Source organism: Indicator indicator, chromosome 7 (assembly GCF_027791375.1).
Source record: "Indicator indicator isolate 239-I01 chromosome 7, UM_Iind_1.1, whole genome shotgun sequence".
Classification (NCBI taxonomy): Eukaryota; Metazoa; Chordata; class Aves; order Piciformes; family Indicatoridae; genus Indicator; species Indicator indicator.
Window position 1 is genome coordinate 3,214 of NC_072016.1, and position 143,125 is coordinate 146,338.

The following is a 143,125-nucleotide window of genomic DNA, read 5'->3' on the forward strand; positions in this document are numbered from 1 at the left end:
TTTCATGAAGGAATACTTGAGAACATATATAAGGCCTACAATACATACGAAAGGGTAAGTGAAGGAGTCAAATTTAACTGCTCTTTTCAGCCTTATACATTAGTATATGGATATAGGTATTTGCTTATCCCACACAGTACAACTACAAAGGAGTAAAAGCAATTTCCAGTTCTCTTGTCTACAGCTTCAGGGTTTAGGAGTTTCCAAGAAGGCAGCTGTTGAAGGATAACCAGTATCTGAAATCACTTATTTTTTCAGAAAAACAAGGAAAAAGACAACGATTCTAGAACAGAGAACTTGATTCATCTCCACTGAAGTCCTAACTGCTAACTTTCCTCTGTGACTGTCAAAAGCTATCTATTTTAGGTATTTTAGACTGGACTGAGATGTGAATTTGGCTCCCACATTACATACACAACACATTTCAGGTGAGGAAAGTCCATTAGCTGGCTTCACACATGACTAGGGAGATACTGATCTAGCAACACACAAAAGCTGAACAGGATCCCAAGAGAAGCAATGAAGGGCAAACAAAAACTGCAATAAATGCTCAATTCAGCTTTAGAGCACAACTGGTGAAATAACCAGACTTGCTTCAGTACTGGATAGTGATTGCTCTCAACAGGAAGAAGTAACTTTCACAGTGTTAACTAGTTTACTGACTTTGGAAAATGTGGAATATGTAGCACTACAAATGCAGAAGTGAATAGAGCTATAGTAAGAAAAAAAAAGGTTAGCATTAATTCATATAAATACCAATAGAAGAACTGCTAACGCACAGATCAATGCGAAACTAATCTTGCATGCAGCAGTAAAGACTCAATCTTTTGATCTAATAGAGGCTATCTATACACACCTGCTATATTGCAGACCACTAATCAAAGAGCCTAGGAGTGCTCCTCTCAAGTCAGGATTTCAGGGAACAACGATTTACCGGGCACATATGTATTTACAGTCGTGCTTCCTGCAAGCTTCTAATCCAAGTAATTTTGAGTCTTGGGCTTTGCTTTACTCAAGACATATGTGGGCTGAAAATGCAGATAGGGGAGCAGGCATAATCAGATCCTGTTGTCCAGGAATGTATGAGGTCAACATAAAGAACTTCTACAACAGCAGTACTTTCCCAGCTGATCTTTCTGCTTGGAATGCATGTCAGAATGAAAAATACATCTCCTCACACATCCAGCTGAATCACTGAAGGAGAAAGTAACACTAAGAGAGCAGAGCTTCAACCACAGCTCACTTCAGAGGCTGTAAGTTTTGAATGATGTTAATGAGATGATTCTCCTTTCAACAAACTAAAGAGCACAGCATACCTAGACACTGCCCAAGGTTATTAGAGATGCGTGCTTTCTCTCATACATACGTAGACAGGAGATGGCCGCGATGGCATGGGGCGAAAACACAAAGCACCACCCAGGGGAACGGACAAGAGGACTCAGAGCAGCTTGACACAACATTTTGAGATGCCTTCTGCAAACCAAGGATATCTGTAAGTTAAAAGGAAGGGAGAGAGGGAGAAAAAACATGGTACGGTTAAATACCAGTGAACATCCATCTACATTTCTTTCCTCACTGCCTCCCCAACTCCTTTTTTCAGTGCATTCTTAACCCAGTTTCCTTGTGCAAGCGACAGACCGCCCACTCTCTCCACTTTGCAGAATTGTCACTGTGATTTAAAACTGAAGAATCCTGCTCCCTTCCTGCTGGCAGAAGATCATTATTAAAGATCAAACAAAATGTGGTTCCCCAAGAAGGGAAATGACTATTAGTGAGTCTACCTGCAATGGAAACAAGTCACAACTTTGTTCACAGAGAAGAAAAAAAAAAAAAATGTAGAGTGGTTGTATCATCCAGAATCCCTTCTATCCCTGTTACGCTGAGTGGAACTGACAGTTGCCTCTTCACAGACCATCTCCCATAGCAAACACAACCAGGCGCTCTGCCTGAAGTTTTACCCCCAGATATTTGCTGTTACAACCTCTCATGTCAGGCCTTCAGCTCCCACTACAGCAATAACCCTGTCACTAGAATGCAGACCCATACTAGCCAGATCAAGCTGCGTTACCTTCTTGGTTGCTCCTCCTGATTTATCAGAGAACCACTTTACATTCTCACTACAGGGCTGCTTACAACCAAAACCAACCTTGTCCTGGAAGACTGCCTCTTGTTTCCCTTTGCCAGATACAACTTTGCTAAGAGGAAGCAGCCAAGGAGGAGTGAGAAGTGGCAGATGGTGTGAAGCTTTTGAAGGCAAAAGTATTACAAAGAAATAGCATGATTTTGAAACTAGTTTCAGAGAAAAAACAAGGAGACTAAGTTAACAAGAAGACAGAAATGGAAATTTTAAAGCAGTATCATAAAAGGAGATACATGAAATGGGAATAACGGTGCCAGGAAGCACAGACAGAGTATGAGGCTCTAAATGACAAGCTAGTCTGAGGCTGCAGAACAACTCCTTTCTCTCCTTATTCTAACAAGGATTTAAAATTAATTTCAATCCTCATTTCCTATTCCCAGCACTTCCATAACTGGTATAGTCAGGTTCTTCAGCAACAAGCCAAAAAGGGTGCATAATTTTAAAAAATAAAATAAAAAATTGAAAGTGTCTGCCTTACTTGGAAGAAGAGGTAAAAATAAATGCAAAATGCATTACTCAGGTGTCTCTCCAAGATTCTAGTATCAGCTTAATTTTTAATTTTTTCCTTACCAGGTAAATGTACTCTTTCCAAACTAACCTCCAAAATCAACTTTAAAAAATATCATTCTGTCATCATCTCTTTAAATATTAAAAGCTATGCTTAAATTATTGCTCACAGAAAGCAATACTATTGGCTAGTTTTCATGGTTTTATTATATTCGTAACAGCTGTCAGCAGTACTGTACATTTAGATTCTGGTCCGGATCAGTGCAAAAAGCTTTAGTTACCTTCCCAGGCAACCAGTGGTCTCAAACCCCAAACTGGTGCCTTCTAACAACAATCCTCAACACTGCTTTTTCAGTAGGTTGGCTGCAGGCCCATAGGATCTCTGCAATGACCTGCAGCGAGCTGATAAAATAGAACTAAATAAACTGGTTTTACAGTTTCACATATAAAGGTCAATATCTCAACTAAGTGTTAGGAGATTCCACCAGTAAAAAAAGCCTAGACACCAAACTCCTACAGAAAGATCTATAATGTACTACAGCCAAGCAACTAAGCAGAGATAAACTGCGTTCCAAGGAAATACACACAATTTTAATGATGTCTTTTACTGTGACACGAGTAAATAAATCCTCTGTAACGCTCAGGGGGGATTATTACCTAAACAGCTTTGCTACCTTAACAACTAAAATTTTGTAAGAAAAAGGTAAAAACCGTGCAGTTCTCAGTGCAAACTCGAAAGCAGCAAACTTTCCCTGAGGCAAGCCAGCTCATCAGAACTTACTAAAATAAAGAAAAGCTTCAAATAAATTGTCTTTAGAGCAGTTTGCAAATATCATTACCCAGGCCCTGTACAAGTTATACAAGAGATAACTGGCAATTCAAAGCGACAGGTGCGATGCAATTCTCTTCTCCCAAGAACCCATTCCAGTAGGACAGTGCGGTCGCAGCAGCCTGCATGGATTGGCACTGCCCTTTGCAGCGGCTTAAGAAGTCGTCACTGGCCTGTCAGAGCCATTCTTGCCACTCGAGAACCTCAAGAGACAGCGGCCGCGGAAGCTCCGTGTTGCTCCCCCGCCTCACACCTTGCCAGCAAGGCAGCTCGGCAGCGCACGCAGGGTATGCTGCACACGGCAGCAGCTCTAGAGACGGGACTGGGACCTGCGGCTGCCTGCCCTGCAAAGGCCAAGCTGAGGGGCAAGCAGCAGAACCCACGCTCAGCTTAACGGCAGACAAGTCACCTGTAGAACGTTTATCACGGACACCCTCCGCGTCACTCCTCGCTCCAGCGCTTGGACCACACCGCCTGACCGCGACGCCGACCGTGGCACAAACCCAACAGCAGCAGCGCCGGCGGGGAAACCCGGAGACGGCCCCCTGGCCCGCCGCAGCCAATCCCCGGCCTCCCGCGGCAGACCAGCTGACCCGCCGCAGCCAATTCCCGGCCTCCCGCGGCAGGCCAGCTGACCCGCCGCAGCCAATTCCCGGCCTCCCGCGGCAGGCCAGCTGACCCGCCGCAGCCAATTCCCGGCCTTCCGCGGCAGGCCAGCTGACCCGCCTCAGCCAATTCCCGGGATCCCGCGGCGGAGGCCACATCAGCAGTGTAACCGCGCGCGCTGAGCGCCAGCTACCGCTGCTCTAATGCGCGGCGCTGTCCCAGCAGATGATGTAATTCTTCTCCACGTTGCAGCACAAAATCCAGGGCTTTGCGAGTCACGGCATCAACAACTGTTTTCTGTCTAGCCCCAGACTAGTCCAGACAGCCCTCCCCACAGCACAGGCTGCCCTGCCAGCTCCCAGATCAGCTTCCCTTGACCTTGATTCTCCTCAGAAGTTTTCAGTCTGATCGGACAATAGATGAAAGGCATCTGTAGCCAAATTTCTGTTTTCTCCACTGTAGCCCGAGCCCAGCTGGAGAATTTCTTTCTGATGTCCTATCGTTTCTCCAGGAAGAGCTACACTCAATATCCATCAGTATCTCAGCCTCTGGGAATTGTGTATGCTCAGCTCCACCTTCCCTACTATTCCATATTTATAAGCCATTTGCCTTTACCTACCTTTCCTTTTTTATTTTCTGCCTTCACAACGTGTTCCCTTCTTTTGGGGTTGGGGAGAAACAAGATGGCATTCAGCTTCTATAAAGGCTAAGCTAGCACCCAAATCTTAACAGGGAAAACAAAACACACATCAGTAGAACAACAGCCTGTCAGATGCCTAGATAAAGTACATGGGCAGGACAAAAAAGAAATTACCTCATCTCCAGCTTCATGTGGCTCTGGGGCTATTTTCCTTCTCTATACCACTCACTATTTTACAGGCTTGGAGTGCACCCACCTCATTCCTCTCTCTGCTGCGATGCTCACATTTGCCCTAAACAATTCTCGCATCAGAAGTGCGCCGCCTGCTCAAAGCTGCGGCACCCACCCCCCACTTTGTAGAATAGCATGATCGTAGTCAGAGAGCAATCATGTAGTAGCACAAGCCAGAGAGCAGCATTCTTAACAGTACACTGCCACTAATAAATCAGTATAGGATGCTTTTGCTCTCCTTTATACCAAGGCTCTTTCATATATACAGCCATCTCCACTGCTCTTCCTCCACCTTCTTGATTATCCTACACACAGTACAGCAATTATCCAAGGGAGAATTCAGAACTGCACGGAGGACTCGAGTTTGCATGAAGCAAGGTTTATACAGTGGCACGATTAGCCTTTTACCCTGCACCCCACTCCTTACCTGGTAATTTCTACCACTCTCTTTGCTCTTTGACTTTCTGAACTGACTTTCCAGAGTATCCAGCTGTTCTCTTCCTTGGATGCTGCAGGTGAACAAACAAAAATACATTCTGAATACCTTTCATTTTCCTTCCAATGCAACAAAAGCAACCAAAAAATTACTGAAGCTAAACCTGAAAGATGCTCACTCTGCTATGGAATACACTTCTTACGACAGCCCCTGGCTATGAGTATCTCAGAAGAGATGGGTAGCAATAGGTAACAACAGAAGTTCTTCACTGACACAAATACAAATACAGGAAGAGAAGGTACTCTAAAGTGACTAAATGTAACCAAATTGTTACAAAATACAGAATAAAACTTTATTTTTTTACCATTTATAAACTGCTTCTCAGTGTTATCAAGAGCAAATCTGAGAAGGCAAGCTCTTAGCAAGCATCCATCATCTTTTAGGGCATAGAGGCAGTGCATGTATAAGGCATTTATGGCAGCATTTAAGCAAATAAAACTGTTCTTAACTTCATAGTACAGAGACACTCGCCAAAGGTTTTTGGAAAAGTGTAAGCTTTGCTCATTAAGTCTCTCTCTACAGCTTTATTACTTCTCTCAGAGAGTTATCAGGTTTCCTTAAAAAAAAAAACTCTTATCTAAACCTGTTCTATCTCCTGTGAAGAAACACCAAGTGAACAACATAGTCTTATCATCATAAGTAAGGTGAAACCCAGGGTAATAACTTTTAAGGGGTACCAAGCAAATGTCAGGGGAGTTTAAATATTTTCTTTTGGCATGAAGAAATCTCTTAAGTAGACACAAGAGGCAAGCAAGAAAGAATTATCAAGAGAGGCGATAGCTTTGCTGCCACACAGCTCCTGAAGAATGAGACCGAGTAGCTCTAATCAAGTAGTCTGGTGCTTGTAGGGGTCCACACCACCATTCCACTCTGCCAGTAACTCCACGCAGTAGCAATGCTCTGGAGCCTCCACGAAATTTTGAATCAAAGTCCACAAGGCCCTGGAATGCTTTGCGAGGAGCAGAAAAGGGAGCACCCAGGCAGCAATGCAGCGACTCTACGTGCCGTGCCTCCATACGTCTACAGGTTTAAGGCTGAGCTCTTTTTTTCTCCCTGGAGAGGTCGTTCCTTTGCTGGCAGCAATGAAGGGCGGGCCCCGGCTCCGCAACCGCTACGGCTTACTGCGGGGGAGAAGCCGAGCAGCTCCCCACAATGGGTCCCGCAGCACTCGGTGCCGGGCGGCAGCGACCGGCAGCGACGCCCCGCCCGCCTCTGCGCCCTCCCCAGGCGGTGGGACCGGCCTTTGCCCCGGCGTCTCTGCCGCGGGCCGCTCCCCCGAGCTCAGACACAACTGGCGACCCACGGCAGGGAGGGGGACGCCCGGCACTGCCGGTGCCCCGGGCCAGCAGAGCGCGGCCGAACGCGTCGCCGGCAGCCCGGCAGGGCGAGCCAACGCTCTGCGCGCCAGGCCTGCAGTAGAAGCGGCATTCCGGTGAGCCCGCGTGCGGTGCTAGCCGCCAGCTTCGACCCAGGTCCGCCTCCGGGCCGCGCCCCTGCCCGGGGCGGAGCGGCAGAGCGTCGCTCCTTTTTTTTTTTTTCACTCTCGACGATTGTAATGAGGAAGATACCAAAGTTGTTCATACATTGTGTGCGACAAAAGAACACACACTTTGCTTTTTGCTTGCCCCTGCAGTTACTTGACCTTAGATGGAAGGGATTTTTTTCATTATCTGATGAATTTTAGACAAATAATACTTTGCTAAATAAATAATGCATGTTGCCCAGCAGCCTCATGGAGGGAGCATATTTCTTTAGCCTGTGTGATGGAGTAGGGTAAATGAGATAATCAGAGAATCACCTTCAGCTTCAAAACCAGTAAACTTACTTGTTTTACTTCATGACTGTTCACAACGCTCTCTTGCTGTGCCACTCAGGATGTCAATTGCATATCTCTATTTGAACAGGCACAGAAAAATAAGTCAAAGACTCTCAAGAGAGGCATGACGGTCAGGTAACAAGGTTAAAGATTAAAGGTGACTGGCAAACATGTCTACTCGTAATTCAAGCTGTCTTTGAAGGCTCCTGTATTTTAACTGCTCAATTATTTCCATGTAGAAAAATCAGGTGCTTCAACAGGAAGACTGAATGCAGCTCCAAAATGCTTGGACTGAACTTTGCTCATGTCTTCATATTCCTTGGTTTAGAAAGCACTCTTGGTTTCTAGAAACACGATGAAATGTTCATTTTAATGTCTTCCTCCTTGTTACTCAATGCAACATTCCTTGATCCTTCCCTCTCTCAAGTGTTTCACTGCAGTGAGGTTTGCAGATGCTACATACACAATAGGGGCATGAGAGGATGCAGGACAGAAGCTCGTCCAAGAACAGAAGGTGCATACATACCAGGCACAGCATAAGAACCCAAGGAGAAAAGTCTATAATAACATTCTCAATGTATCAATTCACTTACCAAACTTCAAGTCTTGTCTATGTGACTTTTCAAAAGCAGAGAATACCAGATATTATTAGAATCAAAAAAAAACAGACAGCCAGATAATCTCTGTAACTTCGTTCCAAATTTGATGCCACCTTGAATGGGAAAAAGATGTCAAATGGGAGCTTCCAGTGCATTTGGGGCTGGCCTCCTGGCGCTTCTGGCCATCCTGTCATGTCGGTGAAGGTCACAACAGTTGTCAGAGGTACCATGCTTGTGCTCAGCAACTGTAACGAGAAGGAAAGCACAGAGTTTAGCAAGCTTCATGCAGAAGATACATCCCTCCTCAATCTGCTAATGAATACTCACTGTAGATGACTGCCAAGCCCGATGTCTTTTGGGTAGTAGGCCTTAAGTGTTCCAGATATTTTTCATATTTAGCAACTCCTTTTTCCCCAAAATGGATATTTAGCAGGTAAGTTGAGGGCACAGGCCTCAGGAAAGATCACTAGCTGCTGTGCATCATATAAAATTACCTATTTTTCATAAGATAAGATCACCTGGGTCTTTGAACAGGTGATTGCTGCCAGAAACAGACACAGCTGCCACAGTATTTTACCCTTTTAGTAAGAGAGGCCCAATACAAGGATTAATTTCTTCCTCACATTTAGGATATTGTTTCAGAAGAGAGACAGATTGGTAGGTCAGCTGGTAAGGATGGAACAGGGAACTGAGCTGCTCAGGCCTCACTTCTTTTCCGTTTCAACTGAATGCTGTAAGACAAAAAATGCACTTGGTCCTTGAGCTATGTAGAGTTTCATGACTAGCCAGGATTGATTTAAGATGATGCTGCTGCCAGAAGAGCAGTCTCACTCCCTGCCTTGGCTCTGCATGCTAACCTCAAGAGAGGGAATCTGACAGCATCCCTGCTCTGCTTGCACTGGTTTAAGCCAGTCTGTCAAATCAGCCATTCATGTCCTCAGGAACAATTGGGAAGACTGCCTTTAGAGTAAAGTTGTGCAAGAAGCAGGTGAAAAAGCTCAGACATAACTCATGACTCTTAAGGGAAAAATATTGCAAATCCTGGTGAGGAATTTCTGCGGTACCTCGAGGCAAATTTAAACCATTTTTCAGCTTCAATGGAAAAGAAAAATGTATTTGGCAATGCATTGGACAGGGTCCTACTGTAATACATGCCTCTATATGGACTCTGCAAAGATGCTTTACAAGCTGACTACTTCTACACACTTGCACCAGCACCAATCCTGAGAGCATGGGGCATCTCATCCCAGCTATGAGTCCATCCCCCAGCCCAGCTCTACTGTCCAAAGTGGCCCCTAAGCTTGGGCACCTGATAGTTCCCATTCCAGGATGATCTACAAGACAATGCCAAGGCTGTTTCTTATTGCCAAGGGAAACTGCACTCCCAAGCAAGGAGCCTGTCTCTGACATTCCTGCTTCCAGCCAGCTGAACTCCTTGCAGTTGTGCCTTGTGTTTCTCTCTGCCAGATCATTCCTCAGCCACAAATTACCAGTGCTGAGCAGGTACAATTAGAATTTCCCCTTCACTCCTGATGAACCTAAGTTCTCCTATCAATGAGTAAATGCACAGTAAGCATAATCACTTTAGCCAACAAGAAGCTAAAGTTTGTGCCAAAGCAAAGTTTGGCTTTGTGTCTGGACCTTCAAAATTTGACTTAAAATCAGAGAGATGAGTGGAGAAAAACCCTCCATACATAACTCCTCCTCAAGAGCTGGGAGAAGGCACAGGAGCAACTTCAGCATGCTCCTGTATAGCTCTACATCATCTATCTTGCATTTTCAGGAAGTCCAAATACAACAGTGACCAGATATTGTGGATGGCTGTAGAAAACGGATTCTGTGTTTTCTAGTCAGTCAGTGAGGCAACTCTCCAGTGACACAGTGTGGACTAAAGGAGAATGTTTTCTCTCAAGAATGGATACTTCTTGGATAGAGAATCTGTGGATAAACCTATCTAGTGACAGAATTTAAAGGCAAGGCAATCTACAGCAAACATTGGTGATCTCACTGGTATGCTTACAAATTCTTAACTGCTGGGTTTAGTACCAAGTGGCACCTTTGCTAAAATTAACAACTCTCATTTGTAGATTGGCACTAATGAAGTTGGTACTGGCTTTAATTGTATGGCATTTTTCTTGCTGCCAGGAATTTGCTTTCTTAGAACTGCCTAATCCTTCCTGAGTGATATGCACCCTGCACTTTTTACTAGGAATGCAAGTCTGCTTCCTCAGACAGGGGATTTGTCAGTGGGACTATGTGACAGCTCAGATTTAGAAAGTATCTTCAGGGAGAGGGTGGGGCATCAGCTTGCCTCAAGGCAGTTTGTTTTACAGGATGAACATTTTCCTACCATGTTTTTTTTATATGTGTTGCAAGAAGGGAGGATGAAGAGATACCATGAGACATATCCAAACAAGCGATGCGAAATATCACGTAGAGCATGAAGTTCAGAGTAGTAGCATCAGACAGACCCTTGCCATGAGAACATCATAGGCAGGTGTCAGCTGCTCCCTGTGGATGATCTTGCACAGAAGTAAAAGCCTTGAAATGTATGTGCTGGCCAAAAGTTCATGATGTCAAGAATTCAGTCCCACCAAAATGGGATCCACTGACACATGCTTGAAAAAGCCAATTCATTCTCCTTTGTGGATCTGTTTAGGTCCATCTTCCTGCTGACATCATAAAACAGTTTGGGTTGTGAGGGACCTTTAAATGTAATCTAGTCCAACCTGCCTGCAATGAGCAAGGCCATCTGCCACAAGATCTGGTTGCTCAGAGGCCCTAACAACCTTACCTGGAATGGTTCCATCAAATAATCTTCTCTTATAAAACTGCTTTCTGACTTACAACCTCTACTCCTATGACTTCAAAACTGCTGCCAACAGCATTAGGCTCTTCCTCAGGTACCCTTCAAAACCCCTAGAAGAGTTGAAGTATCTTCTTGCACAGATTATCAGCATGCTGTGGAGTCTGTGAAATACAAATCGACTCAAATTCCCTTTCAAGGTTTTGAAAGACAACTAGATAAATGTAGTTATTGAATGTTTGTAACTACAAGTTTATACTGAGCATAAATAAAAGTTTCAAGTTTGAGTGGCAGAAGGTGGTTTGGGGTTGGAAACAAAGTACCTTTTCCAGCTGTACAACTGACTGAGGACAGCATTGACAAGACCATAAACCTCTAAGGAACTGGTAAATACAAACTCTTATGACTGCAGCCAGACCACTGCTAAAGTTCTGTCAATCTCCACTTAGTAATATCAAAACCATTCGATTCCTTGGTTCTTAAATAACCTGTGACTCCCACCAAATTACTTCTCTGCATGAGGGGTTGTAAATTCCATACCTTCAGGGGGTAACACTGATAGAAATATCGTGCACCCAGTATTTGAGCTTGTGGATTGGACAGGAAGCCCACCTTAGCCCACAGTATCTGTATCTCCAGGGTGACAGGAACCATGCAGCAGGAAGTGCAATTCGCAGCCTGAAAATAAAATATAACCCAAATCTTAGTACAGTACTTCAAACGTGAAAAAGGACTGTTATGGTCAACATGTAATATTCTGGATAGCACAGGTCACTGAACTTGCATCAGTCACTTCAGTGCTTACCCCATAACTTCTGGTCAGGTCAACTACCAATTTCAGACCTATATCCACCTCACTGTCATCTCATTTCTAAACAGAATGTCTCAGCTCTACCACTTTGCATTCTGGAAATCTCCTGACAGATTATTGATTATTCAAATAGAATTTCCCTGTACTTGGATTGCAAATGTTGAGCCTTATTTGGTAAGATAGAAATATCCCTAGAAAATGGAAAATCGGGAAGGATGATAATAATAAAAAATAATAGGAAGTAACCAGGTACTATTAGTTCTAGAATGCTGGTAGAATCAAGTTATGCAACACAAACTCTTTTTGCCCATTTAAATAGCAGGAACAAGATTCAAGAGATATTGTCAGGATCTTTCTGTTGTTTAGTAAGTCTCCTGATACTATGAACCATAATAAGAATGACTGCTTACAGACACTAAGACCCCTGAGAGTCTTAGAAGAAAGTAAGCACTACAGAAAACGCAAGCCCAGATGAACAAGCTGGTTCTTTTTTGTCCCCATGCCCATGCTTCTCCAAGGCAATAAGATGATGTGAAAGGAAAAATATTCACAGCTGGTATTTTTGCATTTCTCCTACCTGCACACTGCAGTTCTGAATCAGAATGATTGTCCACCCTTCTGCCTGGGCTGAATGAGCACTGCCAGTTATGGCAAGGTCCTCTGCTCTAGTCATCCCCTGGAGAGCCTTGTACAACTCCTGCTGGATGGAACTACAGTTACCTTCTTGCAGTGCTGGGGATAGGCTGGAAAGGAGACAGTAACAGCATTGACAAAATTATTTCCAGGACAGAAAAAATCCCAATCTGCCAACATCCTTCCTTTTGTAATGAGCATTTCTTCCACTCTTGCAATGAGTCAGCACAATCATTATGGAAGTATTGCTATTGAATAGATGTAGTTTCAATGCTCTCTGCAATGAGAAGTGAGAAGAACAACCTGGCAGGGTAACACATGGTAAGGAAAATTGGCAGCTCTTGGCCATCTTACCACAGCAGTGGTCATACCTGTCCTGTCAGCAAGAGAAGAATGATCCAAATCAATTTGATTGTTTGATTTAAACAATTACTTTTGAAGATATATTATATTTCACTCCTTAAATACAGACTCCACTCTTGCCCAAAACATGTTGTCAGACTACAGCCTCAAAATGGCCCACAAGACCTTCACAATGTTCTGGTTATTCTAGAGGTCCACTATCTCTCTGACATTCAAGTCATTTCAGGAGTATATGAAAGATCTGTAGAGACTCATTGGTGACCCTGGGGAAGAACCTAGACTCCACAGCAGTGTGTGACAGATTATGGAAAAATGTGCTAAGTGAGCCCACAACTTCCAAATATGTCAGGAAGGGTGAATGCAGAGTGTGTTCCTACCTGAGCTTGCAGCCTGTCCTCATATTTCTTCCAAACTGGACTGTGTGTCTGAGGGACTGTGAGCAACTTCCATCACCTTCACTCTGTAAAATACTCATCTGACAGGCTGTATGTAAAGAAGTCAAACAAAAGCAGACCTAGAGAGAGACCCAGCTTGTATTTAGCAATCCTTTCACCCCGCTTTCTTCCTTATTCCTGTCACAGGATTTCAATTTGGTTGTGACCAAAAGTTCTGCTGATGGCTGCAACTTAATACTGAGGTCTGCCCCACAGGCAGAATCTCAAAAGTCCACGGGAGAATACCAGAAGTTAATAAACCCAGTGATAAATAAAACCTGATAGCAGAAAAAGGATACATGCTGCATGGCACCACTGCTGGCAATCCACAGTGGGGCTCCGGTGATATAGCCAGGGTTTCCACTTCTAGGCAACATGTGAGGAAGAGTCCTGGTCTACGAAGAGGCAAAGGGAAGAAAGATGAAAACATGAGGGCCAGTGAGATCCATTCATCTCAGAAGATCAAGTTCATATTCTAAAATACATCGATCTGAGGTTATTTTTTTAAGGACAGAATATTATGCACTACTAAAACCTCCATTTTATTGGTTTCCAAGCCCTCTTTCTAACCTGTCAAGTTTGTTCTGCAGTCCAGGAGGTAAAAACTAAAGGTCAGTACCCTGCAACACAGATACTATGAGGACGGTTCCTGAGGCAATTAATTCCACTTGGTCAGAGCTTATATCTAAGGAAGTGAACATATCAGTCTGGGCAATTCTACAGACCATCTGCAGAACAAACCCTGCTCTGACCCCTATGCTGAGCAGCAGATTTTACTGCTAAATCATTTTATGGGAAGAGCCTCTGGGGATAACTTCAGCAAGGTTGCACTACACACTTATCAACCCTTGAGGGACACCACAGCCCACTTTATATTGCCTCTAGGGGACAAGGTTTACACAAACTTCAACAGACATTAGTATTTATCACCCCCTCCAAAGTGCCTCTTTTTCCTGCTGCATGGGCAAAGTTAAATAAGTACCTGGAATAAATTTAGCAACTTTGCTTATAGGTACTGAATACCTCAGATACAGCACCAGCTCCAATCTTTCCTTTCCAAGAGCATGCTCGTGACTCCGATCTCATCCTCTCCCCTTCTGCCTTTACCAAATCTCCAACTAAAAACCCAGATAAAAATAATCAGCCCCTTAAAAACTTCTGCAGTGCAAGACTACACACTTGCACCAAGCCTGGATTTTTCTGATAAGATGGTTTACTTGAGACCAGACCAGGGTCCCCTCTTTCATTCAAATTACCAGGTGGGTCCTAGGGTGTTGGTACTGCCATACCACTGTAGCACTGCTCTAATCTTCTCACATCATCTGTACAAATTGAGTCACAAATTATAGACTACACACTTGGCAAGCGCCCAGGGAGGATTGGAGCACTGACCCAGAAGTACAAAGTGAACTGCTGCTGCAGAGAGGATCCCGAGTTCCCAGAGATGTTGCTCACTTTGAACTGGACAGAGACGCTCTGAATTCCATGTGTGCCACTGAATTCTATCCCATAGATCACCTGAAAATCCCATTCAGAGAAGAATTAGAGGCAGAGCCAGGTAAGAAGACAATGTCATGAAACTAGTGTTGAGCTGTCCAAAGGAAAGAAGTACCTCAGAAACAACATTGTTACATGTGTTGCCTTCCAGGTAGGGAGATCCAGGTGGTATAGCTGTGGCGACCTTCACCTGGGGACAGGAAGCAACATGAACAACTATCAACCCTTTCAAAGGAGCATGCCTTTCTTCTTTTTTTTTGACACTGTTTTCCCATCCAAGTCAGATTTACCTTCCTGTGGTAGCTGTGATATGTGATATCACTTTGCTCCAGATGCTCATCACTTTCTAGGAAACAAGCTACCTCTCTGACTCCAGCCTTATTTATGCCCATTCATTTAAAAGTACATCTTTCCTTATATCCTTTTTTTCAATAATGCCACACTATAATGTCCAAAAAATTTTGTCTCAAACACAGAACCTTCCCATTCATCCAACTTCCCAGCCCTTGGGCATTACTATGAATGGGTAGGATTCCAGACGTTTTATTTCAGAAACAGAAAATATTTTCTTTGGCAATAGACTGACCTTCATGGACTGCACAGTGGTGTCAGCAACTGGGACCTGGGGAAAACAAATAAATCAACAAGCAAAACCAACAACAAAAATTGATTTTCTGGGTTTGCAAGTGCCTAAAGTCATGAAACCATCACTAAAGAGAGCCTACACATTATACTGACAAAAACTATTTTGTTTACTCATCCATTTGTGATCTAGAAATCACATATATAATTCACAGAAAGCACATTTAGAACATCAGAAGACAATTTACTCATTGCTCTGCTAGTGACCTGCAGAATGCAGATACTTTAAAATATCAGCATCTTTGATTCGTTCCTGGAGATCCCACTTCTACAATCCACTAATTACTTTAGCTTCCATTTAAGGAAAAATGAATTTTTGGCCACAGTGGCAAAGAAAGGCCTGAAAATAAGAGTTGAATTTGAGCAACAGAAGATCCTCTCTACTGCAGGTATGTAGACTCAGGTTTCCCATATAAAGGCAAACTGAATCATTAGCCCTAATAAGCTATTAACATTTCACTGTCATTTTACCTTGGAACACCAGAGAAAGTCTAAAAGGTGAAAAGAGATATTTTCTTGTTCATTTCAGTAAGATCAGCATGATGAACCCAGAACAACAAATCAATTATTTTAAAATTATTGTCAGGATAAATAATGGATAAATCGACGTGGAAGTAATCTGTGAATGTAAATAAAGCTAATAAGTGGCCTCCAGTCTGATTTCAGAGATAACATTGTGTAAAACTAATCCTTACTCTTCACTAAGAGTATGCATTCCTTGATGGATCGAGCTGATGGAAGAGAAACACTTTGATAAACAGGCTGCTAAAAAGTGAGAAAGTGCTAGTTTAAGCCATTAACACTATGATGTATCAGTGAAGTACCTGTTGAATGCAGTAGGAATTTGCTAATAACTGAAATTTATTGGAAAGTAGTTTGAAATGAGGGATTATCACCACTCATTACATTGTAGACAGGATTTCCAGCAAGAAGGTCTCAACAACGGTGATATCAGGGATGCCATACTGGAAAACCTTTAGTTTTCCAATTAGCTGAAGTTGCAAGGAAAGTCAGGCAAATCAGATATTGAGCAAAGGGAAGAGCTAGGACATGTGCATACCTTTAGCACCACAAAGTCACGATAGTATGAGGCAGCATCTAAGGCAGGGTCAGTAACGCAGCTCTTGCTCAACTTGGTGAAAATCCGAGTACAGCTTGTACTTTTACTGTCCAGGAAGCCTGAGTAAAGACATGGTAACAGATCAAACAGAACCAAACCACCCTAAGAAATTCTTTCCCCTTCACTGACCAGCAGGATTTCCATCAACACAGAGTCCGCTGGCTCCCATTGCTCCTGGCTGTCTAAGTGTGCTCAGTACAGATGATGAGTCAAAGTAGATTAAGATTGGATCACCAGCCTGAAAAGACAATTTAGAGAAATCACAGACAAAGTAACTGTGGAATACTGAAGCCAAGTGCACTTGGCTTCAGTATTCCACAGTTACGTCATCAGGGCACAGATACATTTAGACTTCTCCTTAGCGTGCATTCATTTTTGTCTAAAGGGTTGCCCAACCTTCTAAATACACAAAAACTAATCAGAAACTGTTTACACAATAAGAAATTTAGAGAAGAGAGAGATAATAAGGAATATAGGTAGAAAAATAAGAATCTTTCAATATTCTCATTAGATCTCATTACAGACAACTTTAGTAAAAGTGCATCTGCAAACCAATCGCTATTTCCTTTCAGCTCACCCGGTAAAAGGCAGGGAACGATGGCTGGGCTTGGGATGGTGCTAAGAAAGAGTATCTTCCATACTTCTGTAAGAACTTCAGAAAATCAGATTCTTTTATATCTTGTGGCTGCTGAAAGTAGTTGAGCGTTGCTGAAGGTTAAAAAGAGAAAAAAAACAATCTGCCAATATCAAATTATTACAAGAAAGAGACTTCAGAAAAAGTAAATGCTGTGCCAATATAGGTAAGCTAAAGAGTGTCTTCTGTTAATCAATCCATAGTAACACTGCTAAAAGTCTACTATGAGCTATGAACAGAAGGATATAGCGAGCGCTAATTTGTACTGTTTCACGGGAAACAGGTGTAACTTTCCAAAAAGTATGAAAGCTGCTCAGGACAACAACTATCTTCATATGAGTTCTAATTTCTGTAAGGGGCCCTGATTAGACAGCCACTGCATTTTAATGACAAAACACTACTATTATGTGAGTTCACTAAAAAGCAACACTAACAGAAAGTATGAAAATAAGCATATGAAACAAAGAATACAAGATATGATGAGAAATCACTTTCTGGAAAGGATAATAAGGCTGTATTCCAAACATCAACCCTTATTTGTCGCTCTAGGTGTAGCAAACAAATTTGTTATCTCAGATAATGGAACGACTGACAGAGGCTGATTTCTGTTTAACTAGAGACCCTGCGCTTAAACTAAGGGTCTTTGGTGACTGGCCCCGATTCATTCTGTACTCCCTGGAATTCCAACAGCCCAAATAATTAGTAACAATTATAACGTGTATGTTTTTAAAAAAAGATTCCCTAAGCAGAGGCAATCTATGAGTTAAGTGTGCAGGATGACAGTTTACTCACAGTCATTCAGCTGAACACAGAACAGCAGCTTATGTCCACCAGGAACAGCAACAGTGTCAGTAGGATAAGGGGTGTTGCTTCTGAACACGAGTGAGTTTTCCACACACACCTGATTCAGAGACCTGTGAAGACAAGCCCGCCAGTCCCCAGCACACTGTTAAATAGGCTGTTCTTGCATCATTGCATGGTTTATATTCCTAAATGCCACTGGCAGAACACACTATTACTTTTTGTAAGCTTGAATTATTGTACACTTCACATTTATAGCCATTTTTATATTGTAGTAAATTTGTGGACACTCTATTTGTACATTTAGAAACCACTTTGATACTTCTCCGTAACAACCAGTGAAGAAAGTCAGTGTCCCTGTATTACAGATACAGCTACCACCTTCAAGGTGATGGCCCACACACAGATTTTACTCTCCAAGTAGCTGATGCTGCCTTCCTCACGGGGAGCACCACGCAGCCTGCAGCTGCTTCTTCACTGCGTTCCAGTAGTATTTGGAGGTCTTTTTTACGAAGACTTCTGCCTCCCAGTGCCAACAGCCCCGTCATAGCAACCCAACTCTGCTTTACCGGTCCACTCAACGCTGGCCTTCCCAAGCCCCCTACCCATAATGAAGGTGATCCGGTGCCCAAGGCCTGGCGGTCCAGGTGGCTGAAGGGCGGCTCCCGCTGGCTGCCCGGTCCCTGCCTCTCGGCCCACTGTGTCTCACGCGCGGCGGTGTAGCCTGTCCCCTGCACACCTGCTGCTGCTCCAGCGGGACGAGGCGGCGGCCCCGTGGCCGCGCAGGGCGCAGGCGGCGGGCGGCAGGCGGCGGACGTGGAAGCTGCTGGCGGCGGAGAGCTGTGCGCGGGTCACTTCCTCGCCTCGGGGAGCAGTCCGACGCGCGGCCTCTGCGACGAGCTCGGCGACGGAGCTACAGGCGACCAGGCACGCCAGCAACGGAGCCAGCAACAAGGCCCAGGACCCGCGCATGGCGTCCCCTCGTCGCTAAGGAACCCGGGCCACCGCCCCTCCGGACGAGCAGCGGGTGAGACGCATGCGCGCCCGGTGTCTCCGCCCGTCTCCGGGTCGGGGGCGTGCGGCCGAACTCCGCGGTACCCCTCGCGGAAGGACTTGCGGTCGCCCGAGCTGCTTGCGGGAAAGCTGTGGAGATCTCTGGACCAGCTGAATTGAACGCGGTTTATCACAACTCTTGGACCCATCCAAACAATTTTTAATCCAGCTAAGATTCCACCTAGCTATGCCATGGGCCGCAGGGTTCTGGAGGAGAATGCTGTGCAAGATGGTGTCACAAGCTTTACTGAAGTGTAGGTAGACACCTTCCAAGCCTTTCCCTCATCCACTCTGTAGTCAGCTGGACACAGAAGGAGAAGAGGTTGGTCAAGCAGGAGCTGCCTTTCATGAACCCATGCTGGCTAGGTCTGATGTCACTGTTATCCTGCACCTGTTGTGTGAGTGCACCCAAGGATGAACTGCTCCATAACTTTCCCTGGTAACAAGGTCGGGCATACAGGCCTGGAGTTCCCAGGATCCTCATTTCGGTCCTTTTTGTAGATGGGTGTCACTTTGGCAACCTTCCAGTTATCTGGCACCTCCCATTAGCCAGGACTGCTGTTAGATGATGGAGAGCAGCTTGGCAAGCTGCTCCCTCAGCACTTTTGGGTGAATCCCATCTGGCCCCATAGGCTTGTGAGTGACCAGGTGGCAGAATAGGTCTTTAACTGCTTCCTCCTGGTTTACAGGGAATTGATGCTGTTCTTCATCTATATCAGGAGGCTGACAACTTGGAGGATAATGGATCTGACTATTAAAGACTGAGGCAAAGAAGGCATTAAGTACCTCAGCCTGTTCCACGTCTTTGATAGCAATGTTCTCCCCTTCACCCAACAAAGGGTGGATATTTTCTGTGGCTTTCTTTTTGTTGTTAATATATTTGTAAAAACCTTTTTTGTTATCCCTCATGGCAGCAGCCAGGTTGAGTTCTATCTGGGCTTTTGCCTTTCTGATGTTCTCTCTGCATGACGTAACTAGGTCCTTGTACTCTTCTTGAGTTGCCTGCCCCTCCTTCCAAAGGTAGTAAACTCTCTTTTTTATTATTTTTTGGGGGGCCCTGTAAGAGCTCCCTGTTCAGCCAGACCGGTTGTCACCATCATCAGGAAGGCCCGGAGACTCCGTTACTGTTTCTCTTTTTGTTTCGTTATAGCAAGGTTGGCAATGAAATAAGATGACGATCGGATTGTACCACTCGGTATCAGTGCTGCCGTCGGTTCTGTTGGGTCTCAGGTGTCCAAGGCGAAGCGGAGGGGAGCGCTGGGCGCGGGTCCCGTCGGGGTCTTTCGTCCCCTCGAGTCAGACGGGGCCGGGGCGGGCAGCGCGAGTGTTGTGGGAGCGCTGCTAGGAGACGCGTGCCGGCTGCACTGTCCCGCGGGGTATGGTAACGGCAGCGCCCGCGGGTAACGGATCCGTCCCGCCGGGGCCGGTAACGGCAGCGCCGCGGGTAACGGCAGCCTCCGGGCCGGGGGACCGACGGTGGCCACCCTGTCTGCGCGTCTCCGGGTGGACGCCTCGGCAGCTCGGTTATTGGCAGGTTTTCGGAAGGTCCGCGGCAAACGGCTCCTTCCTCAGAGCTGGGCCAGGGCTGTCGGGGCGGAGGGGCATGGACCTGTCCATCAGGGAGCGGCTGCTGGCGGCAGAGAGCCGCCGAGGTAAGGGGTGGGGCAGGGGGAGCGGACGGCGGCGGAATTCTGTCCGTATTCGGCTATAAGTAAAACAAAGATCGTGCTTTAAATGCGAAAACTGCTGTTTCTAATGTAGAAAATGTAGAAAACATTCACCTTCTGAACGCTTTAAACGTGCTTCATAGCTGTGACATGAAGTAAGTGCTGTAGTGTGCTTAATTTGAGCTGATTTTCTTGACGTCAAGTTTGCTTTCTGTGGCAGCTTTAAGGATGTCATCTCGAATTTCTGTGGCAACAGAAAGAATACTGCTGAGTTCAGGGAACTGTGAATCGGGCCTTCAAAGTAGTTCACTTGTGTCCTAGCAGTAGTGATTTTTAAATTGCAAGAGAGTTGTTAATGCTTCATCTTGTCTGACTTTCAACAACATTTGACTTTTTTTACTTAAATATTCATAATTTGTTTCTGTAAAGGAAAAACAGAATGTTATACAGTTCATTTGAAATACTGCAGCCATGCCTGCCAGTCCATCTTGCAGCATCCATTATCTGTTACATTCTTTATTCCTTTTTTATTTCAGATGCAGAGGCTTTGGAGAATGCTTATGAGTTGATCAAATCAGCCAGCCAAGAAAAATCATCAGATAACTTGAGCACTGACTTATATGTTTTATGTGCTGAACAAGGACTTCAGGTTTGTAATTTAGGCAGCATTGAACAAAACCATTTATATGACATTGTACTTACGGTTATTAAACTTACTACTTAAACATTTTCCCAGAAGTACCCATGAAAAATACAGTCCTCTGTTTTTGGAGAGCAATTGTTTAAAACATGCATTTTCAGTTAAAACCCAGCCACTGAATTATCACTTCAGCAAACTGTGGTTTGTGAGGGAGGTAATATAAATGCATAGTACAAAGTCTGTACCGGGCAGGAACTGCAGCTACCACCAGGGTCTTCATTCAACGTTGTATGCAAGGTTCCTATTGGATGTAAGTCTGAAAATCTTCAGCAACGAGTTCTCTCATCTTTCTAGCCCAGTCCCAGACATGGATTTGAAGCAGTGTATGAGCTCACCAACATGAGCACCATTCTGAGTCTGCCATGCCTGTTCTCTCTTTTTACAGAGAGTTATAAAAGCTTTGCTCTAACTGAAGAAAATGTGTTTGTGGACACTCCACACTGGTCAAAAGAAGGAAAGATGACATTCTAATTCTGAAAGATTGTTGCCAATTGATGTGACTTCTATAAAGTCTGGTAGAGGTTATCAATTCTGAAGTATTTTTAAATGTTCATGGGTGCAAGTACTAGAATTTCGGGCAGACAGAATTTATATAAACCAGGTTTTTTTTCAAGCTGCAAGACACTCATTCTATCTGTTGTCTGAAAATTAAGATGCAGCACTGACATCTGTATAAAATCCTGCAGGCTAGTATCATATAAAAAATGCTTTAAAAAAAAATCCAGGTAAGAATTTTGCCTTCAAGTTAACAATTCTGTTAATGACTACTAAAAACATACACTTATTTTGTGTACTGTAAGAGGCTCTACGAGTGACTTGGGAGCTTTGTTGTGTAAAGAGCTATTTGACTGTACATTTGGATTGAAAAAGTCTAGCTTGAGAGTGCCGGAGAGCATGCACAGACTCCAAGTAGGTGTAGCAGCAATCCGTTTATTGGCATTGAACAAGCAGTTTATATAAGAAAAATCAAGCAGGCTAAACAATAACCCAACATGTTTTTACCCCTGTTGCTAATTGAGTTTCTTCTTTGATGTGTAGCTGTCCATCGTTGTCTTCTTCCCATATCAGGTTGAGCCGATTTTGCATGTAGGTAAATGTTGTCCTGTCTCACACTTCAAGTTGTTTACTGCAGTCAGCTCCTCTTATCATGAGGTCATTCTTCTATTATCAGTGGCCTGCTGTTCTTTCTTGTTCTGAAGCCTTTCATAGATACTTTCTGTTCTCCCACAGAGAGTTCAATAAATCTGAAGGGTTTTTTACCAGTTCTAATATGCAGCTTTATGGAATATAATTTGCATACCGGTAATGCAGTTAGATGTTACACTTGGAGTGGGCATGTATTTCAAAAACTAACAATTCTTAATATTTGTTGCGTTTTAAAATTATTGACATGCTTTTTATTTTTGGTCTTAGCTGGGATATCTGGAAATCAGCAGTGACTGTCTGCAGATGTATTTTAAAGGAAAATTTCCTGTGAACCAGTTTCTTGGCAGAGCTTATTTGTGCCAAGGCCAGTTGCACACTCCACTCTCTACGGACAATTTGGTGAGAAATTATGAAGGATACATTATATTATGCCAGTTTTTAAGAGTATTTCTTCTTAGGTTTTTATGTATTACTTTATGTAATTTAAAATACACAAGGGTAATCAAGACTGGAAAAAATCAAAGAAAAATACATTAGCGGGTGGTTGGAGAGTAAACAAAACTTACCAGCCTAGTTTGGCTGTGTTGCAGATACTCTGGGGAGGAAAACAGAGAATGCTTGCAAAATTTTTCAGTTAATTGTTTTAAAGTCAACCTTTTCCCTTTTTACATCAGTATGATACTTTCAGACCAGATTTAGCTATACTTGATAAAACAATTACCATTTTATTCTTAAGGGCCAAGTGCAAATTTTCTACGTTAGTATGTAGTACCTCTCAGATTCTTAATCCCAATTTTCTCTTTATCTGGGCAGTTGCCACTCAGTGCTGGGCAGCCTTTGTATGCCAGTCCCAGAACCCAGTAAACCAGTTCCAGCTCTCTTTCTTACTTACTCTGTTCTATCTCACCAAAGAGAGCCCTTTGGTGTCATCCCCTTCCTGCTCCTCCAGTTCCATCTCTGCTTTGCCATTTCTAATTCCAGGCTTTCAAAGTCCTTCTTTGTCATCCCATCTATCATGTTTACATCCTCACATGCTATTTGTGTACACACTAATGAGACCCTCCCTGAGCTACCTTCTCCAGGCTAAACAGTTCCAGTTCCTGAGCTTTCTTTTCCAGAGTAAACAGTCTGAAGTCTTTCATCATTTCCTCATACAAGAGATGGTGTAGTCCACTCATCATCTTTGTGCCCTTTCGTTGGACTCTCTCCACATTGTCCATGTCTCTCTTGTACTGGGGAGCTCAGAACTGGGCACAGTACTCTGGTGCTGAGTAGAGGAGATGGATCACCTTTCTTGACCTGCTGGCAGCATCCCTCCTAAGGCAGCCCAGGGCACTATTAGTTGCATTTGTGGCAAGGGCATGCTGCTGGCTTGTTTTCAAGCTTGATGTCCACCTCTGAAAAGCTGTTTGCCATCTGCCTTAATGATAAAAGAGCATGACTGACAGGCCATTCAACTGACATTTTCCTTGGAGCTTTTCTGAAGAAAATCATCTCTCAAGTTTTAGAATGGGGCAACCCTTTTGTAAGTTTCTGAGCTTTCTCTGTTGAAAGTTTAAAAATAAGCAGCTTGTCAGTTCTGGAAAATTTCAGTCCTGATAATTAAAGTTTGGCAGAAATTAAACTGAAAATACAGCCTTACAATTTGAAATCAGGCAAACAGTCATAGGCAATGCTAGTAACTTTTAGTTACTCTGTTTCTAGGGCTGCATCTTACTATGGCAGCACATTGTATTTGACATTGGTCTGAAATTTTATGAGATGTGAACATACTGAAATAGGAAAATAACCTGGTTTATAAAAGCCATATTCAAATTGCTTTAACAATATTCATAACAACAGCTATTGCTCTGTTCTAGGAAGACTTTGAGAAGTTTGTGATGTTTTTTAGGAAGGCAATAGATTTTGCCATCCACAATCAAAGGTAGGCTCTACTGATAAGATTAACTCTTTACATCTCAGGAAATGTTACTGAATTAGATTCTCATAGTCATCTCAGATTTCACTAGGTAGTCTGGAGTTGTGTTCTTTGGCTTTTTTTGCTGCTGTAGGATTTCCTTGCATTTTGCATTTTGTTACTGCCTTTCTGTAATTGCTATGCCTGCTGCAGCACTATGTAAATACTGAACAGTCTGAAATAGATGGGATGAATCAACCTGTTTAAGGCCTGTTTATTTCCCTTTTATATTTAAGCTCTGTATAAAGAAAACACCACATTAGCTTATTTTAAGTTGTTAAGTTACTGGGTAGGGTAGAGTGGCAAGATTTCCCATGTTCTTGTGCTATGCTTTTGCTCTCAGTTCTTAGAAGTCAGGATCAGCTCTTATCTAAACGCACAGGAAGTGTTCCTATTTTTGCTTTTTAGAAATGTCTTTAAATGCTCTTAATTTTATAAGTCTGTGAAATACTACATTCCTGATTCTTGTTTTTCAGATACTATTTTTTGATATATAATGCCTCAGTTCTTTACTGGCAGCTTGTGAGGCCGTATCTTAAGCCTGGGTTCCGCTATTGTCTTATTCCCAGCCTTTCTCAGATTGTTAAGGCATTAAACCAAATTGAAGAACAAGACAGTGAATGGAGAGCAGAGCTCATGATGTAAGTTTAATTGTATTTGTTCACATGGGTGAACAACTACATGTTCTGTAGTCTGTGGTACATGTGGCTTCCACCTAAGGTAGTCCTCAGTACTGTATTTCATTGGTAACATTGTAGGTGCATTTATTGTGGAAAGCTAATTTATAACTTTTTAAAGATACATAAATTACACTTAACATAAAAGGTGCTTCGTTTTAATATTTTCTTCAAGGTTAAAATTTTAGGTGCAGAAGCAGCTAGGCCCTCAGTCTGAGCTGAAGTATCACAGTCATGTTGGATGTAGTGTTTGAATCATTGCTTATGTGCAACACTTACAATAAGGAGAAAGCCAAACTTCTGTTTTCTTTAAGAACTGTTTTCTTCAGGTAAAGAAATATAACCTTTAAACACATAAACAAAGATCTCTCTGTCCTCTGATCCTTGAAGAAACAGCCTGGTAAGGTTATGAGAACATGGTCAAGATACCATCTAATTTCTTCCTTTGTTATGAAGACTTTATATATTGAGCAAAGTTATTTTTCTTACTCTTTTTCCCCTCTTGTTAATCTGTAAGTGTATGTTGAAATAAAACTGTATGAAAAATCAATGAGCAAATAAGTATTTGTGTTGCAAATACAACAATGAAGAATATAGAGATAAGTTGTCATCAGTAGTGAAGTGATTTTTATGTGTCACTCATTCTTGAATGTACAATTTGGTACTATATGGTCATCAATACAATTAATATAGGTCAGCTTTTTTCCTTTCTCATTAGTATTCAGTTTTCTTCAGTATGAAATAAAAAAAATAGAAACAATCAACCCAGTGCACTGCTGGTACTGTTACGCACATCTGCATTCTTACCAATTATTTTGTAATACTTTGATAATAATTGTTAATAAAAAGTGTATTAATATGTCCTACATGTCCTGAGTAAAACTGGAGCATAAACTTTGAGCTGTCTCCACTGAGAGAAACAGTTTTATGTTGTCCTGGTTTTACTTCAGCTGGCAGGTGAGTCCTGGCAGTCCAGTTAGGACAGAGGAGTTTTCTCTTTCCCCTGGCACCCCCTGGGTGGGCAAGGAGGAAAGGAGCCAGGAAAAGCCAAAATGTCAGCCAAGGACATTTTACTATACTATTGCAGGGATATCAGGTTACACAAAGGGAAAACATAAGAATAAAAACCAGGAGAAAAGGTACCTGTGTACACAAAACTGTGAGAAACCGCTGCCACCATGCGCAGACTGAAACCAGGGCATAAAGGAGTGAACCCCAGCCCAGAAACTGGGGCAGAAACACAAAAATCCTGGAAAAGGAAGCTTGACAAGCTACAGAATATATCACAAGTCCCATAAACCCTGGGCAACCCCGTTGCTGTCATACACTGAGCAGGATGTGTACAATATATGATCCAGCCTACTCTGTTGCTCTGTGCTGCTTTGGGGCAGGGGCAGTCCCATTCCAGCATCCCCTGTCCCTTGTCCCTTCTGGTGGGGCCAGTCAGCTTAAACCAATACATGTGTGAAAAATGAAGTGGGGCCATGTAATTTTTCAAGGTCAGGAAGCTCTTTTCAGAGGTGTTTTGAGCTATTCTTTCTTTAGTGTGCAAATGATGTTTTTATTGCTCTGCAGTATTTTCTTTATAAGCTGAAACTGGAGGGAAATAAAAAATTCACTATTAGAATATTCCAGAAGGTATGCTAAAGGTTATTTACAATATGATGCATGCAGGTTTTTTGTTGCAAACATACTTCTTCTGAGGTACAATGAGAACAAGCAAGTGCACACAGTGCAGTTCTATTATAAAAGTAATGGCAGCATTTGGTTTTGCTTACATAGAATCCTAGAATCCTAGAGTGGTTTGGGTTGGAAGGGACCTCCAAAGGTCATCTGTATTCAAATAACAATACCAATAATCTTAATAATACTAATAATATTAATACAATGTTAATAGTTATTATTAGTGTTTTGTAGCACTAATTGCTTGTACTGTATTTATGAGTGGTATCTTGAATATAAAGAGTCTCTTGAAAAAAATATAGATAACAGTTATTTCAGAATGCATTAAAAAATATTGAATACAAATGTTTCTTTGATCTGCAGAAATTTACTGGAGTGTTTCCTCGATGCTTCAAAACTGAAAGACGCAAAAGAGTTTTCGTCTACCGCAGCGACCTTTATTAAAGAAAATGTTCCAGATAAATATTCTCAATTATTTTCTCTAATGGTAAACCATTTTAAACTCCCAGTAATACAGAAGCATTCTCTGCATTTCAGAAGAGCATGGTTATAATTGTTAAGTACTGTTTCCTTCATTTAAGTTTGGTGAGCTACCAAATGATCCAGCAGATGTGCAGAGATTTTTGCAGTCTCTGTGTTTTTTATACCATAAGCTAAAGAGCTCTCTACTTTAATTTAAAATGATGTGCTCTACTCTATTTTAATACAACATGCTATCCTCAGGGTAACTTTTTAAGCCTAATAGTTCTGTTTGGGAATAATGATTGTTAAAACAGGAGGTATAGTGGGCGCAGCTTAACCTGCTGTTATGCTCTTGAGGACATGTTTAGCACCTGTTGGCTTCTTGTGCCGATAAATGCTTAAATGACCCTATTTGAACCCTATAAATAGTTCTGGGAATCAGTGTAGGACAGTAGTTCACATTCCTTGAATGTCCTTAGTTTAGGAAATCAGAGGGTGAAGATGAATCTTGCAAAAGCAGAATAGGCAAATAAAACATGGACGCCATGAGCAGTCATACTTTCTTCCATTTTGCTACAATGCCTATGTCTTTTGTTTGTCCACTCCCAATCACTGCATTTCAAGAGCATATATTTATAATATAAAGTAGTTCAACATTTGAATTAAGACAACCAATATACAACCTTCCAGAGTTGCAATATTAATGCATCAATAATGTTTAGGCAAACTCAGAGGAATGTCTGTATTTTTTAGAGGCAGTGTTGAGCAAAGCTATGTGGCTGGTCTTAAACAGAAGAATAGAGTAGTTCTAAAATTGTACTTGGGGCCCATGTCTCAGAAGGGCTACACAAAGTGTGATCCAGACTGTTGAATGCTTCAGAAACAGCATGATGCCATCCTGCAAAACTGTTCCACTGCAGCTTAAGTAATTGGTACTGATTGCTGTGGGCAATCAGTGCAAGAGAGAAGAAAGGCTGTGCACACATTTGATGTGTAACTCTATCGTTAACTTGAAGTAACTACAGTTTATTGTAATTTCTTAATAATATTTTTTGCTACGTATAATTTATAGTCGCAGATTGATTTGAACAGGGCTCACTTTTCGTAACTGGCTGAGACGATTTCAGAATAAGCACCATCAAAAGGTGTTGTTAAAAATGCATTCATTAGAATTCCAACTCGGATGTTAGTTTCACAGTTAGATTTCTGCTAATATTTCTGGTCCTCACTAGGTGAGGTCCTCACTATATCTTTACTAGGTAATCTTTATGGTACCTATGCTGACCAACACAGATTATTGTAGTAGCCTCATGGCCCTCAGTCCCTGAAAAAGCCTACAGTCAACTTACCTTTACAGGATTTATTGTAGCCCTGTAAATTGTCTGTCCTTTGTTTGCTAATTTCATCAATTAATAATTAAATTTTTATTTTAAAGGTATATCACAAACTAATGGATATTTCCCAGGTAGAGAAGGAAATACAACATTCCATCCATTTATCAGTTATTTATAAAATGCAGACCTTAAAATTGTAAGTATTAAAATGTCCCCTTAAGCCTCTACTTAGTTGCTTGATATTACAGAGGTAGGGTCAGACTCTGGTATCCTGCATGCCAGTAGGAAAATCTCCTGAAAAGTCTGGTTTCTCAAAAGGAAAAGAATAATAACAGCTTGGGTAGTTACTGCCAGATCTGCGTAGAGAACAACCTCAGCTACAAAGTGAGACAGTTCTTAGGGAACGTTGTACAGATGTTACTGGGTGAAAGAGGTTAAGAGATTGAAAGACATTTTTGTATCCCACACATTGCAGTTTGGTACACAATCCATGTATGAGAGAGGAAAGAAGAAGTGGGGAAATCACAAGGACAGGAAGCTTATTACTTTTTTCTCTTTTTAAATTTTAAAGGCAGAAAATAATTTTAAAAATCAGACTTCATAAAAAAAAGTCATATAGTATTTTTTCAATGTCTCAACATTTCCCCATTTTAAAAGTGTAAGTTATTATCTTAGTAATAGTGGATTAGTTTATGTTGACATTATAGGAAAGGAGGTCTACACACCATTATTCTTTGCTTCTGGAATAAAACTTGCTGTCTGAAATACTAATTACTATGTGGAATGTTCTATTCTTAACATCTGTCTGTCTCTGAGTAACTTGGCATACTGAAGTAGGTCTTGTTGACTTGATTTGTAATTTATTTTTAATCTTTGCCAATTCAAAATCCAGATGTCCCGCTGATACATTGGACTTCGAGCCACCCATTCTAAAGTTAGGAGAGTTATTTCACATTTTCAACATTAATTGTGACAAACTCTGATCAATTTCTGATACATTGCAGGCAGTGGGACACAAATGAGTTTCCAAGTGATGCCACTGAAAATCTGAATTCTTTGTATGTACTGTTGAAACAATACGAGGTACCTCCAGCATCTGTTCTCAGATTGAAGTGAGTTTTACTTGTCATAAGCCTATGAAAGTTGTTCCTGAAGCTGATGCTGCTTCCACTGAAATCTGTGAAAATTCCCACTGACCTTGAGGACAGTGAGTTTGTACTTAGTTGTGATAGTTTGTGTTCAAGTAACACTTAGGTCATCTTATTAAAAAAAAAAAAAGAAAAAGAAAATTAAGACACCAAGGTCCTATTAAAGAATCTTTCGTAAGCCCACAATTGAATATCTTCTTGTTTGTATAACATGGATAAATCTTTCCATAGCCCTTTCTTGGTGATGAGATTTTTTTAAAGGTATTGGAATTGCCAAGGGCTTTTCAGACTTTAGTTAATTTTTAGTTTTTCCTGGAGCCCTTCTCAATTCTTCAGCATAATTTTGAAATGCAGATTAAACTGAGCTCTATTCCAGCAGTTACATCACAGCTGATACACATGGGAAGTAGTACTACATTTTCACTTGGCAAGGTCAGTCATCTTTGATGATACTCAGATGTTTCAGGCAGACTCTAGGCTCATACTGTCATTTGTAGGGATCTAAACATTTACAAGTCTCCAACTGTGTGTGTTCTGTTCTTTGTTCCTAAATAACCAACCAATGGATTTGCTTGGTTTGTGTGCCAGCTGACTGTGCTGTATTTACACATTACCCACAATCTTTGTTTGTTATTTCACCCTCTTTGTGCTGTCTACCTTTCATTCAGTACTCTTAAATTCTTCAGAAAAGGTTGGTGCATGACTACAGTAGAACTATAGCAGTTATTCTCCATAGACAGAGGAGCTCCTGTATTTTTTCATGTGGCCAGATGTTCCTGTAAGCATTAAGAGCATAATATTTTTTTCAACATTCAAAAAAACTTCAAGGTTTTCAGATACATTGCACAAAGTTACTTTCATATGGTGTTTTGCTAATTCCATAAAAGACCAATAGCAGATTCTCTGAAGTGGTGTTTTTCTGTTTTTAAAGGATTCCTTTGATTCTGGAGCTAGCTCGTTTTTGTATGAAAGTAAATTGCTTGAAGCTTGCCTATGATTGTATTCTTGATTTGAAGAGAGCTGAGATTACTGTAAGTATTCATTCGTATTAATTATGGTTGGTTTTATTTATTTTGTTAAAAATATTTCCCCTTCCCCCATTGTGATTATACTTCAGAAATAGTACTGATGGTTCTGGGATCTTCTGTCCATGTCTGTATTGTTTATATAACCATTAATATAACCAATTACTTGAATAAGTGATGTATTCCTGAACTAGAGAGAAGATGCAAGGTTAGAAGGTAGGCTATAGATAGAAAAGGGTAATTAGCAGTGCAGGTAGTTTTGACAGGTAGATGTTAACTGTAGATTTTTGCCTATGATTTTTTAATCTTGCCTGTGGAACAATTTGATTGGAAGTAAAGGCTTGCAGGTTTCGTAAATGTAACCAGATTACCCATTTAGACTGTAGCTGGTCACCAAGATGTCATCTCTAAAGGCACATTCACTTCAGTTGTTATAGATACAATAATCAAGCTTGCAGAACAGCACAGGAATTCTGATTTTGATGAGGATAAAATAGAGCATTTGAATGGAACATGATTAGGGGGCTGACAGAAGGAGGAGTTCAAAAAAGTCTGAAAGAAAAAAAGTCCTTTACAAAAAAGTAAGACTTAAACAATATAGCTCTGTCATTGGAGCTGTAAGTCCAGAGATGTTGTGCCACAAACTGCACTCCCCAATGCTTTCCTTTGTATGTATCTTTTCTAACAGTGTTTGTTCCTATGCATTTCCCAGTTTCCCTTAATAGGAATGATTAATTTTCCAGCAAACTGATATTTGATTTGTGATTTACTAGCTTTTAATAGTTTTTATTCCTCAGTAGTGTTTTTATTATAATGTTACTGTAGGGATATTCATGGGTAAAAGTTTTGTGTGGTCTCCCTAATAGCTGGGCCTTTCAGTAATTTCATCCTTATTGTAATTTAAATGTTGCATATCCACACTGAAATTCCTTTATTCCTGGTGGCTGCTTCAGGCCCATTTTTTTCTGAGAACTTCCTTCAAGTCTAAAATCATGCACGGTTCCATAGCATTGTGCTGGAAGATGTATTTAAATCCCCTAGGTCAAAGACTTACAAGGATTTAATTTGAGTGTTGGTATAGACATGAATGGCAAGTGCCCCTTCTGTGGCAGCAATAGAGAAGCCTTGCTATCTCAACCTTCCCTTCTCCTTTGGAGTCAGTGACCATCGTCAGATTGCCCAGCGTTGTTTTGGTGGTGACCTCTTCCTGGCAGAGTGAGAAAAATCTCAATCAAGTTCCAGATCCTTGGCTTTTGCCAAGTACTGACAGATTTCTCAGCCATAAATTCCGCCTCTCTTTGTATTTGTCCCTACGTGCCAGTGGCAGTTCTGCATTTTTATGATCTCATCTGTTTTCCAGTCACAGGGATGTTAAATTAACAAAGGTCATGCTGAGTGATCTGCTAATAATTCACAGTGCAGGTGCTGGCTGGCTTTCCCTGCTGCACCACATGAAACCAAATACAAAGTATTTTAGATAATCTGTACATTTAATTTCTATGATTTAATAGCCAAATCTTTCCTGAGGTAATCTTCCCTCTTCCTTCACTTAAAAGATGAATCCTTTAATAAAATTGATGAACAAGAATCCACTAGAACTGGAATTAAATTACAGTATGGGAAAACCCAAACGTGCACTGGTTTCCTTGCAGTTTGTCTGACAACAAATTACTTCAAAAATCCTGGTGAAGTTATTTTGCAGCTTCAGCTCGGTAAAAAGTGACTTCTGTTCAAATGAGAAATGTTGCCCCCTTTCTATTGTTTCCATAACTAGTATTGTGGGGTTTTCAGGAAGAAGGTACTGTGCTGTATTACTGAAATTGCATAGGTTTAATATTAATATTATTTTAATTATTAACATTAGAATTTTGTATATTAATACCTCATAGGACCAAGGGAAACTTATTGAAATACAATGCCTGGAAAGTGAATATGAAATTAAAAAAATGGACACGAGAATTATGACTTACGCCAAAGGAGTTGTTGAGGTAAGTTGTTTGAGAGAAAAATTTCGATTTGTTAAACATGGAAAATTGCATTGGACTTATGTGTCTTCATTACGTTATGCTGATCAGGAACTCTTGTAAACTTCTATATATTCTTTCTACTTGGCCTACCAAGAAGAAAACGCCGAAAGTAGAGAGGACTTGGGTATTCCTCCCTTAGGACTCCTGTTTGGCTACAAAGGTTCACAATGTGCTACTTTCTAGAGTAAAGATAGTAACATTGAGGCACGTGAGGTCAATGCTTTCTTGTTTTCCTGTTTGACCTTGATGGGAAGTGTTTTTGTAGAGTATCTCAAGTTGGAAGGAACCCGTAAGGGTCACTGAGTCCAACTCAAGTGTTATTGCAGGGGTGATCTCATACAAATCCAGGGAAATGCAGAATATTCCTGTTAGACTGTCACACTGGGCAGGATTTTCTGTAGTCAGTTGATTCAGTGATCATTCAGACCATGAAAAGCAGAAGCCTGAGTTGTTAATACTATTAGTAGGATTAGTAGATGCTTAAAATGAGCAATTCAGCACAACTAGCACAGGCACCTAATATTCCTACACTTGTATGAATATGCATCATGGAAGGGCATAGTATCTGTGCACCTGACTCTTCTTATTCTGGAGTTCAGCAATTCCATTCACCTTCAGAAAAAAAATAATTATTTACTCATAATATGAAATTACTAATAGAAAATAATGAAAAAAAAAGGATATTGAGACATTTAGGTATTTGTAAGTATCCCAGCCACAGTACATGCAGTTGGAGAGATTTTTGATTTTTTTCTTTTCTTTATTTTATTGCAACACTAAATAATTAGTGTGTGCCTGTTACTGTAGATAAGGATTTGCTTTTAGATTAAATAGGAACCAAACTCAACTGACAGTATGGCAAATCCCAAAATTGCATTCATAATACTGTTTTTTTTCTTCTATACTTCATTTGTAGCTTAGTGTACAAAAAAATCCAACCAAAACCCCCCCTCTCTCACAGGAGACAGACTTCTTTCTGAAATACGTAGTGGCAGCATGGAGTATTTAAATATTTCTTAGTTATCATTGCCTATTTTTTAAAAAAGAGGTTTTATTAAGAAATTATTTTTTTTAAATAAATTATTTGAAAATGAAAAAAATTGCCAAGTCTGCTGGCCGAGGGACTGCAATCTGTTGGAAACACCCTAAAGGTTAAAAACTGGAGGAACATGTAAGAAGTTTTAGCACTGTGTGCTAACTAGTTTTTCATTTGTGTAGGCTCAGCTGGAAGTGATAAAAACCCTTGGGTTAGCCTTAAAATGTGCGGTTCGGTTGGGGGATCCTGGTGTGATTCAGGTGGTTTGTGCAGCCCAGTGGAATCTGTGCCTGCCACTGCTACAGCACAATTTGCTTCAGTGTGTGCGGACGCCGTTGGCAGCAGTGGCTGATGTGCTCGAAGGCATTGACAGGTAACTGTTTATTGCTTCCTTGGAGATGGCTGAGCATCAAACTCGTGTAAGAGTCAAGCTTTATGACCTTGTGCCTTTCAGAGTTTGCCACTAGCTTTTAATAAATTGGTGTCTGTGTATTGCGTGCATTTCCTCGTTAGCTATTTCCATACAGGCTCCTTTCAGGCAGAAGCTCGCACTGTTTAATGGCCTGTTTGTTAGGAAATGAAAAATACTATGGCTAAGCAAAGTGAGGTGAGGAAATTCCAAAGCTGCAGTATGAGTAAATGTGTTGCAGTGTGATTTAGATTCTAATATTCCTTTCAATTTTGTTGGTTAAAAACATACAATTAGAAAATTACTTCTAAGCCCATTATGGCTTCTCTATTATACATGGAATAAGACACTTCTTGCAGGGTGCTGTTACTGCATCTTCGGGGAGACTTTTGAACTGAAAAGTCTAATGTGTTAAGAAAATGTGTAGTGGTTTTTAGATGTATTCTTCTGTTTGCTGTTAGGCTGCATGGAAGCACCTAAATAGCTTTGCCTTTTCATTAGAGCGGAACAAGTAAATCTGAGCATGTGCTACTTAGTTAAATGTGTACTTGCAGGTAGGCCAAATGCTATGAATAGAGATGGTAACTTCAGCAGCAGAGCTGGCTGTAATGGGCGCGGTCTGTCCTTTGAGCAGAACAGGGAGTGGTTTCTGGTAAAAGTGTTACAGAGACAGGAGGGGAATATATTTTCTGTGTTTCTTAAAGTGCCAGCTTTTTGCCTGCATAAAGAGGAAAGGGAAGCCTGAAGAAGCAGGCATACACGTGTACAGAAACTCTTGTGTTTTCAAGCAGTTGAGAGCATGCTATCAGTATGTGTGGCTGATGTGTAAGCTAAAGGCCAGTCATGGTACTTTTTCTCTGAGCTAGTCTGCAAGGTGTGTTGCTTCCTCATGGGTGTGTTTTCTTGTTCAGGGTTAATGAAAGTAAGTCCAGTTAAATTTTTGAAGCCATTTAGTATGAGAGGCATAACAGTGAAAATGAGAGACAAGTAAGTTAAGAAGGGAGTATCTGTTTCCGTACTGGAGTCACTCTTGATTACTGAGTTTCAGCTGTGGGTAGTTTTTAGGTCTAAGAATTTTAGTTTGCTTGATTGGAACATTTTACATCTAAACTCATATTCCTTAGCATGCTGATTTTGTTGCGGTGCCAAGTTCATATGGAAATAGCTCGTATTGAAGAAGATGGGGACAGAATAGAGGCTGCTGTGGAGCATGTGCAAAAGGCTATACATCTGGACAAGAAGGGGCAGCACCAAGAGTATCTGAGACTGACTTTAAATCGCCTCCATTTGTGCACTGTGCTGCATAAGTCACCTCAGCGTCCAGAGGATCGGGCAGCAGTGCTGATTGAACGGGTAATCACTGAGAATAAGATCAGTAGCTGAAGCAGATTTGCTTACTAAACTCTGTCAGAGGAAAGCCAGTGGTTTAGTAGAACTGTTTAATACAAAGCCATCATCAGCTTGCTTTCAACAAATTGGCTTTGGTTGATTGCCTTGAAAAACTCTGTGAATTCTGTGTGGTGATCGTGCTCTGAAGATTGTGATTATGGATGCTTTCCCAGTTATGTTCACATCTTATTTCTTGGGGGAGAGAGGAAGTGATTCAGTAGTGAAAACATTAGCAAAAAAGAAACCTTAATTATCAATAGTTAAGATTTCATTGCATGGAATAGTTTTTTAATTAATCAGCAGTGGCCAAAAGGCTGGAGAAGTAGGCCGGTGTGAGGTTCAGGAAGGCCAGTGTCAGGGTCCCACACTTGGGTCAGGTCAATCCCTGGTATCAATACAGCCTGGAATATGAAGGGATTTAGAGCAGCCCTGTAGAGAATGACCTGGAGGTGCTGGTGGGTGCAAAGCTGGACATGAGCCAGTACCATGTGCTCCCAGCCCAGAACAACTGTGACCTGGGCTGATCCCCAGCAGCGCGGGCAACAGGTGGAGGGAATCCTTCCCCTCTGCTCCACTCTGCTGAGACCCCACCTGCAGTGCTGGGTCTGATCTGCATTCTGTTATGTTTAGCAAATAAGATATATAAATGGGAATGCATTTAAAAATGAACCCTAGACCAATTAGTTCTTTTCTTTAAGTAGGCTAAAAGGCGGGGAGAGCAGAAGGATAGTGTGCAAAAAAGGAGGTCCCTTCTGGTGAATGCTGGTCATGCATTAGCTCCTGAATCATTTCATATAGTCCTTGACAGTGAGAATGAAGCTAAAGGTAGGGTACATATGTGGAACTAAAAGTAAGTGCACTTGACTTTAATTGCTTTTCAGTCTTAGAGGTTGGAGATAACGTCTGTGGCATCATGTAGACAGTATTGCAATACTAATGCTGAATTCTTTGACAGAGCTCCTGTTGACTTCATTAGGGATCTATGTTGTAATACTAGGAGAGGAAATGTTAGTGTTTTTCCCTCTGACTTCATCTGAATCTTATTGTTGTGCTGTAGTGTGCTGTATGCTGGCCTGGTGGGGGAGGTATTCATGTTGGTTGGCTTGGTTTGGGAAAGCTTGAAGTACTGACTAAAGTGCTGGATTTCAAGTGTCTCAGAAAGTAGTGGTGAATTTCATGGTGTACCTTTCATGTGGATTTTTACATCTCTAATGCTTTCAAATTAACTTAAATTCTTTTTCCTTTGCTAAGTTTCCTTAGGTAAAAGTGGGAGCCGGATAAGCTACCTCTGTGCAAAAGCACAACATCATATTAAAAGTGTGGAGAAAGCTGATGAACATTTGAAACACTTCAGAGGTGAAAATGAGGGAGAGAGGTAATTACTATGGACAAGAAAATTCCCTTTCCTCTTGTGTGTAAGTTTAATGGGAAAGTTTCTTACTGCAGCTGTTAAGTTACACCTTGTAAGAAGCTGAATACTTCAGCTAGACCTGGCACAGCAATTAAGCATGAATTTCACTTTGAAAAGTTCCACTGGTTCACATGCTGTGCTTAATGAGTGGTATCCTCTGTTTCTAATCCCCTCTCTCACACACACACAACCTCACCTATTTGGTTGATAAGAGCTGAACACACAGAAGAACGAATGGATGAAGATTGGAAGAGTGAGTAACTCGATGTACAGCTGAAACTTTGCCAAAGTGTCATTTTAGGGTCTTGTGTAGCATCGTGTCCTACAGATGTTTGTGACAAAGAAAGAAAATCACAGGCCTTGTTTTGACTGTTTGCATATAATTTTATCATTCTTCATTTAAAAGGAGGTGTTTCTCTTTTTTTTGCTGCACTGAAATTTAAGCTGTGTTCTAAAAAAGTCTAAGTCTAAACTTGTTTTCAAGACCTATTCTGAAATTCTCCACACCAGTTGGGAAATGCTCATTTAGTTTATTTTGTGAGAAGGATTGGCTCACCCATTCTGCAATGTCAGTATCCTTACTGTCCAAAACAAGACTTTTTGCTATGCTGAATGGATTTGTTTCGTGACTTGTAAGGAATGAAGTACTAGTGTCATCTTTGCTACTGATTAAGAAGTCTCACACTTTCTGCGTGTTTTTCCTTTGGCAGAGTTACACTTTGGGCAGATCTGGCAAAAGCTGCACGTAAAGGGGAAGTGTGGGACGTCTGCCGCGCAGCCTGCAGATTTTGTCTCTTGTATGAGGAGGCTTTGTTTAGGAAGGTAACAAAGACTAAAAAAAGTAAGAGAACTAATTATTTTGGATGTTGTAAAAGTGACTTTTTCCTAAGTTGTTATAGCAACTTGAAGGGGCCAGCCAATATTCTCATTGTTTTCTTCTGTCCCATTCCCAAGTTCTCTGAGACTCTGTTCTGTCACTGCATGACAGATACAGAAATCAGGCAGAAGGATTTCCTCTTGAAACCATGCTCTGCCTTCAGGAGTGTTTCTGCAAAAGTACTTACATGAAATGTATCTAGGTTTTTTTGTGTAACATTTCATAACACTCACCTTTTATATATGAAATTCTAGTAGACACCTTTTTTTCTCTAGCTAGTGTTAATTAAATCTAGATACTGGAATATGTAAGTATGGTTTAAAGTATTAGACAAAGACTGCTAAAGGTAGATCGAAGAGTACTGAAGTGGATAGGTTGAACACAGCCTCTGGTTCAGGTGACTGCTTGGATGAAGAGTCTGAAAACTGTGAAGATAGGCCAGGGGAAAAATGTATCTTTGTGACTCCTACTTTTTATGCCTTTCCTCAAGCACCCACTATTGGCCAACAATGCAGAGGGAATCCACTGCGACAAGTTTCATGGTCTTACTTTTGTGTTTATATTAAAATAATTTTGACCCTGTCTCTTCATTACTAAACCAAATAAAAATACTGCTATTTTTTTCTTTATTGATGAGTATGTTGCCAGAAAGTCAGCCCCATCCATGATTTAAACATACTGAGATTCTAGCCACTATATAATGTTCAGCACTCCACTTTCATTGAAGCAATAAAGTTGAACTAGAGGCCACTTGTTATATTAGTATTAATGTAATTTCTGGACTTGAGCAAGTTATTTGCTGTAAATATTGAAGTTCATGCACAAAAATAGCAGTATCACAGGCAACCAGTACCTCAGCAGTGCTTGAGAAGAGGTTTTTCATTGCAATAAATTGCAGAGATGACCCCTAAAAATTGAGTGAAATAATTTCAAAATGGAAGTGATTTTTTTTTCTTCTGATGTGCATGGTAATAACTATTGTTTTGTTTGTTTGTTTGTTTATTTTTAGCACCGAACAAGAAACTTATTATGACTACAATGGATGATGATCAAGGTGACAGCTTACCAAGAGAATCAGTACTGCCTGATAAATACTTCTCTTTTGAAAGAGATTTACTAAGAATATTAGCAGAAATAAGATTCATTAATGCAGAGGTAAATAAATGACACAGCTGCCATTCATATCTTTTTCATTTAGCTTTGTTTTATATATAATGCTATATATAAACCATAAAACACTGGAACTTTTAGTTTAGTTATTGTCTATCTCCACAGGAACTAAAGGAAGAAGTAGTTTCATGAGGCACCTTTGTCAAAATCCTATGTGATACTAACTGTACCAACAGTAACTATAGCAATAGTGTCACTGCACTTTTTTTACAAGGGTTTTATTGTGTTTGACAAGTGCCATTCTATTTCTGGATCCTTAAAGTTCCAGCATGATTAAAGAAAAATAGAATCAATACATACATTTAAAAAATACCTTTTTCTTTTCTCAATTAGCTGTCGACAATTGGAAGATTATGAAGTATTTTACATTTTATTTCATGAAGTTTTACCTGCTTGTAGAACATCTGGAAAAGCATTTTGTGCTCTTCAATTTTTAAAGAGGCATCACTAATACTATGTCACAGTCTTTTCACAGTGATAACCTGGGTAGAAAATATATTTCTCTGTATCTTTCCAGGCAACTATTAATTTGTTAAGATTGCAGGGTGTTGAACTGAATGATCATGCTGTACCTCCAGAACGTGCAAGTCCAGGACGTGTTTCATATCCTCCTGAATATGATCCAGAATGGAAAACATACAGGTGCAAAAGTTACATCTTCTTAGTAAAATTCATTGTCACCAGGTACTTCATGTTTGTAGGTAGTCATGGTAATGGGAAAAGGAAAATAATCTAATCAACAGCTTGAAATAATTTTCCTTTAGTTTGCTTTCATTCTGGAGTGTACATTTTAGTTTTCATTTAACATTTATTTTTCTTAAAGTAGAAGCTACTATCCCATCCTTAAAAACTCTTAAATCTGTATTACATTGACATTTAGACCATGAAATTCTATGTTTAAAAGTATCTTTACCCAAATCAAAAGCTCTTTGTCTTGCTTTATTGCTCCCATGACTGTAATGATGTCTGAGTACATGAATGCATACAATGACTCACTTCAGATTGCAAAACTAGTCTACTCCATCCAATCAGCTGAAATGAATAATGGAGAGTAGAGCACAGCAAGTAGCATTCTTCTCTCTGGTCTCACACAATTATTGCATGTGAAAGAGTGGAGGGTGGAGAATTCTGCAGCTGAAGACTTAATAAATGTTGTTGTTATTGATAGAGATGTGTGACTGCTTATTTATCTTTAGAATATAATTGCTTTGAAGTTTTGGACTAACAGCATCTTTATGCTAATTTTACAGTTCATGGATAGAGTACTTATCTCAGTATGCTATGGGAAACTTCCAACGTGCAGCTGAAATAGGAGAAGAACTGAATGAAGCCTGGATTGTTCACAGTGCTGTGGTATATACCTTAAACTACAACAGACATATTATCTCTTCAGGAAGACAGAGGCAAATTATTGAGTATCTGCAGACTCTTCTCGGAGCCACCCAGACTGTTGGGCATGAGGGGTAAGTTTAGATGTCTGGTTGTAAACATGCTCCTCTGTCTGAAAAAGAGAGCATATTTTTACAAACATTGTATATCACTTTGTGCTGTGGAAGACTTATTGCTACCTTTCATTACTAGTAGAAGGACTTTGGTGCATATGGAGTATTCAGAAAGGAAATTTAATTTTCTGGTGTAAATATGACTTTTTAATCCTTTTTATTTGTTCTTTGAATAGTAGTTCACTATAAGACATATTAACTTTAGACTAAGAAATATTCATTTCTCTTCTTTGTGGAATAGCAAGATATGCACATGAAACAATTTTGTTGAGCTGGTCAGAAAGAATTAGTAGTATTTTCTTAACCTGAATTTGCAGGACAGTTCTAAATGGGTTTGCTTGCTGTCAGCTGCTATGAAGTTGAATACTAAGGTAAATATATGTCATTGTAAATATTTGTAATCAAAGTTAAGGAGGTTACTACTGGTTCTGAAATATGAAAGAAAAAAAAAAACCAAGAGAATGTACACATTAAAAGACCATGAAGAGAGGAATATAGACCCCAAAGTGATTTAGGGAAATCCTGTTATGTAGTAAATGCAATGGAAGAAATATTGTCTATGACAGAGGCCAACACTGAAGTCAAAGTCTGACTGTAGGACAGAACCCTAGAAATGGGAGCACATTACTGACAGTGACCTCCGCACTGGGACAGCTGTAACTGGAGAATGAAGCCCAGAGCGCAGTTTGTGTGTGGAAGACTGGTAATACCTGCCTGATTCTGGTATTTGTATTAGCTTGTATCAACAATGATCTCTTCCCCATAATTCAGTTTGTGTTCTCTCTCAAAAAACACAAAACAGGAAAAAAAATGCAAACTATGGGAGCTGGTTATGTTTTTTTTGTAAGTTAACTGCTCTAGTAAGGGGTTTTCTTTTTATGTTTAGATTTTTGCTTTCTAAGAAAAATCTAAGTTTTGAAGTGATGTTTACGACTTGAAAGCAGCAAACTGTATTACTTGCTCTTACTTTGATCTGGTGGCAGCATGCCCTTCTGGTTTTTGTTTTCTTCCACAGAAGTGCTATGACTCTGTTGATGTTATGTGATGCTTTGGCTCGGGGCTTAATGCTTCGTTGGATTCCAAAGCCAGAATTTGCTGAAAAGGAAAAAAAAGGTGCAGCAACAGGCAGAAGTGAAAAAGCTTCAGCAAAGAAAACTGACAAAGCAAATGTCAGCCTGCCTTCTTCAGTAGATCCCACTGGGCTTCCTGATGTCAAGGCTGCCTTAGAGGTACTAAGCCCTCATTTTTTATAGTCTGTTTTGATGTGCTATCATATATTGTAATGCATTTAAATTAAATTGCAGACTTTTTGCAAAACAAATACCTACCATCTATTACAATTGCTGCTGCTATGGGTCCTCCCCAAACGCAGACTGAAGCTCCTTGCCAGCTGGGATGGAGCACCAAGGCTGCCATTTGCTGGGTAGGTCGACTTAATGGAGATGGTGTTGGGCTTAGAGAGCCATGGGTGACTGTTTGCAAATCACTAATGGATGGCATGATTCACACAAAGAGCTTTTCAAATTTATCTTGTGTTTCAGTCTTCTATTTTTCCTTCTCTGTGTTTAGATTTGTGAATTTGCTCTGAGTGTGGCAGATGGAGCCATGCCTGATGAAGCAGTACCTGTGGCTGCACAGCAACAGATCATTGCTACGTGGGTAAAAGCAAAGCAGTTAAATCAGCAGCAGATCAGATACAAGCTTGGGACAGAGGAGGAGGTATTCCTGAAATCCTGGATAATGTTGAAACTTTTATTTGAAAAAATAAATTATGTTTACTTGCAAAAAAACAATCTATTAATGTGTATTTTTAATTTCTGCTTAGAATAAGGATGAAGCACAAAATCTCATGGCAAGAATTCTTGTTGGCCTAGAAATGTATTCATGTAATGGCTTGGGCCTCATGGATTTCACTGTTCCTAGCTTATCTCAGGTATTCAGTTTTGTTTTACCAGCTGTCAAATGCTAAAAATTACATGGCATAAATGTCATTTCCATTTCAGTTTTGGATGGAGGCAAAATTAATTTCCTCTGAAACTTTCCAAGAGATTAAATAGTTATGACAGGCAGAAGATCTTTTTTGACTATTTTCATTTTCCAAAAGGTAGATAGCATTAGAATAGCAGTAATAGAATTGTTCCATGCTGCTGTAACAGATTGTTTCCCTAACCATCAGGTGAACATAATGGGTTCATGTGAATTTGGTAGAGAGCAACACTTCTGACCTTTCATTCTGTGTGAAGAAAACTTTATAGTAACATCTCCTTCCCCTGTTTTGCCTTCAATTTTAACCCATACACTCTCAACCAGCTCATCATCCTTCCCCAGGTGGAGCTCCACTGATTCCAGCTGGTCACTGACATAGAGGGCAACACCTCCTCCTTTCCTTCCCTGCCTATCCTTCCTAAAGAGCTTGTACCCATCTATCCCTACATTCCAGTCATGGGAATCATCCCACCAAGTTTCAGTAATAGCCACTATGTCATGGCATCCCAGCAGCACAGTGGCCCTTAATTCATCCAGTTTGTTGCCCAAGCTGTGTGCATTTGCATAGAGGCACTTCAGCTGGGCTGGTCCTGTCCTCCTCTTGTGCCAATTCCAACAAATGTGTAACGTAAAACTTCCGTGATGCAGCTTTAGGCTGTTTCCTCTTGTTCTTGTTCCTTGGGAGAAGAGACTCACACCCACGTGGCTGCAGCCTCCTTTCAGGCTGTTGTGGAGAGGTGTATCTTGAGGTTTGTATTGGAAGGATTCAGATTTTCAATAGAAAACTTCATGTTAGAGTGAATTTACTTTTAGCAATTGCTAGGTAAAACTCAACTACAATTTCAATCATTAGTCTTCTTGATGAGTCTCATATAAGGCATAGTTTCCTAGAGTGCTTGCTTTTGGTCAGTCTTCCATGATCACTCATGCTGAGTACAGCCATGCCTTTCCTGTGACACTGCTGGCTACCAGGCTGTGCTAGAGGAGTAGGGGCAGTGCACAAAAGGGTGTGTCCTGTATGCTCAGAACAGTTAGCTGTAGGTTATGGATTCAGTTACCACATTTATAATTTTTGCCTCCTGTCAAGAGCTTTCTTGAAAGACTACGATGAGTTTCCCGTTTAGCTAGGAATCTGGTGACACGTCTAGCACTTCTGTGGCACTGCTTATATAGGCATCTAATGCAAGCTGGTCCACAGCTTTTGGCCAGAAATCAGGAGTTGGCTTTAGGTGTCCATTTTTTTAGGAGAGCAGTGTTGTAGTTTCCTCGTTTTAACCAATTCAAGATCCCGTAATGAAACAATACATGGGACGTTGTTGTAAGGCCAGTTCCACCTCCCATTCTTACCTTTGGCTTGACTAAAATTGGCTCTGCACTTCAGAAGTCCTGTGACACTCATTTTCAGAAGAGTCCTGGCAGGTGCTTCTGGTCAGAAGGCATTTGCACTTAGAGCTGGATTTACACACACTGTTAGAATGAGACAGGCTGAATGATACTTCTCTGTGTATTCTACTTGTTCTTTCAATTCTTTGTTTTTATGAATTATTTTATCTTGTACTTGTTCCATGTCCAGGTGGCTTGTGTGGAAGGTACAGCTGTGAGCATGTAAATGCTGTAGAAAAGAGCATGAGTAAAACTTAAGATTTAAACTCTCTTTGTTTTTCTCTTGTTTGTTTCCCAGTTAGTGAAATTGGCTTTGGAATGCAGTTGGTCAGATTCCTTAGTGGAATTGCAGACACTGACACGACTGATATATTTTGCATATGAATCCTATGACTATGAGATAGTGATGATTTGTTCCAAAAGGATCTTGCAAACAGATGAGAAGTTTTTGCACAGTAGAGATGCTAGGAAAGATGAAATGTAAGTACATGGAATTTTGCATGATACTGTGGTGTATTTCAGCTAGGTTTTGAAGAGAGTATGTAGGGGAAATGCATCTGATCACATAATCAAAAGTGAAAAAATCTTTTTATTACAAAGAAACCATACAGTTAGAGGTGAAAGTGAAGTTTTCCTACTTGTGCTGTTACTACCAGTTACATAAGTGCTGGAGGTATGTTTTAACCCTGCCACACAGCCTCAGTAAAAGGTAGGATCAGATCCAGATTGTGGCTCTGGACCCCATTCGGGAAGACCTGTGAGTTCTGTTAGCCAAGTGAGTCAACGGATCTGGAATGTCTTCTGGGGAGCACTGCTTCTCTGAAGTGGTCTTTCTGCAGGTTTCTCATTTCCAGGCAAAAGGTAGCTTATTCCAGGTCTTATGCTGATGCAAAATGCTTCCAGTGCTAAACTGGCTCTGATGCATGAAAGGTCTATACAGTTCATGGAGTGAGATGGAGCTGTGAATGATAGCAGCCACTGTATCAAAGCTCTGGTGTCAGGTGGTCTTTATGGTCTTTATTACCACCTAGGCATGTGGCTTCAACAGGAATGTAATTAATTTAAAAGCCCAGTGTGTTACCTAACCAATAATTTAAACCTTTGGTCTTGAAGAATGAAAGAAAAAAAATGGGGGTGGGGTTTGTATGTAAATGGATAAGTCAGTGGAGTCCTTTGTTATAAAAAAGTTGTATCTTTCAGTCCTTCTATGTTTTTGTTTTCCTCCAAAAACAGAATGTAATTTTATCAAAAGAGGAAGGAATCAACTTCATTTAGTAACAGTTTGTTGGAATGTAGGAAACAGTTAAAGTTTAATTATTGTTAGTTTTTCTTTCTGAAAAATTATTTATTTAAAAAAAAAAAACAACCAAAACTCTACTATTTGGAATTCTTTGTTTTTTGCTGCTTGGGGAAACACATATAAACCCAAGTAAGGTATCCTAATGTGAAATGTGCAGTTTCAGAACATGACAAATTCAGAAAATACTTTCTGCATATCTGGAGAGTTGGGCAAGGAGAAATGTAATGAAGTTCAACAAGGGCAAGTGTAGAGTCTTGCACCTGGGAAAGAACAACCTCATGGAGCAGTATAGGTTGGTGACTGACGTGCTCGAGAGCAGTGAAGGAGAAAAGGACCTGGGGGTGCTGGTGGATGGAAGGATGACCATGAGCCAGCAATGTGCTCTTGTGGCCAAGAAGGCCAATGGCATCCTGGGGTGTAATTAGAAGGGCTGTGGTTAGTAGGTCAAGAGAGATTCTTCTCCCCCTCTACTCTGCCCTGCTGAGGCTGCATCTGGAATATTGTGTCCAGTTCCGGAAGGACCTCAGGGAACTGCTTGAGAGAGTACAGCACAGAGCTGCAGAAATGATGAAGGGAGTGGAATATCTTCCTTATGAGGAGAGCCTGAAGGAGCTGAGGCTCTTTAACTTGGAGAGGAGGAGACTGAGAGGTGACCTCATTCATGTTGACAAAGATGTGCAGAGTGAGTGCCCAGAGGATGGAGCCAGGCTCTGCTCACTGATGCCCAATGACAGCACAAGGGGCAAGGGTGGAAGCTGAGGCATAGGAAGTTCCATGGAAATAGGAGGGAAAAGTTTTTCACTGTGAGGGTGACAGAACACTGGAACAGGCTGCCCAGGGGGGCTGTGGAGTCTCCCTTTCTGGAGATATTCAAGACCCACCTGGATGTGTTCCAGTGTGACCTGCTCTAGGTGATCCTGCTCTGACAGGGGCTTGGACTGGATGAGTTTTCAAGGTCCCTTCCAACCCCTAACGTTATTCTTTGGTTCTGTGATTCTGTAGCAGTCTGCAAGCTAATCAATGATAGTCTTTGATTCTCTGGCAGAGAAATGCAGTCGATTACCAGTGCTGTTTCCAGAGAAATGGAATATAAACTTAGCTCCCTATGGCGAAGCACAGCTAGGGGACCAAAAAGGGAGAGACCCTTGTTTTTAACTCTGCTCTTGTTTTTGCGCTGTGGCGCACTGGTGTCCTCTGGTGGACACAAGACGTAACTGCAGCAGAGTGTTCACAAGGTAGGAACGAGGCCGACTGGAATGTTTACAGTCCTGTTTGTAGCTGCACGTTGTAACTAGGAAACTAAACAAACACCTTGCAAAGTGTATTACTTCTTTTCTTACAACATCGCTGTTAACAAAAGATATCAAATTCATTTATTTATTTTTAACTGATTAACTGCTGGGACTGAAATATACATTCTTTTCTTTTAAAAATAGTAGAACATGAACCAAATCAATTTCTCCACAGCCCTGTGCATACCTTACCAATCATAAATGAGACCAATTCCAAAAGAAAGTTTCAAAAAACTCCAAATGTGTTTTCTCCCCTTGCTAAATGTAGATGATTTTAAAAAAAATCCAATTCATTGTTGTTTTCATTAGAGCTGTTGAAAAGATACTGCATTTCTGATATATTTTCACAATACTCCATTTTTTTTATATTTTCTGATGTAAAAAGTCAGAAGAAGCATTTGTACCTTCTGAAGCTATTAAATAACAACTTGAAAGTGTCATTGCTAGGAACTGTCATGATCTTGGACTGCAAGTCTAGCACTTCTTGAACTATTTGCCTTTATTCAGGCCTGGAAACACGGCAAGACAAGAAATGTTAAGCATCGCTGCCTGTATACAAGGAAAGAGTATAATGGAAAATTCCTCTGGAAGAAAACATGTGTGTGTGGAAGCATCAGAAGCCTTTGTCCAGAGTGCCAGGTATGTTTTATTTTAGGAGAGGACTAACATAAAACAGACCTAAAATTTGATTTACAGATTTGGAGGATCAATTTATTCTCTCCCAAGACTGATACTAACTAAGGATTTGACAGATTTTTACACCTGAGTAGATTTATCAAGTATTTTCGACATAGCTGATCTTGTAATGTTGTAGGATCATAAGAAAATCTGGTTGGAAGGAACTTCAAAAGGACTCTAGTCCGAACTTCAAAAGGACTCTACTCCAAACTTCTTCTCAGACTAGGGCCAGCTGAGGGCTTTATCCAGTCTGGTCTTGAAAACCTCCATGAATGGAGGCTGCACAACTCTGTGAGTAACCTGCTTCACTGCTTGACTGTACTCATGGGGAAAATGCTTCTGCTTATACCCACTCTGAACCTTTCTTATTTCAACTTACACGTGTTGTTACATGTGCTTCCGTTCACTGTGAAAATCCTGGCGACTGCTTCTCAGTAACTTTGCTAGGTTATTAAGAAACTTCCCACCCTCAACCCTCCCAAAGCAAGCTCTTCTCCAACTGAACTAACTCTGTACTCTCAGACTCTCTTCTTAAGGCAAGTGCTCCAGTGCCTGGATCATCTTGGTGGTCTTCCACCGAGCTTGTTGCAGTTCATCCATGTGCAGCAGGTGTTGGGTGGCCTGGATGCCACAGTGTTGGGTGGTGAAACTGAATGGTGTTGTCTCAGTGTGGAGTGCTGACTAGATATCAATTCTAGGCAATCATTTGATAATCAATGATATCAAATGATATCAATTCCCTTGATCTATTGTCAGTTCCTGTTTACAGAGCCCAGGATGTGCTTGGCTGTTCTTGCCACTGATTGCTTGCTATCCACCAAGATCTCCAGGTCCTTTTCTCTGGACCTGCTCATCAGGCACCCAGTCCTCAGCCTCTGCTGTTGTAGAGCATTGTATTAGTATTGTGAACTGTGTGTCAGGAACCCAAAGTGGAAAGATTGCTTTAAAAAATAAATAGGCAGGAGAAGGTGCTGAAGGCATGAATTCAGTAGGAATGCTTTGCTCTTTGGAGGAACAAGTGAACGAGCGGCAGCAGGCAACTAGAGCTCTAAGCAGATGGAGATGTGGTGGCTCCATCTGTAACTGTAAAATGTTGGATAGTGGTGAGTGGGGTTAGACTAGTGTGGCAGTTTAGGCTGGGTGCCCCCTGCCACGGCCGCATGAGATACACCTCTGGTGTCCTGGGTGCCCACCCACAGGGGTGGACACAGGAAATGACGTATTTCTACCCATAAGTCCTGCGCCCTATAAAGCCATCTGCAGAGTCATTCTCTTCCTCTTTCTTCCCTCTCTGCTCCCCTGGGAGATGTCCTCTCTTATCGGGTAATGCCGGGGGAGTATCCTCAAGGCCTCTTAGGCCTGTCTAGGCCTAATGCCAGGAGGAGAATGGAGCGGGGGGCAGTCTCAGACCTGGCCAGCCTGAGACTTGCCTAGCAGCGGGAGGGGGAAGAAAGAGCCCTGGGGGTTTGGGTTTACCCTCAGGTGGGAAGAAGGGAAGGATTGGGAAGCCTCTGGGAATTCTGTGAGGGGTTCTGTACACTTTGGGATACTCTTTGTCACTATGCTTTGTAGTTTGTAGTTCTCTGTAGCTTCACCAATTGCTTTTCCGTTTAAACTTTCCATCACTCTCCAATCCGTTTGTGTGAGTCTCATTCTTTTGTCCCTTTCGGGTCAAGAGACAATCTGTCTGGCCCCAAACCAGCACAACTATCTGTGTAACAGAGCTGTAAGAGGATGTTGTGTTGGGGATGAAGCTGTCTGTCTTTTGTGACAAGCACTGTTTCAGGGAGGACTGAGCATGTATCTATAAATATAGCTCCAGATACTCTGAAAGGGAGACAAGTGGTGAGCAAAAATCTAGGATGCAATAAGGCCAGTTAAGACATAAGCATATAGACTCTAAAAATCATTAAACTGGAGGAAAGTGACAAAGATCACCATACAAAACCTGCTTTTCTGAAAACAGTGAAACTGTTCTTTGGGATAACACCAATCCCTAATTCTGAACTGAACACTAAGGCTTTTGCTCACTCACATGAAGACTGTGTGGTGTCACAACCCAGATCATGGTCAGAGGTAACATCTGCATGGAATATGCCTGAACCAGTCTTAGTGCAGAGGCATGTGTTAAACCAGGACTGTGCTTTGCAAAATCTGTAGCATTTTAATAATTATGTTCTGTTGGTATTCTCAGAATGAGATATTAGTATAACAGGAAGCCAAAATGTTGATTATTCCAATGAGTAGACCTCAGGTAGATATCTACTATTTTTTTAATGAAGGCTCTTGAGCTCTATTTCCACAGCAATAGCGTAAAACCACCAATATGGTTCTTGTTTGTTGCTGCTTCTGCTGAATACGTGAAGGTATTTTATATATGAAGATGGACAATAAATTTGGTATGATGCTCATGCTGAGATTGTGTGTGAAGGTGGTGATCAGGTGAACCTACATGTTTGGGGAAGTAAAATCCCTCATTTTGGCTAAAGTACGATTGTTCTCCTTCATTAAGTTGTACTTCACTTTCTGCAGGTTTGCAGGAAAAGCTGGAAGTTATCCCCTTGTAATGTTTGCAGCCAGACACTTTTGGAATACATGTTTGCCCTTATTAGGATCTCCTCAAGACAGAGGGCAGTTTAAAGAACCCACTGAAATATTTCTTAAGAATATAATCAAAGCAGAATCTAAAAATAAACAGGTAAGAATACCTAGTAGGTATTGTTAATTGTGCTTGGCTGAGGGATTGGTATTGTTGATAAAGTTTGGTTTGTTCTGAAGCTCTGGGTGCATACTTCAAGGTGCCTTTGCTATGAGGATAAAGTGACTTTTTTGTCATAAGCACATACAGAGTTTCTTGCCTGCATTCTTCTGGTGGTTCTTCTGGTCTTAGGTGATCGCACAACTTGCAAGAGTTCTCTTCAAAATACCTTGCTGTCTGAAAGGCTGTAGCGTTTCATTTTGTGAAGCTTGCAAAAGGGAGTGTTCAGAAAATAAAGGAAAAGACCCGTCACTTAGGAAAGCATGACAGTAGATCTTAAAACACAAACTCAGAAGGAAAGTGTAACTGAATTCAGATTCCCCACATCTGCAGATTCAAATTCCTCTTCTACTTGCAAAAAGGAATTTTCATCTTGCAGACAAGAATTTTTGCTTTGCGTATCTTCAGTTTGGTAACAAATGATTTAGTGCTTTGGCAGTAGGAAGGAATTAGAATCCAACCAGGGATGAAATGAGATGCTCGTGGTTTGTGAACAGCATGTGCAACCTGGAAAGGTCATCCCTTTGCAATCATGTAGGTGATGAATATTGAATGTTGCTGAGTCAGGTTATTGCTGTGCTGGGTTTGTATCACAGCACTGGAGGTGGCTGTGGTTCTCATCTCCTGCAGAAGTGGTTATTTAAGCAGCAGGTTAACAGTTGGTACTGCTTTACAAGTGACACAGAAGTGCAGTAACACTTAAAGACAGGTATTAACTGAAAAATAAAAGGCTTTTTATTCTCTTTTTTGTCTTTTTAGGAGAAGAAAGAGTTGTTGCCTTTGCATCAGTGGATTACAAAGGATTTTCAAAGTATTGGATTATCAGTTGGATGCTTTCTCCCAGGCATGTTCTTCCTTCTTTTATCTGATCATGACAAAACCCCAACCATTATTTTGTAATAATATGGTTCTAAATTTGCAGTATACCAATAAATCATTTGAATACACTTCACAGGTGCTGAGGAAGATCTGACATTAAGAACCTCCTTATATGGGTTATTATTCCACATCTATGCTGATCAAGCTGACTGGGAGACTGCACTGAAAGTCCTGGATGAAGCTATTCAAGTTTTGCCTCAGACAAGACACAGGCTGTAGGTTCTTTGGTTTGTAGCAGAAAACCACATTGTGTCTGTTTCATGAGAAAGATGTAGGTCGGCAGTGCCTCTTACCATCAATTTGTTCAGTTCTTAGAAAACTTGTGTAGGATCTTACTTTTCCAAGAAAATAGGTGCATGAAACGTTCACCATCTTCATCAATGACATTGATGAGGGGACAGCGTCTGCTCAGCAAGTTTGCTGATGACACCAAACTGGGAGGCTTGGCTGATAATAGCTGCAGGCTATGTGGCCATCCAGCGAGACTTGGACAGACTGAGAGCTGGTCACAGAGGGACCAAATGAGGTTCAACAAGGACAAGTGCAGAGTCCTGCATCTGGGGAGGAATAATAAACTGCACCAGTACAGGTTGGGAGGTGATCTGCTGGAGAGGGACCTGGGAGTCCTGGTGGATTACAAGTGCTGCATGGGACAGCAATGTGCCCTTGTAGCCAAGAAGGGCTGAGGTGTATGAAGAAGAGTGTGTCCAGCAGATCCAGGGAGGTTCTCCTCCCCCTCTACTCTGCCCTGGTGAGACCTCATCTTCAGTGGTGCGTTCAGTTTTGGGCTCCCCAGTTTAGGAGGCGCAGGGACCTGCTGGAGAAGGTCCAGCGGAGGGCTATGCGGATGATTAGGGGACTGGAGCACTGCCTGGTGAGGAGAGGCTGGGGGACCTGAGGCTTTTTATTCTGGAAAAGAGAAGACTTAGAGGGGATTTAATACATGTTTATAAATATCTGAGGGCTGGGGGTCAGGAGGGAGGGGACAGGCTCTGCTCACTTGTTCGCTGTGATAGGACAAGGAGCAATGGATGTAAGCTGCAGCACAGGAGGCTCCACCTCAACACAAGGAGGAACTTCTTTACTGTAAGGGTCACAGACCACTGGAACAGGCTGCCCAGAGAGGTTGTGAAGTCTCCTTCTCTGGAGACTTTTGAGGCCTGTCTGAATGCATTCCTCTGCAACCTGAGCTAGATTGTATGGTCCTGCTCTGGCAGGGGGGGTGGACTTGATGATCTTTTTGGGTCCCTTCCAACCCCTGACATGCTGTGATCCTGTGATGCTGTGACTGTAGAGCAGAAGCTTTACTTTTCCTAGCTGTAAACCCATTTTTGTTAAATGAAAACAAATTCTCTAGGTTATTGTTTACATAGTCTTATCCAAGTTCAAAGATATGTGCCCTGTTACATCCCTTTGTAAATTTTACTATAGTGATGCAAACTTGAGTATCTATTCTAATCACGAAAGTTGTCTTTACAGGTACAGATACAAGTAACTTGCAATTTGTATGGTCTTTTCTAGCCTGATTTTTAAGCATAGAGTTACAGTGAAGGCAAGACTGGGATGCACTCTTACAATGGACATTGAGAAACTGAGAGATGAAAGTGAAGATTATTTGTCACAAATGTGGCGTCACCTGGTGACAGTCTCCAGCAGTACTGTTGGACAGTTAAGCTGTTTCCAAAATGCCATCACTGCTGTACAGGTTTGTCAGGTTTCACCACACATTCCAATGCTGATAGAATTAAAGCTTCTCAGGTGACTCAAGGGCTTGCAAATTCTGCAGAGTTTAGAATGGAACTGGCAGGAAGGCACTGTACACTGGCCCTTATTTTTTATAACTTTGAAATTGCTCTTCAGCAGCAAAATTTGGTGTGGCTGGATTTAGTATCCGGTAAAAGTTCAGCTGTGTCCTGCCAAAGAAAAATGTTTAAAAGTAGCCAGCTGCAAGAAGTTTTGCTAAAGCAAAGAATTAACTGGTAGAGTCTTCTGTTTAGCATAACTGATTGTGTGATGCCTATAAAACTGCTTACTGTCAAATTATTCTTTCTTACTTCTGTTAAGACTATATTGGACTTCTGAATATAATCTTGATGGTTTATCTCACCAAATATAGATTCACTCTTCCTTTATTATGTTTATAGAAACAAGAAAACGAATGGCAGAAAGTTGATTACCTGATGGAATTCGCTCAGTGGTTATATTGCAACCAGTTTCCCCTCAGTGATGTCATTAAACCTCTGGACTGGGTGGTAGATCTCTTGCTACATATGAAATTTTCTGTGCCATCCTCACAAGGAGAAGGTATGTAAAAGGTGCATACCCTTCAGAGGAATTTCTCAGCAGCATCTTTCAGGGACATTCTTAATTTACTGCTTGGTTACCACAAGTAACCAAGGACTGGCTCCAGCTTGGCTGTGTTATCTCCAACGCTCTCTGTCATTTGTTCTGTGTGAGCTTGAGTACATCTGTGAATGCTGTGTCCCACCATGGGGACCAGCTCTCAGGCTTTTGTTACAGTAAAGTACAGCTCCTGTCCTACCTAGGGATTCCTGAGTTGTGAGATGCTGCCTCACCCTTTAGACATTGGTAAGCACTGATGAGATCCCATTAACCACACTGGTAAGTGCCCATTTCTGTTTCCAAAGTGAGTGCTGACCAGCTGGGCTACTCTTGGTTTGGAAATGGTCTTTGGTCACTGTGGAAACCACTGCATTAGGATCAAGAGGACTTTTCTAGTTTGATTACAACACTACTTAAGTGAGTGAGATTAGACTATCTTTCCTGCAGATTGATTTCAATAAGATATAGTTAAAGTGTGCATAAATATTTTCATTTTCAAATAATGAAGTTAAAATTTTGAATGCATGTTTAAAATATTCTCACTGCAAGCATATTGCTGTGGTTTTTTTAACAGAAAAAAGTAATGTACTGAATTTTTTAACTACAGAACACTTGAGGGTAGACCCTGGATCAAACGATGCCATGCCCCAAATGAATTTGGAAGATTTGAGCAATATTAAACAATTGGAAGCTTTGTTTCGAGCACAGACATTAATGGCTTTAATTTCTGGCTGTAGTTCCCTTTCTCATCAGCAGCACTGTTTGATGGCCTATGCCTGTATCCTCCAGATCTGGCAGGTGAGGTGGTGTGAGACAGGCTGTGTTGTGGTGTTGTGTCATGGTATCTTGCATTGTCTTGCATCATGTTGGATTACATTGCATTAGGGCAATGGAATTCATGGTGTCTTGGAATTAGGGGGGCAGGTTTCTGGTATAGCTGGTGTGTAAGGATTAAACAAGAAAATTTTCAGGAAAAGGGAGAAGAGATGTTATGGGTAGAAGCAGTGGCATGTTGTTTCTCTGGATTGTGTTCATATGTTTTGTGCAAAAGGTTCTAAAATGTTTGGTCTTAATTTGTTAAAGAGTCTTAGAAGTAGCAGAACTCATACTGAAAACTTGTGGCAGTTCTGAGGTTCAGTTAGAGGGGCTGGAAGGAATTGTGTGACATTTAAATGCAATTGATCAGTTTGTGAAGTTTAGCGAAACAGGGTAGACAGGCAGTGCTCAGTGATTATTATTCTCCAACCACACTTTCATTGTTACAGCATTTTGAATCAAACAAATCTTTGATTTCTCAAGTAAGAGTTATGCAGCTGTCAGTGCCATCTGTAGGACAATGATAGTCAATCTAAGAACTCATATTTACAGCTGAACAAGAATAACAACCATGTGGCATTAAAGGACTGAAAGCACTACAGGGCAGCGTAACCTTTTTCTAGAGTACAAAGTGAAGCAGACCTGAGTGCAGATGTCAGTTCCTAAAACAGGCTCTCAAGTGCTAGGACTTCAATAATTCAGCAGACGATGCCAAAATGTTCTCTGAACACCTGAATAATCCAAGCCAAGGCAGCTGCCTCTGACTTTTTAAATCCAAAATTCTCACTAATTGTGCAGCATCCAGGATTATATTTATTCATATTTTTTATTCTACTCTTGATTCCCCTGAGAAAAATAGTTCATCTTCTCATTTCTTTTATGTAACATTCACTAGTAGCAGTATAGAAGACTAATCCAGAGGAAGAACAGTGGCTCTGCAGTCTTGTGGATGACTCTGCCATGGAAACCATCCCTTACAGAAGACTGAGTGATCCAGAGTAGTGGTTAAGAAAAGGAATTGAATTTTCAACCATACAGGTTAAAAAAGTAGCAGTAGTATTTATCACAGGGAAGATGTCATCATTTGACAGTTCAGCTGATGAATTGCATTGTCATGATCCTCCTCAATGCTTGCCAAATAATGTGAGCATCTAGGAGTCTCTGAAATATTGGTTTTCTGAAGAAATCTCTCACGTCACAATATGTAACACTTGTTACTAGCTGTAGATGGTGGCTTGCTGTAATTAACATTGCTATTGAGTACTAACAGTAATTGACTAATTATTTGATTGTCTAGGTATCACTGTCAGCATCAGGACCTATTGCAAAGTCTTCACGACTTACAGCTCCTCAGAAGGCACAATCAATAAATGCTCCTAAAAAAAAGGACAAAAAGAAAGAGCAGCAAGTAAGAGCCCTTTCTTGTGGTGCTCAGTCACCTCTGAGAGATGGTTCCCTGGGATCCTCTGTGAAATAGTTCAGATGCTTTCCTGTAAAGACTGCCATAACCTGAAAGAGTTTCTCTGAGTCTGCCACTCTTGATGGCATGGGCCTGACAGGTCATCAATGCACAGATACTTTTCCTTTGTCAAAATACTGCTGTTTTGTGAAACAAATAGCCTGCAGGTTGTGACAGCCAACAGCCCCACAGACACAGCCTGCAGGTCACAACAGCCCCACCAAACCTCAGAGGTGCTGAGCAGGTGCTTTTTGTGGAAGATCTTAGCTCAGTGTTCTGTTATCCTAGGTTGAAGTGTCAGTTGTGACAGAGAAGCTGAAAGGGAAAGGATCAGTGGATACCTTGCCAGCTAACGTGGAGGAATGGGCTCATTATGACTGTCCCAAGGAAATCAGAGACACTTTTAAAGAGAAAACAAACAGCTGTGGAATTAACTGGGACAATTTCCCAAAGCCTGTAAGTACAATCCTCAAAATTCTGGAGCATTTATTATCTAGGAAAATAATTAGTAGCAGAGAACTATATTGCAGTTTTGGTTTTCTGTCTGTGCAATAAAAAGCTGTCAGAAGTATTTCCTTGTCATAGTCTTCATTAATACCTCAAGAAGTGCTGGTCTGTCTTTGTATTCTGAAGTGAGTTTAACATACAGGATTAATTTACTGGCTTGCTCTGTGTACCCAGCTGCTTTTTCAGCTGGAAAGTTTGTTGGGTTTTGTTTGGTTGGTTGGTTTTGTGTTGTTTTTTGTTTGTTTGATTTTGTTTTAGTGATGTTTGGAACTGAAGATATTAATTTAAAATTTATTCTCTGCAAAATTATGTTTATACTGACTGTATTGAAAATAAAATTCTTTTCAGATTTGCACTTTGTATTTTATGGACCTTTTATCTAAAGAGCTACAGAAGATTTTTTGCCCCCACTTGATTCTTCCCATCTTTCAGCTAGCTGAAGTTATTGCTAATGAAGTTGTGGGATGCAGAAGTTTGTCTGATCTCTATCACCTTCGGTTTGTATCCTTTATTTTCAATAGAAGAGAAGTTGGAGCGGACTATCTGTTCACTAAAATGTAACAAGACTTTCTGTGACTTACTGTTTCCTATTGGCAATGATTATTTTTTCTTTCCTATTTTATGCATTTTAATAGCATTTTCATTAATTGGTTTGCTGTGGAATTAAAGCCACCAAGTTTCTCTGTTAACTGAACATGATCTCCACAAGGAAAGGCATACAAGACTGAACTCAAGCCTTGTTCATGTGAATAATTTTTGAAATGCTTTTTGTCACTTAACTGAAAAAGCAAATCTCTATAAAGGTATTAGCTCTTTGGTGTTCAAGAGGCAGAGTTCCATCTTGCATCAGAAATAGTCTTTAGCTTAAGAACCTGATGAAGTACTCCAAGTCGGCACATTCTCTTCTGTAGAGCTGTGACTTTCTCTCATGCATTTTTGAAGTGTGTTGCATAATGTTTGCATAACAATGAGCAGTTATAAACAATAATTGTTGGCTTGATTTGCAGTAGTTTTTGAAATGCCACACATCTATTTTTATACTGCGTGAAACTGATCCCAGGTTGCAGAATAGATAATTACTGATGTATGCAAATGAATGTGTGCTCACCTGGATGGCCACTTGATTAGTGAGTTCCTGCATTACAAGACAGGTGTTGCTGTTGTTGACTCTGCAAGATTTGGGGTTATTTCATGTATTTTATTTGTATCAGTGACCTGATTTTTGTGTGTGATCAGACAGGTGTGCATGGGTACATTACCCTTTATGCAGTACCAAGGAGTAGCTCAGCACATACACACGGGTGGGATTTTTTGCACACCGCAGTGGGACCATGTTCTGAATAATTTGGTACTTTCACTGCATCATTTTTGCCACTGTGTTGTAGAGATGTGGCTTTGACGGAAGGGACTTCAAGGTCAGTTGGATAGGGCTTTGAGCAGCCTGCCTTAGTGAAGGGTGCCTGTGCCTGTGCAGGTGGTTTGGACTAGATGATCTTCAAAATAAAGCATCCAACTCAAATTGTTCTTGTTATCTCATAACCTCTATCAATGGGTAATTTCAACTAGCTTATTTCCCCTATTTCATTAAAAATTTTCCTTATTGAGAATATTAATCATGACACAGGAAGGGAGGATTGACTAACGTGGAGTGCAGGCTCTTTATGTGTAATGTGTTTGTTGGAAGCAGCATATGAATGATTCTGATTGTTTCTTAAACATTGATTCTTTTTATTCTTAGAATTGCCCTGATATGTTCAGACCTAAAACTGAGTCAGGCATCTTTGTATCATGAGAAAGCTGCTGGAGAAGCACACATTAGTGAATTGGAACAAGCAATGTAGGTATTTTCACTACAGAAGCTCTGTTTAGTTGAGAGCTTTACCCTACAGTTGATAAGTGGTTTTGGGGGGAATGACCAAAACAACAACAACAAAGCAACCAGCCAACAAAAAACACACACAGAAAAAAACCCCAAACCAACAAACAAACAAACAAACAAACAACCCCCAAACAAACCAGAAAAACAATCCCCATGATCTCTTAACACAGATTTGGTGTATCAGTTGTTACCTAAAATTCTGTGCCTCATTGTTTTATAACTTCCCACAGAGGGAGAAGGTTCCTTACACACTAACATTTCATGATGAAAAAATTGTAAAATATCCCTGAATGTGCTCTTTCTTTCCTATCATTTAGGTGTAGGCATGAGATTGCAATGAAAAAAGAAAAGAAAGCTCATACTAAGATGGAAGATGGAAAAACAGTTTCTGAAAATGCTCAGCTGAGTGATAGTAGGGATGAGAATATCCTTACTTCAAGTGAAAAGGTTTTTGTTTCTACTACAGTTTCTTTAATAACTCACTCATCACTTTTTATATACTTGTTTGGGTTTAAATATTTTTATACTTGAAAAATAAATGGACACAAAAGTCACTAAAACGCATCCTACTTAAATTCTGCTGACAGGCATCAGCTGGCAGTGAGCTGAGTTTGCCTGGCATATAATTTTTGTTGTGGGACAGCAAGAATAGAATCTGCATTCGTACACAGTAGAACTACTTTTTCTACAAATGGAGCTTGTGTCTAACGCAAAGCAACAGAAAAGATGGAGAAGCAAAAAAACCCCCAACCACTGTGTTTGTTCTTGGTCTTGGTTTTATCTTCTTCCTCTCTCCATTACATCACTGCATACTGTTTTGCTCCCTCTTACACATTGTTTTAAAGAGATGCCAATATTCAGCTGTGCTGTTCTGTCTCTTCTTTAGGGTGATAATTGCCTTACTGATATTCTCGAAGCTTACTTCCACTTTCCTCTTTATTGTGGGAGTTCTGTCCCTGTTTCCATCATATCATTCTGCTCTTTCTATATTTTTCCATTCTTGTGCATGTAAAAGATCTGCTTTCCTAATTACTAATCCCTCTTGAGTCACCTCTTTTAGCTCTTGCAAGTAGTTTCTTTGTTTAATTCTTTTAGTTACTACCAAGAATCAACTTCTTCACAAGAGTTACTGATCTTACAATACATACTTACTAATTCAATGCCTTTTGAAGATTGTGAAATCCAAATCTCACAGTAAATGTGTATGGCCTGTAATACAACGCTGAATTTCAAAGTTAAGGAAATAGTGCTGGACCGTGAAATGTATCAGGAATAGAATGTCATAGTTAATATTAATTTATATTCCTCTAGTTTAGTTTTTAAATTGATGAAGGTGTTTGTTTCTCAGGTTTTTGAGTTCAATATGATAGCAGGAAAAGGACTGAGTGCACTTTCTTTCCCTTACCTGTGGATAGAAAAGGCTGAAGTGCTGATCCAGCTGGGCTTGTATCAACAGGCAAGACTTCTGCTTTCAGAGGCCCATGGTGCAGCCCAGGTATGTCGAAAACATTAATAAAACCTGTCAGAAAATGTTCATTTTGATGCAGTCATTCCTAATCATCATCATCAAACTGCAAACCCAAACTTTCCCCTCTTTCCACCCCAAACCTGTGTTGAGTTTCAACACACATAAGGCATATATTTAAATATGTGGTACTTGAGTCCAACTATGGGAACTGTCTGGAGATTATTTCAGCTGTAGAGTAGTCTCAGCATCTTTGTCTGCTTTGCAGTGACCTTGGAAGACATGTGAATGTGAATTTTGTTATGGTTCTACTGCTAACTGTGTTTTGATAAGCAGCCATTGACACAGAAATTATGAGGTAGTTCTAGTAGAGCTGGAATAAGTGTATGTTCCACCAAACAAATCCACATCACCTCATTGTTACAAAGAACTTAATTTGTTCTTCCTACATCTGCTGTTCTTCGTTATTGGTCTCATCTTTGCTATATGAAACAGAATTACTGCAATAAATCCTTTACTTAAAAAAGTGTAATTATGCTGCTATTTATTCCACATCATAATTTTTCTTATGTAGGTAAAAACTACCTATGTGTTTTTGTCATGAGTCATGAACAGCTTGACTAATAGTACATGAACAATTTCAACTAATAATAAGTTTAAAGACATCAGTAATATGTGTCTTGTGATGTAGTATTGTACATTGAGAAAAGTTCAAAGGACATTGGGGAGGACAGTGGTTTTAATGATAAGATTTCTTACTAATACCCTGTATGTATGCTCTAGTATACTGTGTATGTGTCTCTTGGATACCTGAAGTACGTAGTTTGTAACTAGCATAAAGTAGCACTGTAGGTTTACTGGAGTGTCAGTATATCTAGATCTCAGATCACAAAAAACTGCCCTCACTGCATTTCTTCATCAGATACAAGTGACAGCAGATACTGACTGACTGATAGTAGAAAAAGGGCTTAGCAGACAAGGTTTGGCAGCACAAAGAAATACAGAGTATAGGGGAAGATTTCAAGTCCTTAATAGGAAGTTGTTTATGTTTTTGGAACAAAACAAAGTAATAAAAGGAGTAACTAAGGAATTGTACAGACAATTGAGGAAATATCCCCTTATTCCTGTGCCTGTGCAGAAGTTCAGTCTGAAACGTGAATAAAGTTAAATAGAAACAGCAGTAGTACATCTTTTGTATATAGGTCACACCTTTCTTCCTAGGAACTGGGGGCCCTTCATGATTTGTCAAGGTGCTTGTACTTACTTGCTGTATTGGCCAACCTGGAGAGAAACCACAGGCAAGCTAAAGTGTTCCTTGATAAAGCACAGCTTCTAGGAGGAAATGAGCAGTTTTGGTACAACAGTACTCTCAGTCTAATTGAAGCAGTTCTAGAGGGAGAGGAAGAAGGAAGACAGAGCATGGTAAGGAAGTTTGTTTGGTTTGGTGCTTCTTTTTTTTGCAGCAGTGGTGCCTCTCTGTTCACATTAATGTGTTCATTTTCCATATTTAATAAAGATTAGAACTTCCAGTATTAGCATGCATTTCCCTTACAAATATTTTAAATAGCTGTACAGATACTGTTTCTAGATCCTGAAAGGCATTACAGTATGTATGTATTTATTAAATGCCTTTCTGATGTCACCTGCAGGCTTGTGAGATACTGGAACACACTATAAGTGTGCTCAGATCTGCTTTAGTGAAGAGACCCAACAGGCAGTCGGAGTTGGGTTTTGTAATCGCATGCCTTGAAGCCAGGTAAGTGCTCAGCCTCTATTATGCAGCTGCAATGCAGATGCATGGTGGTTTTTACCATTGTGATGGTTTGAAACTGTCTTTTAAATTTTTCCTTGCAAAGTTCAGAACAGAGAAAGTGAAAGAGTGCAAATAAGTCACTATTGGGTGTAAGAAAGCAAAATACTGATTGTTCTAAACACTTCCATTGGATAGATAGAAATGTTTAAGAACTATTACCCAAAACAAAGTGGGGCACTCTGCACATTCTGTGTTCTGCAGTCGGGGCAGTTGCTGGGCTGTCTGGCTGCAGTTTCTTCTTCTCTTCTGGCTGAAGATAACACGTACTGACCTTGGCAGCTAAGTTAACAACTTTCTGCTTAACTAACTCTGCTTCTCTGTCCAGGGGGGTCTGGGGAGAAGCTCCTGGGAGAGAGAGGCCCCTTTGGGAGGGTCCCCTTGGGGGGAAGCAAAGGGAGATCGGTTGTGCTTTTCTGTTGATTGTATATATTTGTAAATGTTGTGAATTTTGTATATTTGTACATATTCATTGCATTTCATCATAGACTGTAGACTCTGCTTGTAAATACAGCCTTCATTTGCTTCCAGACTGGGCTAGCCCGGTTACTTGTTGGTGGTGGGGGAATTTCAGCTCACACCGACACACTTTTTATTTTTGGCACTCCAACTCGGGGCTTGATTGCTTGTATGATTTATTTCTGCTCAGATTAGGAAGAAAAATGAAGCTGTTTTGGATTCTGAGTCATTCTATTTCATCTATTATCGGTGCAATTGTCTACAGATGGGCCGTTTCCTGCATGATAGACAAGATTGTGAGATATGTGGCATATAAGTCATTACTTTGGGTTAAGAACAAGTTACTGAATGTTGGTGAATTCTGTTGTGGTCTTATTGGGCTAAGAAGATATGGTAACTCAACTATGAATCTGCTAGCAGACACATTTGAGTTTGTTACTCCTCTTACAACTACAGAGGTTCTTTGGTACCTTAGACATCTTGTGCTAATCTTAATTTTTTTGCTTCTTGGAATAATCATATGGTTACTGATAGCACTGTGTCAAGAAAGATATAAGGCTACTTGCTCTTCCAACTCTGCTGTGAATGTGAAAACCAAGCCAGTAAATTTTGTGGCCACTGTAAGCAGAAAGCATAAAGGAGCTGCAGGAGGAGATGCAGATGCTGCAGGAGATGGTGCAGATGGAGATGAGGGTCCTTCTACTCAGGGTCCCTCTGTTAAGAAAGATCCTTCTGGTGAGGAAGAGAGGGTTAGCCTTAAAACTCTGGCAGACCTCTTGAGACCCCATATGGATGATGGAGATGTAGGTCAGGATGTAGACCCTGGTAGATTAGCAACTGCTGGCAGAGCCTCTGAACTCAAGGAAATTCAACGGAGGATTACAATAGGATTATGGGGACAGCGACCTCAGGATGATGATGATGAGGATGATGAGGATGACATACAATCAGCTAATGCACCCAGACAGGAAATTAGACATGTGAGGAAGGATTACATCAGAGGAGATTATGAGCCAGTCCTGTCTTGGCTAGCCAGGTGTTTTGATATGGGAGCCCCAGCACTGGTGGTAGGCGACAAGTCGGCCTCTCAGTTGGGGATGCTCTCAAAGGATACAGGCATAGACAGGCATCTAGGCAAGTGCATTGGTAAAGTTTCTCTGTGGGCACACCTCCTACTGGCAGTCTCGCTGAGGTACCCCAGCAGAGATGATTTACCATGGAACCCTAAGCCTTGGACCACAATAGATGAGGGAATCAAGCATCTGAGAGAATTTGCTGTGAGAGAAATAATGTATGGAGATCATAAGACTCTGAATCCTGATGAAATTCCTGTTGGAACAGGCCTTGCCAAAAAGCTCATTAAGCTTGCTCCTCCTAATTATGCTACTATTCTGGCAAGCAGAATTGTGGCAAGAAATTATGGTGGAGTGCCTCCTACTGTTGGCCATTTCACTGACCAAATGAGGCAATTGGAGGATAGTCTTGCACGTACTTCTTTGGTTTCAGCCATTGAAACTTTGTCTGGAGAAATAAAGAATTGCATGAAAGAGATGAAGGAGGAATTTAAAACCTCCATATCCAACTTGATGAAGGGGGATGATTCTGATTCCTCTTCCTCCAGATGGATACAAGTTTCAGCTGTTAGGAACAGACGTGCTCCAAGAAGGCCATTCCAGAATAGGTCAAGCCAAAACAGACAGCAGAAGCAATCACGTGGCAGTATCTGGATAACTCTGCGTGATCAGTTTGGTGAGAACATGAACAGATGGGATGGTCAACCAACTTCTGATCTTTTCAAGAGGTTACGGGAGATGCAGAGTGGCAAATCCCGAGGTAGCAATACCAGGAGGGTAGCTGTCGCTTCCTCAGTTTCCCAGAACAACTCTTATAGCTCCAACAGTGATCCTAATTCTGATGCTGGACGTTGTGCCAGCTGTACATATGGAGGTAATCCCCATAATTAGGGGTGCCCTGCCTTCCGCCAGGGGAAGATAAGGGATAATGGAGATAACAGAATCTATTGGGATGTGTACATCCAGTGGCCTGGCACTTCAAAATTTCAGAAGTACAGGGCCTTGGTTGACACAGGAGCTCAGTGCACCATAATACCATCAAATTATCAAGGGGGTGTGGCAGTTTGGGCTGGGTGCCCCCTGCCACTGCTGCATGAGATACACCTCTGGTGTCCCAGGTACCCACCCACTAGGGGTGGACACAGGAAATGGCGTATTTCTACACATAAATCCTGCGCCCTATAAAGCCATCTGCAGAGTCATCCTCTTCCTCTTTCTTCCCTCTCTGCTCCCCTGGGAGATGTCCTCTCTTATCGGGTAATGCCGGGGGGGGGGGTATCTCAGGCCTCTTAGGCCTGTCTAGGCCTAATGCCAGGAGGAGAATGGAGGGGGGGGGCAGTCTCAGACCTGGCCAGCCGGAGACTTGCCTAGCAGTGGGGGGGGGGGGGGAAGGAAGAGCCCTGAGGGATTGGTTAGACCCTCAGGTGGGAGGAAGGGAGGATTGGGAAGCTTTTGGGAATTCTGTGAGGGGGTTCTGTATGCTTTAGGATGTTCTTTTCCACTATGCTTTGTAGTTTGTAGTTTTCTGTAGCTTCACCAATTTGCTTTTCCATTTAAACTTTTCCATCATTCTCCAATCCATTTGCGTGTGTCATTCTTTTGTCCCTTTCGGGGCAAGAGATGTTCTGGCTGGCCTCAAACCAGCACAGGGGGAGAATCTATAACTATTCAGGGAGTCACTGGTGGATCTCAAGAGTTGTTTAAGATAGAGGTTGATATAAGTTTAACTGGGAAGCAGTGGAAGAAACATACTATTGTAACAGGACCTAATGCACCTTGTATTTTGGGAATTGATTTTCTGAGAGAAGGGCATTTTAAAGACCCTAAGGGTTACAAATGGGCTTTTGGAATAGCAACTGTAGAAATTGATGGAGGAAAATTGAAGTTGTCCATTAGACCTGAGCTTTCAGATGAATCTGCAGTTGTGGGACAACATGTGATAGAGGATGTAAAGCTGCCGGTTGCTTCTCAAACTGTGCATCACAGACAATACAGAACCAACCGTGACTCTTTGGTGCCCATTCAAAACTTGATTCGTCAGCTGGAGAGTCAGAGAGTCATCAGCAAAACTCATTCACCTTTCAACAGTCCAATCTGGCCTGTGAGAAAGCAGAATGGAGAGTGGCATCTGACAGTTGATTTCCGTGCCTTGAATGAAGTAACTCCACCTATGAGTGCAGCTGTACCAGACATGATGGAACTCCAGTATGAGCTGGAATCCAAACAGGCCAAATGGTATGCTACCATAGACATTGCTAATGCTTTCTTCTCTATTCCCATAGCAGAGGAATGCAGGCCTCAGTTTGCTTTCACCTGGAGAGGCATTCAATACACATTCAATCATTTGCCCAAGGGGTGGATTCACAGTTCAACCATGTGCCATGCAGTGATCCATGATGCTTTGGAGAAAGGTGGAGCTCCAGAACACATTCAGTTTATCGATGACATCATCGTCTGGGGTGAGACTGCTGAAGAAGTCTTCGAGAAAGGTAACAAAATCATTGACATTCTCTTGCAAGCCTGTTTCGCTATCAAGCAAGACAAGGTGAAAGGACCTGCCAGAGAAATCCAGTTTCTGGGAGTGCGGTGGCAAGATGGTTGCCGTCACATCCCAATGGATGTGATAAACAGAGTCTCCACCATGGCAAATCCCATCAACAAGAAAGAAACTCTGCGTTTCTTAGGCATAGTGGGATTTTGGAGACTGCACATTCCTGGATACAGTCAGATTGTGAAACCTCTATATGATGTGACTCGAAAGAGAAACAGTTTCCAATGGGGTCCTGAGCAACAAGCAGCCTTTGACCAGATCAAGCGAGAGGTAGTCCAAGCGATGGGTCTGGGACCTGTCCGAACTGGTCCAGACATGAAGAACATTCTGTACACGGCCACGAGTGACAATGGCCCAACCTGGTGCTTATGGCAAAGAGCTCCAGGTGAGACACGAGGACGTCCTCTGGGTTTCTGGGGTCATGGCTACAGAGGCTCAGAGGCAAACTACACTCCAACAGAGAAAGAGATTTTAGCTGCTTATGAAGGAGTGAAAGCTGCTTCTGAAGTGATCGGAACTGAGTCACAACTTCTTCTAGCTCCTAGATTGCCAGTTCTGAATTGGATGTTCAAATGCAAAGGTTCTTTACCACATCATGCAACAGATGCTACCTGGTCTAAGTGGATGGCTCTGATAACACAGAGAGCTCGAATGGGAAATCTCGAAAGGCGTGGTTTGGTGGAGGTGATCACAAACTGGCCAGAAGGCACAAGCTGTGCAAAACCTCCAGAGGAGAGAGCAACTCGTGCTGAGGAAGCTCCTCCTTACAGTGATCTGTCTGATGATGAAAAGATATATGCTTTGTTCACAGACGGTTCCTGTCGTCTGGTTGGGAACAAGTGGAGATGGAAATCTGCAGTGTGGAGCCCAATGCGCAGAGTTGCAGAAGCGAGAGATAGAGAAGGAGAATCCAGTCAATTTGCAGAGGTAAAAGCTGTCCAGCTAGCTCTTAATGTAGCTGAACGTGAGAGATGGCCAAAGCTTTATCTCTACACCGACTCATGGATGGTAGCCAATGCCTTGTGGGGTTGGCTGAAAGACTGGAAGAAGAATGGCTGGCAGAGGAAAGGAAAGCTTATCTGGGCTGCAGATCTGTGGCAAGACATTGCTGCTCGCATTGAGAGAATCCCAGTGAAAGTGAGACACATCGATGCTCACATTCCTAAGAGCAAAGCTACTGAAGAACAACAACACAACCATCAGGCAGATCTAGCTGCAAGAGTTTCCCAGTGGACACAAACTCTGATCCTGATCCTGATCTTGCCTGGAAACACCGAGGTGAGCTGTTCTTAGCTCGGTGGGCCCATGACTCGTCAGGACATCAAGGCAGAGATGCAACCTACCGATGGGCTCGTGACAGATCCATTGACATTTCCATGGATGCTATCACACAAGTCATCCATGACTGTGACATTTGTGCTGCTATTAAGCAGGCAAAGCGGATCAAGCCCTTGTGGTACGGTGACCGATGGTCCAAGTACAAGTATGGTGAAGCCTGGCAGATTGACTACATCACTCTACCTTGTTCTCGATCTGGTAAGCAATATGTGCTGACTATGGTAGAGGCAAGCACTGGATGGCTGGAAACTTATCCAGTTCCTCGTGCAACTGCACATAACACCATTCTTGGTCTGGAAAGACAAATCCTGTGGATTGAGAGGATTGAGTCAGACAATGGAACTCATTTCAAGAACAATCTTGTAAAAAACTGGGCCAAAGAGCACGGCATCGAGTGGATATTCTACATTCCCTACTATGCACCAGCTGCAGGGAAGATCGAACGCTACAACAGTTTGCTGAAAACCACTCTCAAAGCCATGGGGGATAGATCTTTGAAAAACTGGGAGAAACATTTAGCACAAGCAACCCGGTTAGTGAATAGCAGAGGTTCAGTGAATCGAGCTGGACCTGACCAATCAGATTTGTTGCGAAAGGAGGAAGGTGATAGAGTCCCTGTTATCAGAGAAAAGAATCTGTTAGGCAAAACTGTTTGGGTATTTTCTCCTTCAGGAGAGGCCAAACCTGTCCGAGGGGTGGTTTCTGCTGAAGGTCCTGGTCACACCTATTGGGTGATGCAAGAAAATGGTGAAATTCAGTGTATTCCACAAAGAAATCTAACTTTGGCTGAGAGAGGTTAAATTCAGAGTGTTGCACAGATACAGCATCGCGCCCAAGAGGAGAGACCATGAGATCTACGGTGCATGAACCCTGAGAGCCCTGAGTCACCTGAGAGTCCCTGTTCCTTTCTTTACTCCATCTGCAAGGAAACAAGCTGTTTGCTGTTTTTCCTGTGAATCATCTACATCTGAGATAGCCGGAATGGACTATGATGTTTATTCACCTATTGTTGTAGATATTATTTTAGATTAGATAAATGGTAGTAGCAGCCAATGGAATTGTTTAGAAGGGGTGGACTGTGATGGTTTGAAACTGTCTTTTTAATTTTTCCTTGCAAAGTTCAGAACAGAGAAAGTGAAAGAGTGCAAATAAGTCACTATTGGGTGTAAGAAAGCAAAATACTGATTGTTCTAAACATTTCTATCTATCCAATGGAAGTGTTTAAGAACTATTACCCAAAACAAAGTAGGCACTCTGCACATTCTGCGTTCTGCAGTCGGGGCAGTTGCTGGGCTGTCTGGCTGCTGTTTCTTCTTCTCTTCTGGCTGAAGATAACACGTACTGACCTTGGCAGCTAAGTTAACAACTTTCTGCTTAACTAACTCTGCTTCTCTGTCCAGGGGGGTCTGGGGAGAAGCTCCTGGGAGAGAGAGGCCCCTTTGGGAGGGTCCCCTTGGGGGGAAGCAAAGGGAGATCGGTTGTGCTTTTCTGTTGATTGTATATATTTGTAAATGTTGTGAATTTTGTATATTTGTACATATTCATTGCATTTCATCATAGACTGTAGACTCTGCTTGTAAATACAGCCTTCATTTGCTTCCAGACTGGGCTAGCCCGGTTACTTGGTGGTGGTGGGGGAATTTCAGCTCACACCGACACAACCATTCATCTTTATTTCTGTAGGGCACATTCTGTGGATAAGCCAGTTCAGATACCACAACCTCTTGTGCATAGTTTGTGGTGCAGTTTGCCCTACAGAGCAAGATTCCCCTGCCTGTGCAGGGGTGCCTGTTTGCACAGATCCTCCCACAACACCACTGTAGTCTGCAGCATGGACCTGCTTCTCACCATAACCCAAGAAGTCTTCTTATGGTAAAACTAAACAAGAAAATCCAAGCACAGAGAGGTTAAACTGTGTTGGTAAAAGGATATAAGTATGTAACACCTACACCTCCTTGATTTACAGAAATGTGAACTTTGGGGTTAGAAGGGGGAGCCTCTTAGTCTTCTCAGTTCAACAGATTAGGCCTAGGCAGTTTGAATAATGAGATGCATGGTATAAGTGACACCTCTATTCTACTCTGAAAATACAGAATTATGATTTTTTTTCCAAGACCTTCTGTAATTTTAGGCCACAGACTCGTAGAAGAAAGAGACTTTTCCTAGATTTCTTACAATTTCAAGGAGAACAGAGAGAAATATGTCTGTTCTCAAACACAGCCTGTGCTTTCTGACTGCTGTCTTGTCCTGAATTTCTATTTCTAGGAAAACAATTATTCAGATACATTCTATGACAGTTAATGCTGAGCCTTGGCAGTTGCCACATATGTTACAGGAGTCTTACAAAAAACTAGTTCAAAGTGAGAAGCACTTCTTTCATTATGGGCATAAAAATTGCAGCGCTGAGATCCTGCTGGAATTTGCAAATGTGCACAGGTAAGCTCTCGTGGCTGAGGTTTGACCAGTGCACAAAATGGATGGTTTGCATTTTCACAGTCTAGTTAAAAATGGAGAAGAGAAGAGAATATTGTCAGGGTTTATATCTTGGTGTTACATGGCTATTTGCATTTTTTATGTGTTCTGTGTTCAGAAAAATCTTGTAGAGTCAAAAATCCTTTTCACTGAAAGTAGAGTGACTCTTACCTGGTACTAGTGATATTTCTATCACAACAAATATCAAGGTCTCTAAATCAGCTTTTTGTCTTCTCATTTGTAAAGGCATTTTGGCAGCCATTCTCATGTATGGCTTCTGCAGTTCTTGCTGTCGAAAGGTTGTTGAGAAATTGCTGTAAGAGCAGTTCAAAACATGGTATGCCGTGACTCCCAGCTCTTTCCAAGCTGTTTCCTTGTGAAGTCTATTCTGCCAGTTTGTGCCTGGTAAATGCATGCTCCAGAACAGGAGCTGCCTCTCTTCTCTTTGTGTCTTGGCATCTGCTTGCACTGTAGCAGTACAGTTCCAAAGAATGAGACCTTGGAAAAATAATTATGTCTGCATGCTCACTTGTCCTACTGGAACATTCAGAAAAGACGTACAAAATCAATCAGGTTTATCTATTAATTAGCTAATAATCTATTACTCTAATAATTTTATTACATGTGTGTATTAGCATTGAGATCATTACACCCCCCATCCCCCTTTTTTACATTAGTTCCTTTGATGTTGTGATTATTTTTTTTCAGGATGGTTGCCAAGCAGGAAAGAAGCAAAGCAGCGAAACATAGTCACTATCTGGATGCTTATAACTTAGCTCAGAGGGCTGTATGTCAAACAGAGGAAGTGTTCCGTGATGTTTGGAGCTTGTTTGCAGTTAATGAGGTATGGGTTTTTTTTTTCCTGATCAAGGAAAGAAATGTAATTTAGCTGCACTGTTCACTTATTCTTGAGTAATTCCTGAGGGCTCCACATGGTACTGTCTTTGTATAATTACTAACATTGCATGGCCAAACAATTTCCAGTGTTCAAAGGGAAGGAGAGAAGCAGAAATCAGGGGATTTGTTTGGTCTTTGTCAGTCTACATGTGGAGAAGTTTTTGATTCTCTAAATGCCTCACAATTTTAAGATTCTTCACCATAAAGTGGAAGATGAAGGCCTGCAGCCTGCTTTGCTATTATAGGCTAGCATCCAGGGCTTTTTCTGCTTTGCCTTGTTTAAAAAGCAAGCATTTTTGTGCAGGTACCAGAAACATTACGTGCACATTTGGAACTCCTTTGGAGTCAGGTAGTGACAGGACTGGGGGGAATGGAACAAAGCTGGAAGTGGGGAGATTCAGGCTGGATGTGTGGAAGAAGTTTTGCACCATGAGGGTGGTGAGACCCTGGAATGGGTTGCTCAGGGAGGTGGTGGAAGTCTCGTCCAGGGAGGTGGTGGAAGTCTCATCCCTGGAGGTGTTTAAGGCCAGGCTGGATGAGGCTCTAGCCAGCCTGATCTAGTGTGCGGTGTCCCTGCCATGGCAGGGGGGTTGGAGCTGAATGATCCTTGTGGTCCCTTCCAACCCTGACTGATGCTATGAAAGCAAAACCCTAGCTGCTCCTTTTCTGTGCAGCTGATTGGATTGCTTTGTCATTCATTGGAATTGAAGTTTGAGTTACTCACACACCTTCATCACAACATCCATGATTTGTTGAGGTGATACTGTTAAAGTATTTGCTTCCTCAGTTAAAAGAAATACAGTATTCTAGCTTCTTATCAAATAAATTTATGAAGGTATCTGAAAGGAGAATTTGGCTCTCTTCTGAATTTCAGACTACAGATATCAGTATCCCATTAATGAGGCAACTAGCTAACAGGAAACTAAATCTTGTAGAAATTGTTTTGGATATTTTTCATCTTGTTATTACTGAGAAAAAGCTTAAAAAATTGGGAGAAGCATCGTCTCGCGAACTCGTGGAGGCATTCCTCAGGGGAACTGCTGAAGGTGATGCAGCAGAACAGGTAATCCAAAATATTTAGTCCTGAGATTTGTCTGTCTTCTTTTTGAAGCAGTTTTAATCAGAACTGCAAAACTGAACTGATGAATAAGAACATAAGAGTTGCCCCACTGGAGCAAGCAGTAATCCCTGCCCATTGTTCTGTCTCTGACAACCACAATAGGCAAGGCAGTTGCAGGAAAGCACAGTATCCCCACTGCTCTCAGCAGTACCCTCCCCTCAGTACTGGTTGCTGTTTGCACATGGGTGTTGCAGCATACTTTGTGAATGAATTTGTGCATCTGTTAATGACACCTGGGTTGCAGTTGAAGGCACAATCACATCTAACAAACCTATCTGTATATAAATACACGTTACCAGTTTTAAGTATCTTTCTGTAGATGTGGACATAGATGACCAAATGAACACAGCCCTGTGTTTTCTGTAGGCCTGGGAGCATATGGAGCGCACTGTGGGTCATATTGCACTGGCTCAGTTAGCGAACATACAGCTTCTTTGTAGAGGCTGCCCTGACATCAAATCCAAATGCCTGTACCTCGCTGGAAAAACTCTCCATTTGCTTGCCATTGATGTAGATCCTGTACATTCAGAGCTTTACTGGGAGCCAGATGTTACGGTTTGTGTTCTTTTCTGCATTTAAATTCCTTCTTCTGTGTAAAGTTGATACACCACAATGTTCCTTTCTGTAGAGAGCTGTGTAATTGTAATCTTTATTTAAAAGGTTTTACATACTGTGCATGAGCCGTAATAAAAACATAATGAACCAAGCAATTTCAGACAAACACTTCCACCTACATGCCATCCTCAGGTAGGTAATTTTTTCATTCCTGAGATATGCTAGTTACAATATGTTGTAGTGTGGTGGGCTGAAATTCTCCTCCCACATTAACAACACCAGACTAGCTCAATTTGGTAGCAAATGAAGCTGTATTTTACAAGCAAAAACTACAGTCTACAATGGAATGCAATGAATATATAGAAATATACAGTATTTACAAATATGTACAATTAACATAAACAGCACAAAACCCTCCTGGCCACAGCCAGGAAAGCTTCCCCCTTCCCTGCTTTCCCCAGACACCCCCTGGCAGAAGGAAGAAAGACAAGAAGCAGAGAGGTTGTTAAACTTAGCTTTTCAAGGTCAGTATGCCGGTATGTTGTCTTCGAAAACAAAAGCCAGAAGAGAAACGCAGAGTGCCCAGCAAAGAAACACCAGACAGACAGACAGACAGACTGTACTTTGTTTTGAGTACTGACTCTCAAACAGAAGTATTTAGAATACTCAATGGAAGTATTTAGAATAATCAGTATTTTGCTTTCTTACACCCAATTGTGATTTATTTACAATACTTTTACTTTTCTGCTCGAATTCTGTGAAAAGAAATTAAAGGCAGAGCCTTAAAACCACCACACAGTGTTTTCAAAAGAGAAAAACATAGCTCCTTGAATGCCTTAAGGGGTAGGTTGGTCCTTGAATCCATGCAAACAAGAAGTAATGATCTGTAGATTAAAACCCCAGATCCCTAAGTTCCCTTTGTCTTGTGGGAAGAACACCATGTAAGAAAAGGAAAGCTGACTGACTCATTATAAATTCAGTGATAAATTAAATGTCAAAAGAAATTAGCTGAAGACAAATATCAGGAAAAAAATCCGAGAGTCATGTTGTTGTCATAACATACTGAGAAATATTGATGCCTGATAATATTGTTAAACCTCTCACCATCAAGACATCCATAGAGTGAGGTGATTTCTTTTAAGATGAGTTCCATGTTCACCTGGGCTTCCATGAAGGAAATTAATCCAGCCCTACTCAATGGAATGACTAACTATTCTTTTTTGTACTGTGCTGAGTAGGAAGAAGCTAAATTAGACATTTCCAAATCTTCCCTGACGGCAGCAGAATGCAGTGAACAGGGAGTGACAGACAGCAATTTGCCAACTGACCAGCATCAGCATGATAAGTGTAAGAGGAAAGTACTGGAGTTAAAGGTATGTTGGCACATGTGCTTGCATTAGAATGTGAATGCTTCCTTTTTATGGAGTAGTAACATGCACCCTACCTTATAAGTTCTGTTTGAACTGATAACAGAAATGTTTTTAACATAAATTCGATCTTACAAAAGAAAATTTCCAAACCACCCAAAACCCCCAGCTGTCCAGCACTGTTCTGCTGTGTATCTCCATCCTGCCTCAAGACATGCTGTGGTAGCTCCTGAGTGAGCTTTCCCACTTGCTCCCAGAAAGAAATAATTTCTCCTTTAGTGGTTTCCCACTGATCCAGCATGTAGCAGCCAGGAGGAGATGAGCAGGCAGCTTTCTCTCTGCTTCACAGATGCACCTTTCTGAAGGAGCATCTTGCAGACTGGGAACAGAGAAAGAAATAACTTCTGTCAGATTTGTACAATGCTTACCAGATTTAAGTTGTATTGTATGGTGAGCTGATCTTTGTTGACTACTACAGTTAAAAGCACACCAGGAACTGGGACTGTAGAGCTTGTGTTACTAGTATAATTAATAAATGCTTCAGATAAGAGATCTGTGGGTTAATTTGTATTAAATATAGTTAACTGTCAATGGAAACAACTGTTCTGAGAACTGACAGGAAATGCCCTCATTCTGAATGGCTCATGTTGCCTGGAATTTAAATACTCTTCTGCTAAGTACATGCTTTATGTTAAAGGAAGTGTCTTATTAAAACTTTGCTTTTAATTTGTTGTTGTGTAAAGGATGGTGGTGCCTGCTAAATAATTAATCTGAATTTGCATATTTTCATCATACATTAAGTGTATCATTCTCCACTAAAAGGAGAAAAATCATTAAAACTGGTAATGTAAAAGGAACACTTAACCTTTCATAACACACTAGTGACCGACATATGTAGATGACTATTTAATATTAATATGTGTTTTAATATAAACCCCTTAATCTTTGTCATCTAGAAGGAACATGGTCTGTCTCAGAAATACCTTTCTCAGTCCAGTGAAGCTTTGCTGCAGTCTATGGGTGTTGCATTCAGTCATAATGTTACTGATGTTCTGGCTCGTGCTAGCTTAGAAATGGTTGAATGCTTTCAACAATTCGATCCAATTGCAACTAGCCAGTTTTTGGCCCTTCACCAGGTAATGCAGCTAATGTGTTGTTCTTCTTTGCAGTGTAAGGAGGGTGGTTGAAGTTACTGAAGCAAAAATGGACCCTGACCATACAGAGCACAGGGCATGGTTACATGTAAGAGCTGGCAAGTGGTGAAGGTGATCAGATCTGTGGCAGTTCATAATGCTTGGTCAGTCCTTTACTGCTGCACTCCTGTACAGAGCAAATTGTTTATGGTTTGCTGTTCTACTTGTTAGTGAACAAGCTGAGTAGAATGCAGCACCAGGCACCAGAACCATGAGTCATGACTTTTACTGGGCAAAAAGTTAGACTAATTCAGTTACTATCCTGGCCAGAAAGGTTTGTATTTAAAAAAACAAACCCAAAAGGTTTAACATGTCACTACATGTCAATGTTCAGCCTCCCTTTGGCTTTTTGAGTTGGTCAATCCTAACTGCATTTGTTTAATGCCACAGCTGCACTGCAATCAAAACCCAGCAAACTTTAGCTCTTAGTTCATCAGCTCTTAGCAAGCATCAGTTCCAAGGACAGGATTGGTCTGTTTGCTGAAAGGAAAGGGTATAGTCTTACCCTTTATATTGCTCTTTGTAAGAAGTCCATTAAAATGTGGGATGTGATAACCGTAGAGGCACAGAAATGGAGAAGATGCTTCCTTAAGTGCCGAACACAGGCATTACCTCCCCATGCAGACCTATGGTGACTAAATGCCAGAGCACAGATGATAAATGCAAACACAAAACTCAGTTGTAGCTGTTTGTGCTTACCAGGCTGTTTACATTGGATTGGGAACAGAAATAGAAGCCAGGCTTTTGCTAATCCGTCTCCCCTGTTGAGAAAGAGATGTTTTTCTTGACCACATGTATGTTACAACAAACAGAGTATGCGTGCACTTTTATTGTTACGGGGATGGAAAATAAACAGATGCAAAAATTTTACAGAGCTGTTCAGCATCTCTGACGATGAAGAGTATTCTTCTAGCAGCTACATCTAACACCAGCAGCTCTCAGGTGGCAGCATTACTGCATCTTCAGAATCATTTACAACAACACAGAAACACAGGTGATCTTCTAAAAAAGGTGGAACAGCAACTGGCTGCTACTTCAATGGTAACTTCTTGAGATGTGCTACTTGCTGGGGGCTCCTATGTCTGTACATAAACACAGGCATACATCCATATGTGTACATCCATGCACATGCATACACAAATGCATATCTCATGTCTTGTCTTTAAAAGCCATCAAACATTCTGTTTTCTGAGTGTGAGTCACAGGCTGGCTTGGGGATGAACAGAAGTTAGCTTTTACTGCTGCCGTGTGTACTGTCCCCCGGTACCTGTATGGCATGAGCTGTGTGATTCAAGTCAAAAGTGAGGTTTTTAAGGATACAGCTCCAGTCTGTCTTATGATTCCAGTTCAGTATAGCTGGATGTCAGAGTTGTCCTGTCTGCAGGCTTAAATCTTGAATGCCATGTGAGCCTCACCCACTCCAGCTGAAGGTGCCAATGTAACAGAGACTGTCACCACCTGGGCAGCATCCAGTCATCCTGTTTGAGGTGCTCTGGTCCCTGTGCAAGTGTTACCCTGTTGAAAGAGCCTGATAATTTTATTTTTTCTTGAACAAACACTCTGCCTAGGAGTCTAGGCATCAATTAAAGTGGGATATTGCAAACTGGAAATTTAAATAAACCAACCAGTAAAATGTAATTCATGTAATTTGTAGTTCTGGAGCAAATCATGGGTTGACTTTTCTGGGAGACAAATAAAGCAAATACCATTTTGTATAGTTCCTTTTGGTGGGGGGTCTGTTCCTAAAATTGTGAAGATCATGTTAAAATGAATTTTTCTGTTCCTTTCCTTTGCTAATATTTTCCTAGGATTGGATAGCATTTTAACTTCACAGATAGTGTGTTGGCTAAAAATGTCATGTTGACAGGGGAATATGTTACAGTTCTTACAGAATGGGTGAGGTTAGAAGAGAGCACTGAAGGGCATCTTGTCCAACCCTCCTGCTCAAGCAGGGCCACCTAGACCAAGTTTAGACAGAGCCTCCTGTCCCCAGGACATCTGCCGAGTCTTTGTTTTGACTTATTTTATATGTTAGCACCTTCTTTCCCACAATTGTTATCAATTTTCTGATGACAGAACTTAGATGAGTGTTTATAAAATCTATTAAAATAATGCTAATTTTGAATTGCTGCACAGGCATGGAAAAATCTCTGTATTCCTGTTGAACATTTTAACATTATGGATGAATTGCCCTCTAATTTCTGTGTAATGGTTCTCCAGCATTCAGAAGACAGGTATATCCTCATTTTGGTTTAGCATTGCTTGTTGCAAATGTAATCTTTTTTTACCTGATAATAATCACTCTTTTAGTTGTTGGTGTTTATTGCCTTTTACTCCTAATTTTGCTGGATGTAAATTTCAGGGTAGTGCTCAAGCGTGTATAAAATTATATTTATCTTTATGGTTTTATATGAATAAAACTGCCTGCAGCTCAAAGCTGTATGTTTTTCAGTACTTGTGATTTCCTGAATTATTTCTTAAATCTCCAGATGTCACTGCAAAGGTTTCAGGTATGCTAAATTCTCTTAGTAGCTCCCAGCTCTGATGGCTTATGCTCTTGAAGATGTTGAAGGGGTGTGTGACAGATTCAGCTTTCTAAAGCCACAAATGATGCCATTACTGCAGCCTAATTGGCAACTATTCATAAACTGAGCTACAACTGACTGTGTACCCTACTTTCCTTACACTTCTCAATTGCTCCAGTTAGCTTTTGCAGGTTTTTGCACCCTAAGGTGGGGGTAAATATTGCATCTTGACAGTCTTTGAAAGCACATTAGAGGGTCTAGTTACTCATCTAGTAACTTTGCTTTGTATAAGCAGGACTGAACCGTCCAATCATCTACTCAGTGTTTTTCTGCTTTCCATAGATCAAATCTGTACAGCTCATTGATTGAGAAGCCAAAAGTGAATACTGCAGAGCAAAAGGGAAGGGCCATGCAGCCGATGGGTAAGAGAGAAAAGTCATTACACTGATGCTGTGAGAGGGCTCCTGACATTCACTGTGGGAGTCAGTAATGTCTCAAAATCATTTAAAAATAATTGTCACTCTTACTAGTAGCAGAGGAAAGTCAGTGCCTAAATACCTCTGTTTCATGCTGAGAGACAGTGTCTGCAATCACAGTTCAGAGAATTATTGTGTCTATTTGGAGGCCAAAGTTGTTAGAGGTCATTGTAGAGAGCTGTTTGTCGTACATTTCTGTGTATGTGTTGTGCTAAATGTATTCATGAACAGTTCTTCTCAAAGAATGCCATTGCTTCAGATAGTGATGGTCTCTGCGTAGTACAAACACGATGTCTCCAAAAGGCCATTAGATGCTGTTCCTCTCCTTTTCATAGTGCAAGCAAAAGTTTCCAGGTGTCCTGTGAGTCCTGGTGCATTCTATGTTTTGTTGGAAAAGCTGCATCTCTACAAGCAGCAGAAGGTGGAAAGCCATCTTAGACAGACTTCCATTCAAAACGTGGAAGAGTGTGTCTCCAAAACAGAAGAGGTAATATCTTTGATGCCTTATGTTTAAAATTGAGTGAAAAACATGGTACAGAACTACCACAAAACACTCCAGGTGCCGAATTTCCCCTTTATTCCAAGTGTATCATCCCTAGTCTCCACAGCTGCTGAGTGCTGTGTGCTCTGCTTCACAATGTAATGTTACAGTGCTATCCTGTTACCTCTGTGATCATGTCTGCATGTCACTCAGTAGTTTTGCAAGGTTCAGTGGTTCATCAGAATTGAGATGAGATCAACTGACTTGAAAATGTGCTGTCCCTCCAGGAAGTGCATTTGCTAAGGTGCATTGCCTCCCACATCCCATGGAAGCCTCAGTTGCTCCAAGGGAAAGAACAAGATCGTTGATCTCAGCTCTCTAATCAAAATAAAACTACCTCAGCTGGAGATTTATAATGCAGAAAAGTTTCTTTCTAGGGCACACAAAACCTGTGGCACTATAGCTGTTTATTTATTTGGACCCAGGTGATACAAGACTGTTAGTAAAAACATTTTGCTTCAAGGACAGATCTATTTGGAAATCCAAGCCTGTGGGTATGAAAACTCTAAAACTGTAGATGATGATGGCTCAGTTCTGTAAGGATGTTGGTTTTCACGATGAACTTGAGTCGTGTAGCACAAAGGCAGTCTGGGAAAAGCCTGCAACTTCCACATCAGCTTTTAAGCTGCAAGGTGACAGAAAATTTTCTGCATGTGAAATGTGCAATTCTATGTCATAGCATTCTGATTTTCTCTTACTTTTGGCTCCACTAGGGAAAAATTTAGACTTTTCAGTATCAAATATAGTATATTAACAAAAATGGGTGTTGACCTTTTTCCATCAGTAAAACAAAGATGAAAAATAACAGATCATACTGAATTTTCTGTCCTAGTTTTCATTGTTTTGGTGACACAACTGTGACACATCTAGTTCTGCGATGACAATTCTGATTTATTCAGTGCGAGCTTCTTTCAGTTACAGTGCTCATTACTGCAGGTTGCTGAAGTGTTGCTCACTTCTGGTGTCTCAAATGATTTGGTTTAGCCTGATTTGACTTCGTACACAACTCATCCTTGTTAAATGGCATTGTGTGAGCATTCTGGTTTTTGCTGCGCTCTGTGTGACAGATTCCTCCAGTCAAAACAGATGATAATGGGCATGATGTGACATCAGATTTCTCTGAAATACTAGAAATGATGGAAGACTACCTGAAACCTGTCCTCTCCCAGTGTGATCTGTCTGGTGTCAGGTAAGACATTTAGACTTGTTTTGTCGTCCTTTGTGAAAACAGAGCAGTGACTCAAGTCCTATAAATACAGGAATGGGTTTAGCAAGAACAGACCCTGCTGAACAAACTTTTACATCTTGAAAGACAGTGTATGCAGACTATGCAAGAGTGAGAGGATTGAACCATACAAGAGGCTAATGACCATTTCTAACAAGTGCTGTTCTGCTCACATTGCACAGGTGGAGATAAGGGTGTAACATTAGAATACAACTACTTAAGGATGGGATTTCCAAAGGACAGCAGCTCCAAAGGGAGTGCATGCTTTGTGCAGAAGTTCATTGAGAGTGAAGCCTCTTTGTGTTTCCCGTGCAAACATTTGCTTACATACCAAGTATTAGTGCTGATAATACTTTCACTGTCACTCCTCTTCCCAGAGCACAGAGCACTTCAGTTTCAGCAGCTGACTCAGGAACAACAAAAGTGAAAGATAAGGACATCAAACACACTAGAAAGCAGGGTATGTGCTCTCCTGAGAACTCTGTGTGTGTGTAGCTATAGCAAAATCCTGTCACTTTAGTTTCCTTTTTTTTTTTTTTTCCCAAAGCCAGGGAGAAGAAAAAGGCTTTAGTAATAGTTTTATCTGTTTATTTTCTATATCAAAGCAAGTATTTTAGTGTACTTCAGAAGACAGCTAAAGACAGATTACAGACAGCTAAAAAAGGCTTTATTACAAGCCAGTCTTTTCAAGAGAAGGGCCAAAATAAAGAACTTTCTTAAGTATGTTGATCTCTTTTTGTTTTGTCTTTCCCTGCTTTTTGCTTTGTGGACTCCCACGGATTGGTTGCCTTTAATGCAAGCTTAATTCTGAAATATGTCTCTTTACACATTCCAAGAGAAAAGGCATTCAAGTCTCTGGCTTGCTTTGGGGATGAGTTTTTTGCATTGTGATGGGGAACAGTGAAGTTTCTTAATTAAAAAATGCTAAAAATAGATCCACTTTTGCTGTTACCTTCATCCTGCAATCTGGCAGCTGGCTGCTTCTGTTGTTCTGCAGAGTGACTAACTTGTCTTCCATGGATTTGTTGTTTCTCTGTAGAAGGGGAAAATGCTGTCAGAATGACATTCAGTCCTTCTTTTTCTAAAGAACAGAAACAAAAGTTCCCTACAGAAAGGTGGAGTTAGTATTGGATAAGAGCTCCTTGACAGCTCTATACTCTAGCCAGATAATGCTAAGGCAATTCTGCATTTCCAAACATCATTTTCTTGCATACAGTGCATCTGCTTGAGCTTCAGCTCAGGTTGCTAATGTGGGGATATTTTTCCTTCTGAAGAATCAGTGCTCACAAGTGCATGTGCATAGAAGTTTGACAACATCTTAGGAGTAATGGTATCAAAGGAAATATTTTAGCATAATGCACTTAATTTGCAGTAAATGGAGTTCAGGTATCATACAGTAGAGGAAATTGAGGTTTTTACAGCTAACTGTGATTATACATACATGTCCTGTCACATTTCTTCAGGTACACCTCTGGACTTGGAACTGTGTGTGGTGTTACTAGGAGATCAGTTATTTATGGAATTGCCTTTGGAAGCCCTAAGCATCTTTAAAGGGAAAGGAATATGTTCTGTATCCAGAGACTTTTCTCTCCAGATTCTCTACAATCGAATACACCTGGCTGAGCCAGGTACTGTCAGACAAACATTCTCTGCATTAGCACAGCGGGGCAGCCAACAAGATGCTTTCTATTAAAATAATAGCCGTGGCCACACACAAGAGGTTTCCAGTGTGGAATGAATAGTGCAGTAGACTTACTTCAGTAAAGCACAGGCTGATTATAGCTGCAGTGCTAAGCTAATTTAAAATAACCTCCACATAGTAAAGAATTATGTGAAACAGTGCAGTCTAAGTGGTTTGCAGAGTCTCAGTTTTACAAATATGGACTTAAATTCTTTAAAGCTGCCTCCAGCTGCACTGTTAATTTTTTTAACATAAGTGTAAAGACTTTGCTCCCAATATCAAATGTAAAAAAATTTGACTCATTGAGGTAATTTCTCTCCATATAGCTAAGATAGCATTAAAGTCTCAGGTCGGTCCAGCAATTCTTGTGCAATGCATGAGCAAAACCAGATCCCACAGGCTTCATGGCCCTACCTCATTACTGCAGACACTTACACCCCGTACAAACTATTCAGTGAAGTGAGCGTTAGGTGAGGCAGTTGAATGCTTGGTAAGCTAGAGTATTAGAACTCCCACCAGCTTGCAGCACACCCCAGAAATAACTGGCTGAGACATCTTCTTGGGGTGATGGTCACATTGACAGAAAGAGAAGACAATTTCCTGTGCTCTTTTAAAATCCCTTCAATGAATAAAAACTCAATTCACCTATGACACTGTCTTGATCTCTGTGTGTCACACCAGAGCTTTAGTAATCAGTGTTCAACTCTGTCCTAAATCTGTAACACAATGCAGCATTTGCATGTCTTAAGGGACCACATCTCTTGCTTGTTTTCCACTTTCAAGTCATTGCTTTTAGCAAGAGGGTTTAGGGAATGTCTTTGCCTTGCTGTGATGTGAAATTAGTTTTTATTTTTTTAGTCACTTTATTGTTGTTATTACATCCTAACAACTATGAGAAGTCCTTCAAGAAAGTTGTACTTTTTAAGACTGCCTCTAACTTTTAAAAAAACCCTCCTCTTCTCAATTCCACAGAGACTGAAGTTAAAACAGATGCTGAAATATCTAAAAAAAAAAACCCAAAAGCTCATCAGAAAAAGAATGTCAAAAAGGTGAACTTTCCACTTTTTAAAAATAAACTCAGTAGTCTTTCTGTGTAAAAAATGTTAAAAAATTCCAAGTGGGCTGCAGAGAAGCTCAATGTGCATGCTCGAGTTGGGGAGTAAAATGAATATCACCAAAGCGCATAAGCATTTTGCCATGATGACGGAATTTTTGTTTCTTGGAAAACTCGTGGTGTCTGATTATATGTGCCATGTTTAACAGCCCTCCAGGGCTCCAGCACTCCCCTCAGAGTGCAGTTCTATTTTCTATAGAGTGTGCACAGTTTTGTAGATGCTGGGGGGTGTGTGGATGTATTTGTGCACATGTGTGTATGTTTATGCATTTCAGGTAATACTTATGCTTTCTATTTCCATTGGTAATTACCATGCTGCTTTTAATGCCTTCAGAACATCTTTGTGTTAGCTGTTTCACACAGGATGCAATGCTGGTAATGTCTGATTGAGAATTCTGCACATGTATTCTTCTTCATTCCAGGCAGCAGTTAATCGTGATTTGCCCTCCAATTTCTTGTATGTAGATACTCATAATTTTAAATGTATCCTTTCACAGACTATTACCTCATGGTTTCAGTTCTGTTTTCTTTTTGTCATTGTTCACACTTAACTGTTTGTCAGATATTGTGGACCCCTATAATGAAGGACGAGATGCAGGTAACGTGTTAAATATTTTCTCTAAAAACAACCCATGGAATAGAAATGAAGTGTTGACAAAATGCTTAGCCTTTCATCAGCACAGTGCCACTTACCACCTATCCAATGGTACATCAGTGATCCAGTATATCCTGGCTCAGGAAAGGAATTAGATTGTCCTGGGATTTCTTTCATATCACTAAATACAGACCTGACATCCCCAAGAAAATATTGTAATCCAGTTGAAAACCATTTACTGTATTAGGAGAGCAGAGCATAGCATAGAGCATTTTCAGGTAGAAGGGACCTACAGCCATCACCTAGCCCAAGTGCCTGACCACATCAAGGCTGACCAAAAGCTAAAGCATGTTGTTAACACTTGAACACTGACAGGCCTGGGCATCCAGCACCTCTCCAGGAAGCATGCTCCAGGATTTGACCACCTTCTCAGTAAAGACATGCTTCCAGATGTCCGCTTGGAGCCTGCCCTGATGCAGCTTTGAGGCATTCCCAGGCATCCTGTCCCGGTCTCCCAGGGCGAAGAGTTCACCACCTCCCTCTCCATGGTCCCTCCTCGGGAAGCTGCAGAGAGCCATGGGGTCACCCCTCAGCCTCCTTCTCTCTAAACAAGGCAAACCCATAGACCTCAGCTGTGCCTCACAGGCCTTCCAGTTCTGTTGCCAACTTCGTTGCCCTTCTCTGGACATACTAATTCAGTTTGATGCAAACAGAAAATATTTCGATTGCTACAGTGTTCAAAGGCAGATTTAGGTTTAAAAAAAATGATATATAACAATGACTTAAAAGCACCTAAATATTACATTGCCATTTAAAAATTATTGGAATAAAGGTTGCCCAGCATCCTCTGTAGCGTACTAAGATCATAATGATGAAATTCTGTTGTTGCAGAAGCTTTAAGCCCTTCCCAAAAAATGAAGGAAATCCTAGAGAAATACCAAGCCCTATTTACACTGCAGTGGGAAGGAGTTACTGGCAGTGCCCGTGTGCCAAGGTTTGTGATACTCTGCCTGCTTCCAGGTTTTATCCATGGTTCTTTTTCAAAACTGAGCCTATCACAGAGGCTTCTGTCATAAACCAGAGTCATGTTTGTCTGAGCTGAGAAGCACACAGCTAACCATAGTGTTCCAAATGCATGTTAGGTCTGGAATTTATCTAAAAATGCACTGTGCCTCTTGTTTCCTATCAGATGCTGCTAAACATCTATATATGTATATCTACACCTCTCTCTATATGTATATACACACACCTCTCTATGTGTGTATCTATACACCTCTCTACTAAAATAATGGTTATTAATAGTGCCTAGGAGCTCTCATACTTCCCATAGAACTCTACAGTCTTCTTTCTCTCTTTGCTTTGCGTGCTGAATTTCTTTACAAATACTTGAGGAGCAGATAACAGTGGAGTGTTTGCTGTGGATAACTGCTGAGAAATACCACTGTAAAATCCTAACACAAATGTAACTTTCCACCTTTCCTCTTCCTTTCAGCCAAGCTGAATGGGAGCAGCTGCTGACAAACTGCAGTGGATTTCTCTTCTACGGAATGGAGAGATTCCTGTCTCATGTTTTACTCAACAGACTAGTTGCTATGAACATCCCAAGTGAGATAAGCAATCTGAAAAATACCTTTTCTAATTATACTCACTTTAGTTCCCAGTTGTGCGTATTTCCTACTGTGACGTGATCACAGCATTGATGTTGGCTGTTAAAGGGCTATTATTTTGTTAAACACCTTTCCTCACAAATAAGTTTAATCCCTCCCAACTTCCAAATGTTGGACTTTGTTAAGTTTCAAAAGTGGAGTGATCATCCAGTAGTCTTCCCAGTAACTCCTCTCATTTACTGTGGTATTTAGTGTTTGGTAACAAAGCGCTGCCATACCTCCACCTTACAAGAGTTTGTCCCTGCAGAATTGAGCCACAGAGGTGGCAACCTGTAATGAGATGGTGTGTGAGTGATAATCACTCAGGCTGATTATCCTGAGTTGGCACAGGAAACAAACCCTATAAAACACCATGGAAAAGTGTAGCAGAGTTACATCCAATAATGCTGGCATAACTTCTTCAGGGTCTTGCACTTGACAGTTTTGGCTGAAATAGATAAATCTCCTATTAGCTATTTAGATTGTGGTCAGGAAAGCCCTTCACCTAAGAAGGACCTAAGGTGTTGGTACTTATTTTGCTGGGCATTATTATTGGTGCAAATACCACTACTGTAGCAAACTCTTTTCCAGAGTGCCGTCTGATGATACTTCTGGATCTGGTGCGCTCCAAGAAGAGTTACCAGAGAGTTGCAAACTCTGGGATCCACAAAAGGTAGGAGAAAGTTTATTTCAGTAAAATATGCAATAAGCAAGATTTTAATTTCAAAGCAAAGTTAAAATATTAAGCTATAAATATTCTCATTTGTTTGTGCAAGTAGATGGTCTCCTGTCTAAACCTGAGGAAGAAGGTAGCCTCTTAGGCACACCTGTCTGTTGTAAGATACACAGAGTGCTGAGTGCTTAGAGAATCATAGAATGATTGCAGCCTTTCATTTTTAATATCATTTGGCACTTACCCCAAGCAGCCATTTCCTAAACCAAAACAAACCACAATGCCTTCAGCTAGTTTTTCACACTCTGAACTTTTTAAATCTCACTTTAACAGACGGGTGAATTCGTCCACAGGAATGACATGTTTAAGCCTAAGAGCTTTCAGAAACTTTAGAGTAACATTCAGTTACAATAAGTCACATAACCACGTAGACAATCAGACAACATCTCCCCAAAAGATTAGAGAAATCTAATTATCATCTTCTGGTAAAGTTGCCATGAAACCAGAGACTAATAAAAACAAAATTCAGCCTTCAGTTTACTGCAGCTCCAGCCCTAGAGAGTGTCACTCACTCCCCTCCCATCACTAACACAACAATAGTATCGGTACTTGCTTAAATATCCAGCAGTAAAAAGTCTAATCCCACTTTGCGAGTGATTTGAGTCTCCACATGAATCCCAACCTCCTGACAAGGAGCAGGCTTTCAGTTGCTGCAGCATTTGGTGTTTTCCTTTAGCAGCTTAAGCATAACTAAGCAATTCTTTTCATTCAATTTCCGACATTTTGGCTCTTACAAAAGGTATCCTGCAATGTTTTGTACAAGTTGGTGTGTTACTCCTCCTCTTGCTTTTCCTGAGATACCCAGAGCAGTAATGTGTCAGGGAGCAATCCACATGGCAAAAGGGTGTCATGAAAAGACAGAGCTACCTCATTTCTTGGTGTTAAGTGTAAGGTGTTGTATGAAGATTAGGAAACACTTCATGCTCAGCACACAGGAAAATGCAGTCTGGACTCCCTTTCTCTTTCTGTTAAAAGTATTGTGTATTTGGTTACATTTGTTGAAATATGATGTACATTTTTTATTTATTGATCTTACACTCGATTTTCTTTAGTTGCCAATATGTTGCTATAGAGGGACCAACGGAGACAGCAATGCTTCTAAGCCTGAGTGGTGTGGGGTCCATTATAGCCAACCAGTGGTTCACTACCTTGCAGGAGAATGCCCAGAGGCTGGACATTCTGTCAGAGAGTGAGTATTTGCCTTGGTCTTCCTTGCTGTGTTTTTCAGACCTTGCTGTCTGTGTACTTAGACAGTGTCCAGCTGCTTGTCTCCCATCTCTCTTATTTTTTGCTTCTCACCAGTTTTTGCCCAGTTTTTGCACAGCAGGTAGACTGCAAGAGCCACTGCGTTGTTGACAGTTTGACCTTTCAGACAGACCAGGAACTCACTTAACTGGTTTTGGTGGGGCGGTTCTGGTCAAATGGTAAGAATAGGATTTCCCTGGTGAGGAGCCGTGCCCTAGGACTAGACAATCTGCAGTTGCATAAACACTGGGGGAAAGAACAGCTGGAAATAACTCACAGCTTCAGAGATACAGAACTGTAAAGGTGTCCTTTTCACTAGGTTCTACATGTGAAGGCACCAGGCTCTATTGTTGATATTTTTTTTAGAGCTTTCATTCAGACCTCTCAGAAACTGACATTTCTTTCCAGGTTTGCTGAGCATGGGTAGAACTACTGGGCAGACAGTCTATGTTCTCCAGGAGACTCTGACGCCCAAGGGAAGGGATGCTATTACAAGTAAGAATTTAAAGGCTTAGTACAAAAGGCTGAAGTTTGCATGTTACACATAAGGGTGGTTCACAGGTGTAAAGGAAATCTTCCACATTTCTGTGACACTTCTTACTAAGAGTGGGAAGACCACTGATAGATGGAGGGCCTGTATTCTGCATACATAAAGCTTTGGGGTAGATGACCAAAAGCTAAAATTCATGCTCCACTGAAGTGCTATGAAATGAAGTAGTGTGACTGAAGAGTTACCTCAGGAGCATGATGTAATCCATATAAATGGTTAGAGACTGCAGAAATGGGTTAGAGACTGCAGAAAGCTAAGTGAAACCTGCAGTGATGAGTCTGCACTGCCAAGGGCAGCCATATATGTGAAATCCTACCTGGCACCTTGTTGGAGAGAGGAGGACTTTTGAGTAAAACAACTGTTTACAAATTCATATAACTATTTTTTGTTGTATGAAATGTCCCTCTTCAGGGTTCTGTTACAACTTACACTGACCTAGAACTAAGGAGAGAGTTCAGATCAAAACTTTGCCTAGTTTGGGGGGGCTGTTGTTTTTGGTTTTGTTTTTGTTTTTTTTTTCAGAAAATGCTTCTTGGTTATAGAGGCAGTTATCAATGGTACACAAATAATGTAAAACCCCACAAATATGAATCAAAGAGAAGATATGATCAATTACTGCACTTAAAGCATTCCTACGTTCAGAAATAACAATGCTCTTAAAATACTTCTGCAGTGGAAGTGGATTCTGATGGCCCTCCTGGACGCAAAGCAGAAGATCAGCCCATTCACCTTTCCTCAGCTCTCCCTGCAAATTGCCCAGCCTCTCTGAACTGTGTGCTCTATGGTTTACCCAACACAGTGGTGATGTGATTTGTTTTTCACACTGGTGCTGTGCACAGGGCACACGCTCTGGCAGGGCTGTGTTCCTGCGTGGCCTGAGCAGAGCTGAGCTGCAGAAACTGCAGGTTTTGCTGAAGCTGCAGAAACTGCAGGTTTTGCTGATAGACTGAGCTGTGCTCCAGATGTCAGGAGTTTGATAGCAGAGTAGGTGTTAGGAAATGATCAAAGAATATTTCTTGTAGGGATTTCAGTTAGCACTCTAAGGTTTTCTGCACACAGTGAATCCTTTAGGAGAATGTGGTGAGTACCAGCATATGATAGCTGGTATTTTTAGCCACTGATGGCATAAGAACAATTAGAAAAAACTTTCCTTTATGTATTTTATTTCTACATGGAATAGCTGTCAGGAGAGTAGCTGAAAAAATTACCCAGTCACTATTCTGTGTGAATTGATTTTAATCTTTTTACATATTGGTAGTTGTGGTTTAATTAGAAAACAAGTTAGTACTAAATAAAATGTTCAGTACATTTTGTTTTATTTCCCCATAGTTTACCTGAATAACATTTGAAGATACATTAAATTATTCCAGAATATATAATAAGATAAATAAGATTATTACACAGATTTTGCAACATGCTCTAATAATCATCAATGCCTTTTAAAAATGGATACTTTAAAACTTCATTTGTGGTGATAGCAGTAGAAATAAATGTATAGTAATTTAGCACTTAGTGATAATACAGTGCTTTGATTGTTATTGCAGCTAAAACCAGTCTGGGTCGTTGCTTATTTTCAGCCTTAAAATTTGAGGTATATTTCACAAAAAAATCAGGCCTTTAACTAGAAATAAATAGGCTTCAGTAGCTTCTAGATGATAACTGCTTCTGGACTAAAGAAACTTGGCATAGTATAGCCACATATTCATTCCACAGACATGACTGTGAAATGTGTTTTGCAATTTAGCACCTAAGGCGCAACTTTTTGGTGCTTTATGCATTCAGCTGTGGCTTGGCAGGGCTTGGTACAATTCCTTGGCAGAATTAGGCTAGGAAGAGCCATAAATACATTAGCAAATTGAACCTAACTGCATGAGTATTTACAAAGAGCACGGTGTCATCTGTTCTGCTCTCAGGAGTCAAGCTACCTGCACACTGGGAGAATTTTCTGTGAGGCATTGTTATCCAAGCACATAAGCAATGCTGCCTCCTGACATCCAGGGGCTGAGCAGTTTAGTTAGGTGGCTTTAGTGTGGGAAGATAGGCAAATTGGCTGTACTGCCCACCTTGGGATACCACGTTTTCTTTGAGAAAAAACCCCAACAAACTCTTTTCCAGGACACTTGTCAGGACAATTTATGAACAAAAAGTAAGAGGCATCCAGAAGTCATCACTGCTAAGACTGAGGTTTTTGCCCCTCTCGTTGGTGAGGTGCGTAAGATAGGAAAGTCAAATATTCTCAGTGTTTTTTCTTTTGCATTAAAACCAGTACGTGTTTTTCAAGCATCTCACAGCTTTCTCAAAGTTAGATTTTCTGGTTACAAAATGCTCAAGTGTAATCTAGTCTGGGAAAAGGTCAGGGTTGTGCTGGCTAGTTACAGCCTGCCCTTGCTTACCTGCTGGCTCCCAGATGAAAGCTCTAAGAGCATGTTGGCCACCAGCCATCCTCTAGTGGACCTCACACCCTGGAGATGGACCTCACACCCTGGAGACTGACCTCCTTCCAAAGGTGGCAGGGAGTGAAGACCAGGAAAAGGCCTGGCTTCTACTATCCTTACAGCAGCACTTCTCATAAAATACTGGGGAGTAAGAACCTACAGATGCAGGCAGGCCACAGGACAGCGAGTAGCAGCCAGGAGTCACCATGATCATAGAATGGTTTGGGTTGGAAGAGACATTAAAGATCATCCACTTCCAAACCCCTGCCATGGGCAGGGACACCTCCCACCAGCCCAGGTTGTTCAAGGCCTCATCCAGCCTGGCCTTGAACACCTCCTGGGAGGGGGCATCCACAGCCTCCCTGGGCAACCTGTGCTGGTGTCTCACCACCCTCAGAGTGAAGATTGTCTTCCTTATATCTAACCTAAATCTACCCACTCTTCAGTTTGAAATTGTTACCCTTTGCCTTATCTCTACGCTCCCTGATAAAGTCCCCAGTAAGTACTGGAAAATATGCTGTAACCTCTCCTACAACCATCCTAAACCCTTAAATTTACCATTAATTTCTTACCGGTCCCTCTCAAACTTTACTCATGTTTGCCCTTTTCAACAGCAGCTTCCTAGACTGGGGCAAGTGTGGCCAGGATCCGACTACAGTGAAGCCGGCTGGGCAGTGACGCCCGGCAGGGGGACTCGGCTTGGCTCGCAGAGCCAGGAGGGCCGCGTACTTCAGCCCACCGAGGGGAGCGGGTGTAATTTCTACAGCTGTAAATTTTGGCCGCGGTTCGGCAGAAGGGAGCGAGCCCTCCCGAACGGGGACCCTCCAGCCTGAGGAAAGCGGCAGAGCGGAGGGCGCGGCTCCGAGGACGGCGAGCCAGGGGCTGCCTGGGCGCTACCTCGGCGCGGGAGGTGTGCCAGCCTCGCATTCTGATTGGCTAGTCGGAAGTTGTCTGACCAATTAGACGTGTCCGGGGGTGGGCGGGCCGATGATGTGGCTCTGGGAGTGGATGCTGCGTGAGGGTGGAGCTGCCAATCATTATCTCTAGCCAATCAGAGGCGGTAGCGGCGGGACGTCAGGCAGGCAGGGGCGGGGCGGGGCGGACCGAGGGGAGGAGCGGTGACAGCTGCGGAGAGCCGCCTCCTTTTCGCCGCGGGCTCCGGGCCGGAAAGCAGCAGCGGCAGGCGGCAGGTACGACGCGGCCGGGACGACCCGGCGCAGCCCACGGGAGAGATCCCTGCTTCCTGCGGTGCTATCTTGCCCCAGGCTCCGGCCCGCCGCGGCGGCGGGACAGTGGTTTTGCGGGCAAGGCCGCAACAGGCCCCGTCGCCAAGGGAAACAGGAGGAATCGGGCTGCCCCATGGCGGCTGCTCTCTGCGGTGGGACCGAGAGCGCCGGGCCGAGGAGAGGGCCAGACCGGCTGTGGAGCCGGACCTGGGCTGCTGCCTGCCCGCCCTCCCCCTTCAAGCGGTCTTGCTGTGCGGGGAGTGGGGATGTGGCAGCGGGGGCGTCCCCGAGGGGTGGGCAGTCTACCTGTCTGTGCCTGTTGTCAGCACTGCTCTCGTCCAGAAGACCATCTTGGCCTTTGCAGTGGCCTTGGCCGGGGGACGGGGAGAGGGTTCAGGTATTTCACTGCTGGGTTTCTGGTTCTTTCTTGTCTGCCAGTCTAGGTCCTGACCTGTGTCGGCAGGTGTGCTACTCTGAAAAGGTCCTTTGGCGTGCCTAGAGTGATGCCCCTCCTGTTGTAGCTTGTTTTTTTTGAACTTTCACCCCCTCCGAATTCAATTGGTAAAGGCTGCAGCGTGGCTTGGGCTCTTCATGGCAGGGATGATCCGTGCTGTTTCCCTTGGGATGTACTGCAGTGTATGTGAGGGATCAGGTACCACAACTGCTCAACTGAGCTATCAGGTCTGCACGCACAGTGCTCTTGTCTGGATATTCTTGCTCAACAGCTGAGCAAAGTTGTTAAGTATGTTTTGAGTAGCTTTTAGATTCTGATGCAAGACATTTTCCACTTGCTGAAATACTCAGGCTTCTGATTCTGGTACTGCAGGGTGGAGGGCATGATTGTATTTCTCACTTCCTCACAGCAATTATAAGATTGGGTTTTTTTCAAACATGTTTTTCCCCCTTACTGTGCCCCTCTTTTTTGTTGAAATTTCCCTTCATCTTGTTTTGCTGATCATCAAACCCAAATTTTTCTTCACCTTTTAACTCCAGATGCATCCATAATTCTTAGCTTTACTCAGCTCCCCTTCATCTAAGCTCCCACACCTCAGCTGAAATGATGAGGCCCCCACTAGTAGTTTCAAGACATTTTTCCTCACCAAAGGGAAAGCTCTTGTAGAAGTTTCTGATTAATATTTTCTAACTTGAGAGATGTAAAAGAACCTCAGATTTGTGGTCTGTTATTCTTCATGCAGGAGGGTAGGTTATTGATACAGGGCAGATGAGAGTTTCATTTCTATACAGCTTTCATTTCTGGGAAATCTCCAAACTAGTTACAGTATTAGCTGCTCTGCTGTGGAGGGGGCAGCGTGTCACAGACCAGTTCAATGTTAGCAGTGAAGCCAGTGTCCCAGCTGAGCTGACCCTCTGCCAATTTTTTTTTTTTTTTGTCAGAGAGCTATTTGTCTTTTTTATTTGCATAATCATTGAATAACAGTCTTGAAAGGTATGCACACAAATGGCTAATATTTAATGGCATTCATGGTAGCTGGTAAAATGCCCAGAGCTGTGAAGCTGCAGTTCATCTCTTGGTGGAATGGAGACTATGGACTCTTCCTGAAGACTTGGATTTTGATAGCTGGTTTTGTTAGATGCAGAAAATTATCTTCTGGTTCTGCTTAGAAATGAGAAACCGTCATGTGATCACAGAATCCCAGCATGGTGAGGGTTGGAAGGGATCTCTGGAGATCACCCAGTCCAAGCCCCCTGCTAAAGCGAGGTCACTCACAGCAGCCTGCCCAGGATCACAATGTCCAGGTGGGTTCAGAATTTGTCCAGAGGAGGAGACTCCACAACCTCTCTGGGCAGCCTGTTCCAGGGCTCTGGCCCTCCAGAGCTCTGGCACCCTCACAGGAAAGAAGTTTTTCCTTAATATCTGAGGAATTTGCTGAAAGAAATTCCTGTCTGAGGGCCACATCCAGTGTGCAGACGTTTTCCAAAAGAAATTTAGAATAAATACATGACTTAATATTTCTGTCTCTGCAAGCAGCATGAAATAACTTCTTTGTGTAGGCCATCCCTGTGTACTCACACTTAGTAAATGTATTTTGGTTAAGTTTTGCAGTGTGCTTTTGTCATTAGGTAGTGCAGTAGTGTCAAGGTTACTTTGCTCTTCAGTTTGCTATTGAGGATGTTGCAAAGGAGGTTGCATTTGATAATCAGAGTCACTGTAATCTGTAGTCTGCTGGGTCAGCTGATTTCAACTATGCTATTACCTGGAAAGGTTGGACCAGATGATCCTTGGGGTCCATTCCAACCTGGCATTCTGTGATCTTCCTTTAGGGCTTGTACCCTTTGCCAGTTTGTAAGGGTGATGTTCTGCAATACCAGTAACTTGAGCTTTGGGAGCTCGTAGAGTCATGGAATTGTGTTGGTTGGAAAAGCCCTTTAGGATCATCGAGTCCACCTGTCAACCCAGAGCCACCATGCCCACCAAACCATATCCCCAAGTGCCATGCCTACACATTTCTTGAACACCTTCAGGCACGGTGGTTCCACCACCTCCCTGGGCAGCCTGTTCCAATGCATGACTTTCTTACAGTCAAGAAATGTTTCCTCATCTCCAACCTAACCCTCCCCTGGCGCAATTTTAGGCCATTTGCTCTTATCCTATCTCCTGAGACTAGGGAGAAGAGCAACCAAATGTGTCAGCAGAACTCATCTTGCCCTTAACTCCTGGCCTTGCTGAAGAGGTCCCTTTTTCCTTGGTGGCTCTCTGCTGTTTCCAGTGCTTGGAGCTGTGAGAAGAGCTTGCTTGAACAGCTTTTAAAACACCAACTCAGTTTCCCTTCTCTGGGAAATGCTTGATGTGAATGCTTGATGTGTAGATGACATTTCAATATCAAGAATGCAGTTTTATGCTAAACCAGCAGCAGCCTGGATTGCCTTAAAGGCCTCTTCCAACACCAACATTCTATGATTCTGTGATAAAAAAATCACAAGTTGTGCTTCGTAAAGCAGGCTTCAGTAAAAACAAATAAATCAGCTATCAAATTCGATTATATCATCAGCTAACCATTCTTTGGGTCAGATGCTTCTTCCCAGTATTGTGTTATTTGTTTGTGTATAAATATTACTGAGACTTGGGCAACCACGTCCTGAGGCTTTGACCAGCTAGGTCTGGTTGAGAGGCATCCCTGCCCATGGCTGGGAGGTTGGAGTAGATGATCTCCAAGGTCCCTTCCAACCTGGGCCATTCTGTAATAAGGATATACTGTTATAATAGAGTATAAATAAATGATAGTATATCATTTATATTACTATAACATCAATATTTTATTTACTTTATGATTTTGTGACAGGATTTGTCCTACAGAAATCTTTGCTAGACAAAAGACATTTCCATGGCATAAGAAGTTTGATGAAGTTGACCTTCTCATTGCAGTTTAGATTAATAAATCTAGTGCGGATTTAAGACACAATGCAAAAGGAACACTTCTAGGAAAAATGATGGGACTAGTTCTTACATTTAGTGAGTCTCATAGTTTGGTTTTCTTTCTGGTGCTGTGTGTGAACATTAAAATGGAAGAAAAAAATACCATTAGTTAATACCACTTTCAGGTATATTTCATATAGACCTTCTTGATTGAGTTGTGAAACAAGTTGAGAAACCTGCAATCCTGGCAGTAAACCCACATTTCTTCTGAAGTATTCTCAATGCTAATTATTAACTAACTTTGTTTTTCTCTCCCCAGACCTGTAACAACATACCTAAAGTCCATAATGTTTTCCAAGCTGACCCGCTCTCAAAGCGTCGCTGCTCTCTGTCGAGCTGTTCATGCTTCCTTGAGTTCTGCTGCCTCAGTTGCTCCTAAAAAAAACACCCAGGGATCTCCAACCTCTGAGTTCATATTTGAACGTGAGGCTAAATATGGTGCCCACAATTACCACCCACTACCTGTTGCACTGGAAAAAGGAAAAGGTATTTTGTTCAGATTTCTCTGGGTGGGGTAGATGTGTGTGTGTGCAGGTGGGATCACAGCATAATGGTTTTGACAACCAATTTCTAAACCTTTGGGATTTAGGGGGGGATGGGTTGGGTGGGACTGAGATAACTAATTAAATGAAGACAACTAATTGCTTGTGAGAGAGCTGGATCATTAAGCATATTTCTCTTGAACTGGGGAGCTCAGAACTGGACACAATATGCCAGATGTGACCTTACTAGGGCATGGCAAAGCAGAGCGGGAGGAGAAGCTCCCTCAATCTTCTGGTCACACTGTTCTTAATGCTGTGCCCTATGGAAGAGCAAGAACTGTATTCATATTTGACCAGGCTGTGCTGGAGCTCTTAGCCTGTACCATTTAGTACTGTCTCATGCTGCCTTTTATTTTGTGCATTGACCACCCCCTTGTTTTCCCAGGTGTTTATGTCTGGGATGTTGAAGGCAGAAAGTATTTTGACTTCCTGAGTGCTTACAGTGCTGTTAATCAAGGCCACTGCCACCCAAAGATCGTGAATGCTCTGAAGGCTCAGTCTGAGAAACTGACTCTGACATCCAGAGCATTCTACAACGATGCTCTTGGAGAGTATGAGGAATATATCACCAAAATGTTCAATTACAACAAAGTTCTTCCAATGAACACAGGTACTAAAGTAATTTTGTTTCCCTTCATTTCTTGTTGCTGCGATTCACGGGGTTTGTGACATTAGGTGCTGCATCACTGGCCTGTCTCATGCCCTGCTGTGTGTTTTAGGAGTGGAGGCTGGAGAAACTGCCTGCAAGTTGGCTCGGAAGTGGGCATACACTGTGAAAGGAATTCCAAAATACAAAGCAAAGATCATTTTTGCAGGTATGTAAAATGTGTGTCATGAGTTGAGGTGTTGAGGGGGATGAGAGCTCTGGATGCTGGCTGTAGCTGTCTCTTTTCTCCTGTAGCTGGAGCCACAACTTTGCAATATTCCTAACGTTTTAGATTTTTTTTCCTGAGGCAAGTCTGTGGATGGTCTCTGTAACCTTTGACACTTTAATAATGTGATCTCTCAGCCTGTTAGCAGATTCTGTTGTACTCACATATCTGCAGTTGGTGGTGCTGTTAAAAAACTACTGTTGTGGCTACAGCAGCCTTGCAGGGCCTTAAGGGTCACCAAGTGCCTCCTTCCATATCATAAAGTTTGGTATATCTTTTGGTTTGGGCTTACTGTCAGCCTTATTTTTAGGACTTAAATTCTGGGTGGTGGTAACTTTCTTTTCCCTGCATTTAATGAGTGGCATTTATATACAAGCTGTGTATCTTCCTTAAGAAGATTTTCTCTTCCTGGGTTATTTTCAATTTTTCGGTAAACAAAGCTTATGGAAATTATTTTGTATCCTTGCCAGGACTTACAGTATAATTTTGTTTTAATATGTGCTTTTTATTTAGCAGGACAAGGTAATTGTGGCATCGATGTAAAATGCCAACAGTTAGCAGAATGATGCTAACATGCTGGTGTTAGACAACTCTTAAAATGCTTTGTCAAATGTAAAGTGTAATGTCCTATGCACTGTTCTGGCTCTTAGTCAGCTTTGTAACATCCTCCTTCTTTATACTTTTTATTTATTTTAAGCTGGCAACTTCTGGGGCAGAACCATGTCTGCTATCTCTAGTTCTACTGACCCATCCAGCTATGATGGCTTTGGACCCTTTATGCCAGGTTTTGAAGTGATCCCATACAATGACCTACCAGCTCTTGAGGTATTTGATGACCTTTGTTCTCTTGCAAGAAATAATTCTATTGTAATTCTTTGCCAGCTAGCAAGCAGGAAAATGGAAAGCTTTTCTTTTGAAATGTGCTTCGATGTTATGTTTTCTGTATCTAAGCATGTAAGGAATATATCTGTTACAATTATGTGTAGGAAATGTGGGTAAATTTTTGGTTTTGATTTCCAGTTTTGCTTCAGGATGTAAAAGGAAAACCACAGTGCCTGAAAAGTTCAGGGTACAAATGAAGAACAGCAGATACACTCTAAGGGAGTTCCGATCAGTTGCATGCATTCCAAAGTCAGGATTCTGAAGCCAATATCTTTGCCTACTGCTCTCAGAAATGCTGTGCATCCTTCACTGACCAGGTGACTGGGATTAACAGCAGCCACAAACAACTCTTCCCAGTTTCACAGCACTGTTAAAGTAATGCTAGCCTGGTGTTTCACTTAGCTACTGAAACACTTGTGATTCTGCATGTCCCTGGGCTTCTCAGATGCATCTGACAAGATGCTGGGGAGAGTTCACTTTGATGGGCCTTAAAAGTTTCCCACCTTCGCAATGTGGTCTTAGGGTTAAAAGGGTACATGGCGCTTGGTGGCAGCCATAGGGTGCTGGACTTGGGACCTGGGAGGAAAGGGGGTTCCAACCAGACACAGATAGTCCTGAAGCACTGGGAACATTGCATTCCATCATCTGGGTACATCATCTTCATGAGTGACAGCCTGGTTACTCCTCTGTGCCTGTTGAGTCTGCTTAGGACATGAGTTGGCTGGGAAATTGAACAATATATAAGACAGAGATGTTTGCCTCCTAGGAGTTTGGTTAAAGGAAACAAAAGTCTCAGCATATTAGACATGCAGCACAGAAAAGCTTGCTCAGATTTGAACCTACGTAAGGCTGCCCATTGTGAAAGACCTCTAAGTATTTAGTGGCTCTCAGCCAACTTTATTGAGGCTTTGAGTGTGCTCTGGAGACCTGAAACTCAGACCCACATCCATCAGACTGATAACTGAATCTCCTGTTTATGGGGCAATGCTGAGAAAAGCAGGCAATCATTACATCTCTTGAGTCTTGTGGACTGCTAAACCTTTTAGAACTTGATGGCACAAGAATATAGCTGTGGACTTTGCTTTAACATGACAAAACTGTTCTGAAGAGGTTCCATTCCTTTTTGCCTGAGGTGTACTGGAGAAGTGTTGAGCAAGTGTTTGTCTTGTGTGGGGTAATGCAAAACTGAGTCTTATTTCTGAGGTAATTTAGGGACTAATCTGATAATCTGTCTGGGTTTGCTCTTTTTCAGTTTGTAATTTCCCAAACAAGCACAGCAGCTGATTTTTCAAGGCAAATAGTGACCTTGGCTCCTGTGCTAGAACCAAAATGGCACTTGGGGAGAGCTGTCTGACATGAACGCTCTTACCATCATTTGAGGTGGAACACCAGGGCTAGACCTAGGTTCTACTACACATTCATCTCTGTAGTTTGAGACCCCAGCTAAAGTACTATGTCCATCTCTGGAGCCCCCAACAGGAGGAGGACATGGAACTGTTACAGCAGGTCCAGAGGAGACCATGAAGATGATCAGAGGCTAGAGCACCTCTGCTGTGAAGACAGATTGACAGAGTCAGGGTTGTTCAGCCTGGAGAAGAGAAGGCTCTGGGGATACCTCAGAGCAGCCTTCCAGTACCCAAAGGGGCTACAGGAGAGCTTGGGGAGAGACTCTTGGCAAATGTTTGTAGTGACCGGATGAGGGACAATGGCTTCAAACCGGAAGAAGCTTGATTTAGGTTAGACATTAGAAAGAAACTCTACAGTGGTGAGGCACTGGAAAAGGTTGCCTGGAGAAGTTGTGGACACTGCAACCCTGGAGGTTTTCAAAGCCAGGTTGAATGGAGCCTTGAGCAACCTGGTCTAGTGGGAGGTATCCCTGGCCGTGGCCGGAGGGTTGGAACTAGATGAGCTCTAAGGGTCTGTTCCAAGCCAAAGCATTCTGTGAATCTGTGAGTTTCTGAAGTGGACCTGTTTTGTCTCTCCTGTTCCTGTTTCCACAGCGGGCCCTTCAAGATCCCAATGTAGCAGCTTTCATGGTTGAACCAATTCAAGGTGAAGCAGGGGTGATTGTTCCTGACCAAGGTTACCTGACAGGAGTGCGGGAGCTCTGCATAAAGCACAATGTAAGGAGCTGGCTGTGCCAAGGGAGTTTAAACATTGCACACTGTGCTGACTGGCATGTGAGATCATCCTGGTGTGCAGGGTACAGGACTTCATGCTCTATTGAATCATTTCCTTTTCAATAGGTTAGGGGTACTTCTTGTCTTTCCTGAATACACCTCTCCAGGAAGTACTGAGGGCACATTTTTCACTGTTTCTTACTGCTGTTACCATTTCCAGTTTCTAGTGCATGTTCTTGAAACTGCATTTAATTTTAATTTAAGTTTTAATTTCTTTTTCACATGCTAAGGTTCTTGGGTTGGAAGCCAATTACTGCAGTGGTTTTACCTGTCAAGGGACCTTGTTGCTGGAGTGTAGAAGTGCTGTCAGGAGTTAGTAACAGTAATGAGACTCAGGAAGTGTTCATATGCTTATGAATGTTCTTTGAAGACCTCTGAAGAGCAAAGGTTACAGCTTTTTTCTTTTGTTCAGCATTTTCTCAGAGTCTGTTTCATACCACATCTCTGACTCCTGTGCTCAATATTATATCCTGCCTGAGTTCTGCTAAGAAGTGTTTAGCTTTGAAAATGGAGTGCTTTAGCTTTGAAATTATGCCTGTTCAGTGCTAGTGAAGACACACTGAGTTAGATTGGCATTCTGTCTGTGGAGGGGTAAGAAGATGTTCATATATCTTATTCCAGAACCAGTGTGGCCAGCCTCTTCCACTCTTCACTACACTCTGTAAGTGTCATGAAAAACAACAAAAAGAAGTCTGCCAATTTGCAGCTTTTTATTCCCTTGGTGTTGTCTGTCTGATTTAAAAAGCAGTGGTCTCCGTTCCAACAGAATTCTTTATTCACAAGACCTGCCTGTGATTTCTTCTGTTCCTTCAGAGGAAGCTATTGACATCTGATTACTAAAGCTGCCTTCATTATTACTGTGATACCTCAGAAAAAATAGGAGCTGCCTTACAAATAGTAGTGTTTGATAATAGTGCAGCCTAGGAGAACAAGATCAAAGACTTAGATTTAGGTTATCAAAGTTATTTAGACATTTAGACATCATGCTACCAAACCTGCAGCGTTGCTAAAGTGGTATTTTTCAGAAGCTTCCGAAGATCAATGTACCAACAATGCCATGGGAGTAAAGGTGGACAAACCCTAACGTTTTGGAATTCCCACTCCTTGTTGCACTGCAGATAGATTGTGGCTGGCTGTACTGCGACTTCTGTGCAGCCTGCCTTAAACAGAAGAGAAGGTGCTGAAGGTATTGTGGAGGGGGGCAGCATGGTCATGTGTCAGTGCTTTGACATTTCACAGAATATATGCCTGCAGGAGGTGTAGAGGAGGTAAAGGAAGTACTTTGGTGTCCTCAGTGTAATGCAGCTGGAACGTCTTTCACTTCCTGTGTGCAGTTCTACTATGTGGTTTGAATGGAGCTGGCAATGAGAACAAAAGTTGTGCTGTTACATATGGATTTTTCTTCCTTTTTATCTCGATAAAGGTCCTGTTTATTGCTGATGAAGTGCAGACTGGTTTAGCCAGAACAGGGAAGATGCTAGCTGTTGACCATGAAAATGTGAGACCTGATCTAGTTCTTCTTGGAAAGGCCCTTTCTGGTGGCTTATATCCTGTGAGTAACAACAAAATATTTGTGTTGAATTGTGATTTTTAAGTAATTAACACTGAAAGCCTACCAAGGGAAGGAAAAATAAATTGAATGTTTGTTATGCTTGGAAATTGATATTTACAAAACTAACTAGGATTTATGACCCAGATAGTCCAACCTGTGGGAGATACATAAAAAAAAAAAAATAATGCAATATGTAATACTGCATTTAGAGCTGAAATGGCTCTGTTAGTGTCCTGAACTTTCTAAGCTGATACTTGACTTGTTAGGGTGTCAGGTTGCTACGTACCATCCTCTTAGGCTGGTGATTTTTAGGTGTTTTAGCCCTTGTCAGTTGAATAAAGTTTGATATTATCCTACCAGGAAAATAAGTGTCCAATGGTCAGCCTTTCATTCTGGATTTACTGGTTAGTCTTTTGTCCACTCTCTGGAGAGCAGTTTATTACAGTCTTGCTGTGATTAATTTCTAGATGAATTCTGTGAAGGGCAAGAGAACCCCTGATGTGCAACAAAATAAAGCAATTTCTGAGCAACTGGCAATATTTCACTTGTTTGGCTTGCCCACATGACTGATTTTATCCTCTTAGAGTGACTTAAATTCCTGATAATTAGTCTGGGAATTACAACGTGCCTTGGACTATCTTGGCTGATTAAAGGTGTTTCTGAGTTGTTAAAAAGAGTGCTGAAGCTTAAACTCTTGAAATAATGCTCAGTTTGGAGAAATGCCCCTCAGCTGAAGTTAGCTGCTGTGTTAGCAGCACAGCTCAGTGTGTTTAAGGGATTAAGCTGCTCTGTGACTGTCAGTAAGCTCTCCTCTAGGCAGAGCTGACAATGGAAATGTGATTTACCACTGTAGGCAGGAAGTGATCCTTTCCTCAGTCCTGGGCAAAACTTGCTTCACAGATACTTGAGTTTATTGCTCTCCCAGGCAACCAGTTACAGAAGGAGAGGACAGTCTCAAGCTGCACCAGGGGAGGTTTGGGCTGGATGTGAGGAAGAAATTCTTCCCAGACACAGAGGTTGGCCATTGGGATGTGCTGCCCAGGGAGGTGTTGGAGTCACCATCCCTGGAAGTGTTTAAAATAAGATTGGATGAGGCACCCAGTGCCATGGTTGAGTTGATTGGATGGTGTTGGGTGATCAGTTGGACTGGATGATCTTAGAGGTCTCTTCCAACCTGGTTGATTCTATGATTCTATGAATATGTATGTAAACATCCTGTCTGACCTTGCTGTTTCAGATCTCAGCAGTCCTGTGTGATGATGAAGTGATGCTGACCATCAAGCCTGGTGAACATGGCTCCACGTATGGAGGAAATCCCTTAGCCTGCCGCGTGGCGATAGCAGCACTGGAGGTTTGTGTCCGGGAGTGGAAATTGGATCCCAAAGGAAAAAGGTGTCACACTGGCATGGGCTCTGCTTGAAGGGATGATGTTTTTTATGCTATGAGTAGAAATCTGGCTCTAAGTAAGAGTGGAAAATTATTGGTGGTTAACTGTTTGCACAGATCACAAAACAAATTCTTAAGTCCTAATTTCTGTGTTCTTAGGGTCTTAGTGTCTTAAGTGACAAACCAAAACTAAGCCAGGAGAGGTTTAAAGGCACTGATGTTAGTTCAATAGAATAGTTTCACTGATTTCACAAAGACATTCTTAAATGGCTTATTTTCTATCTGATATTGCAGAGGTTGCCGTGAGCTTAATAGAGAGCTCAAACAGCAGCTTGAAAATTCTTGTCCAGATTCCCTCTTTCAATTATTCTGTGACTGCATAACTGACTACATGTCATGCAAGTCACTCAAAGCCTCAGCATTACCCAGTGTGTGCAGCTGCACACACTAAGAGTCTTCAGAGGTTTACCAGCTACTTGTAAATAATGGCAAATGAAAAGCAGTTAATTGAGGATAAAGATTCCAAGAGATTAATGTTTGCTGTAAACAGGAACGAGTGAAGGCTTGAACTAATCTGCTTGGGTATGCAGCCACCACAGGCTTTGTGTCATTGCTGTCATTGATCATCCCTTCCAGCATGGGACACAGAACCATGCAATTCCCTCCACCTGACTGTAGGTCTGGCTTCCCTTTAGGTGACTGAGGAAGAAGAGTTGGCTAAAAATGCAGAAGTAATGGGTACCATTCTAAGAAACGAGTTGATGAAGACACCGTCAGACATTGTGACATCTGTGAGAGGCAGAGGGCTGCTAAATGCCATTGTCATCCGGGAAACCAAAGGTGAGGACACACAGTCAGCTGCAGCATGGAAAGACACTACCAACTTGAGCTGAAAGGGTCTTGAGTAAGGAGATGGATTTTGGGCATCATGTTTGGGTGCAGATCTTGGCTATTGGGGGGGATACACCCACGGGTACTGAGAGAACTGGCAGAGGAGGTTGCTAAAGCCCTCTCTATTATATTCCAAAAGTCCCGGCAGTCTGGGGAAGTCCCCAGTGACTGGAAAAGGGGAAATATTACTCCCATTTTCAAAAAGGGGAAGAAGGAAGAACCAGGGAACTACAGGCCAGGCAGTCACACCTCTGTGCCCGGTAAGATCATGGAGCAGATCCTCCTGGAGGTACTGCTGAGACAGAAGAATAATGAAGAGGTGATTGGGTACAGTCAACATGGGTTTACCAAGGGCAAATCCTGCCTGACAAACCTGGTAGCCTTCTATGAACAGGTGACAACATTAATAGATGAGGGGCCAGCAACTGATGTCATTGACCTGGACCTGAGCAAAGCCTGCCACACCACATCCTGGTCTCCAAACTGGTGACACATGGGTTTGATGGGTGGACCACAAGATGGATAAAGAACTGGCTTGATGGCTGCACCCAAAGAGTGGCTGTCAATGGCTCCATGTCCCAGTGGAGGCCAGGGACAAGCGGAGTCCCTCAGGGCTCAGTCCTGGGACCAGTCTTGTTCAATATCTTTGTCGGTGACAATGGACAGAGGCATTGAGTGCACCCTCAGCAATTTGCTGATGACACCAAGCTGTATGGTGCAGCAGACAGGCTGGAGGGAAGAGGTCCATCCAGAGGGACCTGGACAGGCTGGAGAGGTGGGCACAAGCCAACCTCATGAGGTTCAACAAGACCAAGAGCAAGGTCCTGCATCTGGGTCGAGGCAATCCCAAGCGCAAATGCAGGCTGGGCAGTGACTGGCTGGGGAGCAGTCATGAGGAGAGGGACTTGGGGGTGCTGGTGGAGGAGAAGCTCAACATGAGCTGTCAATGTGCCCTTGCAGCCCAGAAAGCCAACCAGATCCTGGGCTGCATCAAGAGACGTGTGGCCAGCAGGTCAAGGAAGGTGATTCTTCCCCTCTGCTCAGCTCTGCTGAGACCCCACCTGGAGTACTGCGTCCAGTTATGGAGCCTCTATTACAAGAGGGCTCTGGACATGCTGGAAGGTGTCCAGAGAAGGGCCACCAGGATGATCTGATCATTTTTTCACTTACCCAGTGAGGCGGGGAGGCGAGCCCCTGAGGGGCTCTCACTTCTGGTGCCAATCGCCTGGTGATATAAATCCTGAACTGGCAGATGGAGTTGGGACCAGTATAGTCCCCCTGTAATCCAGGAGGAAGCAGTAAGGGACCTGCTGACCCACCTGGCTCCTCACAAGTCCATGGGACCTGTTGGGATCCATCCTAGGGTGCTGAGAGAGCTGGCAGGTGAGCTGGCCAAGGCCCTCTCCATCATTTATCAGCAGTCCTGGCTCACAGGTGAGGTCCCTGATGACTGGAGGCTGGCCAATGTGATGCCCATCTACAAAAAGGGCCTGAAAGAGGAACCAGGAAATTACAGACCTGGCAGCCTGACCTCGGTGCCAGGCAAGGTTATGGAACAGGTCATTCTGAGTACAATCACACAGAACCTACAAGATGGTCAAGGGATCAGGCCCAGCCAGCATGGATTCAGGAGGAGCAGGTCCTGCCTGACCAACCTGATCTGCTTTTATGATCAGGTTGCTGCCTGGTGAATACAGGGCAGGCTGTGGATGTAGTCTACCTGGACTTCAGCATAGCCTTTGACACTGTCTGCCATAAGAAGCTCCTGGCAAAGCTGGCAGCTCATGGTTTGGACAGATTCTCTTTGAAATGGGTCAAGAACTGGCTGGAGAGCCGGGCCCAGAGAGTGGTGGTGAATGGTGCTACATCCAGTTGGCAGCCAGTCACTAGTGGTGTCCCCCAGGGATCAGTGCTGGGCCCTATCCTATTCAATGTCTTTATTGATGATGTAGATGAAGGAATTGAGTCCATCATCAGTAAGTTTGCAGATGACACCAAGTTAGGAGCAGGTGTTGATCTGTTGGAGAGTAGAAGGGCCCTGCAGAGGGACCTGGACAGGCTGGATGGGTGGGCAGAGGCCAATGGGATGAGATTGAACAAGGCTAAGTGCAGGGTTCTACACTTTGGCCACAATAACCCCAATCAGTGCTACAGGCTGGGGTCAGAGTGGCTGGAGAGCAGCCAGACAGAGAGGGACCTGGGGGTGCTCGTTGACAGTAGGCTGAACATGAGCCAGCAGTGTGCCCAGGCATCCAGGAGAGCCAATGGCATCCTGGCCTGCATCAGGAATAGTGTGGCCAGCAGGACAAGGGAGGCTATTCTTCCCCTGTACTCAGCACTGGTCAGGCCACACCTTGAGTACTGTGTCCAGTTCTGGGCTCCTCAATTCAAGAGAGATACTGAGGTACTGGAATATGTCCAGAGAAGGGCAACAAAGCTGGGGAGGGGTCTGGAGCACAGCCCTGTGAGGAGAGGCTGAGGGAGCTGGGGGTGTTTAGTCTGGAGAAGAGGAGGCTCAGGGTGACCCCATTGCTGTCTACAACTACCTGAGGGGAGGTTGTAGGCAGGTGGGGCTTGGTCTCTTCTCCCAGGCAACCAGCACCAGAACAAGAGGACACAGTCTCAAGTTGTGCCAGGGGAGGTATAGGCTGGATGTTAGGAGGAAGTTCTTCCCAGAGAGGGTGATTGCCCATTGGAATGGGCTGCCCAGGGAGGTGGTGGAGTCACCATCCCTGGAGATGTTCAAGAGGAGTCTGGATGAGGCACTTAGTGCCATGGTCTGGTTGATTGCTTAGGGCTGGGTGATAGGTTGGACTAGATGATCTTGGAGGTCTCTTCCAACCTGGTTGATTCTATGATTCTATGATCAGAGGGCTGGAGCACCTCTCTTATGGGGAAAGACTTAGAGAGTTGGGGCTGTTCAGTCTGGAGAAGGGAAGGCTCTGAGGTGACCTTCTTGTGGCCTTCCAGTATCTGAGTGGGCTACAAGAAAGCTGGGGAGGGACTTCTTAGAATATCAGGTAGTGACAGGACTGGGGGGAATGGAGCAAAGATGGAAGTGGGGAGATTCAGACTGGATGTGAGAAGAAGTTCTTCCCCATGAGAGTGGTGAGAGCCTGGAATGGGTTGTCCAGGGAGGTGGTGGAAGCCTCATCCCTGGAGGTGTTTAAGGCCAGGCTGGATGAGGATCTAGACAGCTTGATCTGGTGTGAGGTGTCTCTGCCCATGGCAAGGGGGTTGGAACTGGATGATCCTTGTGGTCCCTTCCAACCCTGACTGATTCTATGATTCTATTGCCCTGTGGTACCTACTGAAAGCTCACTCAAGTTGACTGTGTGCTATTAAAAATAGGGTTTGGTTTTTTTTAAACTAAGTAAGTCTGGACAGTTTTGCCTTGAATTACTTGATTTATTTTATGATTTTATAATATTCAAAACTGATGGTGAATTTAACTCAGAGCCTTTTGTCTCCTCACCTGGGGAAAACTGGCCACAAAGCCAGATTCTGCCAGATGATGCAAGGATTGGCTGAGGATAGTTCCAGAATAGACAGAAGAGTACAGTGAATACAGGCAGGCACAAGGAAGGAAAAAGCTAATGACTGAGAACAAGGTTCTAGGGATTAACACCTTGAGTTACATCAGAAATTGGCTTAGTAGCCAGAGCAGCCGATTAGTTTTGTCATAGTATCACAGTCTCACAGTATATCAGAGGCTGGAAGGGACTTCAAGAGATCATCAGGTCCAACCCCCCTGCCAGAGCAGCATCACTTAGGGTAGTCTGCACAGGAATGCATCCAGGTGGGGTTTGAAAGTCTCCAGAGAAGGAGACGCCACAACCCCGCTGGGGAGCCTGTTCCAGTGCTCTGTCACCCTCACTGGAAAGAAGTTTCTCCTCGTGTTGAGGTGAAATCTTCTATGTTCAAGTTTGAACTCATTGTCATGCGTGTGCTAAGTGACAAGGTGCTGCAGGGAGGTGGTGTAGTTTCTTAAGACATGACATGATAAGCTTGAGTCCAGGCATAACTGTAACCTTGCTCAAAGTTCTCTGACCTCCTCCTTGCATGGGCCCTTGTTTTAAATTTATTACTAAATCATGAATCATAGAATCGTAGAATCAACCAGGTTGGAAGAGACCTCCAAGATCATCCAGTCCAATTGATCACCCAGCGATCAACTAGACCATGGCACCAAGTGCCTCATATCTATACAAGCACTCAGCTGTGAAGGAGCAAAATCTGGTGCGCTGGAGGCAAACTCCTGAGTCCCTTCAGACTGCAGCTTTGGAGCAATTTTGCATGTTCACTGCAAATTCTGGGGAGCTGCTCAGAAGTGACACCACCACACCCCCACACCCCCCCTTCATTTGCTTCAGCTTTTCACTGCCAGGTGGCAAACCATACAACCATAATGCTGCTTGGGTTGGAAAAGACCTTTGAGGTCTTCCAAGTCCAACCTTTAGGATCTAGTCCAAACAGTTCACAGCCTGGCTCCATGTGCTGCAACTATGACACTTCTTCTGCTGTGGAGTAAGTGTCATCTGAATTCTGGTTGTCCTGGGTCAAAGGGCTGAGCAGCATAGCCTTAGGGCATTTACAACAAAAATCAACCGTATGTCAGCTGCTGCTGTGGGTATGAGGAGTTTTGAAAATCATCTGCTGCTGCTGGGTAAAGCCCCAGTAACTAGTCAGACCTTGAAAAAGGTGTTGGTAAAGAGTGGACAATTCATGGCTTTATGCTGACTGGGTAACTGGAGTGCCCCAGGACAGCGAAGTTCTGCTCCTGTGCTAAGCTTCCCGAGTTAAGAGGACTCCTCAGCTACGTGTCCTGCCCACACCAGCCTGGTGATTTTTATTTTTTAATTTTTGTCCAAAATTTCAAAAGAGATTTTTATACTAGCAGTGTTGTGGGCCCCACCAGGTGGCTGTAGAGCAGGTATTTGGAGGTGGAAGGACCACAGTGGCTGAGGTGTCCAGTTTGTCTCTCAAACTGGAGATTAGGAAGAAATTCTTTCCAGTGAGGGTGGGGAGACACTGGAACAGGTTGCCCAGGAAGGCTGTGGATGCGTCTTCCCTGGAGGTGTTCAAGGTCAGGTTGGATGAGGTCTTGAGCAACCTGGGCTGGTGGGAGCCCATGGCAGTGGGGTTGGAACTGGATGATCTGAAAGGTCCCTTCTAACCCAACTCATTCCGAGATTCTGTGCTCTCTTCCTGTTCCCTTCACTTGCAGACTATGATGCCTGGAAGGTGTGCCTGCGGCTGCGTGACAATGGACTGCTGGCCAAACCCACACATGGGGACACCATTCGGCTGGCACCACCACTTGTGATTAAGGAGGATGAAATCAGAGAGTGCATCGAAATCATTCATAAGACCATTCTGTCTTTCTGAATGTGTGGCTTTAAAATATATCAGCTGACCAACCCAAGGTGGTGTGCTGAAATGTGTGTCCTGGAGGACTGCTCTTGGAGCAAGCATCTCTCGGTCCTTCTATCTAGGAAGATTTGACTCTTAAAACATAGCTATGTCTTTAAATTATAATGGCTCTGAAGAAAATAAAGAATCCCCAGTCTTGCAATACTTGGAAATGAAGTGATGAGGTTCTGTTCAAGTCTTGTACCTACAGAACAGTGAAGTCAGAATGTTTGAGGAGAGGTATGTGTAGGAATCTTTAATGATTGGAACTCTTGCCCAAAACGTAAAGTGCGCTATGTATATTTTAGTGAGGCTGGTCTGCACTCTTAGATCACTCCAAAACATCACATTTTGTTTTTTTTGCTCCTCAGGGTGGTGTCTGCAGAGTGAAGGACTTGTCATTGTGGGTCAAATGGGATTTCATTTCCCATTTTTAGCTAGACAGAGTTCAGGCTGCCACGGTGAGTGTCACGCTGGGTAATGTCCGCACCCAGCTGCCTTCCCTCTGTGCAGTGTTTTGGTGTCTGGGCAGGGGATGTGCTTTTCCAGACTGGTCTCAGTGCTTGGCTTTGCAATCCTGTAACACAGATCTGCCCATACAGAGATGGTTTTACTGCTATACAGCCTTTTATAATCTGGAGGTTCATATTAAAAGATGCCTTGCCTTAACAAAACACAAGCTGATGGGAACTGAGATATTCAGTGGGTTCCCAGCGAGCAAGCCCCACAGAAACCTGCTGCAGTTCTGGAGAGTGGACTGCCAGTGCTGCCTTTGTGTTTTCTATCAATCTCTGTGTGGAAAATTCTGCTGTGCTTTTGTACAGGGCAAGTTCTGCACTATCACACCTCAGGATGCTGCCACAGAGGGTTCTGTGTGCAGTTGGGCTGCTCCTCCTGCACTAGGTTGTTTTCTCATCTTTCTTGACTGAGCTGATTTTAGCCAAGCCTGAGCTCCAATTAATCACTCTTAATGCAAAGTGTTCCCTGTACCAGGCATAGGGGTGAAATGCAGTCACATGTTTGTAATTGGAAGTGGTAAATAATTCCCTGGTACTTTAGAGGCAACTTAGTTTGTGGAAATGAATCAATCTGGGGTCGCTGAACCATTTACTCTGCATTGTTTTGGGTGAGACAAAAGGAGCAATCATCTGCTTGTGGATGAGACTGATGTCAGTAGGGTGCAAAGGGTGATGTGTAACTGTGACTGTTAGGTCCAGGAAGAAGAGCAAACAGGGAAAGATGTTGCCTAGGAAGTCTGGTATTTCTGAAATCTGTGCTTACATAATCTGATGGGAAAGGAGGGAAATAACTGAGAAGAAGCTGCAGTGTGAACAGCGTTTGTGGAGTCCCTTCAGAGACTGAAAGGTAAACCTCCAAAAATCCTCAGCAACCCAAAACTTCACTTCTGTAGCATAATGGGCCTGCAAGGACAAAGGACATGCTCAGGTCTGTTCCCTGCAGCTATGTCATTGTGTGCCTCATTGCCTGGGAGGGCTGCAGGACAGAAGACTGTTTCAGTGCTTCTCTGTCATTGCTGCTAGGACCTCTCCTGCCGTGTTCTCCACCTCTCCTGCCGTGTTCTCCACCTCTCCTGCCGTGTTCTCCACCTCTCTCTTGCTGCCCATTTGTGGTGGCCACAGAGAGCAAGTATTACGGAGCTTCTATGCAACAGCCTCTGACATACATAAAGTTTACTGTGCCTCTTTCAGTCATTGCTCTTTCTCCAGCTGAAGTTCTGATTCTTGCCTAAGAGCTGGTATCTTCTGGAGCCCTTGTTCTGTGACTCACAGCTCTGCCTGTGCCCTTACTAATTCTGAGCAGAGCTGGACAAGTCCATGTGGCTTTGCACGCTGCTGCTCTGTTGTGGTTTGGTTTTCCTGCAGCAGCATGATAGCTTTATCTCCCAGCCTCTGCTCCCAGGCTCCCCTTGGTGCAAACACTCTTGAAGAGCAGCTTTGAAGCTGTTTCCCCATATTTTATCTGTGTAATAAGCATGAATTACATGCATGTAAAATCTTGTGGTCTGCTCTGCTGACTTTCATTCTCTGTTACTGAGACTATTTCTCTGACTTCTGGTTATCAATCTGAGCTCTAATCTGGTACAATCCACTTTCAGATTGTGGATTTTCGAGGCCAGACTGCTCAGAACATGAGAACTTTTCCTACAGCAGACCATTGCCAACTGATTTCTGGGCTTTTTATTCATCTTATGGTTGCTTCATTAATCCAATTTCTTTGCAAGCTCATGGAAATTAGGATATTTATAGCCCTTCTGTAGACAAGTCAAAAGCTGCCATCCTAAATTGCCCCTATTTAATGTCAGGATAATGGATGAGCTCTCTGTTTTAATGGGAAAGTTCTCCCAGCTGCTCTTGGCTCTGCCTTGTTCCCACAGTCACAACCATCTCTGTGGGGTGGGTGTTCAGAACCTACTTGAGCAGCTCAGGAATTTGGGAACAGGACTGAAGATGTTGAAGTCCCCAGAACTCATTGGCATGTTCAGAGCCTAGATACATGCTGCAGGTGGCCAGGGCCCTTGCCAAGGCAGAGTGGCAGGTGGTTATCTTCTGTTGCATTGATGTGATGCTGGACAGGCTGTGCCTTCAGGAGATGGCTCTGAATGAGTCCTGTGTCCTGCACAAGTGCATGTCAGTGCATTCAGCTGGCTGGGTATGAGCCAGGGTGTGCCAAGGTGGCCAACAGCAGTCTGGCTTGTGTCAGAAATAGTCTGGCCAGCAGGAGCAGGAGGAGAACAGGTGATGTTCCTCCTGTACTTTTCACTGGTGAAACTCCACCTCAAATACTGGGTTCAGTTTTGGGCCCCTCACTACAAGGACGTTTTGATGCTCGAGTGTGGCTGAGGAAGGGCAAGGAAGCTGGTGAGGGGTCTGGAGAACAGGGCTGGTGAGGAGCAGCTGAGGGTGTTCAGCCTGGAGAAAAGAAGGCTGGGAGGGAGACCTTCTGGCTCTCTACAACTCTCTGAAAGGAGACTGGCACCAGCTGCGGGTCAGTCTCTTCTCCTAGTAGCAAACAATAGAACAAGAGGAAATGGCCCCAGATTGCACCAGGGGAAATTCAAGTTGGACGTTAGGAAGAATTTCTTCCCTGAAAGGGTAGTCAAGGCCCGGCCCGGGTTGCCCAGGGCTGTGGTGGAGGCACCATCCCTGGAAGGGTTTAGAAGCTATTTAGATGTGGTCCTGAGGGACATGGCTCAGTGGTGACCTGGCAGCCATAAAGTTTACTGTATCATGGAAAGTGTTTTTCATCTGTCTTCTAGCAAGCACAAACTGGGATCTGGCCAGTTTTGAGTGACACTGCTTACACCTCTCAAACATAGCTGCTTGTATAACTAATGTGCTTCTAAAGTCAGTCTCAAGTTTTGTTGTCTTGGGGCTCAATTAGCCTTAGAAATTTTCCTCAGGGCTTTTATTACCAAAAAGCCCCACAGACAACTGAAGTGCCCTTACCTGCTCAGTGCCAGGATTCAGTGCCTCAGGTTTGTACTTGTTCCATGTGTTGCTCACATGTGTATAGCTCAGCCAAGCAGTCCTGAGAGAAGCTGAGCTTGGAGACCAGGCTGAAAATAATTTATAAATTAATGTAATGTAGACACAGAAATGTGGGAAGAAAATATGTGAGACCAAAGAAGGTAGATTTAGACTACCTTTAGATGCCAGGAAGACTTTTCTTTAAGCTGAGGGTGCTGAGACACTGGTCCAGGTTGCCCAGAGAGGTGGTAGATGCCTCATCCCTGGAAATATTCCAGGTGAGGTTGGTTGGGGCTCTGAGCAACCTGCTCTAGTTGCAGATGTCCCAGCTGAATGCAGGGTGCTTGGACTAGATGACCTTTAAAGGTCCCTTCCCAGCCAAACCACTGAATGGCTCTGTGATTTCATGAGTTGGTTTTATGAACCATGACTTGGTAGGAGGCTCTGAGAACACGCTGCCTGTGCATCCCAGTGTTTCCCAAGCACCTCCTTTGCTTTGTCTTAGCTAAAACTGAGTGTGTGGAAATGACATTTCTTTGGTGATGCTTTTTGCTGGTGTAATTGCAGTTTATTTTTGAAATGATAATTGAAAGAGATGTGTGCTGCCTGTCTAGAGGGTTTAGGTTTCAGCATGCAGCAATAAATGCTTCTAAAGGCATAGGTATGTAGCTACAAAATGTTGCTTTAAGCATTTGGCTGTAAGGGTTCACCTGCCTCCAGCCTATCCCCTGCATGTCTGTTAGTGCAGTGGTTCTGATGTTTCTCTGCTCCGGGCTTGTGAAACACTTTTCCAAATGAAGAGTGATTCTGCCCCCAATACTGTGCAAACACCAGGAGGTTAATCTAAGCCCTCAAGAGCCAAGCCGCCATTCCATGTGTAGCCAGGGCAGCTCTTGGTTTCATTGGAGGCTTTGTGTGCAGCAATAATGCCCAGTTGTGCTGGGCACCTCTGCACCTTGGCAGGACAAGCGTTGGTGGGTTTTGGCATGGTCTCATGGAACATACATACTGGCATAACAAAATTAAACACATGGCTCTGTTTATGGGTAAATGTGAACCAAGATTTAAAGGCACCATGGGAAGCACTGGGAGAGCAGCACAGTGAACAGCAGAGAGACAGGAGAACACACAGTGCAGGTTTTCCTTTCTTTCCTTTCTTGCTGGTGCTCTTGGAAACCATGCTTGTGACATTGTCCTTTGCCTGGTGAAATCCTGTCACCAAGCAGCATTCTCTACAGTTAAAAATTACCAAAATAGATTGTTTCATAGGATCCAAACGTCTGTTGGGCATGGCCTGGCAAAGAGTTGCACATTTTGAACCTGTTAGAAGTTTCCATGATGAAGCAATCTCTGTTTTGTTTGTCTTGAAAGGTTGTGCCTTTCATTCTGGAATGTTTGGCGGTTGGCTTCTTGTTACCTTCTCATCTCTTCCATCTCTGGCAGCAGATGGAGCCAGAAGCTCAGCTTTCAGCTAAGAGCTTACTACTGGATGTAGGCTTTTTTTGGAGTTTCTGACTCCTGGGGACTTGCTTTTGGTCCTTATTAACACAAAAACGTGACAGGAGCTTCAGGCTCCTCTCTGGGAGCTATCTCAGCCTGTGCTCTACACTCCTGTGGCTGATCTTGTGTGAAGGGGGCTGTGGACAGCATTTCTGTACCTCTTGTGTGGCAAACACCCAGTAATTCCTATCTGTCATCATATGACTGGTAAGGAGGCAGGGACAGCTGAGAAGAGGGGAAAAAAAAAAACAACAAAAGAGGTTTTCCTTCTCATAGCAGCACTGAAGTGGGAGCAAATCAGAAGGTGGAAATCTGAGACAAAACTTTGAATATTTCTTTACACTGGGGAACTGCTTTCCCTGGGCCTCCCTGTGGTGCTTTTATCCAAAGTGAGAGGCTTAACCAGTTGGAATTGTATTTGTGCAGTAAAAAGAGGCATTTTGCTAAATGTTCACTTGGCCTTCAGCAAGGAAAAGCAGACAAGGAAAAAAAAAGGTAAGGACCCAAACTGGAACACAAGAGGCTCCAACTGAACATGAGGAAAACCTTTACTGTGAGGGTGCTGGAGCCCTGGAGCAGGCTGCCTGGAGGGGTTCTGGAAGCTCACTCTCAAAAGACTTTCAAAGCTGGCCTGGATATGATCCTGTGTGCCCTGCCCTGGGTGATCCTGCTCTGGCAGGGGGACTGGATGAGATCACAGGATCACAGGGTGTTAGGGGTTGGAAGCGAGCTCTGAAGATCATTGAATCCAACCCCCCTGCCAGAGCAGGGCATAGAATCCAGCACAGGTCACACAGGAACACATCCAGACAGGGCTGGGAAGTCTCCAAAGAAGGAGACTCCACAACCTCTCTGGGGAGCCTGTTCCAGTGCTCTGTGACCCTCACAGTGAATCTTCACAGTGCTCTGTGACTCTCACAGAGGTGATCTTCAGAGGCCTCTTTCAACCCCTCCCATTCTCTGAATCTGTTAAGCAGTTAAACATCCCTGGTAGTGCTCTGGTAGAAAGCTCCTAAAACTACCCTGCTGCCTAGCAGCTAGAAGGGGTCTTGGGATCTGCACCACAGGCTTGAGTGGTGACTTCTTGCACTGCTTCTGTGAGAGGAGGGGGAGCTGCAGGAAGTTGCCCAAGCCCCACAGAGTCAGAGGTGAAGGAAGAGCTGCTGGCTCGGGCCCCTGGGGGAAGCTCTCCCGCGTTTGCCCTTCCCAATGAAGGTGATGGTGCTTTGCTTTCACTCTGGAGGCAGCCTGCAGCCCAGCGTGCTGAGTGCTGGCACAGCACAAGTAAAAGGTGACTGTAAGGAATCCTGCTCCCTTGTTTCCCTTAATGCTCTCTGTCCATTTGCTTGGGCTTGTCTGGAGAGATCTGAGCAGCAGCTGTGCTGTCTGGAAAATCCCTGGGCCGGTGTAGGCACTAGTCCAAACAAATCAGGGTAGAAAGCAGCTCCTACTCATTGCTGTATAAAATCCTATTAGTCTGCTGTGACTGAGGCTGCTAGAAAGCCCCTCAAAAGTATTGACCCTGTGCACGAGTAAGCCAAACAAGGGCCTGGACCTTGGATGAACTCCCAGCCTTTCCTTGGGGTCTGACACATGGGAGACCTAATCTTCAAGCTAACACAGTCACCTGGAATAGCTGTGAGATGAGAAAGGGGAGAAGCTGCCTTGGTTTTACACCTCAGCTTGAAGGACCTGTATATAGGAGGGGGCAACTTCAGAGGGCTGCAGCACCTCTACCACGGGGACAGGTTGGGAGAGTTGGGGCTGTTCAGCCTGGAGAGGAGGAGACTTCAGGGAAACCTTAGAGTTCTTGAAGGGGGCCACAAGAAAGCTCGGGAGGGACCTTCTACAAGGGCTGGGAGTGATAGGATGAGAGGGAATGAATTGAAGCTGAGTGAGGGAAGATTGAGACAGGAGATTAGGAAGAAATTCTTTGCAGTGTGGGTGGTAAGACACTGTAGAGATGCAGGACCCCTCACTGCATTTCAGCAGTTGAACACACAAGCCCTGGCCAGGGCCAGACATCCAGCAGAAGATTAGTTCTGTTGCATTACAGATGCTCAGCTGCAGGCAGACTGTCCCTGGGGTGAGTGAAGCTTGTTGGAGGACATGGTTGTGAGAAGCAGCCTTTATTGGAGACTACCTTGTTCACACGGACAGGAAGCCAGAACCCAGCTCTGTTCCCGTTTTCTCTTCAGAAAAACTGAATTTGAGCTGCTCACTCTGGTCTGACGAGTAGGGCAGTGTTAACCATTCAGAGGCCAGACCCCTTTGGGGAGTCCATACAGGTTAAGGCTTCAGTAGGTACCCTGATGAGGAAGGGCTGATGAACAGTCCCAGGTCACTGCTGGGGAACTGGGGCTTGATTGGCAGCAGTGACCTGCAGATGGTCATCCAGATTCATGCAGGTTAGGTGCCACAGCCCTGCTGCTGAGCACAGCACCTCCCCCCTCTACGGGACAGGGAATAATGGTTGTGCTTTCCTTCTGCCACCGTATTTCATTGTCTACAGGCTCTTGAGACATCAGTGAGCATCTCTGAAGGGGTCCTGTGCCTGGCATCACAGGATGGGGGTTTCTCCTCTGGCATCTAAGCAATCATGTGAGTAATCCCCATGTAAACAATGCTAGCAGACACACAGGGTTGCAAACTTGTGTTGTACAGAGCAGAATTTCATAAAGAGAACAAGGGAAAGGGACGTGGCAAATGGTTCTTGGTATGAAAAGCATCCCACAGCCTCGTGTCCCTGCCCTAGGCTGGCTGCCCCCCAGGGAGCAGTGTGTGTGCAGGGACCACAGCCACCTAATCAGGACATTTTGTGTTGTCTAGGCTGCAGCTGAAGTACACGAACAGAGCTGTGGCCTTGCTGATATGCTCCTGGATCTCTCCCATCTGCAGGATCAGCCTCTTCATGTCAAGGTTGCAGGCACCCTGAGAAGGGGACTGGTATTTGTGTGCAGTGCAGACACTGAGCAAGGGAGCTCAGGTTTGAGTTCCCAGCTCTGAATCTAACCTTCAGGAGAACAGGAATGAAAATCAGATTGAAGCCAAATTGGGCAGGCGTTCCTGTGCAGCCACCACATTTGGAGCATCATTAAAAACATTAGGTGGGTAGAGAGTCCCCTCTCCAAGTGGAGTTGGCTCTTGCTCATGAAGGAGCCAATGAAAGAAGATCATTTTGAAAGGCTCCGCTCCTTCTGTCACAGTGGAGGTGAACTGAGATCATGTCATGGGGCTTCTTAAGTCCTGACACCACCACTTACATCCGCAGGCACAAGCCATAGGGGTGTACAGCTCATCATTAGGTAACCTCCATGAACTTCATCCCTGGGTGTGGGGAGAGGGTCCCTTGTGCACTTGTGGTGCTTTTAGAATCAGATTTGTCAGGGTTGGAAAAGACTTTGAGATAACTGAGTCCACCCATAAACCCAGCACTGCCAGGTCGTCCTAAACCATTTCCCTCAGCACCACAGCTCCACACCTCCTACATCCCTCCAGGGATGGGGACTCCACCACTGCCCTGGACAGCCTGTTCTAAGGCTTGACAACCCTTTAATGAACATGGTTTTTCTAAAGTCCAATCTAAATCTCCCCTGACACAACCTGAGGCTGTTTCCTCTTGTCCTATTACATGTTACCTGGGAGAAGAGGCCTCCTCTTCTCCAGGCTGAACACCCAGTTCCCTCAGCTACTCCTCATAAGACCTGTGCTCTAGAACCTTCGCCAGCCTTGTTGCTCTCAGTTTTGTTGTTGTTTTTTTGTTTGGGGGTGAGGAATTCAGTTACCAGATTTTCCAGGAAAGTCACAAAGTGTTCCTGATGTTCTTCCAAACAGATGCTCACTGCAGCCCAGACCTCTCACAGTGAGTGAAAGCCACTGTGGTGGGGGGGTCAGGGAGCTCAGAGTGCTCAGAGATGGGTAGGGATGGCTCAGAGATGGGTAGGGATGGCTCTTGCCAAGCTGGAAGTCAACAGTTGGTAATTCACATGGCATGAGTTTGGGCAGGAACATTGTGGTTTAATCTATTCCTCTGCCCACAGTGTTCTTCTGCAGGCTAGTGGTGGTGACATGTTAAAGCAATTACAAGTAAATTAAAACAAAAAAGAAGGGCTGACAACCATGCTGGTGCCTGGGACCTCCTTCCCCGTGCAGCACAACTTCGCCTGTCTCCTTATGGTTGAGCCAGCGATGCCCATGCAACCACCGTGCTGCTGCTTTGTGACTAGAGCAGCTGAGATCTCCACCTAGGAATGGAGGTAAAATTAGTGACCAGGTGGGAAACCAGGTCTGGGGAGAGAAGCAGTGCTTGCAGAGGGCTACTGATGCCTGCCTTGCCTTGGGAGAGACTCCTGAGGGCCCCCCTTCTTCTGGCAGAGCTATTATTTGTCTTTTTGGAGAATGTGCTTTTGCAGTCTAGGAGAAGCCTGGAACGTGATCAATATTTATCTAAAGAACTAAAAAGTAATGAGGATATGAAAATGTGCAGTAGCTCAGTGGGAGGAAGCACAGGTAGCTGAGGCTGCACAAGAGTGATGAAGAAGCTTTGCAAAAAGAGAAATAAAGTGCTGGCAGTGGCAGCAAGGCACATAGCTCCTTTCAGACATTTCCCAGGCTGGTGCTCTGTCCCCAGATCTGGAAGCCTCTGAAAATTCTCTTCCCCTGCCCAGGAAGGATCTGGGCCATCATCTTCTGCCTTGATTCCTTGCTCTGGTCACCCAGGGCCCTGAGGAACACTTTATTCTCCTCTTAAAGATTTCATACGTGCTCCCTCAGTCTTCACTTGAGGCTAAACAATCCAAGTGTGGAACTGCTTCTGCCAATGTTGTGTCTTCAAACCTGCTCAGCCTCTGGTGCTCTCTGTGCTGCTCTCTCCCCTCACTGTGCTCCCAGAACTGGCAGCAGCACACACTCAGGAAGGCTTCTCTCCTGATTTAGACACACAGCTGGCAACCTGTGATCACAGAATCACAGACTCATGGAATGACTTGGAAAAGAACTTAAGATCATTGAGTCCAGCCATGTAGGTGATAACTGCCCATGGGTGGGTTTCCATTGTCTGTCCAAGTGTCACACTTGGCACTTGTTCCTCTTGTTGCCTCTTTCTTTAGTTTCCCAAGATCTTGCTGGATTTTATTCCTGACATTCTTCTACCCACTGCCTGTCCTGGCTCTGTCAAGCTTAGCCTGCTCTGGCGGGCTAAGCTCTTATAATCAGGATTGTTTTGGCTGGAAAAGACCTCTAAGATCATGGAGTGCAGCCCCTAACCCAGCATTGCCACGTCTACCATGAAGCCATGCTCCTCAGCATCACATCTTTTAAATACCGCCATGGATGGGGACTCCAGCACTTGCCTGGGCAGCCTGTTCCAGGGCTTGACAACCCTTTGGGGGAAGAAGTTTTTCCTAATGTCCAGCCTAAACCTCCCCTGGTGCAACCTGAGGCCATTTCCTCTGGTCTTGTCACTTGTACTTGGGAGCAGAGACCAATCTCACCCCACTCCAACCTCCTCTCAGGTTGGAGTTGTAGAGCTGTAGAGAGTAATGAGGCCTCCCTTCAGTCTCCTCCAGACTACATGACCCCAGTTTCCTCAGCTGCTCCTCCCCAGCCATGTTCTCCAGACCCTTCCCCAGCTTTGTTGCCCTTCTCTGGACCTGCTCCAGCAGCCCCTCAATGTCCTTGGAGTGAGAGGCCCAGAACTGAAGCCAGTATTCAAGGTGCAGCCTCCCTAGTGCTGAGAACAGGCTGGATTTACCTAGAAGATGCTTACCTATATGTCCTTTGAGGCTGAGCATGTGATGTCTCATGTCTTGGCACAATATCTTAACTCTTTGTTAGCCATCCTATCTCTCTGAACGAAATCCTTGTCCTCATGCCCCAGAGACCTGGCCCTGTGCATCACCTGACATGCCCAAGTCATCAGTGGCTCATGCTTGATAGCTGACTAGAGCTGCTGCTCACAGCCCTTCCCCCTGCCCAGCCCCCCCCTCCATAGCTTCTCAGCTATTCACACTATGGACATTGAATCTCTGCCTGGGAGTTGTAGCCCTGTTCATGGGAAGCTGTGGCCACCCATCTTCCTGCCAAAGCCTTCCAGAGCCTCCTCTGGATGGACATCACTTGAGGTCTGTTTGGATGTGTTATTAGCAAAATGCCTAATGCATGAAGTCACTTCTGTTCTGAGTAGTTTGAGGTCAGCCCTGTCCCCTGACTGCTGCTCCAAGCCCTGAGCCAAGAGGTCCTTACCACCACTTCCAGCATGATGAAGACTGCTCTTTAGCTGCTACTCAGATAAAAACATGCAGCTCCCCCTGCTCCCTCTGAGCAGAGTTCTGACTCACAGAATCACACACAATCACAGAATGTTTTATATTGGAAGGGATCTTAAAGGTCATCCAGTCCCCCCCCCCCCCCCACCTCCCCGGTATGAGCAGGGGCATCTTCCACTAGCCCAGGTTGCTCAAAGCCTCATCCAATCTGGCCTTGAACACTTCCAGAGATGGGACATCCACAGCTTCCTGGGCAGTCTGGTCCAGTGTCTCACCACCCTCACAGTGAAGAATTTCTTCCCTATATCTAATGTAAATCTACCCTCTTTTAGTTTGAAACCATCACTCCTTCTCTTGTCACCACACTCCCTAATGAACTGTCCCTCCTTTTCTTTCCTACCAGCCCTTCAAATACTGAATGGCTGCAATAAGGTCTCTCTGGAGCCTTCACTTCTCCAAGTTGAACAGCCCCAACTCTCTCAGCCTGTCCTCATAGGGAACGGGGTCCAGCCCCCAGATAGCTTTCTGGCCCTTATGTCCTCTGTGGCCCATGGGAGGATGCTCACATTCATTAGTCAAACCTTTCCTGCTCCACCTCTACTCACCCACAGCTTTCACAGAGGAACGCTGGACCCCAGCCCAGGCTACTGCACAGCCTGACCTCCCTGATGTCCACAGGGCTGAGCAAAGCCTGTCCCACAAACACTGCTGGGACATTCTGAGGAGTGGGAGCAGATATAAGAAGGAAAATGTGATTTGCCCCAAAGCACTGCTCTCATTGCTTGCAGTTCTGACGTCCAGATGAGCAGCAGGATTATTGCTGTATTCAGGAGATGAACAGAAACCACAGAAGCAGTTCCTGAGGTGCTGGAATGTGGCTTGTGTGTGACAGAAGACTCAGAGCAGTGTGGATGGTGGGCACTGAGGGGTGCCTGCTCTCTCTCCTGCTAATTATTTATATCAGGTAAGGATTTTCTTAAGGCAAGCTGAATTTGGACACTTCAGAAGAAGGAAGCCCCTGAAGAGCTCCCATACTCCAGAGGTCAACTCTAGCCTTAGAGAGCACTTTGGCTTTTGTCACAGCTCTGACTCAGTTTGGTGCTGGAGGAGTATAGGTGTGAGGCACACTGATACCTTTCCGGCAATCCCAGAAGATGTAAGGGTGATGAGGGCATTCCCTCTTCAGACAGCTAGAACTTGCCAAGCAAGCTGCCCCTATGGCCCCGGATGGCACCCATGCCCTGGCCAAAGCTCGTTTCAAGTAAGAAATGAGCTTTAGTCAGGTGAAGGAGCAATGCCACCACACACACCTCTGAAGCAAGGGAAACATGGCTGAAAGCCCCACAACAGCTGCTGCTTTCCCTTCACAGAATCACAGAACTATCAAGGTTGGAAGAGATCTTTGAGCTCTCAATGCCATCATTACTGCTAAGCCACCACCAATAAACCATGGTCCTAAGTACCAGCTCCAAACATATTTTAAGTACCTCCAGGGGTGATGACTCCACCACCTCCCTGGGCAGCCTCTTCCACTGCTTGAGAACCCTTTCTGTAAAGAAATTTTTCCTGATATCCAGCCTGAGCCTCCCCTGGCACAACTTCTTCATCCCATGGTTAAAGTGTCCTTCCAAGCAGAATAAGACTCAGTGCAGTCCCCAATGTTTTCCTTTAGGAAATACAGAACACAAAGCAAGGTGACGTCCCTTTTGCTGTGCAGGGAAGCAGCAATGGGCTGATTTTGTGTGGAGATATGGAAATGGAGATAGGGAGTAGTATGTCCAGTTCTGCACAGCTGAAGAGAGAACTGCTGGAGAGCACAGGGCCACTGAGATGCTGAGGGCACTGGAACAGGTCTCATGGGAGGACAGGCTGAGGGAGCTGGGGCTGGTTAGCCTGGGGAAGGGGAGGCTGAGAGGGGATCTCATTCATGCTTACAAATATCTAAGGGGTGGGTGTGAGGAAGATGGGGCCAGGCTCTGCTCAGTGACCCCCAGTGACAGGACAAGAGGTGATGGGCACAAACTTGAACATAGGCAGTTCCATCTGAATGTGAGCAGGAACTTCTTGTCTTTGCAGATTGCAGAGCACCGGAGCAGATGGTGGAGTCCCCATCTCTGGAGACTTTCAAGGCCCACCTGGATGTGTTCCTTTGTGATCTGCTTTAGGTGATCCTGCTCTGGCAGGGGGTGGGACTCGATGATCTTCAGAGGTCCCTTCCAACCCCTAATGCTCCGTGATTCTGTGAAATCTAGAGCAGACCTTCTGCTGTTCACTTCTATTTATTCTCTCTTCAGGACAGCTGGACTTTCCCAGGATGTTTTTTTGTTTTTTGCTTCCCACTCTTCCTGTGCCTTGTTCATTATATTCTTTAAGCCTCATTTAAATGAAAACTTCATTCATTATATTTTGTCACCTTTAATTTCTAAAAGACCTGCCTGATTATACCCCATTTACCTGAGGAGAGGAGCTGTGATCAAACATCACCCATTTAAGTGTCCACACGCACCAATAAGCCACTCTCCAAAGCCATGACTCATCTCATTCTGCACGCTAAAACACATGCCTTGCATTTTTGGTGCCTGAAGTATTCTCTTACTTATCAAATCTTGGCCTATGAAACCTTCATCAGATAATGTTCCTGTTTAACAACTGTATTTAGATCCCATAAATCACAGAATCACAGAATTAACCAGGTTGGAAAAGACCTTCAAGATTATCCAGTCCAACCTCTCACCCAACACCATCCAATCACCTAACCCATGGCACTGAGTGCCTCATCCACTCTCGTTTTAAACACTTCCAGGGACGGTGACTCCACCACCTCCCTGGGCAGCTCATTCCCATGGCCAATCTCTCTTTCTGTGAAGAATTTCTTCCTAACGTCCAGCCTAAACCTCCTCTGGTGCAGCTTGAGACCGTATCCTCTTGTTCTGCTGCTGGTTGCCTGGGAGAAGAGCGCAGCCCCCACCTGGCTACAACCTCCCTTCAGGTAGTTGTAGAGAGCAATGAGGTCACTCTGAGCCTCCTCTTCTCCAGTCTAAACACCCCCAGCTCCCTCAGCCTCTCCTCACAGGGCTGTACTCCAGACCCCTCCCCAGCTTTGTTGCCCTTCTCTGGACATTCAAGCATCTCAACATCTCTCTTGAACTGAGGAGCCCAGAACTGGACACAGCACTCAAGGTGTGGCCTAACCAGAGCTGAGCACAGGGCAGAATGACTTCACTGCTCCTGCTGACCACACTGTTGCTGATGCAGGCCAGGATGCCATTGGCCTTCTTGTCCACCTGGGCACACTGCTGGCTCATGTTCAGCTGCTGTCAACCAGTACCCCCAGGTCTCTTTCTGCCTGGCTGCTCTCCAGCACACAAATCAGCACACAAATTGCCTTGATTTGGGAGCAAGCATCCCCAAAGGCTTCCAGCTTCCCTTTGCTGTCTGGCTCATTGTTTCCAGTCCTGCAGCAGACATAAAAGCCATCCCCCACTGGGGGCCAACTCCATCATCCATGCTTATTGAGCTCTTTGCTCACTGTTCTACCTGCAGGGCATCTCAGGCATCTGAGGACATCTGGGAAGTTTCATCTGTGTTTCCCATGCCTGGATGGCTTCCATGGAATTAGTAATAGGACAAGAAGAAAACTGCATCAGGTTTTGCCAGCAGATGTTTAGGCTGGACATTAGGACAAATCTCTCCACTGAAAGGTTTTCCAAGCCCTGGAATAGGATGCCCAGGGCAGTGGGGGTGGGTCACCATTGCTGGGGGGCATTCAAAAGATGTGGAGATATGGTGCTGAGGAACATGGGTCTGTGGTGAACTTGGCAGTCTTGGGTTAACTGTTGGAATTCATACTCTTAAAGATCTCTTCCAACCAAAGCAGTTCTAAGGTTCTATGCTTTTAGAGATGAGGTGGTGGCAGGTTTGACTCTGGAGGCAGCAGGGACAGTGCAGTTCTGCCTTGCACATCCCAAAGGAGCAAGTGAGGGTGCCTGTTGGTGCAGTTCCTACCTTCAGACCCAGCAGTGTTGGGTGTTCTTGGCAGGCAAGGGGAACACATTTCTGTGTTTTCCATTCCACTTGGCATTTGTGTGGAATGCACAAAATGAAGGAATATTCCAGGATGGTTCATTAGCTTAGGAACTGAGACTGTTTGGTACTGCCTGATGACATTTCATTAAGCAATAAACTTCTGGACCTTGTTTGGCAGAGCCAAGCAGAAGGAATAAGAAGCAGTGCATCACACTGACTCTTCCCCTACTGCCTGATACTCTCCCTGCTTAAAGTTCTGTTCTTTTAAATCAAATTTCTTCCATGGCAGAGAGGGTGGAACTAGATGCTCTTTGAGGTCCCTTCCAACCCAACCCATTCTGTGATTCTGTGATTCAAATACCATAACAGTTATCTGCCCTATGCAAAGTTTAACCCAGCACAAGGCTAAGAATTTAGAAACAAGTTTTTTTTAAGCATAGGAACAAATGTGTCCTTGAACGTAGACTGATAAAATCTAACAGACCTTTGAGGGCTGTGCTAGGGGTATGTGTAAATCACAATGGTGGGGCAGGATGACAAGGAAGACTTCCTGGCTCCTTGGGGTTGTACAGAAAGCCTGCTTCTTGCCCAGATTCATCTGTCCCCAGCTGGTTTGCATCACCTCCAGTGATTTGCAAGGTTTTGTGGCAGTTTAGGCTGGGTGCCCCCTGCCACTGCCGCATGAGATACACCTCTGGTGTCCTGGGTGCCCACCCACAGGGGTGGACACAGGAAATTACGTATTTCTACCCATAAGTCCTGCGCCCTATAAGGCCATCTGCAAAGTCATTCTCTTCCTCTTCCCTCTCTGCTCCCCTGGGAGATGTCCTCTCTTATCGGGTAATGCCGGGGGAGTATCCTCAAGGCCTCTTAGGCCTGTCTAGGCCTAATGCCAGGAGGAGAATGGAGAGGGGGGCAGTCTCAGACCTGGCCAGCCTGAGACTTGCCTAGCAGCGGGAGGGGAAAGAAGGAGCCCTGGGGGTTTGGGTTTACCCTCAGGTGGGAAGAAGGGAAGGATTGGGATGCCTTTGGGAATTCTGTGAGGGGTTCTGTATGCTTTGGGATACTGTCACTATGCTTTGTAGTTTGTAGTTCTCTGTAGCTTCACCAATTGCTTTTCCATTTAAACTTTCCATCACTCTCCAATCCGTTTGTGTGAGTCTCATTCTTTTGTCCCTTTCGGGGCAAGAGACGATCTGTCTGGCCCCAAACCAGCACAGGTTTATTTATTCCTCCTACTTGTAAACCATTTCCCCCCCTGCACATCCTCCCTCAAAATGACCTTTCCCTGTGTGGGTGTACACAGATTACTCACCCAGCATCCTCTCAGGCTGAGGATGGGCTGTGACTGCACCCTCTACTATGGTTTCCCCAGTGTCCCAGCTTGCCTGTGCATTGGTCTCCTTCACTGTGGGGGCCCTTCTGCTACTAATTAATTATCTGGTGTTATAAAGTGTGTTAAAAGATGTCCAAATGAGGAGCAAACCTGACACTGAATCCTGCCCTTCCTAGACATCATGGCACATTTCTACACACATTTCCCTTCCCTTGAGTGCTTGGCAGTTTCCTGTTCCCCACTGAAAGCATTTTGGGGCCCAGCTAGTTTCCCCATCCCCAAGTTGCAGGGGGTCACCGAGCTGGGGTTTCACCAGGGTGGTCCATGCAGCCAAGGGACCACTGCCACTCTTAACCTTCAACTAGCCCAAGCCTCTGTGGTGACAGCAATGCTGAAGGGCCTCAGTGTTGGGTTGTTCATGGTGTAAAAAGAGACAATCTGGGGAGACACAGCTGAGATAAACTACTCGTTGCTGTCTCTGCCTGGTGTGCTTGTGCCACTGGTAGCTCCAGCACATGGTGGAGCACCGTTGGCACAGAAAGAGAAAGACTCAGAACTGGCTATTTGAACTTCAGTCTTCAAAAAAAGTCATCATCATACAATCACAGAATCATTTAGGTTGGAAAAGACCTATAAAATTGAGTCCAGCTGTTAATCCAGCACTGCTAGGTCACCACTTAACTATAACCCTCAGCACTACATCTACACCTTCAGCACATTCCTGAGTAGCCTGCTCCAGGGGTTGAAACCCCCTTCAGTGAAGAATTTTTTTCTTAATATCCAATCTAAACTTCCCCTGGTGCAACTTGAGACTCTTTCCTCTTGTCCTGTTGCTTGCCATTTGGGAGAAGGTACCAACACTCACCTCCCTGCAGCCTCCTTTCAGGGAGCTGTAGAGGGCAATGAGGTCTCCTCAGCCTCCTCTTCTCCAGGCTCCAGTTCCCTCAGCTCCTTTTCATAAGACTTGTGCTCTAGACCCTTCAGCAGCTTCTGCTTTCCCATTCTTTGAACCTGCTGCAGCACCTGAGGTGGGAGAGAGACATGGTTCAACAGATCCTAGAGGAAGCCTGGAGAACCACTGGCAACCCATTCAGCAAGCTGGCATGAGACATCTGGCAAATGGCTGTTGGTGTGTCAGGGTTTGGCACTCTTGTGTTCCCTGCTAGGTCTGTATGTTCTGGAATGATGCTTTTGGAAAAGGCCCTCTTATGGATACTTACCAACTGTGCCCCAAGGTCTGCTTGCCTTGAGAGACTACCACAGAATCACAGAATCCTTCTGTGGCAAAAAGCCTTTAAGATCACCAAGTCCAACCATTACCTAATGCTACCAAGCTGGTGCTAAGCCATGTGCCCCAGCACCACATCTCTGTCTTTTAAACACCTCCCAGGGTGGGGATTCAATCACCTCCCTGGGCAGCCTGTGCCAGTGTTTGAGAGCCCTTTCAGGGAAGAAATTTCTTTCCAGCCTAAAGCTTCCTAACCCAGGAGTTTCTCTGAAGACATTCCCTTTGCTGTAGCTGCCTCAGCCAAAGCCTTGCTCCATCCTCCTTCCTAGTGAGAGCAGCTGGACTATCCCTGCAGCCCCAGTGCCAGTGCGGCAGCCGTGTCCCTCCCTCCCTCCCATGACAACTGCCCAGGCTTGCAGGTTTTGACTCAACACAGCTTCACAGCTCTCTCTCAAGGGGCCTGGGAGCAGCTGGTATTTACAGAAGAGATTGATGTGCTCCTGTCAGCCTTGCCCCACTGCAGACAGGCAGCAAATAACAGTGAAGCAACCTGAAGGTAACGTGTCTAGTGATAAAGTAATTGCAATTTAAAGATGGTTGGTTCTCCTTCACAAATCCCAAAGATAGCAAGAGGTGGAGTACAAAGCAGGTGGTGTCTCCTCGGCCAAGGAAATGGAATGGGCAAAGCTTGCAGGGATTGAAACCTGAGTGAAGGAAAACCTCGACTATAGAGAGGAGGTGAGTGATGGATACTGAGACAACCATTAAAAACTGTTGATCTTTTTACTGCCTGTTATGTCTGTCTCCAGGGACCTTGTCTTTGTGGACATCACACTGTTTTGTGCCTCTGGGCCAGAGTTTTCAGTGGATAGCTGCAGGGTTGTGCTCACTGCCGAGGTATCACTCAGTCTGCACATCACCAGTGCTCAGACCCTGCAGTGCTGTGGAGCCACTCTGCTCTGCTTTGATCCAACACACCCAAAGTACACTCCCCACTTGTCGGTGTGCTGCCATGCACAGCCTGCTCCCCAGCTGTGGGGTTTCTCCCTGTCATGCTCATCTCTGGCTGAGAAAGCCTTGTCACAGCAGGCTCACCACCTGGCTCTCCATGCTGCACTGCCAGGAATCAACTTTTCTTCAGAGCTCAAAGCCATGAATGATGATGAGCCCTTGATCCAGCAGGAGCTGGGGCACACGTAATTAAGGCACTCTCAGTACCAGGGGGCAGGGTGTCCCTCTAGTATAACATCACAACACTGCTTGATGTTTCAGGGATAAAGCCCAGCCCCTTGCTTCTGCCCTCCCTTAGAAGAGCTGACATGGGGGCACCTCTTTGAGTGAAATCTTTCATTTCCCATTCGGTGGTTAGACCAGAACTTTATTACATTCAGGGACTCTTGGAAGGCCCTGTTTGGCTTTCTGCAGAACTTAAAAAGAGGGAGAAAAATCCCAACATCCCAGCATGGTGTGGTTTGGAAGGATCCTCTGAGGATCATCTAGTCCAATGCCTCTGCTGAAGCAGGGTCACCTGCAGCAGCTTGCCCAGGACCTCCAGAGAAGGAGCCTGCTCCAGGGCTCTGGCACTCTCATAACAAAAAAGTTTTTCCTCGTGTTCAGATGTGTCCCAGTAGGAATCCCTCCATATGGACAATGCTGCAAGGTCTGAGTTCCCATGGTGACACAGGACTGGACAACAAGATGCCAAAGTACAGGGTTCATTCTAATGTGCTGGAGATGTGGAACAGCATATGGACCAAACTGGTATCCCCATGGAAGAAGGAGAAAACAGGAGGCTGCATTAGGGACATAAATCCTTGGTCCTTGAGAGGCAGGGTGATGTAGGTGAGTCTCCACATATGCCAAAGGATTCAGCTTCAGATTAGCACTAGGGGCTGGATATTAATGACAGCTAAATGACTGTAACAAAGTTTGAGTGCAAGGAGGGAAGTTACAGACAACCAGCAAGAAAGAAGAAAACATCAAGATATTGGAGTAAAGTATTTCAAATTAAGCAACTTTCATTCCCCTACCACATACAAAGAAGAAATGGAAAATGAGCTAAAATCTTTGCTACTAGTCATAGAATCATGGAACTATAGAAATAGTAAGGCTGGAAAACTCCTTTAAGATTTTCCAGTCCAACACCAGCCTGCCCATTAAACCACATCCCTGAATGCCATCTCTACAAGTTTCTTGAACACCTCCAGGGATGGGGACTCCACCACCTCCCTGGGCAGCCTGTTCCAGTGCCTAACCATTCTTGCAGCAAAGAAATGTTTCCTAATGTCTAACTTAAATCTCCCCAGGTGCAACCTGAGGCCATTTCCTCTCCTTCTAGTGTATTTCACACTGGCTTGCCAGAGCATTGCTTGGTGCTGGTGAGCTGAGGTGCTGGTGACAAGCTGCCATGATTTAATCCATAGGTGCTGCCAGTCACCAGGGATCCTCTGCTGTCCTGCCAAAGAGAGCCCTGATCAGGCAGTGGTGGCTCAGGACACTGTGTTTTGATGAGCAAAGGAGCAATGAGGAATAAAAATGATGTTTTCTCCTGGTTTTCTGCCCTGAGTTTCCCTCTCAGTGACATCTCCCATTGCTCTGCTCCTTCAGTGAGGCTTTGCCCTCTGTGAATGAAGAGGACAAGCCCAGCACAGAGGATTTGTGGTGCGGCTGATAAAAAGCCTCATCTGCTCATCTTTTTTGTTACTGACTGCAGCAAGCAGTTGGATTATTGCATGTTACAGCCTTCCAGTAGCTGGAGATCAACAAGTTTTACAGCTGGCATTTTACCCTTGATGGTTGAGCTTATGCTGCAGAATTGGATTGGAAGCTCAGTCCTGGTTTTATGGGTGTGCTTTGGGTTAAATGCAGTCAGGTTGCACTGAGCACCTGACAGCGAGGCAGGAACAGGCCATTGTAAGTTGTGATGTTATCAGGAATGGCAAAGCTGGCTGAAGAAGCACATTTGGCCTGGCAAGGGCTGAGTGCTAGTACTGGAAACTCAAAAGTTAACTGCTTTGTCTAGCAGCACGACTGCACTGAGTGACCAGTCCAGCCAGTCCTGGGGGTGGGGCTTAGTGCTTACTGCTGGTAAGAAACCATGACTATCATAGAACCACTGAGGCTGGAGAAGACCTTTAAGGTCATCAAGTCCACATCAGCCCAACACCATCATGCCCACTAAACCATGTCCTGAAGTGCCACGTCTGCACCTTTTTTTTTTTTTTAACACCTCCAGGGATTGTGGCTCCTCCACCTCCCTGGGTAGCCTGTTCCAATGTCTGACCACTCTTGCAGCAAAGAAATTGTTCCTAGAATCCAGTCTAAACCTTAAGTAATTATAGGACTTGTAGGAGGACATTGAGGTACTGGAGTGTGTCCAAAGAAGAACAACTAAGCTGGTGAAAGACCTTGAACACAAGACTTGTGAGGAAGGGCTGAGGGAGCTGGGGTTGTTTAGTCTTCAGAAGAGGAAGCTGAGTGGAGACCTCATTACCCTCTACAACTACCTCAAAGGGGGTTGGAATGAGGCAGGGGTTGGCATGAGGTAGAGGTTGGTCTCTTCTCCCAAGTAACAAGCTACAGGACAAGAGGAAGATGGCCTCAGGTTGCACGACATGAAGTTTAGATTGGATCTTAGGAAACATTTCTTTGCTGCAAGAGTGGTCAGGCACTGGAACAGGCTGCCCAGGGAGGTGGTGGAGTCCCCATCCCTGGAGGTATTTAAAAGATGCCTGAATGTGGTGCTGAGGGATGTGGTTTAGTGGTAGTAGCTTAGCAGTAATGGTGAGCTCTAGGAGAGTGGTTGGACTTGATGACCTCAAAGGTCTCTTTCAAACTCCACAGTTCTTTGTTTACATACTGCATTACAGAACTTAATGCCCTCATCCTCAGCCTCTCCCTGAGAGGGAGTGCTACTACCATCTTACAAGCAGCACATGAAAGCAGAGTGGAGCTGAACCACCTTGCTTCACATCAGACATTAGGTCTGTTGCCAGGTAAGGATCAATAATTGAGGCTTTGGTCTGCAAACCCCAGCCCTCTGTGCTAACCAGGGCAAGGTATTCCCCTGTTTTTCTCTCTGCTGAAAGGGCCACTGAGGGCTTGGACAAGAGCCCTTTCTAACAAATGGGAGAAAAAGAGGAAAAGAGAAGTAACATTTAGGCCTATCTAGAGTTATTTGTGAAGCTGAGCACTGAGCTGTGAACCTCCCAGCTCACAGGTTGGCTCTGCTGTGTGTTTGTGTGCTGTCTGACATAGTGGTAACAAGTCCCACTTGGGATGCTTTGGATATGCAGATTATGTGAATACATTTGTTATAAATAATGAAAGCACTTTGATGGCCAAAAATGTCCTGCTGTCCAAAATCGTTTTCCATTTGAGCCTAAACATTTTTTGTTAAAATTCAAACAATTCAGGCAAAGCAGCAGCCTTCACTTTCAGGTTCCCTGATTGTCTTTCCTGGGGAAGTGATAAAAGCCATTTTACCAATCATTCCATTTTAGTTTTTCTAGATAAAAGAGAGCTTGTTCCAAGCCTTGGTCTGTCAATTGTTGCCTGAGCTCTTCAAAAACCACTCTCATTGTGCTCAGGGCTGGTACACATGGGGCTGTGCACAGAAAGGCTTCTCGTAGGTGACAAGACCAGTTAGAAATGAGCAGTCAAGAAAAGAAGGGGCTTAAAATCCTCAGTTTGGTTCTTAGTGACCTTACAGGTGATGAGAACAATTTTGGGCCAATGACACGTAATTTTTGAAATCCCATGGGAAAATAGCTGTAAAAATAGTTGGATTAGAGAAGTGTTGACCAGTCAGATGTTGGAAGATAGGAGACTGGGTTCTGCAGTCCAAGCCTGATCTAGTTAGGGATGTCCCTGCTTGCTGCAGGGGGGCTGGACTAGATGACCCTTAAAGGCCCCTCCCATAGAATGTATTGGCATCCTCTGTGCCCCATGGTTCTGGGTATGCTGCGAGTAACCACGTAGCTTCTCAACTCCTTTCTATTCTTCTATTTCTTTAATGTTTGCCCCCAAACTTATAGCAATAGCAGCTCTTGTTTAAGTGGCTCTTATAGCTTTCAAAGTCTTGAAAAGTATATCAATGATAAATTAATTGTCTGAGATTTGGCCCCATCAGAAGTAGTTTCATTGCTGTAGAACACATTTTACAGAGTGAAATGGAGAGAACTTCAGTTTGCAATTTCAGTTGTTTCCTCTCCTCAGATGTTCTTATCTGACAGGGGTACATAGAGATGAGGCCTTCAAACCCATAAGAACAGACATATCTATGCTGCAAAGTCAGGTTGCTTGGTGTCCTTGGCAGTCCCTGCCCCTGTGGTGAGTGCTAAGCATATTCCATACCTGAAGAGAAGAGATGCTAGCAGCAACTCCTGCTTTTTTCTGAATAGAAATCAGCTTGTCTCACCAACCTACTTCAGCAGACTGACCTAAACACGGTGTTTCTCCTGTCAGCTCCAGGCACGAGACACCAGGTGGGTAGACCAATGGTAACACAGCCTTCAGCTGCTGATGCATAATGATTCACAACACCTTCTGTCCATAAGGGCCTTCCCAAACTCAGCATTCAGTGTCCTTCAGCTGCTTGTTTGAATGAGAACCCCTGCAGAGCACTGATGCGTTTGGCTTCAGTTCTAGAGCTGGCACTTGGTTTTTTTTGGCTGGGTTAAGGGGGATGAGGCTGAACCTTGACCAATTATTGGAGCACGTTTCCTAGCCAAAATCCAGACACTTAAAATGGATGCATCCAACTGATTTATGGGTGAAGTAGTATAAAGTAAGAAACAACAAGGAAGGACAACTTGTTTTTGAAAACTGTGGAAGAATTAATTATAGAAGCTTCTTGATGAACAAAGTCAGCCAGTTCCCAGATCACTGAAGAACATCAGGGCATATTTCACACAGCAATCTTCTCACAGGTTTATTTATAATTTCCCATCTAATTTTCCCCAAGGCCTTGCATTTGCCTGGATAGCTAACGACAGCAGCTACTTCCAAACCTTCAGCAACAGCATCACACAGATGCAAACAAAACACATAAATTTCATGACCCCTCACATCAGGGGAAAACTGCCTCATAGCTGTTCTTCAAATACAGCAGAGCTATTACTGGCCTGCACAGCCCATGGGACCTGTTGTATCAGCCATCATGAGCTGGAGCTCTTATAATCTGCTCTGATGAAAAGGTAGGGTAAGTGTGCATGGAATGGGGCAGCCAAGGTATCCTCCCAGTGCTCCCTCTGTGTGGCTCTGCTGCAAGGCAGTGCCCAGCTTTGGCCCTGGCATACCCTAAAAGCACACTGAGATCTTCATCTGCCACCCACTTTCCTTGGGATCTTCCCAGCAAAGCCTCCCAGACTTTGAGGCCAAGTTGGACAAGGCTTTGAGCATCAGGATGGCCTAATAAATGTGTCATTGCCCATGGCAGGGGGTATGGACTTGGTGATTTTTAAGGTTGCTTCCAACTCAAACCATTCTATGATGGGGGTGCTGGTGGAGGAGAAGCTCAACATGAGCTGTCAATGTGCACTTGCAGCCCAGAAAGCCAACCAGAGCCTGGGCTGCATCAAGAGAAGTGTGGCCAGCAGGACTCACAGACATTCCTCTCTGTATGGCCTTGCTGGATGGCCAGGCTGGATGAGGCTCTGGCCAGCCTGATCTGGTGTGGGTTGTCCCTACCCATGGCAGGGGGGTTGGAACTAGATGATCCTTGTGGTCCCTTCCAACCCTGACTGATTCTATGATTCTATGATGTTTCTCCCAGCTTGCTCCTGGTGCCCTATCACATATCACTGCCAACACCAACGGGGTTTCATCTTCTTTGTGGGCAGCAAGACTCCGTTTACCAACATTGCTTAGGAGCCTTGAACATCTTCTAGTCAGAGAAACCTGAAGCCATGAGATGCTCCCACCAAAAGCTTTATTTGGAGCCATGAAGCTCTTTGCTATTGGCAACCTCAGTTTATACTTGCTTTGAACTATGAGTGACACAGAGTAAATTTAACTGCTGTGGAAATCAGATTCTCATTCCCGGTGCCTTGTAGGCAGAGCTTATAAGGAAGGCATTGTTGTCACATAAACAGAAGGAAAGGTTATATTAAAGTCAGTTTTGAAGCTGACTCTGCTTTCTCCACACGTGGTGCAATGATGTTATTTTGAATTTAAAAGACTTCTGATACCCTTCAGGGAAAAGAGTAATAAGAAAATCAGCAAAAGTCAAATCCTTTAAGGAAGAGTCTGCTCCCAGATTGCCTCTACTGAAATGGATGCGGAGAGGCTGCCAGGCATACTGGTGAAGGAGGAGATGCCTTTCAGTTTTTCAGACAGCAATGTACTGAAGTAAAGACAAAACTCTCCACAGATCTCCACAAGTGTAATTACACAGCAGTTTGTAGGCCCCTGTAAAGATCTTGCTGTCACATGTTATTTATTAGTGAAACCTACAACACTGCAGAACAATTAAAGGAGAAGTGATGTGATAGTGGTGCCCAGTGGCTCAATAAAATCACTTTCATAGATGCTTTGACAGAACATTTGCTTTATTTACAGAGAAATTGTTATGCTGAAACAGCTGTGGAACTGCTTTTAATGTTGCCTGGCTTGACATCTATTCATAGCTGGGATGCTAATACAAATCCTTTCTATCCATGTTTTCCTGCGTGTTGAGTAAGCTACAGAGGGTAGCATTTTAGGAGGGCATTCACAGGACTCACTGCTTGAAATTCTGGAGTTCTCTATGGGAAAAGAAAAATTTATAAAGGTTTGTTAGGTTAGAGATTATTCCCCATTATGGAAAGAGAAGTGCCCAAGGAATGTGTTTTGTGTAGGGTTTAGCTACCTCTGTGTTGGACTGGAGAAGCTATGCTGAAAGCTGTTGCTTTCCACCAGTACCACACTGGCAACAGGACTGGGGCTGGTGGAACAGTCCCACAAGTTTCTGCTTGCTACATCTTGCTCATATTTTCCTTATTTTACCTGGAATTTTTCAGCTTTTTGGAAGTGATTAACCCTTTCAGCACATTTGCGAGACATTTGCCCTTTTCCTGGTGGTCTTGCTTTGGACATCTGAAGGGAAAATCCATCCTGTCTTGCAGGGTATGTGTGTGTGTGGGGGGGCGTGGATTGTCCTCTGGGTGCTTCTGATTTTCTCCATCAACTCTGCGAGTAAGTAAGCAGCATTAAATTACCTAAGGTGAAATGGCATGGATCCCATGCTGTGTGGGATATGGTGTAGGCACGTACACATGCTTGTGCTCCAGAGCTCTTCTGGTGTTTGGGTTAAAACCACTCACTCTATATGCCTGGCTAGCAGGAATACAAGCAATTAAAACTATAGGCTGATTGAACTGATATAAGGTACTAAGCATGAGGCTGAAAGAGCAATGAGAACTCTTCAGGAGCATTCTATCTTAGAGAAGCCCATGTAATCCTACCCTGTTCTCTGCTGTTGATAGCCAACAGGCCCCAGGCCCATGCGTTGTCCAAACCTAGGGGAAGGGAAGCCACAGACTCTCCAGCTTTAGCTACGGATGCTGTCCTAGCTGTAGGAACCTCTACAGCCACAGGACAGAGCTCCACATGAGCTCCCTGTTTCAGCCTCAGCAAACCCAACTCTTGCACTTCTGTGTCAGTGCTGCTGCTTTTCCAGCACCCTGCTCACTCCAGTGCTGCTCTGACATTCCCCCTGTGTTAGTGTGAGCTGAAATTCCCCCCCCCCCCCGCCCCCCCGACAATAACCAGGCTAGGTCAGTCTGGAAGCAAATGAAAGCTGTATTTACAAGCAGAATCTACAATCTATGATGAAATGCAATGAATATGTACAAATATACAAAATTCACAACATTTACAAATATATACAACCAACAGAAAAGCACAACCAAGATCCCTTTGTTTCCCCCCAAAGGGGCCCTTTCCCAAGGGGCCTCTCTCCCAGGGGCTTCCCCCCATAACCTCCCCCGGCAGAAAGCTGAGTTAGTTAAAGCAGAGAAGTTGTTAACTTAGCTTGCCAAGGTCAGTGTGTTATCTTCAGCTAGAAGAGAAGAAGAAACAGCAGCCAGACAGCCCAGCAACTGCCCCGACTGCAGAATGCAGCGTGCAGAGTGCCCCACTTTGTTTTGAGTAATAGTTCTTAAACATTTCTATCTATCCAATGGAAGTATTTAGAACAATCATTATTTTGCTTTCTTACACCCAATAGTGACTTATTTACACTCTTTCACTTTCTCTGCTTGAACTTTGCAAAGAAAAATTATAAAGACAGTTGCAAACCATTACACCCCCTTTCCATGTACTCCCAGCTGGTCCCCGCTGGGCTCTTGGCACTGGGATTTTGAGTCAGACTGAGCTGGACGGGAAGTTTTGGGGGTGGTGTGGTTCCAAGAATGCAGAGGACTAAGCTGTAGCATCAACCAATAATACTTCTGCTGTGAGCCATGAAAAAGCTGTCCCTTAATAGAAACCACTGGGCAAGCAATGTGGAAGTAGTCAAGAGAAGCAACCATATGATCAGGAGTTTAAAATTGGAACAAGGTGATACTTTCTGCAGGAATGCTCCATGCAATCCAGGGCTAGATCCCCTCCTGGGACAACCTGGCACATTGCCACTGGTTTATTTCTGCAGTCTCTAGTTGCATGATGACATATTGGGTCTTCCACTGCATACTCGTTTGTAGGGTGGATGGTTCTTACCCATGAGCAGAGCTGTTCACTGCCTTGCTCACGGTACACTGGTGAGCTCCATGTTTAATGGGGCAGGGCTCCAGAGAATCCTCAGGGCTCCTCACACACACACAGAGTCCCCTGGGCTCCTCACACACATGGGATGGGAAAGAACAGACACCCCACAGCTGGCTAAAAAGTGCATTTAATGAGTGTGCTGAGACACTCGGTGCTGTGGAGTGGTGTTAACTTTGATTATGGATTTCGTTAATTTTTTATAGTTATCTGCCCAGTGTTTCCTCATAAAAGTGAAGGAGAGCCAGAAATTCCTATTTCTGAAAACTACTCACTAGGTATTTTCTGTTCTGCAGCAGTTTGCATCCAGGAAGGCTGGGGGCTGCTGACTTTCCGAACACCTGGCACTAAGGCATCAATGCAGGCTCAGCATCAGATTTCCTTTTGAGAAGAGATCTGGGAGGGAGAGCACATGAAAAACAAAGCTTCAGGGTTGGCATGGTGTTTTTAAGGGACACCCTCCAAAATTATTTCTGAGTCATAGAACAGTTTGAGTTGGAAGGAACCTCAGAGATCACCTAGACCAACCCTGCCGCTGTGAGCAGGGACACCTTCCACTGCGAGCAGGGACACCTTCCACTGGAACAGGTTGCTCAGCCTGGCCTTGAACACTTCCAGGCAGGGGTCATCCACAATTGATGTCTTTTTCAGCGTCTCACCAGCCTCACAGCAGATGAGTCCATTGAAATTCAGACTGCAAAGGGAGCCATTTAAAGAAAGCTGGGGTGAACAATCCAGAAAGTTTTGTGATTCTCAGAGCTCTCATGATGCCGTGTTTGCATATTTCTCAGTTGACAGGTTTGCCCAATCAGCAATGATCAATAAACCTTTGGAAAATGAACAGAGGGCAGTGACAGCCTTCGTGGTGCTGCAGGAACATTCTGTTTCCTGCTTATAACAGTTAGCAATGCTCAGCCTGGGCTGGAGGTGTCGGTGAGGCACAAAACTCATCACTGCTGCTGGCAAGGATGATTTACACAAACTGCTGTTTTAAGGGAAATTGCTATGCAGTGTTTCAGAACAATAAGGCAGAACACTCTGAAGGCAATCTAAGCAATATGCCTGTGCTGTGCACCCCAGCTAAGGGCTTCCAGCACACTGAGAAGTGATTTGGAGCTGCTCTATTATTCATCTGCAGTAACTGTCCTTTAAAATGTAGCTGTGAGAGGTAACAACAATCAGTGCTTATTCACCACTCCAGCACCACCCTAACAAGGATGGAATGGCAGTGCACAACAATATGCCTGAAAACTCCCCTCTTACAAAAATGCAGTGGATTGTGACAAAACAGGGATGGTTCTGTATATCCTTTCCTTGGAACTGCCTCAGCAGCATAGAATTACTGAATCCCAGCACAGTGGCGATTGGAAAGGACCTCTAAAGGTCATCCAGTCTGATCCCCCTGCTAAAGCAGGGTCATAGATGACTACACAACCTCCCTGGGCAGCCGGCTCCATGCTCTGCCATGCTCAAAATGAAGATTTTTTCCTTATGTTCAGATGGAACCTCCTGTGCTGCAGTTTGTGTCTATTGCCCCTTGTCCTGTCCCTGGACACTGCTGAGAAGAGCCTGGCTAGTTCCAGTGTGGAACTGTGCCAAAACCTCACTGCTCTGTCAGAGGGATGCAAGCCAAAATTATCTCAGTATAAACCCACCCACATTTCTCTGCTTTCCTTTAGGCTGGGTACAATGTACACCTTGGTTGCTGAGCGCAAACATAAGTGTGCATGGAAATGCAGGGAAATTATTTAGGCCATGTGCTATTTCTCCTGCCTAGCTTAATGATTTTTAAATATGTCTCATTACATTTCCTTTATGAATTGTATTTTACCAGGTTAGACCCATTGCTTCTGGCACAGAGCAGTACATAAAAAACACTGTGCAAGACCAGAGGGCCCCACGGCCAGGGACATCTAGATATCCATTAACCAAATATCACACTGGTGAGAATTTTGTTTCCTTTCCTAACTGGAATAACAAAAATCTGGTACAGCAGTGGCTGGAGGGATGATAAGCCTGGATAAGGCAGATTGAGCTGGCTGGACTCAATAGACTGTGGTACTCATTCCTTTAACTTTGAGATGGCTGAGACACTTTGGTTTGCAGACCTACTTTCTTTATGTGAGAATAAATGAGATGCTGCTCAGGTATTTTCCCCGTATGCTCTCCCATCCTTCTCAAAGACTTAGACATGAGCATTGTCCTTTGTTTTTTTCAGGAAGTGTCCCTCAGTTCACCAAGCACAGAGATTTATTACCCATGTCATCGTCACCATCATGATGGATTGTAAAAGAAAAGCATAAAAGAAAATTTTGATAGCAGAGGAGGCAATGAGTAGAAGAAGGGAGCTTGGTTATCTCTAGATACCAGGACACTCTGGGGAAATCAAGGAGAGTTGGCACAAGAGGAGGACAGTGCCAGCCCAGCTGAAGTGCCTCTATGCAAATGCACACAGTTTGGGCAACAAACAGGATGAATTAAGGGCCACTGTGCTGCTGGGATGCCATGATACAGTGGCTATTACTGAAACCTGGTGGGATGATTCCCATGACTGGAATGTAGGGATAGATGGGTACAAGCTCTTTAGGAAGGATAGGCAGGGAAGGAGAGGAGGAGGTGTTGCCCTCTATGTCAGTGACCAGCTGGAATCAGTGGAGCTCCACCTGGGGAAGGATGATGAGCTGGTTGAGAGTGTATGGGTTAAAATTAAAGGCAAGACAGGGGAAGGAGATGTTACTGCAGGGGTCTGCTACAGGCCACCTGACCAGCAGAACCAAGCAGATGAGGCCCTCCACAGGCAAACAGAAGCAGCTTCCAGGTCACAAGCCCTGGTCCTCATGGGTGATTTCAACCACCCTGACATCTGCTGGAGGGACAACACAGCAAGGCACCAGCAATCCAGGATGTTCCTGGATTGCATAGATGACAACTTCCTCCTCCAAACGGTAGAGGAACCAATAAGAAAAGGTGCTATGCTGGACCTCGTTCTCACCAACAGGGAAGGGCTGGTAACCAATGTGAGGCTCAGAGACAGCCTTGGCTGCAGTGACCATGAAGCAGTTGAATTTAAGATCCTCAGGGCAACCAGAAGGACGTATTCTAAGCTTATGACCCTGGACTTCAGGCGTGCAGACTTTGATGGCTTCAGGGATCTGCTGGCCAAAGTGTCGTGGGACAAAGCCCTAGAGGGAAGAGGGGGCCAGGACAGCTGGTCAGTGTTCAAGGACCACCTCCTCTGTGTCCAGGAGCAATGTATACCAACAAGGAGAAAAGCAGGGAAGAATGCTAGGAGGCCTGCCTGGATAAGCAAGGAGCTGCTGGACACACTATCACTTAAAAGGAAGCTCTACAAGGAGTGGAGGAAAGGACAGCTGGAATGGGGGGATATAAGGAAGCTGCCTGAGCAGCAAGAGACCTGCTTAGGAAAGCCAAAGCACAGTTTGAATTGAATCTAGCCAGGGAGGTCAAATGGAACACTAAGAATTTCTACAGGTATCTTAATGGTAAAAAGAAGACTAGGGAAGGTGTGGGCCCCCTCAGAAAGGAAACAGGTGAAAGGATCACAAGTGACCTGGAGAAGGCTGAGGTTCTCAATGACTTCTTTACCTCAGTCTTCACTGCAAGGGCCTCCAGCCACACTCCTGGGATAGTCATGGAAGCTAATGGAAGGGACCAGGAGGAAGAACTGCCCATCATAAGTGAAGATCAGGTTCGTGATCACCTGAAGGACCTGAAAGTGTTCAAGTCCATGCGACCCGACGGGATACACCCATGGGTACTGAGAGAACTGGCAGAGGAGGTTGCTAAAGCCCTCTCTATTATATTCCAAAAGTCCTGGCAGTCTGGGGAAGTCCCCAGTGACTGGAAAAGGGGAAACATTACTCCCATTTTCAAAAAGGGGAAGAAGGAAGAACCAGGGAACTACAGGTCAGGCAGTCACACCTCTGTGCCCAGTAAGATCATGGAGCAGATTCTCCTGGAGGCACTGCTGAGACAGAAGAATAGTGAAGAGGTGATTTGGTACAGTCAGCATGGGTTTACCAAGGGCAAATCCTGCCTGACAAACCTGGTGGCATTCTATGAACAGGTGACAATAGTTAAAGGGCCAGCAACTGATGTCATTGACTTGGACCTGAGCAAAGCCTTCCACACTGTCCCACACCACATCCTGGTCTCCAAACTGGTGACACATGGGTCTGATGGGTGGACCACAAGATGGATAAAGAACTGGCTTGATGGCTGCACCCAAAGAGTGGCTGTCAATGGCTCCATGTCCCAGTGGAGGCCAGGAACAAGCAGAGTCCCTCAGGGCTCAGTCCTGGGACCAGTCTTGTTCAATATCTTTGTCGGTGACATGGACAGTGGCATTGAGTGCACCCTCAGCAAGTTTGCTGATGACACCAAGCTGTGTGGTGCAGCAGACACGCTGGAGGGAAGGGATCCATCCAGAGGGACCTTGACAGGTTGGAGAGGTGGGCACAAGCCAACCTCATGAGGTTCAACAAGACCAAGAGCAAGGTCCTGCATCTGGGTCGAGGCAATCCCAAGCACAAATGCAGGCTGGGCAGTGACTGGCTGGGGAGCAGTCATGAGGAGAGGGACTTGGGGGTGCTGGTGGAGGAGAAGCTCAACATGAGCTGTCAATGTGCCCTTGCAGCCCAGAAAGCCAACCAGAGCCTGGGCTGCATCAAAAGAAGTGTGGCCAGCAGGTCAAGGGAGGTGATTCTCCCCCTCTACTCAGCTCTGCTGAGACCCCACCTGGAGTACTGCATCCAGTTCTGGAGCCTCTATTACAAGAGGGCTCTGGACATGCTGGAAGGTGTCCAGAGGAGGGCCACCAGGATGATCAGAGGGCTGGAGCTGCTCTGCTATGAGGACAGACTGAAAGAGTTGGGGCTGTTCAGTTTGGAGAAGAGAAGGCTCCGAGGTGACCTTCTTGTGGCCTTCCAGGATCTGAAGGGGGCCTACAAGAAAGCTGGGGAGGGACTTTTTACGCTATCAGGTAATGATAGGACTAGGGGGAATGGAATAAAGCTGGAAGTGGGGAGATTCAGGCTGGATGTGAGGAAGAAGTTCTTCATCACGAGAGTAGTGAGAGCCTGGAATGGGTTGTCCAGGGAGGTGGTTGGGGCCCCATCCCTGGAGGTGTTTAAGGCCAGGCTGGATGAGGCTCTGGCCAGCCTGATCTAGTGTGAGGTGTCCCTGCCCATGGCAGGGGGGTTGGAACTAGATGATCCTTGCTCTCCCTTCCAACCCTGACTGATTCTATGATTCTATTCTATCATTCTAAATCCTAAACTGTGCTGCTTCTGTGGAATGCAAATCAGAGAGTACAAAGGAAGGAAAAAAGTTATCTGCATGGCCAGGTAAATGTGGTTGCTGGTGACCCCAGTACCTCAGCTGAGTACCAGTGCCCCTTGCACTGGTGCTTTGCTCCCAAAATGCTGTGTACCTCCACCCCTTTCCAGGGACCTCTGGTTAGAGCGGGGGCTGCAGCTCAGCACTTGGGGACACTGGCATTTGCATCTCTAGCACCTTCAGAGTCACCACAGTATGGTTGTTGGATTATGGTCATTGGGGTATTTGTCTTCATCCTTTTGTCCATAACATTGGCACAATTAGAGCAATTTTCAGAATAGAAGAGGAGTTTCTGTTCCTCCAGACAGGCCTATGATAAAACCTTCCCCAAGGCCATACAGAGAGGAATGTCTGTGAGTCCTGCTGGGACCACACATAGTCAGAGCTCATCATCTCAGCAAGGCAAATAGCTCATTTGCTGCTCTCAGGAGCACATTTTGAGGGACATAAAGGGCTAAAGCTTCTGAGGACTGAAGCAGAACAAAGCCCTTCAAGGGCCTAAGAACTAATGTCAAAACTACAATTCTTAAAGGACAAAAGCTTAATTTCCTATTAGAGATACTGTGCAGGGGCAGGGAAATCCATGCTGCACACAGCCTGCCTCACAGCCATGACTTCTCTGCTTCTCTGACCATGGCAAACGGTGCTGCCACAGTGATGCTTTGGACTGCTGTTTGTGAAGGACTGGTGACAGTCTGGAGACCTTTGGGGCACAGAGTAGAGAGCAGACAGTAGCTCTGGGCACACAGTGCCAGAGTTTAGAAAGCCCATCCTGATTTATGTCCTTCATGGGAAAAGCAGCTATTTGGAAAGGTGCTTCTGAATTTCCTGCCCAGTTCTTCATATGAGTAACCACGAGACAAGGTAGACCCAAGCAGGTGCACTCCTTACCATGCACCCACCTGCTCTCCTGAGGTCAGCCTCACAGGATCACTCTTACTATGAAGGTAATATAGGCTGTGTTGTGCTTCTGCAACCTGGCAAAAAGGAAATCCTCTCAGTTTTAGTGAAGATCCCTGATGTCAGTACCATGAAGGGAAAAGAAAATGGTGATCTCACTCACATGTGGGTGAAAAGCTCATATCTTTCATCTCCAAGTGACATATTTCCTATGCTTTTGGATTCATGGTGTTGGAATTCTTTTAGGGTGCCAAGTGATGTGATGATATAGGGTCAACTCATTTCCTACATATCCCCAGAATAAATGTCCAAGAAAATGGAATTTAATAGATCGAGGAAAGATTAATGTAGCAGTAAATGGGTAGAGGCAGAGGAATATCTTGGCAAGGTGCTGTTCTCTGATCTTGACCCTCTCATCAATACTTTTCAATCTAGTGTGCTGAGAGGGACGTCACTGTTAATGCCCTGAGGTCACTGAAACCACACATCACAGCTATAGTCCCTGAGCTGGCAAGGCAGTAAATGATTTCTCTGTTGGTCTTTGTAACTGTAATTGCCACTGAACAGAATCTCACTCTCAATTATGTGCCCAGTGGTGTGGATGGTCTCTGCACAAAGATGAAACCAATGGTTTCTGATGGTGTGAACAGTGGCTTTTATATCTTTAAAAAACAACTTCTTGCCAGATTCTCTTCTGAGATTGTATAATCTTCTCCTCTGTGGTTGAGATATCGACATTGTAGCACAAACCTTCATTTCCAAGGTAGCGTAACCTGCAGCCACACAATGTAAAAAACAAAATTAAAAAGCCAGTTTGCCTCTTGTAGTAATAGACATTAAAAATCATAATGCAGAGCAGCCATGCAGGTTTGCAAAGTGCTGCTTGGTGGAATCAAGAATCAAGAATCAAGAAGGTTGGAAGAGACCTCAAGGATCATCGAGTCCAACCTGTCACCCTACACCTCATGCCTATCTAAACCATGGCACCAAGTGCCACGTCCAATCCCCTCTTGAACACCTCCAGGGATGGTGACTCCACCACCTCCCTGGGCAGCACATTCCAATGGCCAACCACTCTCTCTGTGAAGAATGTCCATGGCTTAGGCTGTAACTGACAAGATACTGAAGGTTTAATAGTTTAGGTCCCCAGTTTACACATGTTCTGGCTTACTCCTGGCTGATGAAGAGCTGTGATGTCTAACAGCTTCTTAGTAATTTCTTTCAGGTCATGAAGGCTCAGACCCTGTTGAAGTTCAACAAGGACAAGTGCAGAGCCCTGCATGTGGGAAGGAGTAACTCCTTGCACCAGGACAGGTGGGGGGCTGACCTGCTTGGAAGGAGCTCTGTGGAGAAGAGAGGAGGAACTGGAACTGCTGGTGGACAGCAAGTTCACCATGAGTCAGCAACATGCTATTGTGGCCAAGATGGGCAATGTTTTCCTAGGGTGCATTGAGTGTGGCCAGCAGCTTGAGGGAAGTTCTCCTCCCCCTCTACTCTGCCCTGGTGAGGCCTCATCTGCATTATTGTGTCCAGTTCTGGGCTCACCAGTTCAAGAGGGACAAGGAAATAGTGAAGAGAGTCCAGTAGAGGCTACAAGGATAGTGACTGGACTGGAGCATCTCTTATGAGTCAAAGTTGAGAGAGATGGGGCTGTTTAGCCTGGAGAAGAGCAGACTGTGAGGGCTCTTGTCAAGCCTGATCAATAGCTAAAGGGTAGGGGTCAACGGGTCAAGACTGTTTTCAGATGGTGCTCAGCAACAGGATAAGGGACAACAGGCTCAAACTGGAACCCAGGAGGTTCCATTTGACCAGGAGGAGAAACTTCTTTTTGTAAGGGTGCTGGAGTCCTGGAGCAGACTGCCCAGAGAGGTTGTGGAGTCTTCTTCTCTGGAGAGAGTCCAACCACCCCTTGGCCATTGTGGCCCTGGGCAAGCTGTTGTGGGTGCCCTTCTTGAGCAGCGGTGTTGGACTGGATGATCTCCAGAGGTCCTTTCCAACCCTAACACTCTGTGATGCTGGGAGTCGGTTATGATGAGTTGCTACAAGGAGTGGGCACCTGTGTGTGGTGGCACCCAGAAGGCACAACACAGGAACAAAGACCAGATGGAGGCACTTGTTATTTTTTTTTGTTGTTGAATGAAAACACAGCATTTCCTAGGAGAGTACTGCTTTTCTGTCCTGTTTGGCTGCTGACACACAGGGCTTGCTTTCACAGGAGGAGGCTGGGGCTTGCAGAGAGGAAAGCTCTGCCATTAAAAGCTCAGCAGAGTTGGGCT

General features: G+C 43.7%; 3 protein-coding genes across 3 annotated transcripts; 2 read left to right on the top strand and 1 right to left on the bottom strand.

The window, feature by feature from the left end:
• Positions 1–7,887: 7,887 nt before the first annotated feature.
• TCTN3 (tectonic family member 3) lies at positions 7,888–18,577 on the bottom strand. The gene is made up of 13 exons (XM_054382301.1): positions 18,345–18,577; positions 17,597–17,718; positions 16,748–16,878; positions 16,300–16,408; positions 16,111–16,229; positions 14,995–15,030; positions 14,524–14,598; positions 14,304–14,429; positions 13,211–13,306; positions 12,855–12,952; positions 12,059–12,224; positions 11,211–11,348; positions 7,888–8,109 (listed from the first exon to the last, which is right to left on the bottom strand). The coding sequence occupies exons 1-13, from the start codon at positions 18,575–18,577 to the stop codon at positions 7,888–7,890; spliced, it is 1,671 nt and encodes a 556-aa protein (XP_054238276.1).
• Positions 18,578–20,261: 1,684 nt separating this feature from the next.
• Positions 20,262–86,999, top strand: CFAP46 (cilia and flagella associated protein 46). The gene is made up of 56 exons (XM_054382303.1): positions 20,262–20,310; positions 20,862–20,974; positions 22,439–22,570; positions 24,031–24,095; positions 24,605–24,769; positions 26,852–26,975; positions 28,386–28,480; positions 29,289–29,396; positions 30,364–30,463; positions 32,347–32,445; positions 33,703–33,893; positions 35,054–35,282; positions 36,020–36,143; positions 36,570–36,693; positions 37,440–37,570; positions 38,616–38,761; positions 39,294–39,418; positions 40,027–40,239; positions 41,294–41,507; positions 41,848–41,997; positions 42,104–42,211; positions 43,946–44,127; positions 46,747–46,878; positions 49,450–49,615; positions 50,435–50,519; positions 50,631–50,769; positions 52,076–52,259; positions 52,699–52,858; positions 53,505–53,695; positions 55,011–55,121; positions 55,461–55,628; positions 56,028–56,176; positions 57,418–57,516; positions 57,876–58,005; positions 58,907–59,053; positions 60,245–60,445; positions 60,673–60,779; positions 69,435–69,570; positions 70,498–70,686; positions 71,110–71,298; positions 72,537–72,671; positions 73,622–73,801; positions 74,732–74,899; positions 75,995–76,092; positions 76,726–76,805; positions 77,195–77,346; positions 78,468–78,589; positions 79,003–79,085; positions 80,089–80,253; positions 81,983–82,018; positions 82,907–83,009; positions 83,508–83,620; positions 84,253–84,334; positions 85,447–85,583; positions 86,048–86,134; positions 86,863–86,999. The coding sequence occupies exons 1-56, from the start codon at positions 20,262–20,264 to the stop codon at positions 86,997–86,999; spliced, it is 7,548 nt and encodes a 2,515-aa protein (XP_054238278.1).
• A 2,781-nt stretch (positions 87,000–89,780) lies between these two features.
• OAT (ornithine aminotransferase) lies at positions 89,781–107,167 on the top strand. Its single transcript, XM_054382111.1, has 10 exons — positions 89,781–89,814; positions 93,546–93,772; positions 94,214–94,438; positions 94,548–94,643; positions 95,398–95,525; positions 97,583–97,705; positions 99,186–99,314; positions 100,552–100,665; positions 101,396–101,540; positions 106,819–107,167. Exons 2-10 carry the CDS (start codon positions 93,574–93,576, stop codon positions 106,977–106,979), a joined length of 1,320 nt encoding a protein of 439 aa, XP_054238086.1. The 5' UTR covers positions 89,781–89,814; positions 93,546–93,573; the 3' UTR covers positions 106,980–107,167.
• Positions 107,168–143,125: the final 35,958 nt, after the last annotated feature.

Bases quoted from the DNA above. Each gene is read 5' to 3' on its own strand.
- OAT (XM_054382111.1), top strand. From the start codon at position 93,574: ATGTTTTCCAAGCTGACCCGCTCTCAAAGCGTCGCTGCTCTCTGTCGA. The intron at 97,706-99,185 runs GTAAGGAGCTGG...ATCTCGATAAAG, and splicing joins AGCTCTGCATAAAGCACAAT to GTCCTGTTTATTGCTGATGA. The intron at 99,315-100,551 runs GTGAGTAACAAC...TTGCTGTTTCAG, and splicing joins TTTCTGGTGGCTTATATCCT to ATCTCAGCAGTCCTGTGTGA.
- CFAP46 (XM_054382303.1), top strand. From the start codon at position 20,262: ATGGACCTGTCCATCAGGGAGCGGCTGCTGGCGGCAGAGAGCCGCCGA. The intron at 35,283-36,019 runs GTAATCACTGAG...TTCTTTAAGTAG, and splicing joins CAGCAGTGCTGATTGAACGG to GCTAAAAGGCGGGGAGAGCA. The intron at 84,335-85,446 runs GTAGGAGAAAGT...GATTTTCTTTAG, and splicing joins AACTCTGGGATCCACAAAAG to TTGCCAATATGTTGCTATAG.
- TCTN3 (XM_054382301.1), bottom strand. From the start codon at position 18,577: ATGCGCGGGTCCTGGGCCTTGTTGCTGGCTCCGTTGCTGGCGTGCCTG. The intron at 13,307-14,303 runs GTCAGTGCTCCA...GCCTCTTCGTAG, and splicing joins AGTTCACTTTGTACTTCTGG to ACCAGGACTCTTCCTCACAT. The intron at 8,110-11,210 runs GTATGGAATTTA...TTCTCGTTACAG, and splicing joins ATCAGTGTTACCCCCTGAAG to TTGCTGAGCACAAGCATGGT.